General features: G+C 45.0%; 1 protein-coding gene across 2 annotated transcripts; it reads right to left on the bottom strand.

The window, feature by feature from the left end:
- Positions 1-26,252: 26,252 nt before the first annotated feature.
- Positions 26,253-141,931, bottom strand: SFMBT2 (Scm like with four mbt domains 2). Of its 2 annotated transcripts, XM_075081661.1 has the most exons (21): positions 141,754-141,931; positions 127,990-128,158; positions 121,283-121,377; positions 117,624-117,864; positions 90,202-90,290; positions 86,832-87,078; positions 80,396-80,493; positions 68,851-68,952; positions 68,055-68,202; positions 63,388-63,470; positions 59,724-59,850; positions 52,884-52,997; positions 51,526-51,568; positions 50,883-50,953; positions 49,198-49,337; positions 41,735-41,844; positions 32,648-32,823; positions 30,937-31,109; positions 28,902-29,150; positions 28,585-28,713; positions 26,253-26,536 (listed from the first exon to the last, which is right to left on the bottom strand). In XM_075081661.1, the coding sequence occupies exons 2-21, from the start codon at positions 128,093-128,095 to the stop codon at positions 26,396-26,398; spliced, it is 2,682 nt and encodes an 893-aa protein (XP_074937762.1). In that variant the 5' UTR covers positions 128,096-128,158; positions 141,754-141,931; the 3' UTR covers positions 26,253-26,395. The 2 variants fall into 2 exon arrangements, with proteins under 2 accessions (XP_074937762.1, XP_074937763.1); XM_075081662.1 differs by lacking the exons at positions 121,283-121,377; positions 127,990-128,158; positions 141,754-141,931 and having other exon boundaries at positions 86,832-86,887.
- Between the last annotated feature and the right edge of the window lie 2,248 nt (positions 141,932-144,179).

Here is a 144,179-nt window from a genome sequence, read left to right as displayed (position 1 = left end):
CTGTAACATTTAGACAGGCAAATCCCATCCTTGATTCCACAAGCGTTCAGAATCAGTGAAAAAAAAAAAAATCATCTATTGGCAAAACTGCAAGCTGTGTGTCCATAAAGTCAAGGTGGGAACATTTAGCCCATCTTCAGACACCTACAAGTGTGAACACTTCTGTCTGACCTAGCAGCTCGAGGCTTTCTTTGCAAGCTAGAGGAGAGAAATAGGGAACTGGAAATAGAATATTATTCATCTCACTGATTCTAAACATCTGAACTAGAGCAGTATAAATCATTCTATTGGAAAGGTTGCATCTCTTCAGTGATGATAAAGGAGTCCGAATATCGCTGTCTAGAAAGAAATGCCCTGCGCACTCCCAACTTCTTGAAGGCTAAGAGGTAATGCATGTGTCCTGGTTTTGGCTGGGATAGAGTTAATTTTCTTCATAGTAGCTAGTATGGGGCTGTGTTTTGGATTTGTGCTAAAAAGAGTGTTGATAACACAGGGGTGTCTTTGTTGTTGCTAAGCAGCACTTCCACTGGTCAAGGACTTTTCCGGCTTCCCATGCTCTGCCAGGTGCACAAGGAGCTGCGAGGGGACGTGGCCAGGACAGCTGACCCCAACTGACCCAAGGGATGTCCCACACCATACGGCGTCAGGCTCAGCATATAAAAGTGGGGGAAGAAGCAGGAATGGGGGACGTTCGGAGTGATGGCGTTTGTCTTCCCAAGTCACCATTACTTGTGATGGAGCCCTGCTGTCCTGGGGATGGCTGAGCACCCGCCTGCCCGTGGGAAGGAGTGAATGAATTCCTTGTTTTGCTTTGCTTCATGTGTGGCTTTTGCTTTACCTATTAAACTGTCTTTATTTCAGCTCACGAGTTTTCTCACTTTTACCCTTCTGATTCTCCCCCCCATCCCACTGAGGGGGGGGGAGGGAGTGGCTGTGTGGGGCTTGGTTACTGGCTGGGGCTAAACCACAACAGCATGGCAAAAACAGTTCTCACCACCCTCGCCTACACCCAGAGCATAGGATTTCTTCATCTTACTTTCATCTTCCTCTAGCATCTCATCAGTATCTCATCTTACAGGTCCCCAGGATAAGGTAACTTCTCTTCCTGCTCTACCTGCAAAGCATCATGTAATTTTACATGACTGATGCATTAAAATAAATAACTGTATGTTACTGTGTCTAGGGTCTCAGGCCCAGAAAATAAATTGCCCATCTCACTTTACAGCTTTACCATTGGCACCTTGAAGAAGTAGCTCATTAACGAGTGAAGGAGGAGGCAGGAGGGGGGGGAATCCAATTTCTAGCTTGCAGTATTTTGCAAAAAAACATTGATAACAATTTCTGCTGTTAGTTTCTGTCAGAAATGCCAGAGTCATTACTGAAATGGTGTGGCCAGAGGGCACCCTGCATCACAGCTCTGCGGAGTCTGAAACCTTTGAATAAACATTATAAAGCACAGCAAAACTGTTTGTATTTGAAAGTTTTCAAGTAATTAAAGCAGTACACATCTCTGTTAGTAGGTATCTCCTAGCTAAATCAGTGTGGTGTGGTTGTTGTCCCAGGCTGCATCTACACAGGCTTTGGTAGGGTTGGCTGAGCATGCATTTGAGTAGCCAACCCAAGCATCAAACTGCATCCACACGGGGCCCCTTGGAGCACACGGCTAGGATCCACACTTTGCACTGGGGTGGGAATTCACAAGTATTTACCTCCTTCCCACAATGACTTTCCTTATGCCAGCTGCACGTCATGGAGGAGAGCTGACCTCATCTTTACACCACCCTGTCCATCAACAGCAGGTCAGGACTCAGATGTGAAGACACAAGAGTGCTTGGATGGTGAGAAGAGAGGCATCCACAGAGCTGTCGATCAAGATTAAAAAAATCACATTGCCCCAAAGCATAGTAATTGTAAATTGTCGTTGGCTGCCTGTTTGCCTCCATCAGGACCATGTTCCTGAGAAGAAAAAGCTCATAATATCTTTGAATGTGTTCCCACTATTTACAAGCCAATGGTGATTTATGTTTTTTGTGTGGTGTAAAATCCTAGAGCTCACATTCCCCAGGGTTTTCCATAGGAGTTGGGTGCTGAAGGGTCATTGTGAATCTGGGTTCACCACTGGCCTTCCTAGGCACAAAGGTACCCATCAGCTGCAACATCCAAGGAGCTTAGGATCTGTTGTCTTTATTACTGACTCTCTTCTGTATAAGTGAAGCAATGATTCACCTTTTGGGCGTAGTGCAAAAATTAGTTAATGTTTGGGGAGAATTTTAATGATATAAATAGTGGTAAAAATGCTAAGTATTATTATTGTTCCACTTTGTCTTCCACTTAAATATAAAGGGGGAGTATACGGCTTCTTCCCAAGTGTCTCCCAAGAGTGTTTCAAAAGCAATTATGTTGGCTGACACTGTTGAGCTTCAGAAAATGGAAACGATTCAGAGGCTGACCAATCAGCCCCTTTACCAGCAGATGAATCTAACGACTTCAAAGCTATTCATTAAGCAGTACTATGAATTGATTACATAAATTAGCATGCCGCTGACAAGGCAGGGAAGGGAGGAGAAGAGTCGACATAACACATCCCTCATTTGGCAAAGACAGTGGTTATTAGGAGCCCAGAGCTAATGAAAGAGACGGATCCATTAGGCACGTGCCGCTGTAAGGGATTGATTGCTTCCTCACCCTCACCCCCCAAAAAAGGACCGCTTTCTTGTTACTGGGGGATTACATTTGTTCTAGCTTCTTGATCCGGGGATAACTCTGTCACATTTAACAGGGAAGTATAGCTCATAGAGAGCGGGAAGGAAGACAATAAACTTGTTTCAAAGCCATTATTGAAATCTTCTAAGCCCAAGAAATGCGAGGCAGGTTGGTTTTGCTGCTAGACGGAAAACGTGAGGAGGATTTTCTGTCTGAAGCACCTGTATTTGGGAGATTTACAGCCAGAACTATTGGGAACAGGAAGTTTTCCAATGGAAACTTTGAATGACAAAATCAGACAGGCGTGCTTGAACCCTGCCTCTGATGAAAACTGCCTGTCCAGGACTAGCATGATGCCAAGTCTCATTGCAGGCTCCCTTGAGCTTAGCAAACCTGGATCAGAGCTAAAAGGATCAGATTCTCTCATGGAAAACCTCATTGGAGCTCAGCTAGCTGCAGTCAGACCCCATCTGTCCATGCTGTTGTTTGGAGCTTGCTTTCCCCTCTGCAATAATTGATATGTTGTGCCTGCCTCTAGTCCCAGTACAGTATAAAATCCGTCACTCATGTTTGGAGCCACTTTAATTTCAGGTGGGTCAGCCTTGAGCTGTCAACATCGTCTCTCTGGGCAACATAAGCATCGTTTCACAGTGCAACTTCTTTCCATGCTAACTGCAGAGGGATTGAATAAAATAGTGTGATATCAACGTTGTCTGTACGCAGCATTACTCTTCATTGAGGACTCTCTGGACAGTCCTGCCAGTGCCTCCCTGTCTAGTTTAGCCCAGAATATGCCTGTGTAACTCTAAGGGTAGACAAATCCCTTGTCTTCTTGTTAGCAGTAGGTTTTCCACCCATTGGAGTTGCTTCTGGCCCTGCATCAAGGGTTGAGTCATTTTCCGTTGCTGGTCTGTACTGCAGCATGATTTGAGTAATCTCTAATTAGAGGGGCACAAGTGTGTCGTTCAGCCCTTTAGACCCTTAAGTATATGCTTAAATTAAGCACATGCTGAAGTACTGTTCTGAATCGGGAGCCTGAGGAAGCTCTGCCTGAGTTTGCTGCCGTATTTTTGAACCGCTGCAATCCATTATTCAAAGTGCAGCTCGGGCACTGAAACTAAACAAAACCTCTTGGAAAAAGAAGCTTTTTAAGCAACAGGCACATTCAGTCATGTTTTACAGACAGCTACCTGCTCGGTGAGTTTGATGCTGCTGTTTATCTAGCAAAGGTTTGCACGCTGCAGGAACATACCGGCGGCGTCATTTCGTGACTGACCTTAGTTAACAAAATATTTTGCGCTGTTTAAAGAGGGAATTTATCTTTTACTCTGCAGTTCTAGTACCAAAGGGGAGGAATCCTGAATCTGATATCCATGAAGATTTCTTCCAAATTTGCAAGAAAAATGTTTTGATTTGAAAAGGAAACCAGTCACAAGCTGGTAGCACGGGTCAGGGAATAGACTTCCCCACTGTTTCAGATGGCTTGCTGGTTTCTGCTGGAGAAAAAAAGCTGGGTTTGATGAATCACCAAGAAAATCCATTATGGCAAATGAATGCTGATGGCAGCTGCACAAATTTAGGCCAACTGACTTTCCATGTTGCAGTAAGAATTCAGCAAGATCAGAAACTACCAGAGCATCATTAAATGTGGATAGTTGATAGAGCAGCTTTGTGCAACAATTGAACTTAAGAGGGCATGTTGTTATCCTTCACCGTTGAAGTAATTTGGTGCATTTGTTATTAACTAAGAGAAAAATTAACCGGGGTAGAGTATCTTGCTAACTCTAGCTACCTAGGGATTAAACAGCGCTTGCTGTATTATGCAGTTGTTCCTTTGCATATTTCATTGACTCAGGGAAATATTAAAATTTGTAATTTCCATATTGCTGGATTATTGTACACTCTCCGATGATTGTTCTCTATATTTTTTATGATCTGTCAATTTCGGTGCTATTTAAAAGGACAATTTGACTGCCTTAATGCCAGAAAAATCTCAGAGGGTATTTTCTTTTTTTTCTTTCCTCAGCATAGGAAAGGCTATTTTTATGACTAGAAACCTATCATTACCATTCATTGAGAACCTTCCCTTGCCATTGCAGATAAACACTGAGCTTAACAGTTTTTAGCCTTGAAAAAAAAAATAAAATTTCAAATCTGCTCCCAGGAAGTCTTTGGTAAATATCATGTCACCATGGAGTGCCACATTAATAGAGAGTGTGAAATACAAGTGTGAAGTCTATGATATATCTATACCCTGTGCTTTTATATGTCATAATATTTAGTTATCCACAACGAAGGAACTCACAAGATTTCTGAAGCGTAGTAAGCAGTACTTTGCACATTTTACAGACAGGGAGATGGAAAGATACATGAAATAGATGCAGTGGCTGGCAGGAGGTAAGGCAGCTCCTGAATTGCAGCTCTTGATACTGATCTGCCGTCTTCCTATCCCACATACAGCCCAGTATCTCCAGATTTGATTAAAACAAGGATGAGTTAATAAGGCTGGTTGAGCTAAAAGGCTTGATAAGAGGAGATGCAAAGCTTGTCAACAGAGAGACACATGTGAACATTTTGCCACAATAATTAATGGTGGGAATTAAAAGTGTATTTGTCGGTTCCTTTTTTAAGCTTCTCTGTTAATACTTGCTTCAAATGAAGTGACCTTAGATTTATTTATGCAAGGACCTGCTATCGTGCGGACAGAACAACAGCAATGGGTGTCCTGAAGCACCTGTTATGGTGGCTTCTGCCCATTGGCCATCACCCTCTGGTTCTCTGCAAACCTGAGATTCATCTGAGCAACCATCCTCGGTGCGGGATGACAAAAGCAACCGCTTTCATTATCTACTGTGCAAGGCACAGAGGCTTTCTGCAGCTCAGATGGTCACCAGGTAACCTGACAAAGCCACTCTCCAGGGAACAGGGGCTTTCTAGGACAGCTGTGGCAGAGAGGGATCTTGAGACACATTTCTTGAGTCATTCTCTAGGGCTGCTGCCAAAAGACTTTTCATCAAAGAAAACCATGCAGTATGCACTCCAAGAGGACAACTGACCCTCTCACGAGATAAGCAGTGCAGATAAAAGACAAAATAATAGCAAAATACTCCTCATGTTTTAGGAGCCATTAAACTCTTCACAGCAATGTGTTCCTCTGGCATGGTTGAAACCATGCAGCAGGGCTAGATGCTCTGAGCATCCTTCTAAACAAATATTAATGGGAAACTTACATCTTTTCTGCTATAGAGGAAAAAGGTTGTAGAGCCAGAGAGCAATATACCCATTCAAGCTCTTCTAAGTTTTCATTAGTTCCTATTGAGAGATTTGCAGATGGGGGAGGTAGCAATTAACAATTAACAGCAATTAACAATTATTCATTCTGCTTGCTTCCTGCTGGAAAGGGATCCAATTAAAGTCTCTTATCCTGTCCCTGCTCTCCTCCCTCTCTACTTTGGGAATTATGTTGTCAGGGAATCATTTTATTTAGCAAAGTACCTGCCTTTCCTTTCAGTAGTTACTGCCTTAGGGCCAGTTTTTAGAGAGGCCTGAAGATACAGCTGAGTACTTCCTTCTGAAAACTCACAAGGTGCTTCTCTGTGTATATAAATGCTCTTAATTTATAAGGTAAGAAAGAACAGGGAAATCAGGGCACAATAATCGATTAAGGCATGCCATAGGGAAAAGAAGATGGTGAGTGTCAAAGAGTATTGATGGTAGGGGAAGGAGTGGGTGAAATATAATAACAATTTCTTTTGCGAAGTAGCAATTTAATTTGTAAATTATACCCACAAGAAACAGGTTTTACTGTCAAGCCTAAGTCCACCCAGTCTTTTACAGGTGGAGCTCCCGGGTATGTGTCTGGGATGTGGCTCTGTTCTTCAAGCTGTTTATCAGTGTTAGGGCAATGTGCTACTCTGGGAGATGAACACCCACCTTCCCGCAAGGCTTCTGGGGCTGGCTGAAACAGCTGGCTGGCTGTTTCCCCTGAAACAGCACTTCTCTGCGCAGGTCCTGCTGGAGATTTAGGACACACATGCCTATGAGGCTTGATCATATAGATATGAACTAAGGAAACAAATTGTTGTGCTTAAAATAAGATTTCTAAGGAACCAAATACATAAAAAAGTGCAACAGACCCCTGACAAGAGAATAAAGGAAATCTGTTTCTGCTAGGTAGGCATAAATCTGTGATGCAGACAGAGAAGTTAACAGCTGTCCAAGAATGAATTGAATGGAGAAGGTGTGTAGGATATAAGGAGAAAAATTAAGATAATGTAACATGACTAGCAGAGAACCTACATGAAGTCCTTTTGGAGTGGACAGTAGGACAAACTCTCTGGAGATGGTGCTGAGACTGTGATGAATTGCTATGTCTGGGCTTGCATGTGGCCAGTTCTTGTTAAAGGGAAAAAAATATCCCTGAGGGTGACTCTAACATAGGAGACTTCAACACCCTAGGTGCAGACTGGGAGACAAAATGCCACATGTAAGAATAGGTCCCAAGTACCTTTGATGTCACGGTCACTTGGGCAGAAAGTTGTGAGGATGTCTATGAAGGAAGAGCAAATTTTAGAAGAGCTTGCAGGAAAAAACAAATTGCATTAAGTTGATTCAGTTCCAGTTAAGCAGAAAGGTACATCAGAACTGGTCTGCAGTGAAGATTCTTGATTTCAAAGGGCCTGGGGTTTCTTTATGTTGGTTATGTAAAAATTACTTGGAATGGAAGTGGGGAAAAAATATTAGGACTCTAAAGTCAACTAAATCGATTTTTATCCCCAGAACAACTTTGTGGTGAGATTTCTCTGGCTTCAGATTTCCAAAATTTAGATACACTGACTAAGCTAGTTGTCCTCTGGAGACATCTGTCTCCCTTTGCTACAAAAGACAATTCATCCTGTCCTAGGTAATGGTTTTAAATAGATGAGATAAACTGCCCTCTGGAGGTGCTTGTCTCCTTCCTGGGCTACAGAAGGAATTTAGACATGGTGCATATGCCTGAAAAGCTAAAATTAAGTGATGTTGATATACCATGGTGGGAGAAAATGAGAAACCTGTGGGGTGGGTGGGGGGGATGGTGTGTGAGGAAGTAAAGCATTAATTAGCAAAGAAAACAAAACCTCAAGGTCTTGAAAATTTAGAACAGTGTAAGAATGGATATATATTGCAGCTGGTAATGTTTTGAAACTTTTGTAAAATACATGTATCACCAGAAACAGCAGCCACTAATAAAACAGCCTTTTAACACAACTAGTAATATCAGATACATCTGAAGGCTTTTCCTACCACCCTGCAGAAAACACCTCAAAACTCCTTCCAGTAATCAGAGTTCAGAACTATTTGGGTGCTCAGATTTAACTATGTGTTTGTGTGACTGGATGGTTACAGTGCCTTGCTGAGGAACCTCCTCAGGTTTTTTGGGAGGGAGGGGAGAGGGAAATGGCATTTAAAAATCATAAAGGAATGTTGTAATGGAGCAAAAATATGATATGTTAAGCTTTCATCCAACTTAAAAGTGTGGTGACTAAACTAAAGTGAGGTCAGTAGAGAAAGGCTGGTTAGCTTTTATGGAGGAAATACGGGCCTGTCAGCAGCATGCCTCAGATTAGAGAGATCTAAAACAACCTGATCAACCATAGAGTTACTTGTTTAGGTGTGAGGAACATCTTTGCACGGCTCTGCACGTGAATTCATTAGCTCAGCTTTTCAGTTCATTGCCTCCGTGTGGTTTCTTTGCATTGCTTCTGTATGTCTTTGAGGTGTGGCTTTCAAATATGCAATGAAATTGTATATCAGGGATGGAGATCTACTGGATTTCTTCTTGTGGTGCTTAGCTTGCCTTATGGACACTTGAAGAAAGGTGAGCTGTGCAAGAGACGATTCTCCTGCTCCGTGTGTGGTATGAAGAAGTGTCTGCCCTTCTCCCTAGGACTACGGCAACTCTCATACCTGAATTCAGTGTAAATTCATGTGCAACAAAAAGATGATCCTTTTCTCCCTTCCATTCTGGGTTCTTGTTCCTACCTATCCCAAAATGCTGATGGAAGAGCTCATGCATCCAAGCAGATAGACAGACTGGAAAAATAAGCCAGCTGAGTGATAAGATGGTTTTTTTAATGGGGGTTAGTCTTTAGCCAGACAAATTTCCCAACTGCCAAAATACTTGATTCCAGCACAAGTGAGAAAGCAGAAGTGACACGGGGAGGGGATGGGACCACTCACTGAAGCAGAAGGAGCACGAACGCTAAGGTGACAGTGTGACCTTGGCTTGTCCGTTAAGTGTGTTAAATTGCTCCATGTTTACTATGGACCATGAGCCTATACATAGGGAGTTATGACAAGTAGATAAAGTACAAAAGTTCATACTAACTCTCTCCTGTAACTTCCTCACACCTCTAAGCTCAGAAACTACCACCCTGTTTACACCCAGACCAGATGGGATGACTCAGGAAGAGATATTGTCGAATAATACTGGTGGCTCACTAATACTGATCTGTGAATGTAAGAGATATTCTGTAATTAATCTTTTAGAAACAGGCAATTAATACTCCAAAGACTATAATTTATATAGCTTCTGTCAACTTCATCATCCAGATCAGAGGATAAAAGATAGGGATTGCAAGGATCTGGGACGGAAACAGCCCACAAATCTTCCCTGCAAGCTCAGCAGTGAGAAAGCTAGCATTAAACTGCTCATCAATCTTAGGGGAGCTGCCTGGACCAGTGTGGTTATCACCCCATGCATTCCTCCAGAGACACAAACAACAAAAGAGGTGTGGAGTTTGGTTGTCTCACTAAGGTGAATGGAAGCATACAGGTGGGTGTCTGCAAGCGTGTCGGTGTCTATGATTGCATCTGGTAGTTAGTGGAGCTGTACAAGCAGATATCCAGGTGGGACTTGAACAGGCTGGCTCAACATAGGTGTCTAGTGCTATCTGAAAGACCCTAAAATGCCACTTACGGCTGCTTTTCCAAGAGGGTGTGACTTTTCCTTGCATTTGCCATCCCATTCATGTCTTGGATGCCCTGGGATGATCACTAGCTCCAGCCTTGGCTGGAGTCAGGTGAGATGCCCTCTGCCCAGGCACCTGAAAATTAGGTAACACTGTTCCTAGTGCTGCCCTGCTCTGTCCTTAGTGGGTGCAAGCCTCAGCCCACAGGTTGCATGATTGGTCCAGACTTGCCTGTTCTCAGCTCATATAAGACAAGCCTGATCTCACTCTTCTCTGGAGTCAGAAGGAATGAGATTTCTCAAGAAAATGCATTATGATGGATTCCTAAGCCTTTTTTTCTGCAGTCCCATCAGCCAGATTTCCCTTTGCCTGCTCTTTTCTGCTTCTAGTCACATTTTAAAATGAGGGTGGTCACCTCCTGGTAACTAAGGGAGGCACTACCAAACTTTCCATCGATATCGAGTCTGCGGTGTAAGACAGTGTCTAGGAAATGCTTTATGACCTTTTTTCAGCTTTGTATTCTCTGAATGTCACCAAATTTCATCATGATTTCAAACTTTAAAATCCCTTTCTCTTGACTTCTAAGAATTCAGCAAAGTACCCACTGGATTATCTGAACCAAACCTGTCTTCATGTGCCTGTCAATAATGCTAATACATTAAAAGATGCAGCAAACATTTCTTTGTCTCACATCTCTAATGCTCTATTGGTAAAAATTAAAGATAGATTTGTCTGAAATAAGTTAGAGTTTAGAATGTCTTTTCCTATTCTACATTAAGGGACTCATCTTCAAAGAAATCTGCACAAATCCCATTAACAGCAATAACAGAATTTGTGTGAGTAACTCCCCAAACACCACTTTGAACATTAAGCCCTTTACTTAATTCAATATCAGATAAAAAATGATCTAAGGAAATGCAAAGGCTTGATATTCTGGTTTGTGTTTCACAACGGACTGGAGACTCTCACACACGGAGATGCATGCACGCACATAGACGCTGCAGCTTAACGTTTGTAAATGGAAACAGAAAGCTGCTTCTTATTAAAGGAATTAAAAGAAATAAAAGGAAAGAAAAAGCCCCCCAAAAGCAACTTCAATGCTTGTACAATAGGAGCTCCATTCCCAGAAGAGAAATAAAACTTTGAAACACGCTTCTGAATATGTTGTGTTGGGTTTTGGAGGAATTATGGCAGAAAACAATAGCCCCTAATGCTGGGTGCCTCATTCAGCGGTCTGCAGTTACATTTCCAGGCTCTTCTCCACTTTCCATCTCTTCCCCTTCCTGTCCTGTTGCCCATCCCATCAGGCACTGGACATTCTCACAAGGTCCTTGAGAAGGCCCTGGGGGTGCTGGGGGGCAGCGAGGTGACCCTGAGCCAGCACCGGGCCCTTGTGGCCAAGAAGGCCAGCCCAGGTGCCCTGGGGTGCATGAAAAGGAGTGTGGCCAGCAGGGCGAGGGAGGTTCTCCTCCCCCTCTGCTCTGCCCCAGTGAGGCCACACCTGCAGGGCTGCGGCCAGTTCTGGGCCCCCCAGGTCAAGAAGGGCAGGGAACTGCTGGAGCAAGGCCAGCGCAGAGCTGCCAAGGGGATCAGGGGCTGGAGCATCTCCTTGTGAGGAAAGGCTGAGAGACCTGGGCTTGTTCAGCCTGGAGAAGAGAAGGCTGAGGTGGGATCTCATCAGTGCTTATAAATACCTGAAGGGTGGGTGTCAGGGGGATGGGGCCGGGCTCTTTTCAGTGGTGCCCAACGCCAGGCCAAGGGGCAACGGGCACAAGCTGGAACACGGGAAGTTCCACCTGAACATGAGGCCAAACCCCTTTGCTGTGCGGGTGCCAGAGCAGGGGCACAGGCTGCCCAGGGAGGCTGTGGGGTCCCTTCCCTGGAGACATTCACCCCCCGCCTGGACGCGGCCCTGTGCCCCTGCTCTGGGGGTGCCTGCTCCAGCAGGGGGTTGGATGGGATGATCTCCAGAGGTCCCTTCTAACCCCCACCATTCTGTGATTCTGTAATTCTGGCTGGCTCCAGCTCTTTTTAAAGTCAAAGGAAAGACTGTCTTCACTAGATATGGACCAGACCCCTCCATCACATGCATCCCAAGCTTTGGTCATTGCTGCATCTGTACCTCTTGGTGAGGACCTTCTCTGAGATCTGTGGTCACAATCTTTTCCTTCATCCACCTCTTTGTTAACAAGTATTTGGGTCTGGACCGGTTCCTTTCTTCACTGCCCTCCCACAGTTGCAGTGTCTCTTACAGAAATTCAGATTTCACCCAGAAATACCATGACCAAGGTACCATCACAGCTGCTCTCTTCAGGACATACTGTTCCAAGCCACTTCATGGAGAGGGAGGGTTTTAGGTTCGGTTTTGAGGTGCATTGGAGACCCTTAAGCAGGGGAAATGGGGAAAATGATTCCCAATTTTTCACTGGCATGCTGTGTGAAGGGCAAGGACATCCTGGTCTGTCTCAAGGGTTAACGTGCTGAGAGAAGACAACAGGAATTTCCCACTGGAAAGAGGTTTATGAATTTGTTCCAAGTTCTCGGTGGAAGACATTCTCTTTATTTATTATTTGTAATATCATGGGCTAAAAATGAAGTCAAGCTCCAAGGCTCCAGCACTTTTAGATACCGGACAAGCACAGAACAAAATGAGGGATTTTTCCCCCAATGACATGATACTTTAGGGCTTTAATTCAGCCTAGCTTAGGTCCTTTGAGGTAGAAACAGTCCTCAGATGATGTCCAGTTTCCCAGCTCTTCTCTCCTTTTGTGCTTGTCTCCATTATCTTCATGACAGAGCATGAAAATGAGGTGCCAAAGGCCTGGCACTCAGAAGCAGGGCATTGACCGATTGTAGTTGGGGACCTGCTGTGCTCAAGCCATTCTTGGCTAGGTAAATTCCTGCTGGGGAGGTTGTAAAGTGGAAAGCTGTATTGGTTAAAATGCAATTAACGTCAACCATACAACCAGGAGCTCAGCAGAGCTTGCAGGTTTCCTGTGCAAACTCAAGCTTAAAGATTTACAGTCTGGATGTTTGAGGGTTCCTCCAGCTATGAACAAAAGTGAACTTCACAGTAATGATTACATTTTGATATGGTGATCTCCCCCAGCACACTCGTCCCTAGAGACACGTGAGATCTCACCTTAAACCAGTGGGAACAAGGTTTCTGGCTGCTGCAAGGTCTCCAGGTCTCAGTGACAAGTACATGAAAGTGATAACACTTTCCTCCTCTGAAAAGGTCCTCACCTTTTGCTAGGTTTCACCATGAAAGACTGCAAATTGCCTTGGCAGGGAGTATCTCCTGAATGCTCTGCATGCGTGTGCGTGTGTGGGAGGGAGGTTTACAGAGACAGGCTGTTTCTTCTGTATGTCCAGCTGATACACATGGAAAGACAGAGTGGGCTTTCCACCACGTGGGCATATTTCACATCTGAAATAGCGCAGCAGCAAATCCCAGACTAAGCATGCACCAACAGTAGTTGCTCCACTTTTGCCTTAGTTACATCAATCAGCTAGAAAATGTCACAGAAATAGGTGGCTGCTGTGTGGGTAATGTCAGCAAGAGGACCCGAGTGACGTCCTCACTCTGAGGGGAAGGAGAAGTCTATGTAATGGAGCAATCCACACCTAAAACAACAGGGCTTTAACCTGTTATCTACAATAGCCCCAATATGATAGATCTGTTAGGTATGGAGCTTTTGCATGTGACTAAAAGCCATAGGCACACTCAGAAAGACTGCGGAAAAGAAGCTGATTTGGGGAAATTAGTTCAAATTGTGCGTACACATTCAAATATGAGAAAACTTTCTCATATAAGTAAAATCAGGAGAATTATATTTGTTCTTAATTTTTGTGGTGAGTGGAGTCAAGGTCCCTTGTGTTGGGTTGTGCTTGTTTTCCTTCCCTCTTTTCTTCTACTACTCTCCCTTTTGCTATGTGCAGACTCCACATTTCCATGAAAAACTTATGTTGATTCTTATATGGAGATTTCTTTTTTTAGGTTTATATATGTTAACACAAAAGGGATCTTAAAAGCTCTGTTTGGGTCAGAGAATAAAAGATTTCTGTTAATCCTGGGTGTTGTGGTTTATCCCCAGTCAGCGGCTAAGCACCACACACCCCTGTGGGATGGGGGAGAGGATTAGAAAGGCCAAAGTAAGAAAACTTGTGGGTTGAGATAGGAACAATTTAATAATTAAAATAAAACAGTAATATAATAATAATAACAATAATAATATAATGGAAATGAAAATAACAAGAGAGGGAGGGAGAGAGAGGTGAAACCTCGGGAGGGGGGAAAAAAAACAAACAAGTGATGCAACCACTCACCACCCACTGACCGATGCTGCTGGTCCCCAAGCCATGATCACTGCCCCAAGCCATGATCACTGCCCCCGCCCCGGCCAGCTCCCCCCAGTTAACACACCGGGCATGATGTCATGTGATATGGAATATCCCTTTGGCCAGTTTGGATCAGGCCTCTTAGCTGTGCCGCCTCCCCTCCCGGCCTCTTGTGCACCCGGCAGAGCAGGGGAAGCTGGAAAAGTCCTTGGCTAGTACAATAGTACAAGCACTGCCCAGCAACAGCCAAACGTCGGTGTGTTATCAATGTTATTCTCATACTAAGTCCAAAAGGCAGCACTGTGCCAGCTACAGTGAAGAAAATTAACTCTATCCCAGTCAAAACCATGACGCTGGGCTGAGTCAGGGAAGAAGTCAATGTCTTCTCCTGGGAGAAAAAGGCAGGTCCCAGAGAGCCATCAGCTTGGAAAACCCACCTGGAGCAGGATTATCAAGAGCTAGCAGATCTTTCAGGAGCTAAGAGCTCTTCCCAGCTCTCTCTAGCTAGTGGGAGTTGTCCACTAAAGGACGCCATATTATCATGCCTGTAAGGAATCCATCATAGGTATTGCGTTCCCTAAAATGTCATGGGAGAGTGTCCAATTGATGCAGAAGCAGCTGAGACTGACTGCCGATCAAGCCCGTCTACTCCTTTTGATGGCTAACAGCTCTTCCCTGACTCACCAACTCACCGTTAAGAATGGCTGGGCAAACCCTACTGTCTAGCCCTTGCAGCTTTGGATCTGACCTTCTTCAGCCAGCGCGGATGTGCGTCAGTGGGCTGCTGAGTTGCCTGGGCACAAGCGGGGAACTCTGTGTTACGAAGCTTTATTTCCAGACATGGCTTATCCAGAGACACAAGAACAATGCTGACAGCACTAGGTACGGCAGGGGAGTTGACTGTAGTGCCACCGTCTGCTGTAACCTCCAGATCATACGCTCTACCTCCCCAGCTAAGGACTCATGATGGAAATTATTATCACAGTTACTTACTTGAAATCTAATCCATCTTAACTGTGATTTTTCTGCTTTTACTTTTATTAATTGCTCCATTGATCACTAGTCATATCGAGCTTTTCAAAACGAAATGGCCATTCAATGGCAACATCAGCTGAGTGGTTTTGCCTGGGAATATTACGCTTCATCATCCAAATGCCATCACTTTTTTTTTTATATGCTGTAGAAGTGCTGGGGAATCGCTTGCTGCTGGAGGTCTTATTTTGACACCCATCCGAGGGTCAGGTTAAACAAATGCCAAATAGGAATAAGATTTGTCTAATTGGTTCTGCCTCACAGAGGGGAAACAGCCAAGCTGACACATCAAGGTGTCCTGCAGCACTGTTTTTCTCTGGTTTTACGATTTTATGACTTATTAGAGAAGACAGTGTAATTACAACTTCAGTTGACATTCAGTTATAAAATCAACTTATGGTAATTGAGTAGAGACACTATAGCAAAAGGTGTATCATTCTTAAGTAAATATTGTAGCAATAGAGGGACTTTGGGAATCATCAAATTTCACTGAAAGCCACAAATGTTGATATTAAAAAAGCAGTAACAATGCTAACAAAAGTAGCAGTAACAGCAACAACATGGTTATTAAAAGCAATATTTTTTTGTCTTGAAAGTCAGTCTAAAAACCCTAGGAATGAAATACAACTGCCTACTGTTTTTGTTCATTCTGTATGCAGAAAAGAAAGATGGTGTTTCCTCAGAGACCTGAAAATCCAACTTTATTTTTGTAGGTGTTTTTTTATAGGGTAGTTGGTGCTCATACTGCTGCTTACATGAGTGCTCGATTGTGTCCACAAATCAGATGATGTATCTAGAAATCTTTCCCAAATTAATTGTGCATGAAAAACTGCAACCCTAAAAATGGAGGTGTCTTCAAAATCTTGGCCTGTGATGTCAGAAGCAAGGCTGGTAGATCATTTTTCCCTGACAAAATTATATATGGCACTATATTTCATGCATTGGTCATTAATTTCAAGGAGCTCAGCTGGAATATCTTGCCAGTTTTACTAAAATCACTTTGCATTACATCCTTCAAAAATGCAGAGCTCTTTGCAGAGCTCTGAGCATGTCTTCCCTGAGCTGGGGCAGAAATTTAAAAACCAGGGTCTGACCTTTGCATTACATTTAAATGACTATGTAATAAGCTTCAGGGAGATACATGGATTTATTTTCACCTCTGTATTCTGAAGAATATCATAAAACATTCAAGCTTTTGCTCTTTTCGTTTTATGTAGCCATCAGACTTAGCTCAGAATTATTTCCTTGTATAAATCCTTCCCATTCTCTACCTCATCTTTCAGTGAGGACTTCTGTGGTCTAGTAAGCCATATGTCAACACACATCACTATCATTGGTCTGGTGCTTTATTTTTAAGGCTGTTTGGACAGGTCACTTCTCTGACTATCTGCACTTTTGTCCTTCCCAAAGCATGGGCTGCAGTTAGAGTGTCATAATGACTAACACAGAAGGATTTCCATCCCAAGACTGTTGACACTGTAAAAAAAAAAATCTTTCCAGTGATTTGATCTTATTGTAAATCACCCTAAACCCACTTGCTTGCCTATGGTTGTATTTTTGCCTGCTAAAGAATAGCCAGTCTTGATAGAATCATAGAATCATAGAATGGTTTGGATTGGAAGGGACCTTTAGAGGCCATCTAGTCCAACCCCCCTGCAATGCACAGGGACATCTTCAACCAGATCAGGTTGCTCAGAGTCCCATCCAACCTGACCTTGAATGCTTCCAGGGATGGGGCATCGACCACCTCTCTGGGCAACCTGGGCCAGGGTTTCACCACCCTCAGAGTAAAAAATTGTTCCTTATAGCCAGTCTAAATCTACCTTCCTTTAGTTTAAAATCATCAACCCCTTGTCCTGTCACAGCAGGCTTAGCTAAAGAGGTTGCCCCATCTTTCCTATAGCCCCCTTTAAGTAGTGGAAGGCTGCTATAAGGGCTTCCCGCAGCCTTCTCTTCTCCAGGCTGAAGAACAACTCTCTCAGCCCTTCTTCACAGGAGAGGTGCTCCAGCCCTCGGATCATTTTTGTGGCCCTGATGAACTGATTGAAACGGTGGAACGTGAAAGGAGCAATTTTGTTACTCCCTTTTTGCTTTATCCACAAGAGACATCTAAATGTGCTTGATGGAGCAAAATCAAAACAATGGTCATCTGACTTCTTGTTAGCTAATTCTGTAGACTCTGTGCTCACTTTCTTCCATGCACATGTCAATGGATGCAATACTGCTGTTTCAAGGTGTGCACTACCCCACTTTCACTGGGACAGAGGGGATGGGTGATGAACGCAACAGCAAATGCCCAGTAGCCAAGAGAGCCCAACAAATATAGCCATTCTGGGCAGGGCTGAGGATGCCATTGAGAGGTCTGATAGGCAAAATGACTCACTTGATAAAGCTGGAACTAATGCTTCTCAACACAGCCTCTAACGGCAGAGAAAATGTTATATGAAACTTAAGAAATACAAGGTTTTCTTTTGCAAAGCATGTCACTATCTCTGCAGCCCACCTTCTGGACTCCACAAAGAGCTTTTTTCCACCAATGCAGGATGGCTTCTCTCATGTTCAATGGCTGACATTCAACTTGGGAAGTGTTTTTTTCCTGTGTGTCTACTCCATGTTCTGTGGCCCTGCTGTCATTCTTGTCCTACCATCAGCTCCTCTCTCACTACATCCTTCTTTTCCTGTTGTTCATTGTATTACCTTCATTCCTGTCTTTCACCCTGCTCCCTGTCACTCTCCTAAAAGGTCCTCAGATGCTCTTGTGTCTCCTCACCCACCCACCATCTCCTTGTTTCATGTTCTGCCATACTGCTTCTGGGAAGAATTTGCAGGCATGAAAACCCAAACCCTGCAGCTTGGCATTTATGGAGGGTTGAGCCAGGGAGGCTGCGTTGCACAGAATCCCAGACTGGTGGGGGCTGGCAGGGACCTCTGGAGCTCACCCTGTCCCACCCCCTGCTGGAGCAGGCACCCCCAGAGCAGGGGCACAGGGCCGCGTCCAGGCGGGGGGTGAATGTCTCCAGGGAAGGGACCCCACAGCCTCTCTGGGCAGCCTGTGCCCCTGCTCTGGCACCCGCACAGCAAAGGGGTTTGGCCTCATGTTCAGGTGGAACTTCCCGTGTTCCAGCTTGTGCCCGTTGCCCCTTGGCCTGGCGTTGGGCACCGCTGAAAAGAGCCCGGCCCCATCCTCCTGACACCCACCATTCAGGTATTTATAGGCATTGATGAGATCCCCCCTCAGCCTTCTCTTCTCCAGGCTGAACAAGCCCAGGTCTCTCAGCCTTTCCTCCCAAGGGAGATGCTCCAGCCCCTGATCACCTTGGCAGCTCTGCGCTGGCCTTGCTCCAGCAGCTCCCTGCCCTTCTTGAACTGGGGGGCCCAGAACTGGACGCAGCCCTGCAGGTGTGGCCTCACTGGGGCAGAGCAGAGGGGGAGGAGGACCTCCCTCGCCCTGCTGGCCACACTCCTTTTCATGCAGCACCTCCCTGGAGGTTTGGGGGCACACTGAAGGCAAGACTGTGGTCCAGGCAGCTTGGGCACATTCATCAGGGCTGGGGTGTGGAGCAGGCAGAGCACACAGATGTGGAGACACATCTATGCTTGGACAGGAACCCACACTGTCTGGAAGTCATACCGTTGCATGTCCATTATGCTCTGAGGGATGCAACCACCAGCTAACATCTATCGATACCCATCCATATAGACTGCCTACTGGCTTAGGTTCATCCTCTCCTATTATAGAGTTCACCTGTTCTAGATGTCCTCCAAAGGCACTGAAGAAAGGCACTTCGCTAGGGCAATTTGATTTGGCCATCATAAAGCTTACTGCAGGCTTCCCTCTGGGACAAAGCAGGAGCCTCCAGTGATGCCTCAGTGTCTAACACTGCAAGGGACAAATTCAGAGTGGCCTGTCCTAGAAGATGCATGAGGTCACTCAAGACGGAGATAAGTAGGTTTTAGCAGTGAAGCCAAGCAGATGGCTTTCTCACCTCACCTCCCCAGGGGTGAACCAAATACATCAAAACACAACCCCCACTCCGCAGCCAAACAAAAAACCACCCTCGATAGAGATGTGATTTATTGTTACTTTATTAACAATGTGGCTTACAATTGTTTCAAGTAAAAAGGGGATTTATTTAATTTTGAATAAAAATTAAAATATAACTCTGAATATAGATTTTCACTTATTTACATGAAAACATATATACAGAATAGAATCTTACAGCAAACTAACAACATGCCCTTTGCCCTGTGAACTTTAAAAAGTAAAAACACCAGCATTGATTGATTTATATGTATATATATACACATATATATACACACACACATATATATACATATATGTATATACATACATATATATTTGTAACACACCAAAGGTATTATATACACAAAGTTTGAATCAAATCTTCAATACAAACTGGAATGCAAAACAATTCAAAAGTTCCAACGTGCGTCACCACGAATGGACCGTACTGCTGGCTGTGGAGCTAATTTCCGATGTTCCAGAAGAGACGGGAGGGTGTAAGTGCTTGCCTTGTCCTACCAAGGTACACAAGGAGACTCAACTCCCTTCAAAGCCTGCACTCGAGACGTTCACCTCTGTGGGGCCCTACTGCAGCAAATGCTTGGCTGTACCTGACACCCCTGCCTGTGTACATGAAACTGTTACGATACTGTTCCCCAGGTGAGCGTTTTCTAGCAAGCAGGTCCCTGAAGGTGAAGGCTGCTGGAATAACCACATGTGTTGGCACATCCTGACCAGGTTTGGCAGAACAGGGATTGGGAAATTTAATGCATACATTTATAAGCAGATAAAATGTCCATAATCTCTGGTGAGACTGGAGCAGCAGCAAGCAGGTGGGGTGACTTGGGGATGATCATTTTTGTTCTGTCATATCAAACACAGAGTGTTTTGTAGACCCACACCCTGAATTTAGGGAAATATCACCTTTTTCTATGGGAGAGAGCTCAAGTTTAAGCCCCTGACATTTCCTATGGAGGTCTGAAAGGTGCAAGAGGAGGTTCTCCAGCCCCCAAACCCAGAAGACGCATAGGAATTGGGTACAAGGAAGAAAGACTGATTCCCTCCTACCCAGCCAAGGAGCCTGGAGCCACCTGAGCCACATCTCTGTATCTCACCAGAAAAACAAAAATATGAACCTTTCAGCATTGTAACTCTGAGTATATTGCCAGCTTCTTTCCCTCCTCTCACCTGGCCTCTGTTGGGGCTCAAAGTATCTTTGCTGTGAAAAAGACTCAGAGAAGCCTTCAGGAATGATGCTCATGGCCATAGCTTTTCTCCCCTGTTGTGCAAGGTCCCTCTCCACAAAGATATCTCAAGCCCAGAACTCCAACCTCTCTCCTTCCCTGAAACCCTCCCTCCCCTCTCCCACATCCTTGGCAGTCACCGAGACCATGAATATCTGTGGGTGGTTAGTCACATGGCAATCAAGTGGCTGCTTTGAGCTCCTTGGGCTATGTGACCTACCCAGCAACAGCATCACTGGAAACATCTGTCCCTCCTCAGTGAGCTGCGGGGAGCATCTGCTCTCCAGGCTGCACAGACGAGTCCTCCAACAAGGTGTTGAAGTGGCGCTTGACCTAACTGCTTGTCAACAAAACGCTCCTGTGCTCATCTACAGTTTGATGATGGATAAAAATGTATTTTGCTGGTATGCTGCGCCATGGGCCACTACAGAGGCTGGACTTTTAAATCATGAGAAAAGGAGTCCTTTTTCAAGGTAAGAACTCACATGAAAGACCAAAATAAGAGAAAGGCCATGAGTATTTAGAGCTATGAGCCATGTTGGGTTTGTACAGTTCATGTGGCTTCTGGAAGAGAATTCCAGTGCATGGCACCAAACCATTGCAAAAACACTCTTCTTCTGCAGGACAGCTGACATTTGAAGGACTACCGGGCTGTAAAACTCCCATCTTTGATGACTGGCTCATATTCTAAATGCAGTCATTAAGATAATTCTCATTTTTTGCTGGAATATTGTATCAAAGAATAAATGAGAATATTAAATGCTTCTGCTCCTTTTTTTTGGAGTTCATGAGCACCTAAGGACACAAGCCCTCTCTTTTTAAGTCTGGCAGATTTCAGCTGGATTTCTGCCTGCTAGGAGAAGGAGGGATTTAAATTTTTATGTTAATTAACTGCACACTTTTTGACTTCTAAGTGAACAGATTTGGTGAAGACCTGGTCTCCCTACCCACACATCTATGAGGGCCCTTCCACTAACTCAGTTACTTCTGGACCAAATCCTGAGCAACAGATTCCCTTAGTTCTGGGTCAGCTGATGTGATGAAGAGTATTATTGAGGGGAAAATATACATGCACCCACATTTTGAAAGAGTTTTTACATAAATATACTGTATAAAACTTCTCCAAATCTCACGATTGGGGTGGGGGTATTGGTTGAGCGTATCTGAGTTAAAAAAATCTACAGCCACAAGAAAAAAAAATCCTAATGCTTAAGACATTGCTGATCACAGAAAATATTTCCTGGAGCAGGGAATCAGCTTTGTAATCCCAAGCAATGGAAAATGCAGCGTGACATATCTTAGCACCAAAATGGAGCCCTTGAGACTATATTTATCAACATGTAATAAAGCTGGTTTTAATGGTGTTCAGTTGCAGCATGTTCTTCTCTTTTGGCACTTGAATTTGGAAATGAGAGGAACAGCCTGAGTTCATAATTTCTCACACTGCACCAGAAAAGCAAGAAGTATTTGAAATGCCCTGATGGTACGGAGCTTCTAAAACATTGAGATGGCACTACAGCTCTGCCAAATTCAATTTTGTGCCCTTAAAAGACCGAGGCAGGTGACTAACAGTTGGTTATGGCAGCTCAACAGTGTCTGGTTTGCCTTCAAAGAGCTGAGATGGTGTTTCCTCCAACCACATGACTGGGCACTGCAAAAGATTGAAGGTTAAAGCCAAGGAATGGTGACTTTCCAGTTTAAGGCAAACTAGCTGTTTACCCAGAGTGGAATATTAATGGGGTTTAGGCATCTAACTTAGTAAGAAACTTTGTAAATCCTAGCAGACATTCAAATACCTCTGACAGTGTGAGCTAGATGCCTCACTAAGGACAGGGCATGTAACCATTTGCCCTGATTTCAGTGGTTACTGAGGGCACACAGCATTTTTAGGAGGTCTTCTGCACCCTGCAGGACCAATCTATCAAGGGCTATAACATATGGTTAAGCTGGAGACCCTGAAATCCTTCTCAGAGCTGAGAGACCATCACACCTCTGAGAGGTAGAAAAAGCCAGGGTTTGGTCATCCTGGCACTGAGAAAAAAATGAGATTGTGGAGCTGTTTTTTCAAGCTGGAAAGGGAAGAAGAGCTCTGAAACCAAAGACAGTGTTTTTCTTCAAGGTGGGAGAGGAGCGTCCCTGATAGCAGGAGGAAGGCATGACAACCAGCCAGGGAATCATGGACACTCCCCTAAGTTAATGTTTAACCCAATTTCAGAGACTGATGCTTTGGTCCTGCAGACTGGGAATTGGCTGATTCAGTCAAGATAAGTGCTGAGGGTGTTGGGAAGGGAGCAGGGACCTGTCCATGGATCTGCTCAACTGAGTGCAAGCTCAAAAGAAGCCAGTGCAGATGAAGATGGACAGGTACCACACACCCTTCAGCTCCCTACTTTTGCTCCAGAAATGCCCATCCTTGGTCTTACGGCTGCAGAGGCCAATAACAGGTGCCTGCACAACCTTCTTGTGGGATCAAAGTGGTCTGTGTGAATGTGCTTAAGTTCAGCATCCAACAGCCCAAAAGCAACAGCAGGGTTGCTCCTCTGCCCTTGGTAACCATCTTGGATAATCATGAGCTCAGCACTTCACAGTGGTGGCCTTTTGTAGCTGATAACACAATAAACTTCAGGCCTGGATGCCAAATTCAGAACAGGGCGGGGAGAAGATGCGGCTTCACCAATGTCATAGGTGTAACCGTGAAGTTGTGCCAGCTCTGAATTTAACTCAGAACCAGGGCTGGACCAAACAAACAAACAAAAAACTTCCAGTGGCTTATACTTTTACACTGTAAAGTAAAGTGATATTTTACCCAAGCAAGATCGGGTTTCCAACATCTCCTTTGAAGTACATTACTCCCAAGCCTTGCTAATGTTCCAGAATTGAAATGAAGTCCAGGCAAGAGTAAGTAGTTCCTTCTGATCTCTGCTTAAGCTGTAAGTGACAATCCAAGCACACTGTCCAGTTAAACTACACACAGTCCATTTTCCACTTGCTTAGGACATTGTCTAAGAAGTCCCGCTCCAGCTTTTCTGGAAGGCAATCAGTGCAACAGACAACAGTAGCCCAATCCCCTACTTCTTCCCAACCTGTAGACTAAAAGAAATAATACAGAATTTACCACTCAAGGTAATTTTAGGATAAAGATTTCAGGTTATTGTCTTCCCCACAAGGACAGAGAATGATAAATGAGACAACACTGAAGAACAATAAATTGAAAGACAAATGGTGAGGAGAGAGAAACCTGAGGAAATAAAAGAGCCGGCGCAAGCTAAAATTAAAACTCTTTTTTTGTTTGTTTTGTTTAATAGGTTAGTTTTAAATACGATTTAACTTCCCTGAACAATCAGTAAAGACTCCTATGTGCTGGGTTCAATGTTTCACCCATCCTCTGCCTGGCCAACAACAGAGCTGGCTGCTCTCAGGGTCTGCAGCTGGCTGCTCCCCGACTGTGCCTCCGTGAGTAGTTAGCTGCCATAGGAATATCTACAGTTACAAGGTTGATGGAGAAAACAATGACATTTTTGCAATGTGTCCCAGAAGCGTTAAATGTCTCTGACAAATCCCAGTGGCCAGAAACTCCAAGAACAGCAAAGGATGCTGAGAAGAAGGTGGATGTGGTAAGTACAGAATCAGTGCTGGGATGCTCTTTAGCAAACAGCCATTCTGCTTCCCTTCCTTGAAATGTCCTCATATGCCAGTTCTCCCGACAGCAGTCTTTTAGGAGCTCTCTCCTGCTGACAGATGTCATACCAGCCATTGGAAGGACCGGGCTGAAGCAAGGAGGAGCTGGGAGAAGCACCCTCTCTGTTTTTCTCACCTGTGCTCTCATTTTGTGGGACACAATCCTTTTGTCTTCAGAGATGAAACATTTGTAGGGGACCTTAAGAGGGATCCAAAGCAGTTATCAAACCAGCTGCATGGACACAGTCCACTGGTACTATCAGTAGGAAATCCAGTCTAAAACCTAGTTTCTGAATGTCAGCACCACTACGGAACTCTATTCCTGGATTTCTGAGAAACAAAAGAAAACCATTTGATGCAGCGGTGACTACTTTTCCCTTCAGTTGATTAAAACTCAGACAAGATCCTCAGTACAAGACAACAGCTGAGAACGGATCCAATCCTGCTGATCTCCCATGTAAGGAAATTTTTTTATGAAGTCTCAGGAGTTGGCAGGATCTGGCCCAGCCTGCAGCAGCTGCACCCATCACATTCCTCAGTGGCAAATCAGGAAACTCACTGAAAGAGAGACTAGAAAGTCCCCAGTGATGCATGGCAAACAGAGTCAATACTTCTCGCCTACCACATGCCCTAGGGCAGATACAGATGCAGTCCAGAGTATTTATTTCTGAGTCTTTCCTTCCTTAACGCAGAGAACTTAACAAGGAAATTGATGAAGGAGAAAGCAGCAGCTGTAGCCTGGTGTTGGTCAGTAGGTTTTTCTGAGCACACGGTGGTCAGCAGGATGATCTGATCCAAGTTTGCTGTCACCATATGGCAAGTGCTTGAGGCGGGGGCTAGCTGGCCGTAAGCGCTGCCTTCAGATTTAGGGCTAGAAATGGCATTTCTCTTTGAAGAGGTCTCCACGGAGTGGGCTTTGGCATCACAGCATTGTAACAGAGCTGTGCACAATTTCCAAGGCGGGTTCCCTGAGGCCAGGGAACAGGACTCTATGGTTGGAGGACAAAAGCCTGCTGAAGTCAGTGGTTTCCTATGAAATCAGGCTAAATTTCAGCATGAACCATTCAATTCACTTTTTTTAGGAGAGATTCACTTGCACCTTAAAGTCAGAGCAAAATTTAGACAGTCCCAGTTCAGTTCTTTGTTTTGGGAGAATTTTACACCAATGTGATGCTGCCAACCTCTGCTGAGTTACAGCAAATTCAGGCTCAGCATGTGGGACTAATGGGGTCATATAACCCAGCAAAGTAAATGAGAAATCCTTCTGCTATAAATACAGCCGAGGCAAACCTAAGGTTTCCAACCCACCTCTTCACCCTCCCTGGTGCTCACCCTGCTTGGCATGAAGCAAGCCCCTAGTTTCACTGGCCAGGGTGGTACTGGGACAATCTGGAGGCTTTATATAGACTGCATTGGGCTGGATCCTCAGCTGGTCTAAAGCACTGTGGCATGCGCACGCCTGAAAATATTCATTCTTTTTATTCCCACCTAGCAACTAGATTCATGAAGGTGCAAATGAAACCAGCATCCACTCAACAGTCTCATCATTAAATCCAAATAGCGCTTTTTTTTTCACCCCATGGGGCTCAAAGTCAGGCCTTTAAAGTGACTTGGATTTAAGAGGGTGGGCTTGACTATGAAAGCTTTCATGCAGGTTCCTGTACAAGAATCAGTACTGTACAGGTCCAATCAGAGAGACATTCAGCTTACTGTGCACAACCAGCGCAGCTCAGGATGCATTGCTGCGCAATAGTTCTTGTTGCACCCCTGTCAGTTTGCTGCAGCTTTGTCCGATACCGTGCAGAGACCATGGGTTGAGTCCTCTTTTATAAAACACTCAGGAATAACAAACAGCGTATGATTGGTGCAACGCTTTTTCCTTTTGTAAGACTGGAGAGGTGGGAGAAAAAAAAGCCCATTGATCACCAAGATCAAATCTGCAGTAAACCCCAGGTGATGCTACAAATGATCGCTTACATTTCAATATGAAAGAAGTGTGTCAGGGTTGGCTAGAAGAAATGTTCATGTCCAGAAATTGGCCTAGACAAACCATCATCACCCAGAAATGTCCGATCCTTCTCCTTGGGAATGCATCTGCCAACGGTACCTTTGTTTTAACAAACAACAAAGCATCTGATCCGTACTGGCCTTGCACCACAGAGTAGCAGGTTGGCGAGGCTCAACAGGAGAGATGCCACCAGTCTTTCGGTGTGCTTTACAAGTACAGAAAAATTAGTTCAATTTGTTACTAGTTTTTTGTTGTGTTTTTTTTTTTTTCTTCCCTACAGATTAATTCCCAGTGCTTCCAACCCCATGTGTTCTTGGAAAAGAAAACGGATAGGGGAAAAATCCCCTTGAACAAGTTGAAATGTTAAAAAAGAGAGGGAAGAAGAAGGAGAACAGAAAGAAATGGAGAAGTGCAGTCAGTTGGCGTATTGTGCATAGAAAGCAACTTTTACTCGCTCGATCTGGTGACACAGTTTGATGGCTGGACCAAGCTTCAGCTCCATGCATTCTTGCACCGTGGGCAGTGTCAGCAACAGAAGGGCTTGGCCGTCGATGTCCTGGGGAAGAAAAAGACAGGGAATATGGTTGTCTTTGTGGGCTCTGGAGGGCAGAAAGCATAACCAGATCTGGAGAAGCCCCCAAAATTAAAGACGGTTTTGTCCTCTGCCCTTTTCTCCCACTTTGATGCTGCCCATCTCCTTTCTCTGGGGCACCTCATGGTTTTTAGAATTCGTCCAGTGTGGCCTCATAGGCTCTCACCTTGCCCCAATTTGGGAAAAGCTTTCCAGCTGCTGAAATGCTGGATCATCGTCTACAGAAACTCTGCAGCATCCACGGAGATCTGATTAGTCCCATTTTATGACTGAGGGACTGAGGCAAGGGGAAGGCTGCAGGGAGCACACCAGGAGACACAGGAGGGAGCTGAATGGAGAAGCTGAAGCCAGGCCCACTGCCAAGTCAGACCCCCCGCCTCTTCTGGCCCATGATTTGCTCAGCAAAGGTTTATGTCTGCCTTCCTCCATGCTGTGTCCCCTGGTCCACACAGGACCTGCCTTGTTCCACTTCAGCTGCTGAACAACCAAGACAGAGGGGTCTGGACCACATGGAGCCCTTGCAGCCTCTAATGTCCCGGAGTCACAGAATGGTGTAGGATGGAAAGGACCTCTGGAGGTCACATCCTTCCTTCAGGCATATTTATGCACCAAACTCCATGAGGTAGCACCCCAGACAAAAGCTATTTTATTAGGCATTTCTGTTGGCTTTATGATCCTCTTCTTAATTAAGAGCTCAAGTCCTCTTTATTCTTTAATGGACTAGAAGCAGACGAGCAGGCTACAAAACTGCTTTTTGCCCCTTAGGGAGGATCAGCGTCTACGTGCAGAAAAAGCACTGTAACTCACAGGCAACATAAACTCCCCATGACAGCCCTGATTAGGTAAAATTAAACACAAGGAGGATTTGGACACCTTAAGCACTGCTTTGATCAGGACTGTCCATGGCTCAGGTTCTTCTTCCGCTGAAGCTTGATGTCATGGCCCATTGCACCAGAGCTTCCTTGCAAATTACAAGGAAAAGCTCCAGTCATCTGTGTTTGATTAAAGTCCCCATAAAACCCTTTGGCAAAAGAGAGACGGGGTTGGCTTTCAAGCCCTGGCGTTATTCCAGGCTGATTAACAAATGGTTGGAGCACGCTGCGACTAAGGCATCTTGCTGTGGAGTATTTCTGCCTTGCTCTAGACTTGCACTTCAACGGTACCCAGCTGTAGCTGGGTACAGAGTTATTCAGGGTGAAGAATCAGAGATAGTTCAATGTGCATTTGGCCATACCACTGACTGCCATCAGCTATGACCTAATTAACCACATTTGCTTCTTTCTAACTTTGATTTCTTAGCGCTACCCTTTACTTTCAGCTGTGGCTGTTACTCATTAGCCAAGGAATGGCTATTTCTATATAAATTTTACACGTTAACACTGACTTGAGATGAAGAGCATTGGCTTCTGCTCCTGCAAACCTATGTGCTTAATGGGGAGATGCTTGGCATCGCCTAAAATTATATCATCCAAGGGCCTGATCGCCAGATCTTCACAGGGATGAAGATGGGAAGTAGATGTCTACATACTTGGAGCATCTAGGTGTTGGTGCCAAAATTCAGGCAGCCAGTTTTGGATTTAAGCAGCAGTTTTCTGCTTCCCAGGCTGATATTTTAGAACAGGATGGAACCCACGCGGCCAGGACAGACAGCTTGCTAGGTACCAAATAACCACTATCTGTTGGTACACCAAGGCGCCCGTGTGACACCAGGATGGTGCTGTGGATCTTGCCATGAACAAGAACGGTCTAAACCTCCTGCTTTTCAGAAGCACTCTGGCTGGGGTGTTTCTGGTCTCTCTGAGGATCCAGCAAGGCTCTGACTCAGGTTTCCAAGGGCTTCCATGCCTTGCCAAAGCTTGTGCTATAGCTTGGTCTGTCAGTGTCGAGACTCTGATCATAATCTCTTTGCCAAAGCTCAGCACCCAACCAACAAGGTGCTCTTTTTTTTTTTTTTTCTTTTTTTTTGTGATGTGAATAGGCACCAAGGAGAAGAGTTACACGAAGACCTCTACCTGCTCCTGAAATATTTTCGCAAGGGGTGCGCAGTCAGTCAGTTTAATAAACCTCACGACATCAGTCACAGTCCACTCCAATGGATTGCTGTCCAGGATGAGCTTCTCCTCCTCTTCTTGCTTAATCTCCTACAAAAACCCAAAAGCTCTCATAAAGAAAACTCCCTTAGTGGAGAACCAGGGCAGGGATGCCCTGCTCAGATGAGGAAAGCTTGGCACTTCCTCAGGTTAGGTTAAATTAGATCAGGTTAAGTCAAAGGTTAATTTAGGAAGAATATTGCTATTAATTGGGAGCGAAAGCCTACAGGCATACTCACTTCCTTGACTTGGGTGCACTTCTCCGCCTCGCCGTAGGAGTGGGGCTGTGGTCTCCGGCTCCGTCGGGCTCTCTCCATGGGAGGAGGTCTGTCCGACTCAGTGCTGCTCCGCAAGGTGACGGCTCGCCGGGGCCTGGCAGAGGGGACCTCGGCAGAGGAGGTGTCGGTCTGGTCATCGCGGAGCTCTGAGCTGGTTTCCTCGCTTCCCGTCTCATCCTCCATCACGTCCGGCTCATCATCTTCGCTCTCCTGCACAAGGACCAGCAGAGAAACAGCATCCGGGCTCAGAGATTAATCCAGCAGCAAATCGAAAGGCACTGGGTCAAACAGCATGCCTGTGGTGTGCATGCCGGTCCAGGGTAACATTTATTTTAACCAAATTATCTCATTTCATTCCAGTGCTAAGTAGATTAGTCCTCAACTTAGGTTTGTTACAAAATGTAGAAGAAAAAAAAAAAACATGGTGGACAAATCCTTTTTCTGTGTCTTACAAAACGTCAACAGCAATAACCATTCTGGCATGAAATGCTCCTCTGTTGGGCTTATGTCTCAAACTTTCTGCCACTGCAGATGTGCATGAAAGGGGGAAATGGAAAATACTAAAAGGATAAAGTGAAACTCAGGTTGCTTGAGATGAAATCAAATCAGAAATAGCCTTGAATTTAAACCTTCACCTTGCTTCAAGTTGTCATGGATGTCACTGATATTGAAAGGAAGGAAATTCTGGTGCCTTTTAAAAACAGTTAGATGTACAAGTGCATACTTGCACTTGGTTTCTTAGCTGGCATTTCTGTAAAACCCAGGACAGATGCTTTCACCCAGATTTCCCTGCTTTCAGCTGAACATCTAACTGCTGAAGGTGAAGCACAAATTTCAGTTTGTGCTTCAGGATGTTATACCAGATTCTTCTTATTTCTGTCACACAGTTTGCAAGCACACACCAACTGATGGAAACTGTATTTTGAACATTATATAGACATAAGTGGCCCAAATGGCTTCGACAGCATAGCTCTGATCAAAGGGTGAGCATGCATCCAAGCCATATGCTCAGGTCTTAAGTGAAAGAGCGATTTTAGACAAAGTTAGTTACATTGGCTGAAAGGTCAAAAAACTTGGCTAATGGTTGATTTAGGCTTAACATTAGTTTATTTCATTTAAATTCCTTTGAAGCAGGTATAATCTAAGGAAACGAAGCAGAACTACACCTAAATGAGGACCAAGTCATGAAGATGCAAGCAATCAACTGAAAGCTGCCTAAAATATCCCCCTCCAGCTGAAGTAGAGGGAATTTAAGTAAATCAGTTTTATTTCACATTGCACTAAGCAGCAATCACTGGCACTCAGCTGAGGAAGGGAAACCACACATGAACTTTGTTGTTACTATCATGGGAAAACCACCTCGGAACGGTCCGTACAGTTGTCTCCAGGTTGTACTTGGAGAGAAATCAGTGCAGAAGCTGGGATCCCATCATGTTACACAGCATACTAGAAAGATTGAGGCCTCAAATACCATATACTTGGGGCACACATCATTTGCTTGTTTTCTAAAGCTTCTAGAACTTCTATTGTTTGATGTTGTGAACCAAAAATATTACGAAAGGTTAATGAAAAAATAAAAGCCCTTGAAACCATAATGGCCTGAGAGTTATTATTATTTAATATAGTATTTGAGATCTTAGACATGGATCACAGTCCTCCTTCGCTCTGCTAGATGCTGCAAAAAGCATCTAACAGGCTCATCTGCTTGCCTACAGGCATGTAAGGAAGTACACAAAGATATAATATTAGACAGCACGTTAGCTAGTGTTATGAAGATGAAAGCAAAAACTCTATTTGCTAAACCTAGAATGGAGAAGGGTAAAAGTCCCCAGAGTGTCCCAGTAAAACCACTCTCATCTCAGAAGAACAGAGTAGCAAGGAGGGATTCAAAAATAGAAGTGTTAGGGTTTGCTGAGAAGTCCCTCAAAAGGAAGATGGAGATGGGGTAAAAAAGCACCACAGGGCTTTTGCTGGTTGATCCCAGTGCAACACATACCTCTGCAGAGCCTGCAGCATTCAAATCGACAGCTGACGACCTCCTTTTCTTCTGCACAAAGATGGATTTCCGCCTTTTTCTGCGTCTGGCTGGCTTGACGTGTCCACTTTTCATGTTGTTATTTTCCCCAATTGGTGGCTTTATTATTTTTTTCCTTTTCCCATAATAATAAGCTGGAAGAATGAAGTAAAATACCCATTAAAAACTTCAACCACTAACAGAAGGAAACTTTGGCATGCTTTTTGCTACTGATTCGGTACTGCGCTCTAGGTGCACTTTTACAAGGACCTTTGAAATACCTTGATTTGGAAAAAATGACCAGTGTAAATATGCCATCTTGGACTAGGGCGGAGTGTTACATCTCTTACGTATATGCATCTATTGGTGATGAGTGAGGAGTTCAGAATTTAACCCTACAAATATGTACTTAGGCAAAGCTTCCACTAGGTTGAGCAGTGATTTGGAAGGAGAGAGGCCAGCATGTTTCAGATTTATCTAATGCCTTTCTGCATGGGTCAACAGCCTTAGATACACTTTCAGTTGCTAATGTTTTCAGCAGAGAGCGGAGAGGGACAGCTATCCTGGATTGTGTGTGTTTGTTCAATGCAAGAAGGAATGGGGTTTTATTACCTGGGAATATTTCTAGGCCCAAACTGAAATTAAGGATGTGCGAGTCCTCTGACCTTACATTAGGGGCTTGGGTCAGGTGCCTTTTGACATGCTCTACAGCATCCTCTGGGGCTGACAGATACTCTGCCCTTCACCAGGTAGGGTATCCTGGGACATTTAAAATGGTACTTGGCACCCATGTCGAAGTTTGTTGCTGAATCAAGCTTTTTATCAAATCAATGGAGGTTTGAAGAACAATTCATCCTGCCACATACAACCTTCAACTTTGAGATGAGTACAGCTGGAGCTCCCCTAGCTGTACTCCTCCAGCTCTCCATTTGCTACCAGTGGGAGCTAGGAGCCTAGCTCAGGTGTAGACTTATACAGACACCTATATTCAGTGATCTGAACATCTCCCTGAGCCCTTTTCTCCTACTTTGGCACCAAACAGAAGCTAATTAGTTTAAAACAATCATATTGGTTTCTTGCAACCTTTGTCGAAGGACAGCACTCACTTCCACTCTCCTGATCTGTTTGAGATCCGATAATACCAGTAACATTGACGACAAAAAGTGTTGGACACATGCCTAACTTCAGCCTTCCTGAATAGGTAGGAACATGTTTAAATATTAAACACTCTAAGCAGAGAGTCAATGCTACCGAATTCCTTCCAGCACCTTGGCACTGTGAAACTGGCCTGTGCTGGTGCGTGTGCCAGAAACTCTTCACTGCGTAGGACAGGTTTCATCTCACCTAATGAGGTGTCTCAGTTGTAGCACTTTAAATCTCAGCTGGCCACTGCAGGTTCCTTTTATGTGCTCCTTATATTAACTTTACATATGAAGAAAAGTCAAGACTTCCAACCAAACATATTAGCATGAAGTGAGATGAAGAGTTTTCTCACGGTGCCTATTTCTCTGTACAGAATACTAAGGCAGCCTATGGTGGCCTGGTCAGGATTAAATAAGTGCTCTTAGATGAGATGAATCCCACTCAATATTAATGTACTACACACCTCCTGCTCTTCATCACTAGCTCATGCACTGTCTACCACTGCTCTGATTCCCAGCTGGCAACAAGAAGCATTTTGGCCAATACTCACTGTACTTGGTTTTGGTATGAATGGAGCAGTTTTCCGGGCAGACTTCGGCCACCAGAACAGGACTGAACAAGTTGGGGCAGCACTCCAACTTTGCACAGACTCTTCTGCAGAAATCCGCTACCTGATCTGATGTTCGCACAATCTTAACAGTCGCCCTGTATGTCTTCCCTCTGTATCTAGAAAAGAGTACAAGACCCCATGACACCAATGTCCTTTGATGCTCCAGACCAGACTCTCCTCTGTTGGGGATATATCTTCCCTCATGACTTTTGGAAGAGTCTCTCTCTTGTGAAAGCAGGCAGAATAGTTTTACTTAGTTTAGTGGCTCCATTTCAGGTGGACTTGAGGAAGGAAAAACAGTGAAATGATCCTGGAAGCTGAGATGTGGACGTGATTGGGGAGGAATGCATGTGCAGACTGGTTATACCTGAGGATATGGCAAGAGATGGAAAAAACATCACAGTAGGCTTGGTGAGGCTACTACACAGGACAGCATGCCCGTACTGTGAGCTGATGCAAAGCTTGGGGGAGAGAGACGTAGTCTCTCCTCATATATTGATCTGCAATGAGAAGCTTATATGGCTTGCAGAGCTTTCTGGTCACCACCCTGTATGTGGGCTGCACTGGAGAATGTCTCCATAAGCCCCCAATAAACCTCTGGTCTTCTCCATTGCCATCTTTCTTGAGGCAGCTCTCACATCACATTCCAGCTCACAAGAACCCCAGTTTCACTGCGCCAGCTGTATCTGGGTGAAACTGGATTGTTTGCCATACAGAGACCAGATGACTTCGCTGTTATGAGATGGGGGCAGTACAAGACCTGAGGAACTAATCAGAAGTCTCTTGAGTCATTTAACGGGTCTGAAGGAACAGGCCTTAAAAACTGCGATTCCTACAGGGAATGCTGCAGTGAAAGGTTTGTCTTAAATTCATTACCCATTTGCTACTAAAACATTTATTTCAGTGTTTTATATGAAGTGTTTCTGAGTGATAAATGTCTAAGAAAGATACAGTTACATCCCTGCTGTAATACGTTGTAGATGTGAACTCTGAAAAACCAATTATCCCAATAATTTATTAAGCACCAGCACCAAGCTATTGTAAACAGTGAGATAAGGTTTTTAAAACATCTTTTATGCGTCCTGAGGAATGCAACATAAGAGACAATCATGCGAGCACCTGGTGCTAAGGCATTCTAAATGTGCTTAGAGAAGAGAAAAGTAACGCACACAAAAGAAAAAGAGGGAGGGACAGCCAAAGATTACTGGATGGGAAATAATGAAAGACAAAGATACAGTCATCAGGAAAAATGAGACAAAGCTTTTGCAAGTGCATTAAGATACACAGTGCCCTAGCAGGGAATCAGCTGCTGACAGTCAGATATGGATGAGGAAGAGGAGGAGAAGGTGAAAAAAAGGAGATGTGGCCAGAGAGTTAAAATACCCAGATCCTATTCCCTCTCTGCAGGCTCTACTGGGTCGCGCAAAGCGACTGAGAAACCACCTTTGCTGCTCTCTGTCCCAAAGGCTCTTTCTGGAAAAGCTGTGGTATGGGAAAAGGGTTTGAAACTGTGGTACATTAAGTGTTATAGAGGGGTACCCACATGAAACTTGGGTCTCAGAACAGCCCAGTCCAACCATCCTCATGTTGCAAAAGACTTGATCCAAACTATCACCTCAACATAAAACTCTTCCAGAACCTAAATGTGCATTTCTGAGAGGCACCAGGCTCCGATACCCCATTTGGTGCCTGACCAAGGACCCCAGGTCATAGAGACAATCCTGGATTCATTCTTCCTTATGAATGAATGAATGAATGAATGAATGACTTAATTAGCCAACTCTTCATGCACCCCAACAGACCAGGACGGATGGCGTAAAATGGAAAAGTGTTCCTTCCAGATACAGAGTGCCATTATCCCAGTTTCCCAATGAAATAGCTGCACAGGCAGACTAGCTAAAGGGGATTTGGCTATACTTAATGACAAAAGAAAAAATTCCACAGGCATTTAAATGTACGTACTTATAAACATTTTCTATTTCTTTTCAGTGTGTTTGAAAAGACTCCTGCCCTTATTACTTCTCCAGGAGCCATTAAGTTTAATGACGGCCTAGATCATTAGGCCAGTAAGTCTGACTCCTGTGACGGGCTGCAGAATCTCATTGTGTTACCTACACCTGAACCCCAACAACTTTGGTTGGACTAAAGCATCACTTCCAGAAAAGCACCAGCCTCCTCTCAAGGGGCTCCACATTGGAAGAATACTGGCAGTGGGAGCACCTGTACATATACCTTACGAGCCTATGCCTCATTTTATGTCTGGATGTGTCTGGATTTAACTTACATTTATTTGTCCTTGTTCTGACTTTCACTATGAGGATGAAAAGGCTGCATCTGGTTTTGTTTCCCTGCAAAAGCACTGTAATGAAATTGCCTCTTGATCTTCTTTCTTAAAAGCTAAGAAAGCTGCCTGATGGGTATTATTCAAGGATGGCTGACTTCTTCTAACTATGTGCTTCCTATTGTGTTTGGCTGCCCAGAAAGGACCCATTGTATTAACGTGCCTGGTGAAAGAAAAAGATGAAACCAGGAAAATGAACAACTGACTGATTTCACAGTCTGGTTTGAATGCAATACACACAGTAATTAACAGAATGGATGGTAAAAGGGAGATCAACACGACTGCAGCAATCAGTCTCAATAACCCAAGGTGTTAGCACTGGCCACAGTAATATTTTTTACACTATTTTGGCCTTGGCAGCACCTCTTTCAGCTATAAAACAGATTCGACTAATATTTTCCATATTCCTCACACACTAAAGATTTTTAACACAAATACCACCAAATGTAATCTGAGCTGTTCTGCAACAGCCATGTGGAAAGAGCTCCTTTGGATATAATCAGAAGACTCTTTTCCATTAGCATCACTCAAAAAATTACCAACTACTGATATTCCTATTGATGTTTTCATACTAGGACTCCTATCTTCCCAATCACTTTCAAGCAGTAAGTAACCTGCACGCACAGCATGGCAGCACTGGAGACGTGGAAACAGTCGAGTCAGGCATAACATTTGCAGTTTTCTTAGAAATCACTGTTCTTTTGAAAAATATTTTTCAGCTAAAGCCAAAGAAATCTTCCTTTCCTCTCCCCTCCTTCTCTGCCTCAGATCCCAAAATCTGGAGAAACCCTTATGGCTGAAACTATTTCCACAAAAAATGACAGAATCCCAGACTGGTGGGGGTTGGAAGGGTCCTCTGGAGATCATCCCGTCCCACACCCTGCTGGAGCAGGCACCCCCAGAGCAGGGGCACAGGGCCGCGTCCAGGCGGGGGGTGAATGTCTCCAGGGAAGGGACCCCACAGCCTCTCTGGGCAGCCTGTGCCCCTGCTCTGGCACCCGCACAGCAAAGGGGTTTGGCCTCATGTTCAGGGGGAACTTCCCGTGTTCCAGCTTGTGCCCGTTGCCCCTTGGCCTGGCGTTGGGCACCACTGAAAAGAGCCCGGCCCCATCCTCCTGACACCCACCCTTCAGGTATTTATAGGCATTGATGAGATCCCCCCTCAGCCTTCTCTTCTCCAGGCTGAACAAGCCCAGGTCTCTCAGCCTTTCCTCCCAAGGGAGATGCTCCAGCCCCTGATCCCCTTGGCAGCTCTGCGCTGGCCTTGCTCCAGCAGTTCCCTGCCCTTCTTGAACTGGGGGGCCCAGAACTGGCCGCAGCCCTGCAGGTGTGGCCTCACTGGGGCAGAGCAGAGGGGGAGGAGGACCTCCCTCGCCCTGCTGGCCACACTCCTTTTAATGCACCCCAGGACACCACTGGCCTTCTTGGCCACAAGGTCACGGTGCTGGCGCAGGGTCACCTCGCTGCCCCCCAGCACTCCCAGGTGCTTCTCAACAGCACCCCTTTCCAGCAGGTCAACCCCAACCAGTACCAGTCCATGGGGTTGTTCCTCTCCAGGTACAGGAAAATATACTGAGGATCTTTGCTGATCCATGAGTAACAATAGTAAGCTGATAGCACTTTGCTGGCAATATCATTCTCCTCTTGAAGCTTCATTTGGTGATAAAACAAATCAGTTTCATGAGAACAAGATGTCTTCTAGGAGCTCCAGCTGGGGACCATTGTGTGTCGACATGAAAGGCCTTGTGCTGAAGGCACTTCAAACAGCAAGAACTCTGAGACTACCCTCATTTTCAAAAGTCTCATCATAAGGATACAGCCCACTGCTCTGACAATCCTTGAGACTACTTTGAACAACTCAGTGGCGTAAAGCCTCAATTTAATTTCAGGGGACCAAAAACTCCTTTTGTAAGAAATGTCCAAATTGTCTTGCTAAATTAAAGTCTGCCAAACATGAGAAATCTCCAGGAAACACTAGCTACTCACAGCACAAAACCAAGATCTCTCTGCACTGGATCTACCAGAAGCAACTTACCAGTACAGCAGCAGAAATTGTCTAACGTCCACTTCATCGTGTTTGAATCAGACTCTGCCTGTATGAGCCATTCTGACTGCCAACGACAGAAAACCCTGCCGTTTTAATCAAAACCCTGATACCCTTGAATCTACTCAGTGTATCTTGAATACCAAGGCTTTTTCGAATAATCCTAGTCTAGGTAAAATCAATAAAAATGTAGTAGTTATTTTCCTCCAAAGCTGTTTAATCATCCAGTGACATTTTGTACTCTCAAAGACAGGATTCAGAAAGGGCCCCGGAATTGTCCTGCTTGTAAGGACATGGTTTGTTAATTCTCCACCTGGTTATGGAAAGAGTTTAAGTCATTCCACTAGTGCTAATGACTTCTATCTCCAATATCTGGCACAGAAGGCCACCTGATCACATTAACTCACACTTGCAGGGCCTCCAGAAGTATGTGGCAGAGCTGACCTGCAAGACAAAGCAGATCATACAAGCTGTAGCTTTGTACTGGCCTTTGAAGAGCACCATTAATAACTGGCTGCCACCTGGACTTCACCTCATTGATCCCAACCCTTTGGAGTTTTCTTTCCAGCCAGTTGTCCAGCCAACTTCCCACTCACCACACGTACATCCAAGCCACATCTCGGCTCTAGGGAAGCTATGGGAGACTGTGTTGAGTGCGTTGTTAAAATCAATGTAAAAAACTTCCCTCAACCGTCAAACCAGTTACCATATCAGGTGCAGCTTGCCCTTCCTAAATCCATGCTGGTTCTTACCAGTCACCTATTGGTCCTGCATGTTCTTGGAAATGGCTTCCAGAAGGATTTGCCTAATACCATTCCCAGGAATGTCAGGCTCACAGCCTGTAGTTACTTGGATTCTCCTTCTTGCCCTTCTTGAGGAGGGGTGTGATGTTTGCCTTTCTCCAGACAGCAGGAAACTTCCCTGACCATGAACAGAGAGTGGCCTCACAGTGACACTGGCCAGCTCCCTCAGGCAGAGCTGGCTATATCCCATCTGGTTCCATGCACTTCCACACACCCAGTTTATAGTGTGTCTAGCTTCTTTTCCATCCACTGTGGGTAACACTTCATTCCCTCAAACACTAACAGGGACCTGGGAGGCCCGTGAGCAACGCTTGTTAGCAAAGGCTGAGGCAAAGAGGTCTTCAAACACATCAGCATCGTCTATCACAAGTGAAAGGCAGCCTTCTAAAGCACCCCAGTGAAAAGACTTTCTTTGAAAGGCAGCTTCTTAAATAAGCAATTGTGTCTGTGATGGAGGTTAAAGATTTCTAGAGTTCAGCTACTGGATTTGGGCAGATCTCAAAATTTCGTTTAATGAAGGAGTCCAGGAATACTCATCTTTCTTATTTTGTTTAACTGGGCTTCAAACAAGACCCAGGAAATAACTCACTGCACACACTGGTACTCTTTACATCCAAAGTCCTGCAAAAATGGGTAAGTCCAAACAGCCGCACTTATAGCCCTTAGAAGAATAAAGTCCCTCAAGCATTTTATGTAAAACTGGGAAGCCAAATCTAGATGTAGGCACTGAACTTAAAGCATTGAAACTATAATGGTTGAATGCCCACAGGTTCGGCTGGCCCTCACGGGAATTCAGAGGATTGGGCCTGACACTTCTAACTCATCATCACCAATAAATCACGGTTGACTATTTTCACAGAGAGCCGGCAGTGCTGATGGGAAGCGACTGCCATCACGCACTGCAGCCATATCTCTTCGGACAACCTAAATTATTTACCTTCCTTGCAAGGCTAGTATAATTGATTCTGCCCTGGTCACTCATGACAGCAGAGTAAACTAAATGCAGGTTGCCCTGGGACTGAGATAATGCATTGCTGGCAGCTCATGATTTGGCATTTGGGCCAATGGGAAAGACAGTCTTCTCCTCACCATCCTCCTTCCTCCCCTTTGCTCTACCCTACTGCAGCCGTCGCCGCAAACAAACAGCAACGTTGTCAAGATTCAAGGAGTTGTCAGTTTACATCAGAAGGAAGGCGGTGACACGACATGTCACATTACAGCACAGACGCTCCAGCTGGCTGTAGAGCTGTCATCATTAGCAGCAAGACACCACTGGGAGCCGGTGTAGCTGGAAGTTGGTGTAGACAGGCATTTGCTCGTTACGGGTCTCTGTTTACGATTCTGGAGCACAACTGACTGTCATACCTGATGTAATGTGTCATGCGCCATTTGCACATCCCAGGGTATCTGGTTTCATCAGCATGTTTTCTTTTCTGCTTCTGGACAACCAAATGCAATTAAGAACCTGGTGTGCTTCCTTATGAAGCAGCTCAAGCAAACACAGGAAGGAAAAAAGAAAGAAGTCCTAGAGTATCCAAGCAGTCTTAGGGCACGTCACCCACTCTTAGAAGTACTCAAATTCCCCACAGGAGAGCTGGTATGACCAGCCAGCACCGCTCTGTGCACAGAGGTCTTGCCTCAGAGGCCAGACAGCTACAGCAACAAGGTGCTGTCCAGCCCCATGAGCTCTGTCTCCTCAGGAGCCAGAGGGCAATGCCACACTGAAAGAGAATACATTTCTATGCTTAGAAGTCACTCCAAAACATTCTCTCCCAGCTCTGAGCCTGCAATGACCCATTCTGTGGCTTGATAAAATTGAAAGGTGCTGCTTGACTCACTGAAGAGCTGAGATTGCTGCCTCCTGGAATAACCATCATACAGGAACACGTACACACCCTGTGACTGGCTGACCAACATAAAATACAAAACTTCCTTGTTGGAAAGCATTAGCGTACTTTTATCTGGCAGGCTACGTGGATATATGGTATATCCCAGCAGGGTGGCTGCCCTGCTAAATAGATGGGAGGAGGAAACAGACACAGGAATGAATGGGTAGAAGCATCATGGGGGAAGGTAACGGAGACAGAAGTTCTCATTACAGTATGATTAGCACACCAGGCAACAGTGAGGGACGATAAGTGGTTGATGTGATGACGATGAGTGGATGACGGATGAGTGACAATCTCTAGCGGCCCATGTACTCGTAACTGAGCTGGTGTTCCTTGTGTAAGCACACCTGGAGTCAGCAAGTTGCCTGGGGTCTCAGTGGATTGGGCTGTAGCCATAGCTGACTATCAAGGACAAGACATCCCTGCACCTGACAGTCAGTTAAACGTTTTCTGGGCTGTCCCCCATTAGAAACAAAGATTGCAGCAGCCTTATGAACTTGATACTGCTGCTTTTGCACAAGGCAGATCCCCACATTCAAATGAAAAATCCCCCAAAAGCCCTATTTTGTATTCTGCTAATAGGAAAACTGCCTGTAAGCTCATGTCTTTGCAGGGTAGGACATTAAGATGGGGCATTACAACTTTATTTCATAACTGCTAATTACCTGTAGGGGTGAATTATCTGGTATTTGCTAGTACAAGGTGTGGGAGCCTGGAATCAGTGAAAACCAGGTCATGGACAATTACTTGTTTTTAATGAAAATCTGCACGTGCAAGGATGACTTTTAGATTTCCATCCACAAAATTTCAATTGACAAACACAAAAACATGACTTTCCACATGGATGACAGAAGCTAATTAAAACCAGGATTTTCTAGTAGCTTTCCATTTCTAATTGCAATCCTCCTTTAAAGAAAGCAGTTTCCAAGTATGCAGAATAAAAGCTTTTCAATTCTCTCCCTCAACCAGCGCACACACGAGCCTTCTGCAATATCTGCATGGCCAAAGATCAAATACAATAGCAAACAATAGTGCCATATTTGACAGCCAATCATTTCAAATAACCAAGATAAAATTGCTTTTATTTGAAAAGGAGTAACAGAGTTCAGTACAAAGAGTGAGATTCATTGCATTTAACTTCAGTACTCAAAAAGTCAAGGTGACCAAGTTAGTCAGTGGAGAGAGCTGTATTCAAAGAACTATTTGATGACATCTGTCTTAAAGTGGGAAGAATTGCTGTTTGGAGGGACTCTGGAGAGAGCTTAGGTAAGACTCACCTCTTTCAGAGAGACAATAGTTGTTGAAATACATCCAAAGTGTAGTGCCCATTACATAAAGGAGAAATAAACGGGTAAATTTCAAAGTTGGAAAGGGGAATTGAGTGTTTGCTAGTAACACAGTTTTCTCAAGCATTGATTAGATAAGAATGGAAGTATATATTCCACAGAGGCCTCAAATCTTGATCTTAATCCCAGATCTGTTAGTATTTTGTGCTAATAATTCTCCTGCTTAAAATTGTGTCACTGATATTTTGTTTGCATTTTTTTTGTGCCATTCACCAGGTTTTTCTGCATTAGAGTGACAGGCTCTATATTAAAAGCAGTAATACTCCTACATTTAGAAACCCAGGAATTGAGTTAATTCAATAGTAGCCAAGCTTATAGGAACTGCTTATCATAAAACTCAGGACTTCACTGAATAAACATGGTGGTTTTCATCAAAATCTGAATGGCTGCTTGGAGAAAGACAATAGAAATGAACCGTTGAGGAGAGTATTTAATTTCTTAAGTTGCTATAGAACGAGTCAAATAATTCAACAAAGCAAAATGATAATTAGAAAAGCAAAACTCTCAGAATAGAAAAAATCTTTTGTTCTCTTTCTTCTTTTTTTCCCCAGTCAGTCCCATTTTTGAAGCCCCCCAAACAAAAGGGCACATGCTGAAGACTTACTTTGCTTTAAGTGTTTCCTCTTGGAAATTCCACTGAGGGTCTTCCACTAGCTGCAGTTCTCGTAAAACGCTCCCTGGCTTGTAAGCTGCATTGATCACCATGCTGAGAACCTATCGAGAGACAAAACCGACAACACTGATGGGTTTAACAGTAGTCCTGAATATGATCCCAGGTGCTGCATAGGCAGGAGCGGCTTACAGGTGAGGTTCAAGGCTGTACAGGGCAAATGCTAGATGCAATGAGGTCCCAGATGGGAGCAATGTGCCAGACATATTGTAGATGACCCACCAACCTGGTATGGTGACTGCATTACATACTGCTAGCTAACCCCAAAGATCTCCTGTTAATCACTATTTTTCTCTGAGACAGACCCTCTCACCCAAAGCAGATTCCATTCCCTGCATCCATACTGGCTCAATTTAATAATAAACAAAAATACTTCTGATGGCTCAACCAGGTACAAAGTCATGTGTACCATTACACACTGAACACTAACGGAGAAATTCACATACTCGAGGTCAGCGATATGCTTAAGTGTCTGAGTGCTTCGTGCCTTGACCGTATTAACAGAATATTAATGAAGTCTACACAAAAAGAGTTTGCAGGAGGTGTGCTTGAAACCCAGTATGTGTCCACTCTGTACAACAAAACACATGTGCCAACCCATTTAATCTGAAGTCTCTGAGAATAAAAATGATTCCTACTATTGGCTCAGGGAATCCAAGCTTTAATAGTCTACACTTGGCCTAAGGAGATAAATACAAGAAAAACAAATCTCTTAACAGCACCAGACCATGTGTTTGAACACTCTGCATTGTATGTACATGAATGACCCCATAGTGAGTCTGGATGGGTTTTGATATAATTTAGCTCTTTACCTAACGCCTGTTCTTAATTCTTTGGGGGCCTGCAAATGATTTCAGTACAATGAGCTTTGAGTTTCCCCAGCACCCATGAATGTGGTTCGTCGGAAATGAAAAACTGACTAGGTCATATTGCAAAGAGCAATGTGTTTATGTTTTGGGGTTTTTCCTTTTTTTTTTTTTTTTGTTTTTTTAATCCACCAACCTGAGGATTATCTAGTATTTTGGAAATCTCATAGGATGAATTATTTTCAGGCAAGGGCTTCACTTAATGCTGTATAGCACCATGTAAAACGACAGTGGTTTGAGTTGCCTGGCTAGGTTATTTACTAGAAGCAAAATCTGGTTTATCACTGAGCCCTTGGAAACATTACTCAAGCGAGACATGTAAAGCAATGCCTAGCAACAATGTCTCAGGCAGCTCTGATCACCTGTACATCTCAAGGCACTCTATGAGGAAGGGCAGGAGCAGAGTCCCTATCTCACACAAGGTTTACCCACAGCTCTCCAGCTGGTTCCCATCACACCACACAACCCGTTATACTAGTTACTAAGCCATACTGATTCCCAAGAGGACAAAAGAAAGCTTCTGAGTGAGTCCATCCAGTTGCTCGTCCACATCTTTTCTTGCCTGCTACTCACCATATAAACTGATGGGGCACTGGTCTGTGACACAAAGACACTGGATATGATGCAGGGGAGCTGAAGGTAGGTTTTCAAAAAGCATCAAGTGCCTGGGTAGCTCCCACACTCATTCACAACTCACCAGATGTGTTCCCCTCCTGATCAGCACATCCAGGGAGGTATTTAATGCCTACACAGGAGCTTGTTGGGAAAGCTCTTCTCCAGTACACCTCTGCACCCACCCTGCTTGCTGGTGGGAAAGCCAGGAGCAGAAAGCAAGCACCTCTTGCTGAGCAATTCCCACAAACAGTGCTGCCCTGCTCCTTTATCAGGATGATGGTGTTTGTATGAGTTGTCAGAACAGTTAGAAAATGAGCAAGAAAAGAAAACCCAACCCTGCAAATAACAGTGTGGCCCTGCCTGGGCATTGTCCCAGACACCTAATCAACTCCAGCCCTGCAGAGACACCCACAATACCAGGACTTTTCTCGAAGTTGGCTTGTCATCAGCAGGACTCTGTAAACTTCCAAATTCAGTTTAAAAAAAGAGTGTTTTGTAAGAGCAATCATTTCCCTTTAAGGGAATAAAAAAATGGTTGTTTAAAAAGCTTTGGCTTTTACTCTTCTTGTGTTTCAAATAAGTCACTGAGTTTGACATTATATGCAACAGCCAGGAGTCCACCACCGTGTTAACAGTGTTATCTTCTAACAACATTATTGCTTCATATTACACACTATTAAACACTAGGGAGAAAAAAGAACACACTGTTTCTTGTGGAAAAATTAACTCTCATTAAAGCAAAAAGAGAATAAACCTAGACCAGTTTCCAGCTTCCCAGTTTCCAACTTTCTCTGGAGATAGAAAGCCATTTCACCCAAAACAAACTGGTCAAGTTTTGACCTGATTCACTGAATTCTCTTTGGCTGGAGTGTGACCAGTCTGAGATTTTGGTAGTTTATTTTCATCCCTCTCCCTCAGGAATGGTTTGGGTGCAGCCAGCAGTGCCTTGGAGCAGAGGGGTGGATTAGACAACACCGTATTTTGCTGCTACACATCGATAAGGTTTTATTTTGATACTGCTGAACTTTGCATTTTCAGAGTCAAGTAGGTTGGAGTCACAGCAGTGAGCACGAGCACACAGCACCACCACAATCCCACCACCTACTCAACCTTAGAAGCACCTGACAGCTATAAAGTTTTCCATGTCACAGATTTTCAAGTGTACAAGGGCCCTTTTCTGAGCATGTCTAGAGATTCCTGATGCCACTGGGCAGATCACCATCTTTCTTCCCATCATAGCTTTCACATATTTCCCGTCTCTCCATCCCTCTTCATTAATGGTCCCAACCCTGGATGAAGCTTTCTCAGGAGGTATCAGTGATGAGGTACAGTTCAAAATACCATTACACCTCTTCTGGTGTTCAAAATCAGCATCCTTGTGAGGAAAAACTACATCTTCCACCTCTACCTGAGATGCGAGCCCACATCTCCTGCCTCACAGGAGAGACCCTAACTCCCAGGCTCGCCTCAGGCAGGACCATAAAGAGTTATTTTATTTTCCTTGGAATAATGATGTGTCTGTGGGACAGAGAGAAGTGAGAAAGAGTTCTTTGGGATTCTTTCATCAGATGACTAAGCATCTAGAAGTGCACTTTTGATATAATCAAGGTTGTAGCACTTAAGTGTTGACATGCTTATGACATCCATGACATTTCAAAAATGCAGATGGCCAGATTCTAAGTTGGAGGAACCATTATAGATGAAATGACGTCCTCAGAGCAGTCTTGAAGAGGATGTTAGTGAACTGTCTTGCAGAAATGCAGTACATATCCTTCCAGGCTATAGAAGGTTTCTGCCATTCCAACACCATATCTAATAATAATGCTATCAGCCTGGCTCAATCATACACCTAAGGCACAGTACAAGCTACTTAATTTTCTGAGCACCATGATTTAATTACGCAAATTTCTCTTATGAAGTCATGCTGTGCTTCAAATAATTCAAGTTGCAGAGTACCATAGCCCTCCTTCATAAATGCTGGCTGATTTCTCCTGTTCATATCAGTTAGACAGTCACGTTGCCTTTAAGTCCATTCTCTTTTTACATAGTGAAAGAGCGAAGAGTCTTAAAAACAGTAAAAGCACTAAGCAATGACGCTAATTAATCTTTACAGCATATTTCACTAAGATATGGTGGGTCATAGATCATCTGAAGTCTTACAGACATCTCATTTTGTTTTACAGTGTTGCTGTGGTAAGTTGTTGGCATAGATGGAAGAAGTGTTCAGAAGTATTTTTGAGATATTCTGACCCAAGATCTAAATCTAAAGCTGACAATGTGGTTTATTTTAATTTAACTTAAAGTAAGCATTTATTACATATCTTAGCTACTACACAGTCATATTTTTCAGCCCAGATGCAGTTGGATGGCAATAATGGATGTCTCCACTGAAACTGGCTCCAAGTTTCAACTTCTTTTCCAAACAAGTATCTCAGGAATGAGATAAGCTTTGCAGCTGATGTTAAACAACAGGCATTACCACCTCACTTGCCTCTTAGGGTAAAAGAAACCACAATAAACCACCGGCCTCAGCAGACACTTGTGCTGGCACCAGGAATAATGAACAGCCAGGCTTTAAAAATGAGTTTGGCACTAGATATCACAAGAGTGACTTGTCACTCACCTAAGGCAGGATGCAAGGATACATGCACACAAACACCCACCAAATTAAAATCAGTATTTTTGATCATACTACCAAGTAAGTTGCACTTGCTGTCAAGAGTTTGCTGGGAAACCTTGCTTGAGGGCTGCCATTCTGGAAGACACCTTAGCAGTTTCCTCGCTGCAGAGCTCAGAACCTCTGAATCCAACAGTAGGACAGAGGAACTGGGCAGAAACCAGGGGGATTCAGTAACAATGCAGAACTCCGCAGAAATGCCTGATCTGCTGGAAAAGAGGAGCTGCACAAAAGCCAAGCTACCTGTGCTGCTTCTCTCCCAACACCTCAGGTGAGACCAGCCCAGACTACTCCAATGGAAGGAGGCATTCCTACTCCACACTATAAGGGTATCTCCTGACCTTGTTTAATCCAGAGCCAAGCCCTACTGACCCACAGCTCCCTCACTATTAGCATGCAGGCTGGTAGCATCACGTTGTTTGGAGCTGGATCCCAGATGATGTTTCACTGCTTCTGTGATGGAGGTAAGGAAGGGCAAGACCTTGGGGAGAAGAGGGCTGAGGAGCATCAGGAACTACAGTTGTCCTGCTTTTTTCGTTACATCCCTTGTGACTGAGAGTGGAGGAAGGTAGATGGGGAGCTGCTCCCTCAGCACCCAGCCAGGACCAAGGTCTCCCATCACCTGGTGCTAGCGGGAAGAGGACACCTGCTCTCTTCTTGCTTTAGAGGTAACCCAGGCCAGCAAATGGGGTAGGATTTGGTTGTTCAGCTGTCTTTAGTCTGGGGTTTCCACCAGTGCCAAACACAGCACCATCTCTGTCACAGAGACTGCTGCCCACTGTGAACTGGCTGGCGACTGGAACAGATTTTTAACTAGAGCGTCCCTACAGGCAATGAGTTACGGCTGGAGACCAGAGCGATTTAAAAAGCTCTCACCAGACTGCTACTGACTCCCTTTTTCCTTCATAGCTGTTGTTTTGAGTTGTCTTTCCCACCCTCCCCTGTGTGTTGCCAAAGTAAAGCCCATGTATAATTTATCTATTCCAGACAAGTTATGCTGATGCATAATTTACAATGGCCTGCAATTTTCCTATATAGTGAGAGAGATATAATTATAATTCATTTGTATTCTTGGGGCCACATCATCAGTGGGTGTAAAGTGAGACAAAGGCATCAAGCTCAGCACCGAGACTGGGTTTGGAGGGATGGGGACCCTTCTGAGCACTTCAGCTGTGCAAAGCTTTGTAGCTGTGGTCTTGGGCTGGAGGAGGTATCTCCTGCACTGTTCTCACCACTCAGCTCTGCAGCCCTTTTGGGTGCTCTGGCAGCTGCCACAGATCTTCACCTTGATGCAGGGATGTCTTCTTCACCACTTCTTGCCTCCTCCACATACTGGGCACCCCTATCCTTCCCCCTGCCTATGGTTCTCTTAGCTGCTGACACCTCTCTTATCTTAGCAGCAGCTGATAGGAACCAGGTGTCTCTCCCCTACAGCAACATCCTGAATGTCTTCTCTTCACCCTTTCCAGAATTTGGATCTGGTCCCCATGGCCAGAATGAGCTTGAATTTATCTGCAAAATAACCCTGGTGAGTGCTGGGCAATGGCCGTTTTGTCCTGCTCCTTGGGAAGTCATTCATGTCTCCAAAAGCAAGATGCCTATGTCTCACTGACACTGCTATTTGCTCCTTCAGCAAGCAATTTTGTAAGGAGGCAGAGCAAGAGAAAATAGCCTTTCTGTAGGAAACTCAGGTTGATTTCCACTGTTGATAATTGGTTCCAATCTTGAGGAATTTGGGGAAGTTGGTGTTAGTCTATTCAGCAAAGCCTGAAGATACTATGGGAGGACCTGGCAGAAGCTGTGCACTGCTTATGTGTTCAAAATCCAAACTCCAGGAGGAAAGGAGGAAGAAACATTAGCATAAGTATTGCCCGTGCATGCCTCATATTTCCCCCATGTTGCTTTTTCATTGCCTGTTTTTCAAGTGGCAGCAGATTGCTAATGTTCCCCATCAGTAACCCACTACGGACTTGCTTTCAAATTTGGCAGCTGTCAACTTTTGCTCTGCAACCACTTCATCCTGCTATCTGCCGAGGGCTATTTTTGACTTGCTTCTTTGACACCCAGGTGTCTCACCTGCACAGGCAGCTGGTTTACTGGGCCCTCTTCACAGCCCAGCTTTCAACCATGTAAGATAACCAGCAGTACTGTTGTGTGTAAAGCAGAGCACAGAGGTGATGAGGAAGTGAATGCGGACACAGGAGTCACTCTACAGTACAGTACAGATGTGTCTTCAAAAGTGGTGGGCGATTTGGGAGGAATCTCACCTTTCAGGTGTTTCTGTTAAGGGCTGGGATTCGTCTCATTTCAGACAACTGCAAACTCCCTGAGCTGCACACTGAGGGTCTTCCAAATACATCATATAAATGGAGAACTAGAAGTTCTCATGCTTTTCTGCCAAGGACAGAAGTCAGGTTTGTATAGGTACAGATCAGAAAGCTCTAAGATCTGGATTTCTAGAAGACCTAGAAGACCCAGGTCAAACTGAAATGGTGTCCAAGGCACCCCTGGCACCCTGCTTATCCAACAGCACCAGCTTGCTGTCCTCCTCCACCTGCAGTCATCTTGCTTCTCATCTGTATATGGACTGTAACATGTGGAAAATATTCATGCATTGCTTTCAGACAAGCTAGCTTTTCTCTGAGGACAACAGCAAGAGCTCAACACACTGGATTTGGCCCAAAGCAAGCACTGATTCAGTCAGGACTAAGTGAAGAGATGGTGGGGCTCCGCCATCCCGGCTGCATGGGATTAACCCATCCACATTCAGCAAGAGCTGGGTACAGCACAGCTTCCACTCAGCACATCACACACCCCTGCCTGGCTTTCTGTCCTGTTCACTGTGGATCCTGATGGTTTGGGCCCCATCAGACCATAGTCATACATACAAAGGTGTCACCCTGACCGCCCAACATGGATGCTGAGAAACAGGTTGACGGCAACAACCACAGAGGTCCTCTCTGGGGATGGCTCCAGTCAGAACACAAATTCTCTTGCACACAGTTAGATGAAACTTGCTCCCAAACAACAGAACTACCCACGTTTCAAAAATGTCACCTCTCCCATCAAAACCCGCAATGCATATACCTACCCTCTCTTCCCAGCTTGTGATTTTGACTTATGAAAACCACTACAGAGCTTCAGGACAATTTTAGGTGCCTTCTTTTCAAATTCTGGGCCTGCCAACCCATGACCCATGATTTCCCCTGAAATCCCCCCAAAAGATAGCTGAGCCGTACCTCTTTGAGGACCAGCACACACTTGCCAGGCCCGACAGACTGAGGTAGCTCTGCTATTCTGCCTTTGTTTAAATATGGACCTGAGAAGCAGCGGTGGTTGATGTAGAGCTGGGGGCAGCAGTATCTCCCATTGATGGTGCCTGCAAGGAGAAAGTAGCATTGATGTGCGTGTAGCACTTTTATACAATAAATCAAGGGCCTTTCTTCTTCCTCCTAGATGTGGGAAGGAGGGAAGAAGAGTAAATGAGGCACAAAGAAGTCTTCCCTGGATAGGGGGTAGAGAAACCTCTGCTACTCAAATCCATCCGACACAGAAAAAGAAATTGCTTTTAATAGCAACTGATATGGCTGCACACCCTACCGAAAGGAGAATCGCGAAAGGATTTCATTCATAACGTGACCTGAGGCTCTTTCATAACTCGCACTGCAGGTGGACATCAGTGACTCAGTTGGAATGTGCCAGAAAGGGAACGTATTAGCTGCCTCTCTCAGATATGGAATCAGGTCAGGGAGAAAATTCAGGTGGAGGGCTCCACAAACCCCTGTTCATCTGCTGTCCAACCCAGTAAGCACTGAGGTGCCATTCCCTTGACCCAATGAGGGTCTACAGAGTAGTCTTCTTTATGAGGGCTAATTACTCTGGGCTCCTTTATAGCCCATGGAAAGAAATGGGTATTTCCAGATGAAGTTCATGAGCTGCCCAAGTGGTTATCCACTTCTTGGTTATCATAACCAAAAAGAAGCTATTTCTCCCCATGTGATTGTAACAGGGCCCTGGGATGTTGGCTCAGATGCCAACACGTGCCCTGCAGTCTGCTGAAATAAAACAAGTTAAATTCTGCCCCTCCTGCTGAGTTGATGCAATTAACTGGATGAATATTGCACCCTCAGAACCTCCTGCTACTGCTAAAGGGGGGAAAAGGGGAGACCTTATCACTGTCTACAACTGCCTGAAAGGAGGTTGTAGCGAAGTGAGTGTCGGTCTTTTCTCCCAAGTAACAAGTGACAGGATAAGAGGAAACAGCCTCAAGCTGCGTCAGGGGAGGTTTAGATTGGATACTGGGAAAAATTTCTTCACCAAAAGGGTTGTCAGGGATTGGAACAGGCTGCCCAGGGAAGTGGTTGAGTCACCATCCCTGGAGGTGTTTAGAAGATATGTAAATGTGGCACTTAGGGACATGGTTTAGTGGTGGAGTTGGCAGTGCTAGGTTAACATTTGGACATGATGATCTTAAAGGTCTTTTCCAACCTAAACAACTCTATGATTCTACGAAAATTTGCCTTTAGCAGAAGTAGCAGTCATGCCACACAGGCGTGATGCTAACAGAGGGATGCATTAAGTCCTGATGTAAGCAATTTCATTGATGCCAATTAAAAAGTCACATCCATCTCCACCAGGGCTTCATTAGCATGGCCCTAACATCATTTGCTGAAATGGGCAAGCTGCAGGGGAACTCCAATAACCCCGTCAAGACACCACATTCAAGCATGGAGAACCAGACCCTCACATGCTGTACATCAGAGACTCCTTGCCCTATTTGTGGGTCCACACCACCTCACACCCCAAGGATGTGGTTCTGTCTCCCCACCCGTATGACACACTCACTCCCTTTTTGGGGTCATCCCACCCCATACAGGCAATGGGTCCTTGAAATAAGGATCCTGCTAGTGCCGAGCAGCCTTACCTGCTGTGTCTGGCTGAGAAACTGGGCAGAGGTCATGAGGTATTTTTTCAACAGGCACTGTGGATGGTAACCTGTTAAACAGAAATTCAGTGTTTTTAATAATGTTGGATGGAGCAAAGGGGCAGAACCAGTCTTCAGGCTGGACCGAGAGATGCACCAGGACCTGCCTTGACCGAGGACTAGAGATACCCCAAATGCAAACCCTCTTCTACACAGTTTATGATAGCCCAGGGTCTGCACATTGCAGAAGAAGGAGCCAGATCCACCACTCCTCCAAAAATATACTCTGGTCTGTGACCTTTAGCCCTTCAGGCTGCAAATGTTCACACTTAGGTCCCTTAAATTCTAGTTTCTAGAAACTGCAAGTACTAGATAGGGAGATGCCCTCCTGGTAGATATCCATCTTCCATAAGCATCCCTTCCTGGCCATCAGACACTGGCTACACAGTCCCAGCTAGTAAAATATTTCTATTGCAAAGACTTAGATGTTCACAAACATTTCAGATTTAAAGGAATTCCCTTGCCGACTCTGCTATAGTATCTGGGCAGTAGTTAGCAAAGTCACTCAGCTGCTCTGTATTATCTCCCCTGGAAGACCTGATGCATCCCTGTGAAAATATCACCTTAAATAACAAAAACTTACTGCTTTTCTGGTTGCACAACTGCAATTCTTCTCTTCCTTCGCACTGCAAAAATGAAGCAAGGAAGAAAAAATTAGTTTTCTACCCTTCTGTCCTATAAAGTATACCCATAATGCATAAAAAGCTGTAGGAATGCACTGACTATAAAATGACTTCTAACACAATGAAATGGTACTTAATTACTATCGCCATCTTTTCCTGATATTTTTTAAGTAAGTCACTACATCATTAAAACCTACTTTAAAGATGTAATAACACATTTAATCTCTCCTCTGGAATGCTAATATAATGTTTTATGGGATCAGTATAAAAAAAAATTAAAATAAAAACACAAATATTTTTCCATACAGAAACACATATGGATAAGATTACATTTTACAAGCATGATTACCTCCAGCATAATTTATCCCCAGCTATAAATTGCGATAAGGCTGCATAATGTTGCCATAGCAGTATTCTCCCAAATTAGGCCCCGGCTGCCTGATTTTTAACTTAAGCATATTTAACTCTTCAAAAGGGTTGACACATTCTAAAATTTGCCTTTCAGATGTTAATTAATATAAACAGCAAGGTTAATTTTTCGTCTGGTGGCTTGAGATCAGAGTTGGATAACTTCTGCGAGGAACAGGAGAATAACACCAAGCTACTGAGCACTCATGAACTGCCTTCAAATGCAAATCGAAGGGAAAGAAATTGGTCTTAATACACACTGGAGGCAGGACAAAACACTGTGGGCTTAATTGTGCCAGGAGACATTTAAATTAAACCCTAGGGAAATCTCTGAGCTGGTAAAGGCAGTGAAATAACAGGAATAAATAATGGGGTAAATAAAGGGGTAGAAACTCCATCACCAGTGGGACGCTGGCAAACATGTCTCAATTTAGATGGATCAGATCATGTTTTGGAGATGGAGCACCTGGATGGCCTCTTTATGTCTATTCTACCCTATATTTTATGGTTTTTTCCCCCTGATTTGAGATCCCATGTGCCTAAGTCATTCAGCTGCCCAAGTGAACTTGGCTCAGCACAACAAAACCTGGTTCCTCTCCAAGAACCCCACTGCAAACCCACAGGCCACACTGTGCAATTCCAACCCACATTAACAGCCCTCCCCAGTGCAAACAATCCCTTTTTTTAGAGGGACTGATCACACAGACTACTACAAATTGCAGAATACTAGTGCTGTGGAGTCTGGTCACTAATGAGATTTATTACTACTTATTACAGTACACTTACGGCCTGGTTCCTCGTCTGCTAGTTAGGTTGGTAGTTTCAGGAATTGGATTCTACACATAAGACAAACTTCCTGATAAATCTGTTGATGTAATATCTATGCTGCTTGAGGTTTCCATGTACTTACAAACAGCTTTGTGTGGTGGAGTAAGATTATAAGCATTCGCTTCACACCAGCCAACCGGGAAAATGTCCATAGACTCTACATCAACTATGTACTCTGGAGAGGGCATCTGTAAACCTATAAACACACATTTATAATGTAATTTAGACAAGGGAATACTGAGCTCAGAGGTGTTCAAGCATTCATCATGAACCAAGAGAAGCAAATGATAGAACACGTAAAAATAAATCTGCTTCCCTGCATCAAAATCAGGCATCATTTCATCTTCAATTTTGCACAGACAGCAACGATAAGGCTGTTGCATTTACAGTGCAATGTGATTCCGGAGAAATCCCCCATTAAGAGCACTCTAAGGGTGTGCAGTGAAGCAGCCAAAAGCCAGAAAGGTTAAACATGCGTGATTTTCCCCAACAAGATGGCCCGACTGACCCCTTGGTTCTTCTGTAGAGATGCACAAGCAAGTTAGCAGAAGGGCAGTTGGGTGCTTGCTCTTACAGTCAAGTGATTATATATGGGCTTTAACAGGATGGTAGCTGATGTGATAGGCCTTTATGCCCCATAAAGCTTTCTTATGCAGTTCTGCCCTTGAGTCACTGTTTTTAAGGGTAAGATGGCCACTCTTCCGTCTAGAAGTGCCACAAATTCTCCTAGGCCTCCTCACAGCCCTTGAAACATGAGCTGATCACCCAACAACGGAGAGGCAGTATAAAAATCCCAAGTGGGACAGATGCACTAAGATCTCTGGCATAATAGTGAATCCCAGACCCTGCTGAAAATCTCTGCTTAAAGCAAGTCTCTTCCAGTTTGGTTATTATGTCTCCTTCAGAAGACACTCTCTTCTCAAAGCCCATTGCAGCAGATGAAAATATTCCCACTGGCTTTGAATTCCTTTGAAAACAACTCTGAGTCCTGAGTCAAGACACCATTTAATTACTCCAAATCAAGTCTGTCTGCATGGGCACAGCCTAGCTGGAAACTTCCCCCCCCCTGCCATTTCCACCCTAGGACCTAAAGCTCCAGCACCAGCATGAGATGATCTCCTAATAAAAGAGCCCAAAGGATCAGCAACTTCCCCTGCAGCATCCTTGCTTTTGCGACTGTTACAGCATCTTTGCCTCCTGCTTAATGCAGCAGTGTTTGACTGTGCACAGCTAGATGACTACAGGGAACTTCCCACTAATGAATGTTCATCAAGGGCTTGCCCTGTAATTGAAACAGCAGCTGAAATTTGTGATGGGAATGGCACTGAGGCTGAGACGCAGCATTTGGATCAGCCTTGTCTCTGGTAATGAACTTGCTGCACTTTGAGAGTGTGTGGTTGTAGGAAAACCCAAAGAAAGCAGGAAAAGAGGTGCTGGTGCTCACACTGCTGGAGGAAATAATAAAAAAATTAAATCACGATGGCTGCATAGATTCATGGATGTATTCATGGTATTCCTCTGAGCCCTTCATTGTGCTCACACATTACACATTGAAGATCCAGTCTCTATTTCACTGGGATATGGGGAAGGGAAGAGGATGGGATGAAGGCACATGATACAGGACACAACCTGCTCATATGAGCAGCTGAGCCTCAATGCGAGGTCTCAGCGACTGGCATTCCCTGCAAAACTATTTCCCTCCATGAGAAAATACCAAGAGGTCAGTGCTCAGTTTAAACCTGATGAAAGCTGCACTCTCCTGTGGGCAAAACGTTTCTGCCCAATGCCACCACAAATCCAGCCAAGGAACTGATGTGAGAACTGCTCAAGTCAGTGGCAAGACATGCATGCAGCGGATCAAGCACTGAAGAGCAAGAGATCACAGTCAATATCCACCAGATCCAGGGAAAATCCGTTACTTTCATTACTGTAACTGTTCTATGGTGTTGTTTTGAACCAATAAACAGATCAAATGTACTTTTCTGCTTGCAAACAACAATAGATGTAGCAGGAAACTTTTGGTTTTAAAGTTTACAGCTGCAGCTGCCCTGATGAGCAAGCAAGTGCCGTAATGTCTGTTCTCCTGCAACAGCGCTATTCCTCTTGTAAGACACATTCACAGCTACTCCGTCCTCCTTGGCACTGCCTCTTCCCTCTGGCAAATTATAACCTTGCTTTCCGCGTCCAACGTCTTACTGCTTCGTTTGGCCTCAGTCATAAAGTGGAAAACAGCTTGTCTGAGACTCATTAGTTTCATTTGCTGCATTTTATGCTGCCACCTTCTCAGGCTAAGAAATGTCTATGAGACTTGAGAGGTTAAATGGAAAAGGAGAGAACAGAGAGACTGGAAACGGAGTGAGGAAAACTTCTACCTCCTGCTACAAATCTTGGGCAGAATAGAGCGGCAACTCTCGAAAACTCTCAGAGGGAGAATTACGGAAAAATCTCTCTGGAGAAGAGATTAACAAAAGGGTTTTTCTCAAATTCCTAGGCTGTGCAGAGAGTGTACATTACGACTTGTATAAATTCACACCAGAAAGCTTCAGCTTTAAAATCTAAAATGAACCAGTAAAAATTAACAATGCAGATGATGAGTAATAAAGTAGCAGAAAGTGATGGGATGCGCACAGCCTCGGATCAGCTCTGTGCTGCTTCTCCACCACGGGGGAACTATACTGCTGCTCATTAAATGCTCACCCTGAAGTTTACAGAGTTTTGCTACTGTACAAAGCGTGATTTATTAAGCAATGTTCCCTCATGTCTAACTCGACGCTGCCTAACTACTGCATCCTGTTTTATGGCTGCAGTTTGGGCTGTCAAACAGTGAAACTGGGAGGGCAACAATGAAAGCTTCAGACGTGCCCATGATAAATGGTGGGACCGGAGGTCTTCAGCGATGGGCTCCCATGGTGGCTGGGGAGTCTTGCTGCTACCAGAATATATTCAGTTAGGAACAATGGTGTATTAATGGAGTCAAAAAAACATGCCACAGTTTGAGCCACATTTATTTTACAACTCTGCAAGCAGGGTTTTGGGTTTTATTTTTAATGCCTAGCTTTAGCGTAACACTGTGCATACTGTAGTCATGTATTTCTTTTTATTTTTGCACTCTTTTGCATCTTTTCCTTTTACTGCAGATCATTCTATTCCTGGTATTGAGATATAAAACAAGTCTAAAGCATCTATATATCAGAACTCAAAAGACAAGGAGATGCACACAGGTTTTTTTATGACAAGTTGTAAAAAACATCCTTTACGAAATTAAAAGAGTAAAAGGCATGGAGAAAGAGATGAGGGAGGGGAGCAAGGTAGAAGTGTCTGGCCCTCTCCCTGCCTGAATCCAGGATCTTGGAGGACTAGTTGATTTAAAGACCCAAGAAACAGCACTTCCTATTCACTATAATGGACAAAAGTTTAGGGAACACCACATCCCTTTGAAAGTGTTACAGCTTATGGGAAACAAAAAAGAAAGAAGGATTCCCAAACCTGATAAAATCTGCATATAAAAGTGAAGGCACCTGGCCATTTAAGAAGGGGAGTTGCCAAAAAGAGTCAGATTCCTTGACCAGATGAGTGTAAATTCAACAACAGCCTTAGTGAGAACTGAATTCCAAACAAGTGTTGATTTCAGCTCTTTAACAAAAATATTTGCCCGGCATCCAGACCAGGCTGCAGATGTGCTTTAGCTACCTCGAGTCAGAAGACAACCAGTTGTCTCAGACAAAAAAACCAAAGCACACCATTGCACCCAACTCTACCAAAAGCAAAGATACAAAGTCAGAATCACAGAATCCCAGACTGGTGGGGGCTGGCAGGGACCTCTGGAGCTCACCCCGTCCCACCCCCTGCTGGAGCAGGCACCCCCAGAGCAGGGGCACAGGGCCGCGTCCAGGCGGGGGGTGAATGTCTCCAGGGAAGGGACCCCACAGCCTCTCTGGGCAGCCTGTGCCCCTGCTCTGGCACCCACACAGCAAAGGGGTTTGGCCTCATGTTCAGGTGGAACTTCCCGTGTTCCAGCTTGTGCCCGTTGCCCCTTGGCCTGGCGTTGGGCACCACTGAAAAGAGTCTGGCCCCAGTCGTATCTGTACACTGGAGATAATCACAGAGGAGACAAACTGCCTGGGATGACAGCTCTGTGTCAGGGATGGAGAAGGATGACAACCCAGCTCTCCTACATCTCCCTCATCTGCTGCATTCGGGCACACGCCTGCAGCCCTGCTCTGGCCAGACCTTAGCCAGCCCAAACCACAGGGCTTAGCAGCAAAGACACGAGAAGCACGAATGATTTGGCCTGCCAAGCTTTAGCTCAGGAGAAATCTCTCTGTAAGTAGCAACTGAGTTATAAATCTCTGCGAATGGGATTTATCTCAGAGGCATCGGGAAGCCTTGTCTACCATAAAATGTTACTTTTGTAGAGCTAAACACCACAGAACATCTGCCTTTCTTATATTTCTGAGCAAGGTGGAAGCACAGACGAGGTACTTTGGTTACCTGACAATGTTTTTACTAACTTTAAAGGTTTTGATTAGAGACTTCTCTTGCACAAATCGAACTGCTCATTGTCAGATGCTGAAACACTCTTCGGTTATTAAAATCAGTGCAGCACAATGCTGAAGGTGATGTGCCAGGTGATGATGAGGCAATACAGTTAGTATCAATCTGGCTTCTACTGTCTTCCAGCCCCAAAACACTGAGAGCTGAGCCTCTTGCAGAGGACAGAAGGTGACTTTTTGTGTGGATCAGGCTTGAGACTTTTCTTACATGGGACCTCTGCAAAAACGCCTTGTCACGACCCCTGTTTCTCTGTCCTTTCTGGAAAGCATGTACTTGACTACAGTTTGTTCTACCAGTAAGCCTTTCCTAGCTGTTTCGCCCTGGAAGGGACAAAATAAACTTGCATTAATCTCTGAGAATGCTTTTGCAGAAACAATCTTGACAGCAGCCAAGATTTAATGCACTTCAGGAGGATTACTCGTGAGCCACCATAGTGACCCCGCAGGTGATCAGGGAAGACTTGGGTGACTCCTTTCCTCCCTTCCACCTCCTGCTACAGAGCGCCCACAGAGCAAGCAGATGCCACTGCCTTTAGCAAAGGTAAGACTTGCTCTGTTTCCTTTTGATTCTGATCTCTGCAGGACAACTCTGCAACCTGGAGCCCAGCACAAGCTTTCTTTCTCCCCATCCCTTCTTCCTGTTAGGAGACTGGGATACCAACAACATGCACTACTCCCCGAGCTGCAGAAAATGCACCTTGCTTTCCTCCCAGCTCCTTGACAACATGCCATTGTATTTCCTGGGGCTGTACATAGCAAGAGTTTAAGAGATGCTGCTCTTTCATCAGCCCAGTCCCTCAGGGATGCCTTGAAACATCTAGTGGCATCTATCAGCAATGCATAAGCAGAGCTGCATAGTATCTACCTATCAGCCTGTGATTGCAGGCAAAGGGCTGGAGGTGTTTTAACATCCCATCACCCTGAACCAGGTTGGTAGCTTGACCAAATGCATTTTATTTCATAAATGGGAGGGTTCCAGCAAGGTGTTGATTTTTTTACTGTGTCAGGGCTGGCAGTACAAGGGACAGCATGTCTGCCTTACGCGTTCATCAAGAAGCAGAAACACAGACCTTACAGAGGTTAGCAATGAGCAGGACTACGGGCCACCAGAAGTGCCTTTCATATTTTCATGGTTCTCCAGAAGAAAGCAAAGAAACATATTCCATTACACTGGGTACATTGCTGACCCAATTACTACTGATTTCAGAGGGAAACTGAAGCTCTTATATTCATTATAGATTAAGCCAGTCGCTTCAAACAACAGTGTGTTACCTTGATGGGTAAAAATTAAACTATGTTGTGACAAAGATGCATGCTACAACAACTTCATGGTTTATCAGAGGGCCCATCAAAACACTTAAATGACACATAACACTGTTTTTAAAGCAATTATAATAGTAATCCCTGTGTTGTTCTAAATTACACTTACTTAAGAAGTCCTTGCCCAGATGAATTGAGAAAGAAAGTCCCAAGAGTGAAAACTACATTAAAAATGAGCTCATCTGCACCTCATTTCAAGACAGGTAGAAATGGAAGTTTTGATACAGTATTATGCTCTGCTAGTTTTTCAGCATTCTCCTAATGGTGCTTGTACAGTGGTGGTGTTCTCCGTGGGATGATGGTCTGCTAAAAATCTGGATTATAGAGTTACTGCCTGCAAGAACTCTCTTAGATCAATGAAGGGAATTACAGAGTCACAGAGAGGAGGGATGCCAGCATGCGATGGCCAAAGGGAGGAGCAGCATATATTGCAGAAGTTTTATGGAACTAGGTGAAATAAAAAGGAATGAAAGGAAGAGGGATGGAGGGAGGGATGGAGGGATAGAGGGATGAAGGAAGGAAGGGAGGAAGGGAGGAAGGGAGGAAGGAAGGAAGGAAGGAAGGAAGGAAGGAAGGAAGGAAGGAAGGAAGGAAGGAAGGAAGGAAGGAAGGAAGGAAGGAAGGAAGGAAGGAAGGAAGGAAGGAAGGAAGGAAGGAAGGAAGGAAGGAAGGAAGGAAGGAAGGAAGGAAGGAAAGTTGTAGGGGACAGGAAATCCCATGAGAGACTGTTGGCAATCACTGTGGAAGTCTCAGCCGCACAAGTGAGGCAAACATCCATTCCCAGGATGGAGGTTTATCATGATGGCAGTGAGAAGGTTTCTATTGCCAACAGAGATCATGCTGATAGAGTCCACAGGGATGGGAGGGTGGAACATCTTGTGGGTCCCTCAGGGAGACAGCAGGGGAATATAATTCTTAATAACATATTATTGGCCAATGTGTATAAGAAGGAAAGGCTGGAGGAAGCAGTATTGTGCCAAGGATAAAGAACAAAATTAAGAGAGCATTTTACTGAACACACAAACACAAGAAGCCTTTACAGCACATACCTTCAAGGTGAAGCCACATTAACCGTCCTTTAACCGAGGTGATAGAAGCGACACAGATCTCTGCAGGGTTCCTGGGGTTCACTGCCTCCAGCTTCATGTTCTTAGTAAAGCCACGGCTGAAGGATGTCTGAAAGAGTCAAGGACCAACACTGAAGCACAGCACTGCAGCACTGCATGACTTTAATTAGGCTGTCCACGGGGAAGCATAAATTTAGCATGGTTTACTTTTTGCTGGAAGGACAGGATGCACTGAAGAACACCAAGGCTTCCAGATTGAAAATGGAGCTGCCCGGGGCACCCATATGAAAAAACAACGACAGCAACAAATCAAGAAACAATGTATTTCATGGTTTACTCCAATCCCTAACTCTCAGACTGAGAGAAGGTTACTTTGCACCAGCTCCAAGTATATTTGAATGCTTGCTAGTGATGCACTTGGTGGCCACTCTCGGTAACGACACAAAGGGTTCCCAGATCTGCTGTGCTTGAGCATCTCTCACTTTGCTAGGAGAAACCTTGTAGAGCAAACAACTCATCTCGCCTGAGAACAAAGAAACTTCTTCACGCATTTAGTTGCCCAAGCTGATCAAGGCCAGAGAAATTTGAGCAACCTATTCAAGTATGTTTTTCTTCTTGGAGTATTTTAAGCTCAGTGTACAAGGTCCTTCTCTGTAGTCTTCATGTACTTAAGTTCATTGGTTGCAGGTGGGTGTAGATGGAGCCAGTTGTGTTTACTGTTACAGCAGTACCTCTGTACACTTAAATATAGCTCCAAAGAAACAGGTCTTTCACAGGTTATCTGAGGCCCCCCACTGCCCTCCCACTCTTCTCCAGTGAAGTCAAAGCCAGGCCAGGTATTACAGCAATGATCCCCAAATGAGTGGTCGTCACCCCAAATAAGAAACACAGGACCAAAATGTGGGGTCATGAGCTTGTGAGAATGCAGCACCCCCCATTGTACTAAGAGTCTGGGAGCCTGAGAGAAGCTGCAGTTCAAATCATTCAGGTACCAATGCTGAAGGCTAATGTATGCCCTGGCAAACCGCTTCAGTCTGAGCTTGGCCTGGCTATGGGAGAGCAGCAGGCTGCTGACCAGCCCCTCCGGCTCCTGCCAGAGCCAGGATGGCTCAGCTAACGTAACAAACCACAGCCCCTCTTTGTAGCCACTGAAGGTGATCGCAAGTGCAAAGGGATCCCAAGACCCTACAACCCTCTCCAAAACCTTCCCCAAAAGCCAAACCTCAAGCTACTCTTCACCTACTTTCATCCTTACCCTCTGTCCCTTGCAGTGTCCCCTCTCCCTTCGCTTAAGGTCAGTCCCCTCCCAACATCCCCACCACGACTATCCCTGAAAACACACCAATGCAATATCTGTGGCCATGCCATGCCTTCCTTTCCTTGCATTTTCCTCCCACTTATCCCACCTGTTCTACAACACATCAGCTCTGAGTGCTTTCATCTCTCTGTTTGCACATAGTAGCATGAAAAGGTTCCCCCTCTTGGCTGAGATTTTGGCTAATAATAATTAGGATGGGTAATAATGGTCACTGACTCAAAATTACACCAATCTCTCATCCAGCAGCCCCATGTGAGCAACTGGAAGCCAGACTCAAATTCAACCCTTCTGCTATTTGTACAGCACATAGGACTGTCGGTACTTTACCTTGAACAATCACTGACATATCTTTGTGAGGCTAAAAACTTCTGGGTTTTGGTCTTTTTTTCATCAAGAGACCTTCCAAGAACATGCTGCTAGTCTCAGATGTTGCTTGGACTGTCGCAAGCCTTGCTCAGCACACAGATCAGCTTCACCCTGTAAAAGCTGCCAATGGCCCGGACTGCAGAAAAGCAGGGTGAGTTTGTTTAAGTGCCTTTTATGTTGCCTAACAAGGAAATGTCATTTATCATCACACTGGCTCCTTTCAGTGCAATTCGGTGCTGGAGGCTAATTTATACAGAATCAATGGCAAAACAGTTAGCTGGGAGTTTATTTTACTAAGCATTTGGTCATGTCAATCCATTTCATAACTGCCTCTCCTTGTTAAATATCCCCCCCGGGGAAACAGTTACAACATATCCACTTCCAGCCCCACGTCTGGCTGCACTAGGTGGAAGATGTGCTTGCAATACAGCTGCTATCAAAGAGCCGCTCACAGCCACAAAACAAATGGACCGACCTGCCAGGGAGGTTGTACAAGCAACAACAGCGAGATTATGGCTCTCTGCAGAGACTTGTGTTACTGGGAGTGAAAGAATAACAGACACATGTTCATGTTTCCTTAAAAAAAAAAAAAAAAAAGAAAAAACAAAGTGCTTAGACCTGATTTAATCTTTGGAGGATATTACACAGAGACTATTCTCGAGGCTGCCAGCACTGAGAGCATAGATCCATTACTTGGCAAAACAAAAGAGATATCAAGAAAAGGGAGGGATGCTTGCAGAAAAGAAGAAATGCGACAATTGTCCCACTCTATTGGTGCGACGCAGCGTTATCCAGCTTCCCTCAGCTCTTTCAGAAATCTTCACTTAAAGTCCCTTAAGGCAGAGGGTTTTGCATAGGATGACCAATAAATGGGGCAAAGAAATCCTGACTCTGGTTTGACTCCCAGGCCAAACTCTGTTGATGATACAGATCTTCTGAATTCATCAACAAAAAGTGTTCAAATTCATCAGTTCTCCATCAAAGGTCTGTCCCAAGCCAGGCTGCCCTTGGGCCACCACGGATGAGGAACGCCATGCAAAACCACAGCTGGTGTCTCATGAGACTGTCTGCATTCTGCTTTTCATAAACAACCTGTCCCGCAGCCTTGTGAATTCTGAGTGCAGCAAAAGGCTAAGTAACTCCGAGAGGAACCTGCCTGCCCACCGTTCACAACACTGCTTTATTTTGCAAACCCTTCTACGCTCACTTTAGGTACCACCACATTTTCAGTTATTGATGGGATCTCAACTTCCATCAGTTGATAGAAGCCTGAAGAGCACCAGCTTGTTAGAAAAGGCTACATCTGCCTTTCACCAAGTGGTGAATACCCGTCAGATCAAGCCACGCCGACTGTCATTGCCAGAAAACAGCCTGCAAAAGACTATTTCCAAAGCTCTGAATCTTGATGGCCTCCAGCATAATGGTGTGCTGCTCACTCTCACATCACTGTTGCTGGATCAAGGGAGCATGTGAGCTCTCCCAAAGACCAGAGCATCCATACGGGTTAATCACTCTTCTCACACTCTGAGCTCAACACCTTCAACCTTAGCTTTTAATCGCATTTGGTTTGGTTAAACGTATCCCCCTGGGAACCAGAGAAAGCACCCAAAATATGAAAAGGGCCACATGACATCATGCAATTTTTTTACCTAGTTTATTTTTTTAATAGCACTTGAATTACTTGTAACGGTCAGTTGTGATCCTTCTTGTGCTAGGTGTTGTACAAAATCAGAGAGGAGATGAAGAGCCAGAAATCTAAATGAATCAAATGAAGACAAGAGTCAGACAACATTTTTTATCTTTTAGGGATGGAGACCTGAAACACTTCTCCAGCTTCCTTCCTAAGACAGACTCGTGGTGCCCTGGGGAAGCCTCCCAAAGCCCTGCTGCAGCTTTTCTGTGCAAGCTATTTCGTTTCACGTGGATCAACAGGACCAACGCAAAGGCAAGAAGAGAACTTACGTTTCTAAAGCACAGGTGAGGCGCTGCCTCCGCTCCACACTGCTTCTGGTAGTCTGCCCAGTCAAAGTCCTGGCCAGAGTAACCTGCAGGGTGACAAAACGGAAAGTGCCATCAGCCACCGCTTCACACCAGAGAGCGAGCAGAGGACCATTTGTGTTTCAGCATCCCAACCCGCCTCAGAGAGCTGTGCCGTATCAGCAGGCAAGTTCTCTGGATGCCTGTTTATACACCATGAGAGCCAATGCCAACGCTTCCCCAGCCCCCACTCGCACCCCTTCTGCATTTTGTTTTGAAAACTCTAGGTCTTGGTTACAAAGTAATAAAAAATATTTATTTTCCTTATTTTTTCCCTTTCCTGTGAGCATCTCCCACGCTTTAATACATCCATAACTACCAAGAAGTGCTACTGTCCCCAGTTGCCAGGTGGGGCTAGTCATGGACTTGTTTCTCCTTCCTTTAGCTCTCTAAAAGATGGGGTTATGGAGCTGGGCAACAAGGGTCCCTCGGCAGTGTACAGGGAGAGGACCAGCACAATCAGAAGCTGATCCATCCTCTCTTCTGAAGCGTGAGATAAATTCTCCTCTCTCTTCATTGACAAGGATGTACCCTCCATGACTACTTTCCAGCGGCTCAGCGTTCGTGCGCTGAATCCCATCACAGTAAGCACATTACCCAAGGTTGTATAGAAATCTGGAGCAGCGCAGGAAAATGAACGTAGATTTCCCAGCTCCCAGACTAAACTCTCAGCAACTAGATGATCCCTTCAGCCTCTGCTTCTAGGAAAAAAGGGGAAGCAGCACTGATTTATGCGAGCATCTCTCAGAGACAAAACAGACCTTTGCCCATCCACCCTTCTCACCTGGCTATTTAGGCAATAAATTCTTGGCACAGAGACAAGGGGGTTTATTTGCTTTTTTACAGTGCTTGAAACCAATGAGTGCTAACCCTGTCCAGGGCCCTGTGACGATACTGTCGATACTCGAATAACATCATTGCACAACTACTCTCACTGGAAAGTTTCAGGGGTTCCCTCAATCCCCCTGCTTAGCGTCTCGGCCTGGCCTCATTCCATGGAACATCCCTTAGTGCCTTTTTACTGATAATCAAAAAAGGGACACTCCAGATCAGATGGGAATGAATCATTTATGACAATGAAAATTGTGACATTTTTTGTAGGCAAGAAAGGACAGGAATACTGAGTGGAGTCAGATACCAGTCACCCAGATGAAAAAAAGGAAGTAAAGATTTTAAAAATAAAGTCCCAAGCATCCTGCTAAGATGCAAGTATGTGGGATAAGATGAATTTCTAATCCGAATGACTGCATACATGAAAACAAATTAATGAGATAAAGCCTTGAGCAGAGAGGGTCCTAAAAGATGTCTGTCTCTGTGGGGCATCCAAGTGTATAATAATTGGAAAGGCAGAAATAAACATGCACAAAGAAGTAAAAAAGGGCAACTCCTTACAGAGAATGTTCATTTTCATACAAAAAAAAAAAACCCTGTACTGTTTTTTAACAACCAATTTCTGCAACAGTATTTTCTTCCTGCTTCTTCTCCATCTCCTTTTTGCTCTCCAGTTATTTGTTTGCCAGATACTTTTCAGCTTCATAAAATTAAATGGAAAACAGGCGAAGCGCACATCATGTCAGGAGGGGATTCATCTGATCGCATACAGATTTTTGCAGTGGAAACGCCGATAGCTGTGTCCATCACCCTGAGCTCCCTACAGAGTCAACGGAGAAGCAGGCAGATCCAGGGGTGATCTGTCTGTCCTCCTGCGACGGAGCAGAATCACCCTGTGAAAGTTCTTCTCACTCTCCATTCATGCTCAGCATGGAAGAGCCCAGCAGCTTAATCAGAAGCAAATATAACAATACAAATGTACCGAACGTTTTGGAAGTGGCATTTCCTTAGTAAGCCTTACAACTAGGAGTGCTACTGAAATGTTTTTCCCCCCTCTTAATAGCTCATAAAAAGGAACAATGGTTGTTACTCTGAAGGGAAGTGGTCTATAAATCCAGCTCTAATAAATATAAACAGCGCTTGTTCAGTGTTTATACAGCAGCAGTAAATGGATATTCATTTTTGGCACTGTAAAGGAAAATACTGCTCTCTATTTCTAGCAGCAAATGCTTGCACCTCCTGTTCATGACTTATCTACTGTATGTTTGGCTTCAACAAAGGCCTGAGAGGCAAAAAGGCAAGAGGAAGGATATCAGAGAAATAAAGGCCTCTGAACCCAAACACCCCAACCTGGCACACCGATCTGATGAAATAAAATCAATTAATTTTAAAATCAGAAAACAACAAACTAATAAAAAAAAACACCAAACAAATACAATATAGCAAAGAAACTATTTTCACAAAAAGTAAAAGGGCTTCTTCCACTGTTATCTTTTGCTCCGTGGGAACTTCTTGCCTTTCAACAGCGGGAGCCGTTTGGGCAACACTAAATATTGCCAACAAATTCCCTGTTAAGGGTGATGGTGGACAGGAATGTGTGAGCGCTGGGGAAGCAGGACGCTGGTCAAATCTGCATGTGAGAAGGGGCAATTTGGACACCCCAGGGCAGGTAGAGCTGTCCAGACGTTCGGGTGGAAATGGTGGGATTTCCTCCTCCTCCTGCAGACCTGCTCATTAGCAGCCAGCTCACGCCACAGCCTTCCTCACTTCCACAGCGTTGCAGCCCTCTCAGCTCACTCCCGGTTATTTCTTTATCCAAAGCGGGTATTATTCTGCTCAGAGAAGACTGGCTCCCTCAGTGGGGCTTTGGATGCTTTTCATTTTCCCTCTGCTTTCTTTTTGGTGGCTTCTGGGGTAGTCTGGTTTTTTTTTAAAAAAAATAAATCGTTCCAATGTCTGATTATATTTTAGTGACTCAAAGAGTGTGTCCGCTGACGGAAAAGGTTTTTGACACCAAAGGTGATAAGATGCAGTTTGGGCATGCAGCCCTCATATGCAGCATAAGAAATATGGCAATATATAGCACGCGTCTATCTGCCACTTGTTTTATGACTTATTTTAATAGCTTCCCTCCAGAATTTCTGATCTGACGGCAGAAAGCAAACTTTATTTTCATCAGGGGAATGAGGGGAAACTTTCTACACTTTCTCAAGGGCCCAAGCAAACCCCAGTCACCAGCATCCCACCAGATACCTACCTACCCTTTAGACTTTACTGGCCAAGTTGAGAAATACCCATATAGAGTCGCCATCCCTGGACGTATTTAAAAGACATGTAGACGTAGCACTTCGGGGATGGTTTAGGAGACATGGCAGTGTTGGGTCGATGGTTGGACTTGATCATCCTAGAGGACTTTTCCAACCCTAATGATTCTATGATTCTATATGACAGATGCTACAGCAACTTCTAAAATTTTTGTCATTGAAAAGAGAGTTCGCATGCACTTGACCCATAAAACACCATCTCGGGCAGGCTTTGTACCAGCATGGATTGGAAATTATTTGGCCATAACCCTGTAAAGAGCAATGTCTGGCCTATGGTCTACTTTAGTTAATTAGCGGGCCTGGGGGAAGCTGCATGTGAATTTGGGGTAGCAAAACCAAAACACTTCATTTACTTTCATTTTTAGCAACTTTTCTGGCCAATATCAGTGAGCACAGACACAGGCGTTATCATTACACCTGGATTTACGCAGGAGAGAGCTAAAGCATCCAGACAGCACATTTATTTCAGTAAAAGCAACGGAGTAATCATGGAAACACTGTATGCAGCTGCACGCGCAGGACTGCAGGACTTTGGTGGAAATTTCGAATTACATGTGCTGAAGAGACACTCTGGATAAACACAAGAGGACTCTGAATCTGGAAGGGAATAACCCTTCCCTTCCCTGGGTTTGGCAGCCGCATACTTCTTCCAAAACGAAGACAAATCTGCATGTGCAAAACTTAGTGGTTTTTTTTTTTTTCTGAGGCATTTCTTTTCCTCCCAAGTAACACCAATTTTTGGCAAAGGGTCAACATCCCGGCCAGCTTCAAAAATCTAAAATTCCAGAGAACCAAGACATTTTGCAAATGAAGAGATATTGCTAGGGCACCGCAGGTGGCTGTCTGAAATTGCAAGTAATTAACTGCACTGCTACGAACTTGGGAAATTGCACGGTTGGAGGCTGTTTCTCCTGGCTCTGACCTGAACAGTTTGTCCTCGCCTGGGATTTTTTGAGACTGCTAAGGAAGTGCCTACACACTCCCAGGCAGGCAGCCGTGAGTTTAGCTGGTGGGGCACGAGGCGATTTCAATACAGAAGACATTTAGATTTAGGAGCTTTCCTTGGGCTCAGCCTTGCGGATACTGTAGTGGAACTGCCTGGTTTGTCTCTGGTATGGCATGACTTTCAATGCTCCTTTTGCTCTCCACACACACGAAGCATCGCTAAGATGTATTTTACAGGAATTCACTGGGCTTTGGTGCAGCCTGCTCCAGACTACAAAGCACGCAGACATCAATCTGCCAGTGAGATGCTTTTGCAGAGATGTTCACAGGGTGGTTTGAGCCAGAACAGCCCCAGTGATTCAAGAGAGCTACTCTGGCTCAGGGTGCTTAGGGTGATGCTCTGCAGCGAACAACATCACGGTTTTAAAGGCAATAATAACAAGCGAAGTTCCTTCAGAGGAAACCTGCAAATCACCACGAAGGAATACGAACCCTTGGGAGGTGTGAGATTGACTCCGTTTTTAAGGCACCACTGTATCGGCAAGATCCCTAAGGAATCCGCATGGCAAAGCATTGAGATTTTGCTGGGTTCAGGTCTCAAGTCATCGATGGTCACTTGTAAATAATGATTGTTAAAAACCTAAGGGGTGAAAAAGAAGAAAACAAAATCAGAAGTTAAATTTGCTGTAACATTAGCTAGTGTGGAAAGCTGGAAAAGCCAGGCCTTGGAATGAAAGTACTCCCAAAAATAACTTGCTCTCACCTAACATTTTTCATCAAAATGTTTCTGCCAAAGAGATCAAAGCCTGAGTTTCAGAGATGGGTAAACTGGGGCAAGTGAAAACACTGGGGTTCAGGGTCACTCACTGTCCCCATAGCTGGGCAGGGGCTGGAGGCGATCCTGGAGACCCCACAGCCTTCCTCTCTCCTGCCTTCAAGAGCGTGGATTAAATATCCAGCTACCACCTCCATGCAGCTGTTCTGTTTCAAAAGGTTTCCCAGATGTGCAGGGAAAAGGGGAGAAAGAGATAAAAGAGGGATCCCTTTTTGTTTTGCATGTAAGTGGTAGATGGACATGCTTATCCGCATTAGATCTAAGAGCATATAGTCAGCTAGTGATGCTTGTGGGAAAGAAACAATTCATTAATTGGGAACATCCATGGATTTTAAAAAGATTTCTTAATGTGTTCCCCAGGCAATGAAGTACCACTCCTGAGTTTTCCTAAATGTGGCGGAAATCAGTGAGAGGTAATCAGGCTCTTTTCACCCCTGCTTTCTGGGAGCTCACCTTGGTCACTGATGCAGGACAGATATGAAACGGCTCCCTCACATTCACCGCCTCCAGCTTCATCCCCACAGTGAAGAAGTGGTTTCGCAAATCAGCATGGTCCTGCAGGAAGAGAGAGGGAAGAGGAACACACAGTATGTCAGCGCCATCTACCAAGGAGGGGCTGATACATTTGAAAATCTATTTTAAATGTGTCCACATGGGTTTTGTGACTTAGCTGATTACCAGATTGACTCCCAGCTCCAACGGGGTGCTCCTGGTCCTATGTTTTTTTCATGCCAACCCAATCACAGAAAGAAAGCCTCGCTCCTAGAGGACAGATCTGCAGGACCAAGGCCATCATATCTAAAGCACAATATGCATCCATCCCATCAGCAGCACCTAACCTGAACTTAGTCAACAAGGAGATCATGTTTACCAAAATGAGGGCTTGTCTGAGAAATGGCTACTTGAAAATCTCCCCTGGGCAGAGCCTCTTCACCTCTGACAGCCACTACCACCTGGGAGCAACCAGAGGTCCGGAGGTGCCAAGACTCAACCTGAGGTCCCCCAGGGTAATGCACAGCATGGGTGCAAACACCTCAGGATGGCCCTGATTTACCCTGATGGATGTCTGGCTCCTGCAGGGCACCGAGATAAGAACGTGGGCTGGTTTTCATGTACTGCAAGATGGAAAGGTCTCTTCTCCAGCCAGGAGATTAAAGGTGGACTAAGGTCCAGACAATGAACTTGGACCCAAAATGCAGGCAACAAGAGAACATGTTGGTAGGAAAACAGTCAACTGTGTCAAAGTACATGCCCACTGCAACACTTTTACCTGGGATCAAGCCTGGCTGCATCCAGAGGGTTGCACACGCAGTCCCAACAGTCAGAAGTAACCCAAGTTCGAGTCCCTGATTTCTCACCAGTTTAGTCTTTAACACTATGAAATTCCTCCATCTCTCATGACCCCCGTCTAACAGGTGTACAAGTTGGCATCCTAATTCCAGCCTAACGATCATATTTTGTGTTCCCTTAATAAAAATGTCCTACAGTATTTCTAAACCATATGTGCATCAGCCGATACAAGCATAAAAAAGAGATGATGTTATATTTAACACACGCATACAGACGACTGCAAAATAAATGCAGAAAGCTTGCTATCTAATAAGTGGCTAGCAATGTCATTCCCATCTACATTCATTGCTACATGTTGCATTCTTGTTCTAAAATGATTTTCTATTGATCCGAAGTCATATGTCATTGTGCTTTCTCTTCCCAAGAACTGTCTTCACTTGTAGACTTAACAACTTCTATTTTGGTATCTTACATTACTGCTTCCATTAGAGGTAAGGATTTTTACAAGCTCCAACACAGCTAAATGAATTGTTATTTTCATCTTAATGATCTGCAATGTTACGTGAGACCCAAAAAGCAGTCAGAAAAATAATCATAACGGATTTAGTCTCACAGCAGAAGTATATACTTAGGGGGAAACTGAGGCAGATTTACCAATAATGGCCCAAAGCCCAATGAACTAATGGTTGAAGAAGGAGCAGACATTCAAGCGTTTGGGTGCCCTGCAGGGTAGCAGGACCATCAGACACACTTGCGCTTGCTGGCAGTTGCTTCCGTATCACTAAAGCCCCAGAGAAACAGGAGACCCGTTTTCTAGCAAAGAGAACGTTTCATCAAATAGAAGTCTGAACCAGGGGAGAGAATCTGGCTCCTTGTACACAGAGGTTACATAGTACCAGGGATGCACTGGATCGACAGGTTACCAGAATTGCCATCGTGAATACTGAAAAGGCTACAGCTGCAGAAAGATGATGGCTGCAGAAATCAGACCTCACCAGCACAGAACTTCAAATCTCCAAAAGCCAAAAGCATCTGGACTGGAGGGCTGCCTCCTCCTGCATGAGGATCCACACCCGGCATCTCTTAATCCTCACGGTGAGGTTGTAAAGAAAAGGCAACTTTGCAAAATGTACATCTGGAAGCAAGCTTACACTGCAGCATCTTCCTATCAAAGGTTCCACGATCCAATTCACGCTTGTATCCAGCTTCAACACATACTAAGCCAAGATCCACCAAAGTACTTAATCATATTTCTCTTTAAACATGCTCAACTTTTTAAGTGATTAGTCGATTGAGACCAAAATATATTGAGACCAAACCATATTGCTTCTCATTTTATTTGAATAATTTTCTTTAGTTCTTCTCCTTCTATTTGTTTCGGCCTTTTTCAAAGGGAAAAAATAATCAGGTAGAGAAAAAAAAAAACAACTAATAACATTTAAAGCTATTTTACTTCAAAAGCATATCTCTTTTTCTCCACACATGCTATCTTAGGATCAAATCTCCCTTCTCGTTCAGTGTAGCATGTAAATATCTTCCCCATTAAACTAACAGCAAGAGCGAATTCGCAAGGGGAGTTCGTGGGATCTCGGGTACGTCTCCCTTTTGAGGGTCAAAATCCTCTTTGAAGCAGGAACGTACGTTTGTTTGGAGAAGGGCTGTGGAAGTAAAAAGCTTGTCTGTGTTAAATGTCATTTTTGAGATGGAAAAGCTTTCATGGAGAAAAAAGCCTTTGTATTGTACCTCTCTGGCAAATGGTCAGGGTCTGGATATTTGATCTCTCTCATATATTTGCTGAAGAAAAGCATCAAAATTTACTGAAGCAGCCTTAGATTTTTACAGCCACAAAAGGGAAAAAAAGATCCTGATGCCATTCGCTGGTTCCAGTGCTGGAGTTGCTTCAGCCAGCAGGGAATTACTTAGGATCTGGCATATGCTCCTCTTCAAAACTCCAATTAATTTACATAATTTCTAAGAATAGGTTCCACAGAAGTGAAGGCAAAGCTTTTAATTAGTATTAGACTCAAAGTGATACACTGGATAATGAACAGCTCTCTCCTCCCTTTATTCACGTTGACAGGAAAGACGTCTGTTTCATAAAAGCAGCTACAAGAGGAGGACTGGAGGGGCGAGACTTCCCCCTGGTCCCCGCCAGGCTCTGCAGCCAAGCAAAAGAAACGCCTGATTTGATTAGGGGTGGCAGAATCCGACCCTTTACTGCTATTTCACGGCGTTCAAAGCCACCTACAAGGACGTCAGCAGCCATTATTTTCTAGCAACTTCTCCAAGTGAGTTTCAATTTTCTTTGGAATGGAGATGAATAAGCAGAATATTTTTGACCAGTTGGAGCATTTCATAGCCTCGTGCATGGTGAACCTTTACTCCTACTGGCAGGCAATGCTTCCCAGGAGCAGTCCCACTGACCACACGGACTTACACCCACAGATTGCCTGTCCCGGAGTTCACAAGCCCTGAGCGGGCAACGGAAAAACCCTCTGACTGCTGGAGAGGAGCCAAGTGAGCTGGATCAACAATCCACAAGGATGCAGACAAATCCCTTAGAGCAAAGTGAAAAAAAAAATCATACCACGGGAAGTACAATGAGTTAACGTGGTACGAGCACCACAGTCGCTCATTCAAAGGGTCACAATCTCTGACATGGTGGACTACAGCCTGCGGCAGCGCTCACAGGTAATGAACAGAAAACCGCGTAACCCTCTGCTGAATCTAAGTCTGTAAGTCTGTCACAGCCCAAACCCACCGGCAAAAGCCAGGGCTGCCACAGGTCTCACTACGAGCCCCAAGAAGCAATTAAACCCAGCCCCACACTCATAGTTTTAGAGCTGTATGCATTTGAAAATTTGCCAGCATGCACAGGCTGCGACCCTCCGGCCCACCCGAAAGACAGTCCCGCTTCGATACGCATCTGCATCGTTATCTCCATCTTCGTACAGCACGTGTTTGTGCAACCCTTGTGCAAAAATACCGATGGGCTTTGCAACGGCTCACTGCAACCAGCATCACCTGCAGGGCTGAAAGCTGGAACATCTGAAGGTCAAATATCAAGTCAGCAGTGGTGCTGGGAGGAGAACCAGGCTCCGAATTCCCAACCCTCTTCTTCAGGTACCGAGATAGTTGCATAATTTTCTCCTGCATAGGTAACTAGTCACTAGCAGTGCAGGTTTCAAAAATGCCAGGTGACTTGGGAGCCTGAAAGTCATTCCGAAAGAGATCCTCAGACAGATTTACAAAAGTATTCAGACTCTTAAGGATGCAGACAGGCTTTAGGGAAGTACCTGTGTGAGTGACATGCTTAAGTCCTAATAATAGTCACTAAGCATCGGCTTTAGGTCTTGAACTCAAGTAGATATACTTCAAAATCATCATTGTCATTTGCCCTTTCTGCTACCTAAATACCTCGCTGAACCTGATTTCTGAGGATTTCTACTCAACAAATGTCTTCTAACTGTAAATAAACTTAAATTTGCCCGTATCGCAGCAGCATTCTGGCCACTGAAGGGTGGAGCTCAGGTAATTTTACAGTGCATTGGGTAACGCACATAGAGCAGGGGGACTTGGCTAAGATGTGTCTGCAAACCCAGGGAAGGGCACCACCTTCAGACTGTGAAATGCTCGGTTTTAGCCCATTCTGCTCAAGATACAATACTGGAGTCATCTCATTTTAAACCTAGCAGCTTAACCAGTGTATAAATAAAAGGAAAAGGCTCTAATTTGAACCCTAATTTTCAAATACACTAAAAGTCAGGCCTCTTTTGGTCCAGGATAGTCAGATTCGCACCAATTATAAGCCTGTAACTTTGCACAAAACTCAGCAATAAGTCTGCATGCTGTAAAGTTGCAAAACTGAGAGGCTGATTAGAAACACTGAGCACTTAATAAATGACTGACCTGAGCCTCTTTTAATCCTCACCAACTCTAACAGCGTGAAATGCTATTGCCTTCAGCCACATCTCTCCTGGTTTACCCTACTAAAAGGCACAGAAGTGGGCCCCATCTGGTATGATTGGAAACGTTTTATTTGATTCAGTTTTTGTTTTCAAAGAAATTGCTTCCCCCAGTGTTTTCTCTAATTCTCCAAGAAACTGGCTGCTTCTAATAGCCTAATTTTAATCACAAAGCTCATGTGTGGTAACCAGTCACAAACACAGTAATAGCAGTGGTTAAACTGCCTCTACAGGAATCTGGCATTTGTTTTTTAATTGAGCAAAAAAAAATAAATAGAAGAACCCTCCCAAATGCAAGACACTGCATTATTTGTGGATGAATCAGTCTTGTTTGTGATCCATCAACTTCCTTTGCTAAACATGGAGCAATTTTCCCTAAAGACACACTCTCTGCAGGGAGACAAAAATCCCCCAGTAAGACACAACACGAGCAAATTGTCCCTCAGTTTGACAAGTGCAGTCACGGGAAGACCAAAATATAGAGATGTGGGGTGGGATGAGGAGGAAAGGGTGCTGGGAAGGAGGCTTTAGAGATACTGTGACCCTGAAGTAATGAGCACGAGAGCCAGCTATAAACTGCACCTACTGAAGAAGCCCTTAAAAACTGCAGATGCTTCTGCCTAGGATCGAATTTAGCCCTACAGATTTTAAGCTCCTCTTGTTGAATAAAAAATAGTTACCATAGAAACAGCAACATTGCAGAGTAGCCGGTCTAAATCCAAATACACCTTCTCCGTATGGCTCGGCCCGCCGCAGATGGCATTAGGGCAAAGATCCCCTCCTACGCAGCACCTGCTTTGATTTGCCTGGGCGGTGCAAGCACGGGCAGCAGAGGTAGAGGAGACAGATATGCATCCACTTGGGGATTTTTTTGCATTTGTTTGTTGGGGTTTTTTTAACATCTTACGGCATTCAGGACTGCCACACCACTCCATAAGTGTCTGCTAACAAATCCTTGTTGCATGGGTGACGTGCATGGGTCCCGTTTCACAGGTGGGTAAGTCAAGTGGAAAGGAAAACACAGGTGGGAACACCAACTTGAGCGCTCAGAATGAAACCATCAGTGTCTCTTTTCACACCCCTATATAAGTATCTCAGCTGTGAAGAGGGACTGGGTCCTCACAGGCACTTGTTTGGACCTAGTCTGCCCTCATTAACGTCATGGCAGTAATAGCTATTGAGAAATCAATGGGAATTCATTAGAGGATCAGAATAAATTCAGTGTACGCTGTGGGCTGCAACCACCCTGCAAAACAGCTATGGACCAGAGCTGGCTTTTGCTTTCTTTGAGGAAAATCACCTATCTTTAAATAGATGACTTTTAGGTACCACACACCCCCTACACGGGAGCAGACTCTGGCTGTAGGTGCCAGATCCTCCAACAGCCCCTCTCAGTGGAAAACACTGCCATGTCCAGGGATGCGGGAGGCAAGACCTCAGGTCGTCACGCACAAACTCCCCCACACCAAGCCTGGACGCAGTAAGCAAAGTGGATCAGGCCTTTTTGCTAACCTCTCACCACGCCGAGAGACCCCTGACATGTAACGGAGAAAGAAAACCACACATGCTAAATGTACAGCCAAAGGGACAAGGAAGGCTGAGGGACCCAGCTCCCACTCCACCCATCTGTTTTGCTTGAACTGTCTCCAGCATTTCTCTTCCATCCCTGACTTTCATACGGTGCTGCCATCAGACCCTTGGGGCACCTCAGATAGGGCATGGCTACATTCACCTCCTTGGACTGCTCTCCCCACCCACTTCCTTGCAAAGCCCATGGTCAGAAGGGAGCTGAGAGAGGTTAAAACTTTCCCCTGGTCCACAGAGGGACCACCAGACTCCATCTCATCTGAGTGGCACCTTTGGTATCGGAGACATCCTTGCTCCCAAGAGCCACAAAGGCAGCTACACTTGTGAGGACCTTAGCAGTATACTCCTAATGATGGTTGTTAGGTCTTGCAAGATAAATGGCTTTAACAAGTTGAGACAGGAGTGGATCAAAAGGCAACCAAACAACAGAGGGATCAGGATTCTGTGGACATCTCCCAGCCAGGCAAATAGCAATCAGGGAGAAGGGCTGGTGAGTGCTACGGACAGGGAAGAACAGATGCGTTATAAATAACCTGGCAGCCTGCAAACAACATGGCGACTCGCGGGTTATTAAAGCACAGCATGTGCAACAAGGGCCAGCCAAGCCATCGGTGCACGAAGGGGCTGGGGCTTGCTAATGTTGGGAGTTGACTTCCAAGTGAAACCAAAAGCACATCCGTTTTAAGCTACTGCATCAGCACGAGCTCATCTATTAGTGGGGCTGAAGACAGAAGAGCCCTGCTGGACTTCAACTTTATTCATCCACTCAGGTCAGGATTGCCTCTGAGCAGAAAGTAACCCTTGAGTTTCTCTATCTTACACTTAAACTCCTCCAGAATACCAAATAATGGAAGAAAACACCCTAAAACACCCAAAGGGTTTATTAACTTTTGAGAGATGTTGTTCTGTTTGGAAAAAAAAAAAAAAAAAGTGTCTTGGAGAAATAGTCCCTCTTACTCTTATATTTAAAATGCACAATTCATCTGATGGAAAAAATGTATTTTGGGGGGGGGAGTCGTCCTGTCTAATATTTGTCGTCATACTTTTGAGTGTAAAACTAGAACAACCACTCCGTCCTGAATTTCAGAGGGCAACTCTTGCCTGGCTGATGGGTGGTCCCCCCATCACTCTCCGTAGGAGAGATTTGTCGCGACTGATTCCTTCCATGGCATTAGCCTTACCATTAATTAATACTATTAGTGATTACACAGAACAGCCAAAACCTCCAGTTAGAAATAGGGGCACACTAGGGTGGACATAGTGTAGAGATTTTTTTTTTGCCACAGAGAGAAAAATTTTGAACTGGAAAAAAAACCAAGAACAACTTTAGGACAGGAGGACCAGAGGCTGGAGACAAGAGGAGTGGGTTCAAAGGCTATAAATCAGGAATTGACACCTGTCTTAGATAACACCTCTTCCTCCTAAGTGTCTGTTCTCTTCAAGCAGTTCAACAGAGTTTGGGTTAGGGATGTGGCTGGTGATACCTCTACCCAAGCCAGTCATCAGGACTCACTTTATAGCAGTCAGAGGGCATTGGGAATAGGATGCCCATACGCAGTATCTATGGAAAGATGATGAGCGCCCCAAATCCTGGGTAGGATTTAGTTGCCCAACCAGAGCTGTCTGGGGTGAGCTGAAAGACACCCAGGGATCCACAAACATCTGCATGGGACCCACAGATATAGCACAGGAGACCAGGGGGAGCATAGTGGGATGTCAGAGAAGAACCCCAGCATCCCCTTCTTTCTAAGACATTAAATCCCATGATCTGTGTCCAGCATTCATCTTACCCAAGCTGCAGGGCTTTAACTCCAAAAAATGCATTGATTCATAAACATTAGGGCTAGAAGGTGCTGTGTTTGGCGTCTGGCTTCCTGATGCAAGGCTCTCTCTTACAGAGCACCAGCAATGCCATCACTGAAGCAAACTACTGAAATTGTCACACTTAACTTGAGATCAGGCCCCAGTAACAGTTTGACCACCCTTATTCATACCCAAAGCCCTGGTTATTTTCTCAGGTGCCCTCTGAAGCCTGAGCCATCATTTATGATCGGTACCTAGCCAAGCATGGGGGATCCCTACAGCACCCTGAAATCAGAGCAGAAACAGCAAAGGATTGTGGCCTCCTTGGGCTGTGGCCTTTCGGAAGCATTTGTGCCCCTTAGCCCTTTGAATACCCTTGAAAATCCTGTCTGTATTTAGTTTTCTTTAAGGAACAACATGTTTTCTGAAAAGAACAGAACGACAAAATAGCGGGTGTGTTGCAAAAAGCTTTGTGAAGAAAAATCTTATTCCAGGATGTGCAGTTTGCAAAACACTATGTTTAGTAGCTATATAATAGCAGCATTTTCTGGCAGTTGAACATCACGTTCCTTCTCAAAGGATCCTAAAGCATTTTTACAAACACTTTCAACATATGCCCAAGTGTAAAATAGCACCAGAAAAAAAGAAGATCCTGTTTGCAGCCTTCCCCCAAATTTTGCAACCAGCTCGTGTGGTCTGGTGGCTAGTGTCCCCTCCCTGCATGCCAAGAGGGGATCAGGGCTATGCTTTTGCAAAGGATTTTTGATCTGCTGCCGAAGACCACCACATACATGTTGAGCTCTGCCACACTTCTGAGAGTTGATAATTCTGACTCAAATCCATGGCTTATGAAGTCGCAGGCAGAACCCAACCATGTCACACCAAAACCAAAGAGCATCACCACCGACAGCAACGATGGGCTGACAGACCCATAAGAGGAGCCTCTTCTCCCACTACAATGCAGGTCTGCTCTCCCAGCACCACCGCCCAGGACCAATTTGATGGCGCGTTAGTGACACTGCCCACGGTTGTGCACAGCTCAAAGGACAACAGTGATTTAAGTCATAATCCAGCCAAATATGCACATGTTCACCCCAGGGACCGCTCATGTCTGCAGAGCAAGCACACACTTACGCTCTCCTCAGTGATGGATTTCTGTAGGGAAATGTGGAAAATGCGGAATATAATTGCTCGGTGTGCAGTTTACCATGTCCGCCAAAGTAAACATTTCCAGCTTTAGAAGATCTTTAACAGTTGCCAGCTGTCAAACCCTGTGTTTTATATCTCATCTAACACATGACAGTTACAGTAGCACGGAGCCCCAGGCACTGTGTAGAGACAATACTTCTGTGCTGGGTTTGCAAAAAAATTAAAAAAAAAAAAAAATTTAAAAAATTTTAAAATACACCTTTGGATTCGAATCTTTTTGCTGGGATCTGGGATTCTCCTTGAAGGTCCTGCACATAAATATTGGCTTATCTCATAAGGTCAGACAAGGGTTCTCTAATATAGCCTCCTAAAGCCTTTCCTTAACTCATGTTTAAGTCATTACTAGAAGAAGACATGCTTACAAGCACAGAAAAGGTCTCATATTTTTCTCCTCAATTAAGAGGCACAAGATGGGGTTTATTCACCCTAAATGGGCAGAATAAAATGATGCCTACACACAAATAAACAACTCAGCCTCCTGCCTTCCCAGCACCAGAACCAGGGGCTTAGATAACACCAGACACTGAATTCAGCTCACCTTGTACTCAGCTTTCACATTGCAAATAAAGAATCCTGCCTTTTTGTCACATTTGGCCCCAAAGTAACTCTCCTCTTGGGCCATTCAAGTGTTCCAATGTTTTGCATTGTCTTCTAAGAGGAACATCTTTGCAAGCTCCAACCGCATGGCATGGCAACTGGGATTTGCTGAATTTGAATTTATGACCCTCATGCAATAATTAAAATAAGCGGGTATAAGTCTGGCATGCTGAGAAGAGGCAGCAAAACAGCTGTTAGTTATAAACTTTTTAAAAAAAAAAAAAGATGTTTTATGAGTCTCCCCAGAAACATTCTTCGCTCTTTCATATGGACAGGAATAAAATTTACACATTAGGCATTCCCTATTGTGATTTAATCCCTGCCCCACACAATGCACTTTTGATCTTTAAACTGCAAATGCAAACTTTTAATAGAGTCGGCAGATTGAAACATTGTATGAAATAAATGGCAGAGAATGAAAACCCTCCGCACGCCACTCCCGTAACAACACGGGGCCTCCCAAACCCACATTCGTGCCGAAGGCCAACGCACAAATCTTCCCGCTTCTCCCAGCCCAGCACAGCTTTCACATTGCAAGCAAATGAGCCGCTGCCTGGGCCATTAGCAAAGCGCTCCCAAATTAATGTTGCTAATTCGAGCGCATCTCGGCTGGGCGAGGAGCCTGGATTCCTCATGGGAAGCTGCCGCCATATCCCTGAAGAAAGGGTGAAGGTGGCACTGGGGTTTCCCAGCACGTCAGCCAGGGTGGGGTATGGTGGGTGCCTTCTTCCAGTTGCATGGGTGCTTTGGGGTGTCCCATTGCAATGTGGCTTATGGGCAGGGAAGGAACCCAGAGGGTCCCCAGGATGAGCCAGGATGGTGGTGAGGAGGGCACCATGGTCCACGAGCTCCCCAAGCAGCAGGTGACACCGGAGACAGGGCACACACCTCCCTGAGCATCCTCTCGCACCCACGGCCACGCTGCCCATCGCTCCGCAGCAAGGATGTAACTGTTAGACACCAGACGGGCACGGCTAGAAATCAAGATTATCTGGAGCCGTCATGATTAATAGTAGTGCAGATTTGGATGGGAAATTAAAGCTGGTGCCTCAGGGCTGAAGCACATCTCTAACTATTAAAAAACCAGAGGGGGGGGAAATATGTGGGAGTAAAATTATCTCCCACTTCCACTACAGGTCCCTGGAGGAGGTTTCTCTGCCTTGTGGCTTGTGATGAGATGAAAATTTCTGTGCAAGGCTCACGGAAATCTGTCCAGCTTATGTCAACTTTCGTATTCGTAGCCTTACATTTTCACGGTTGCATACAATGCCTTTGCGCGGGTCTAACGTTAAAAATAACATCGGAGACATCAGCGCTGATCACCCCCAGTCCCTATAAAACACTGACTGCAAGAAATTGGTTCTCAGAATGGAAAGCCTGCACAAGAGCAAAACCGCATTTTATACAAACATCTCACTTGTGACCTTTCGTGGTGATGTATTAGAGCAACGGCCTTTCCTGCAGAAGTTTAACATAAGCTGCTAAACACCGCATGATATTTATCCATCGCGGGTTCTGTGAGTGAAGGAAAAATGTGCATCTTTTACCTTGAACACTTCCATTGGAAGAGGAAAATTTGCTGCATCATTAAGGGATTTTTCCAGAGAGCATTTCCATTCAGATACAGTCTTCAGAGAATAGATATCTAAAGTGATGACAACAGAAAAAAAACCAACAAAACCAAGAGGTTACTGTTTGGAGAGCAAACATTTGTGAAAGACTTAAGTTCCTATGTCATAAAAATGACTAGTACAAGTGAATCGAACAGTGTGTAGATTCCAAGCTGCACAGCGTGGATAAATTCAACACAAAAGCAACTAGCAGGGACACATTTGAGGAAGATTGTGTTTCATATCCTGGAGTAAAACCCAGAAAAGTACACATCCTTCATTTTCTGCTGAAGAAACAAGAACTGTACTGCCTCATTACTTGAAGATAACAAAAACTATCCTTTGATTTTCAATTCTCAAAATACCTGATGTTTTTCAGTCTGAGGAGCCTCAGGCCTTCAGCCAATATTAGTTACATCTGAACAAAAGCAGAAATATCTTTACCAAGGCTTCTGTTCGTTGGAAAGTCTTTTTTTTTTAATTATATTTTATTGCAGCGTTGGGGTTTTTTGCCGTGGGTGGAGGTGGGGCGGGAAGGAACATTTCAGCTAGGTCTCTTCCCAGACTCATTTGTTGGTATCACACTCGAACCAGACAATCACACCAATTCAAAGACTTACACTTAGGAATTTTCGTCATTATACTTCTAGGCAACATCTTTGTGCAGATTCACATTGCTTTCATAGAGTTTCTTTAAATAGGTTTAATATTATTAAATCATTATATTAACAAGCCCTTTATGATTCAGTGCAGTGAAACGCCTATGAATCATCAAAGGAAACAATGTAAGAAACAATACTAGGATGAAGAACATTATATTAGATTTACTTCTGCCCTAGAAAACATATTGTTATCCTGCACACAATAAGTTATTGCAGAACATTCATATCAAGGTCTTAAAGAGACAAGATAGGTAGATAGATTGCAACAATTATTAAAATGGAAATGAACATTTACTCAATAATAAACTTGAACCTTGATACAGAGTGAATAGTGTGAAGCCTTTCTTTTGTCAGTTTGGCTTCACACACATCACAGTTCAGTTTGGCCCAATTTGCATTTAAATTCTGTACATCTAATAACCATACATATTTGCTAGCTAGCAATGATTTACTGCTGTATCTTTCAATTCTGAAGGAGGAAATAAAAATATGTATAAAGAAAGGAATTGGCAAGCACTGTTTTCACCTAGCACTGATGGTACAGGAGAATTTTATGCTCTGATCTGAATGGATTTAAGACCTTATCAAACTAGGATTTGCAGAATCACTCATTGGAAGTGGATGTATTTATACTTCCACTATATCGAACCTTGCTACTTCAGAACAGACCTCAAGGATCTGCATATGAATTTAAACACATTTAAAGGGAATATTTAACCTTTCAGGGCTGTATTTTTAATTCCTCAACTGCCTGGTTATTAATGGGAACATACGTTTCAAGTCTTTGTTTACAGCATGTGCCGTGGTCACAAGTGTTAAGGGCACTCTTTACCTAATTGTTCATTATTTTATAGCCTTGTTGCTCCAGTTCTCCCTTATTTGCAGGTCAGATCAGCCTGAAGTGCAGGAGGGAAACAACTCACCTGGTTTCTTCCTTTTTGGCTTAAATGATGCCAAATAGGGAAATACTCAATGCAACATGATTTTGTCCCAAGCTGCTGCTAGCCTGTTGTTTCAACTAACAAGAAGTCTGAGTTTTGGAGAACCCTGCTGGATGCTCCCCTGCTCCCCGGACAGAGCAAGCTGAAAACAGACCCTCGTTTTCTACAGTTATAGCAATGAAGTGTAGGAAAGAAGAAAGCGGCATTTTGGGTGACTTTGCCCAAATCAGTGAAAACAAGCAGCAGCTTATTTGGGCAGTGTCAGCAAACTTTGAGAGATAAAGACAACTCCAACGGTTTCAGTAACAAGCAAGCAATATCATATGCGCATTTAATTAGTGGCAGCTAGCTTATGCTGGCAAGTATATGGACACTAAATCGCACGGTTAAAAGAGCATAAAACATTTTGTTTAAGTGATAGGGTTGCAGGTAATTGGACAAAGTGTACTGTGTCAATTTGTATTTAGGTTAACAAGGAGTGAGCAATTAAAATGACTGCCAATTTGTCTTTAAATAGAAAGTAACATAAAATGAGATGATCTTTTCCTGCATAAGCAGTTGAGGCAAGACCATCAGTGGCTCTGTGTCAAGACGCCTGTGCCAATTTGCGCTAGCAAGGAGGCTTACACTGGATTCAGATATACATCTGAGGGGAAAACACACTACCAGCCCTTCGCCTCAGTTAAAAGAGCTCACCAGACATACAAAGCCCCTGAAAGTTGCCATTTGGAGAAGACAGACAGAATGCTATTTCCTAAGGACCCTCTTGCACATGTTCGTACATTGAGTGGGTGCTAGGACGTGGATGGCTTGAGAAAATAGACCCAAAATACTGTAGACGTTTGGATCCCTGAGATCTCCTTTATATGAGATGCTCTGCATCTTGAACAACTGATCTCAGACTGCTCTGCAAGGTGAAACCCAACTTGGCAGGTCGCAGAGGTGAATCAACACAGAAAAATCACAGCCCAGACACAAGGGGAAGTAAAGCTGAAGGTGCGTACGCAGCATCCAGGTCAAGGGTAAGCAAAGCACTGTCACAACCTGCAGAACTGATGTATAACTGAACTTCCCCATTTGATAGCAGCTGAACGCACAGACTGATTTGGGAGGAGCCGCATGTCCTCAGCACCTCTTTGGAGGAGAGTCATAACAGCTTTCATATACAGTCCAAGGCTGTTCCTGTTATCAATCAAGGAGTCACCTCAACTGGCTTCAGATGCTCAAGTTAGACAACCAGGTCTGTGTTCATTGCTTTCAACCACCCTAAGTGGAAAAAATAGGCTTATGAAGATGTCATTTCATCTGATCCCTGTTAGACGTGTCTTAGGCATCCCCTTCTCTCCACCGATCATAAAAAGAAAGGAACACCTCATGCTGAACTGTCTTTTTGATGCCTACACTACATCAGGTGAATTTAATCCCTGATGTGTAAAAAGCCAACATACTGCCCACAGACTGTCTCTCTTTCCAAAGAAGGTCCATACCAGGTCTTTCACACAACCAAAGGTCTTTCTAGTCCAAATCCTATTTACTGTAGAAGACACTAGGAAGGCCGTAAGCAGGCAGGGACGTGTCCCTGGCACACTCTCCTGGTCTGGCATCCTTAGGAAATTGCATCCTTTGACAGTTTGTGGTTTAGTAGCTTCATCCCTGAGTTTCTTTAGAGCTCTCTGCTGCCAGCGCCTTATCCTGACAACTCACTACTGCTTGCCTGCCTGCTTGCTCCCAGATTGCTTTTGCAGACTCTTTAGTTTCAAACAGATCCCCTAAGACCTGCCACTTGGCTGTTCCCCCTCTTCTTCCTCCAGGTTAATATGACACTACAGCTGTCTCATACACTTTATTCATCCATTGTGTTTTATGAACATGTTCATTTTAGGTGGACATTAAACGGCCAGTGTAGTCCAGCATGTTACAAGTGGAACAACGAGCATTCCCACCTCCAGAATCCCATTTCTGACTGGCAACTCCCTGCAGTGCAGAGCCAGACAGCTGGGTAGACCAGAAGGGGGGGATCAAAGAAAGATCCTCAGGGGCAGTGTTCAGGCGAGGTCTTGTGAGAAAATGGAATGGTTCAGACCCAAAGGGTCTTTTCTCAGCTAAATCCTGTGAGAAACAACTTTAGGAGGAGAAGTAAAGTAATGACCACCTATTTAAGCCAAAGGAAGTCAGGAAGAAAATCTAGGGCATTGAACTAATTAGTTCAATAATTTCATTAACAACAATGTTCACTAAAAAGTGAATGACCAAAGAAATGCCAAGGACACTAAACGGATATCAGATGAAGACAGATGAGAAAAACAGAATGAAATTTTAAAAGCAGTTTAATCCAGGAGAGGGGAGAAGAAACATAAACAACATCAGCAAATAAAGAGTCCAATAACAAGTTCAGACCCAAGACAACTGAAAAAATGAAAACGAAAAGAAAAGTGGGGGGGGGGATCCATAGAGAAGGAAGCATAACTGGGTAAGAAGATGAAAAAATAGAGAGAGAATGGAATAACAAAGAGGAAGCATAAATCTTATTTGGGCCTTTTCAGTATTGATTCACCAAACCTGTATAGGCCAAGTAGGTTCAAAGACAGTCAATGAAAAAGGGTTTCTCTGTAACACAAATACCCTGTAAAATAATGGAGTGAGTGATATTCATGCTCTCCAGCATTCACATCTAATTTAGAAGTGATGAGGAACATTGATTCCTACCTATCAGTGAAGAAAAAAACACGCTTCCAAAAAGCATTTGAGACCCTAAGTTAGACCCAAGACTCAGACAGACTTGTGAACATGACAATTGCATGTATCGGGGTAACTTCTCTGCATCGTGTGTGATGGACAGAAGCCACATCAGAAATACCTTCCCAAAGGAGGGCTACCCTTCTGTTACCATTTGACACTCATGGGAAAACTTCACCCACAGCACAAAGAAAATGAGGCACAGACCTGGACAAGTCATCCACCTACACAGGAAAAGGTGGAATAGGTCTCCTGGGCCAAAATCTATGCATTAACTAAGAAAGCACCTCATCTCCCAAAGGAAACAGTGGTCCTCAGGCACCCATCTTGGAGGTGTAAACAGGTAGCAAATATGGGCCGTTATCCACAGGACTTGGCAAACAGCTTTGTGGCCCCAAGTATTTACGAAAAATACACATGCTGCATGCTTTCTGCTCCAAAGCAGACCATGCATGCCATAGTTTGTACTGACATGTTTAACCAGATCCCTAACTCCAAGACAAGTCAAGTCAACCAACTTGACTCAACCAACTCAGCCAACTCAAATCAGACCAATGCAGAGCCAAACATCTTGAGTAGAGAGAAACCCAATTTCCCAGAAATTTTCACAAAGTTCTGATCAGTATTATTGGTGTGGTAGAGAAAATTCACCCTCCCAGTCATCCCTCACTGTAATGGACTATAGCCAGGATGCAAGCACATCTCCAAAGCCAGGCCCAGGACCTGCAAGTCAATGCCTCTGCAAGCATTTCTCCAGGAAGCTTCAAGTAGCCCTGAGCCTCTGTTGTGTGCTGTGGTCCGTAGCCCATATCCTGCTTGCTAAACCTTAGTAATCATTAGTTTTCCCCTATACTCAGCCTTGTACTCCTTCTCGCCCTGCTGATTTGATCCTGCTCCTTTTGCCAAACCCAGTCCTGCTGTTTGGAGTCTGATTCTAGCTGAACCCGAAACTCTACTCTTGCCTAGCCGCCTGGCCCAGCCTGCTTGTGCCTGACTCTTCTGCCTGACTCCTGTCCCTTGAATTTCTCCTGCCCCTGGATTTGTGACTTCTAGTTTCTGACTTCAGCTTAACTGCAGTCCCTACCTCCCTCCTCCCAAGCTGCTTTGAACACTAAACTCAACTCTACTGAGCTGCTTCTCCAAGTCGCAATCTCCTGAGGTTGAATCTGGTCTGACATACTTGCAAAGACTTCACTCCCTTGAAGAAAATGCAGGACAAAATTTATGGTCTTTTAAATCCAAAAGATCCATCTGCCCTTACTCAAAGGGGTGTTGTTCTAGCTTCTAGCAACAGACACCACGTAATCCCTTGACAGGCAGGCTGCCACGGACAGGCAGACAAACCCAGCACCCCCAATGTACCTTTTGACTGGTTACACCCAAGGCAGGTCTCACCTGGCAGATGTACAGCAACGTTACAGCAGAATATGAAAGGCCTGTGTTAGAGGGACCACGAGGGTTCCAAAACACATTCTTCAGCCGCGGGAAATTTCATGGAGGTCTACTGCTACCCAACAGAAATGTGTGTTGCCATGGAAAGACAAACGGGCAAGAGGTGTTTGGTTGAGGGGAAAGCAAATGGAACCTAGTAAATGCTGTGAGGTGTCACCTAGGACTTGATTTGGATGCTGATGACTGGCTGCCAGCGAGGCCTCCACCAGGATGCTTACAATATGGCCAGGAAGACCTGGCCACTAAAACATCACTGAAAAGGGCTGGGCAAACAGGTACATCGTTGGACCGTCCCCATCAGCTCTGCCTTTTGGTGCATCAATGCACGAAGCTGCTCTTATTGGACACTGCTTCCTTCCAGGAGTGAGCTAAGATAAACTGAATTTATTAAATAAATTTAATACAGTTTACCTGACCCACTCTGAACCCAACTTAGACGGCTTTCACATGCCATCTGTGTTACAGCTAGAAACTACTGTAAAAGCAATGTGAATGCTGGGTAAGAAGAAATGGGTTGCATGAGTATCTCAAAACATCAGTAAATGCCACAAAGGGAGATAGTATTTTTAGGCGGCTTTTTACCTGCAGGTGGGTCCATTCTGTATTTATTCTCTTGACACCAACCGACTGGTCGAAGTCTGCAATCCAAGTAAAACAACCACTGGTCATAGGATTCAGTCTCCTCCAATCCCACATAGCGAAGGCGTAATCTTCCTCCAACATTTTCAACCACACTAACTATCCAGTACTGAAAGGGATTCTGGGAATCCTGCAGCTCTATTAAGGAATCAACTGTAATGAGGTCTACAGGGTTTTTTCCTCGCAGAGGCTGTTTGAATAGAAGCAAAACTCCTTATTTTAAACTTTATTTGAAGACTTCTCAAGGAAACAGATGACAGCAGAAGATTATTTTTGTTTTTCACACCATCATCCAAGCGATCAGCAAACAGTCTGTTCTTCTTCTATTTTACCCAATGTCTTCCAAGTGCAAATTCAGAAGTAAAACAGAAAACAACAGTTGTGCTAATTTCTCAACCGACATCATCAACAACAACAAAAAAAAGTATAATAGAAGGTGGAACGGCTCACAGGGCACATCCACGTAGGATGCTCCTGAGAACTCAAAGCCCAGTTATGTTGGAGGATTTCAAACCAAATTCTCATTGAGTGCAGCCAATAAGAACCAGTCCTAGGACTGGACAATGGCATTTACCTAAAAGGCAACTGCTTTGGGCATGACCCTAAAATTGCCCTCTGTGCATGGATCATTCCCACCAAAAGCTTTATCTCACTCCTACTGGCATGTAGAGCATATTATTCCCCACTGCCATGGATGCAAGAGTCTATGGTGGTTACCTCAAAGCCCAAAGCCCACGGCAGGTTCCCATCAGCTCAAGTGGCCTTGGGATCATAGCTCAGGGCACACAGGATTTGCTGGATCAAGCCACCATGCCTAAGAAACCCCAGTAAATGAGGTTATTTGCTTACATGCAGTATTTTCTGTGATCCCAGTTTTGCAACCGTTTACACATGTGCTTAACTTTACACCTGCAAAGCTGCCAACCACAGGCATTAAAAAACCATGAGATGCTTTGCAGAACGATACTTTAGGGGCTCAGTGTTTTTGCTTCGTGATTGTGAGCACCTCTGTGTTGTCAAGCTTTTCTCCACTAATATAATGGTTAGATTTCTTCTTTTTTTTAAAATCCAAGTTCCAATTCTTATGCAATTTCTCAATTCCAGGGCTTTAAGAGCAGCAGTAAAAAACACCCCAAGAGTTGGGAGCACTGGTCCCCAAAGGAGATGCTAAGCACAAGCAAAATATATTAAAAACAAGGACCTTTTTTTTCCTGTGTGTTTGTACCACTTCTACTTAATTAAACAGTATAAACCTTTCACAGTATTTTTTAAAATATTAATTCTGTAAATCGGACTGAGTCCAGGATGGTTCTTTCTAGGGGTGGCTAGAAAAAAAAAGTGAGGAAAAAGCCTTATTTTTCAAAAAAGTTCTCTTTCATATTGAATTTTGAAAATATTCAAAATTTTGAAATGCAACTGATTTTGACTATGTCTCTCTTAAGCCAAAAATGCAGGCAACAGAATGAGAATTTGGTAAAAAATGTAATTAAAATTAACTATAACTATCACATGTACAGTTTTAACCAGCTCTATGAGTAACAGATAGTTCCCAGAACAATATATTTGCCATGATAAGCCACTCCTCTGTTGTATAAGACACAAGCACCTGTACAATGTCTTCAAATATTATTTCATGGCAAAACGCAGTGTCGGAATTTAATGATATAATAGAAAACTACGTTAACAGTTTTTTTCCTCTCATACAACTGCTTCATCACAACAAAACATTCTTTAATATGAAACGATGGTGTAATGATTTAACTTATTATAATAAATCCCTGGCTGCATAAAAGCGAATATTGCTTTTCTGATTTGTGTGCTAAATTTTAAGCCAAGGGGTTGTCACTTACCCCTGAGAACTGAATGGCTAAGATTAATAATTGGCTTGCATGAAATATTAACATTTGCCATAACGCAAGAACTCTTTATATGCATAGCTAACATGTTGAAAAAAAAAAAGAAGTATCACCACATAATGATTTAGCAGTATAACAACAATCCGCAGCACTCACGAACAGCAAATCTGTCAACAGGGGCTTACATACATCGCACGACACAGACAGCACTAAGCACGTGTATTGTATAAAACACCAGAAAAGGGTCAGAAACTGTTTCAAGCCAAGGCACTGTTTCCTCTCTCTGCATTTCTGCCTCTTTTCTCTGCCTGTGGAAATGGGAACGGAGAGGTTTGTGATGGCACTGGCATACACCAGAGATGGGCGCTGGACACCACTGGCTTTCTGCATATACCACCCGGGAGCGGTGCAGGAACAGGGACGCAGCAGACCTGAGGATGTGCATTATTTCAGGCATGCAGGGGCTGTTCGGCTAAGAGATCAGGGGGATAAAAAATTCCCTGACGGTATGCTATTAATTCTCCTTGCCAGGCAGCTCGTACTGCACAAGCACGTGGAAAAAGGATGCGGCTGTGGGAGGTGGCAGTGACCAGGGACAAAATGATCAAAAATGGTGCCTGGATGCACAATTCCTTCCAAAAAGCCAATGTGGGTGCTTACACAAAGATAAGCCACCTCTGTGCCTTTACTCCCAGCCTAAATTGAGAGGGGCAGAGAGAATTACCTCCTGCAGGACAGGCCGTCTCCTCTCCAAATGCCCACAGAGCATCCACAGGAGAGGAGGGCAGGTCCCGACGGAGAAGGCACCCTGCTCCCACAGTTTCAACGTGAATCTGTGGGATTTTTGTTCAAGACCCCAAGGCAAGCTGAGGCTGCCCCAGGTGCAAGTCACCCTGTGAATACGCTGCACAGACTGGGCTCTACGGGTGCACCTAAAAAAAACAGCCCCTTCTTCTCTCCTGACTAACGAGGTCTGAGGGCACCAACTTCCCTGCTAAACCTGACTTCTGTGTGTATGTGGAAGGAACATCCTTGGAGGAGCTATTTCCATGTGTGCATAAACCTGAACCTGCTAAACACCCTCTCCAACCTGTGCCCTGACCTGAAAGTTCAGGTTATGAGTCTGGAGGATCTAACGAGGCGCTGAAGGGCTGCGTCCTCCTTCCTACTGACCCCCTCCGTGCTCTCCTTCTCCACCCAGCCTTTCCTAAGTACCCAACTTTCTAAGTACCACCCTCCAGCCTAAAGGCAAACCAAACTTCCCATCACTGAGCCAGAAGCAGAACCAGCAGAGTCAAGGCAACATTGCCACCGACTTTTGGCCAGCACTGGGCGAGACCCCGCTGCCAGGACACAGACGCTGCAAGCACTCAGCCCTGCACGTCGGGAGCGCAAACACTGCTGCAGCATGCACACCGCGACACCGTATCGGAGAGAAACTGCAATCTAATACATACGCCTTCCAGTAAATTTGCAGGTGCTGTCCGGGCGCCGGTCAAATCGTGTATGAGAAACTCCGTCCAGTCCACGTATTTCTCTTTGATTGCTTGGGAAGGGGAGGAAAGATAAGAAATGCTTAGCATAGCAGACTGCAACGGACTTGCCACATGTATTTTAGACACATCTCGGGGTTTACCAGCTCTAAAGTTTGGATGCAACTGCAACCCAGACCAGGGGAAAACCTGGTTTCTTGTCCAGTTCCTTGGGCAACCCGCACACATGGCTATATCCCAAAATAAGGGAAGGTGTTGCTCCACTGCAGCCATTGACAGCCATTTACAACAATGTGGCTTATCATCTCCATCTCTCCCATTCAAAACTGGCCACCACTTGCATAACCAGTCGTTTCCTGCTTACAACATAGGCTCAGATATGATTTATAAAGCTTCTTTGTATGTTCACTAATGACCTCAGAGAAAAAAAAGCTGTGCAAACTCCCAGTTCCTCAACAGGACGACAAAAACTCCAGGTGCTTTCCCCCACAAAGCAGAAAATTAACACTGAGAGCATTGTATGTCAGCTGCCAAGTTATTACACTTGCAAGAAGAAAGACTTAACAAATTTATCAGGAACGCCTATTTAAATTCAAAAAAAAGTTTGAATAATTTCTGAGCTAAACACTATAAGCCTGGGTTACTTTAGGGATCCATATCCACACAGTTTTACAAGATGTGAACTGAAATGTATAAATGTTGCCTCTGGGATTCAAATTCTGGTTCAATTCTTTCTGAAATCAGTAAAGGTTGGGCACCAAAATGCAATTCAGCAAATCTCAGCTTCAGAGATTCAGATGCCTCTTCAGGCGCATTGTGCATTTGCAGTCAGCAACCAAGAAACCACTTCAATTCCACCTGCCTCTAAGCCGGAATTCAATTGCATCAGAAATATTTTTCTCTCCCCAAAAATCTTACTTATATGTTAGACAACCAACGGTAATATAGTTATGTTGCTAGCACAGCAACTCCTATAGAAGGGAAAAATCACGTGCATTTGAAAATTAAAACATTTTCTCTGAACAAACAACTGAAAACATGGTTTAAAGACCATTACCCCACAGGGGAGGCCAGGAAGGGCTGTAATTAAACGGCGTAGGTCCGAAATAATTAAATGATAGCAGCCCTCATGTTTTGCTCAAAGGAAACAGAGCCCTTTGCTCCACGCTTTAGGAAAATATCATGTTAGTCAACCAAGAGCAATCCAGAGTGAAGCTCTTTGTGCTTTCACACAAGTCAGGATGGGATTGCTAATTGATTGAAAAGCTCGGTGATTGAGACTCCTCAGCCCTTCCCAGAGATGGGTGTCAGCTACCGCAATGCCTTGACAATGCGAGACCTGAGCTGTGGGACCTCTGAGAAGGTGCAATCTCAGTGGTTAGAGCAGGAGGACTCACGCTGCAAACGCAAACGGCAATATGAGCACAAGTATTGCCACCGCTACCTCCAGACAAGGAAACCAAACCTGAGCCTTCTCAGAATGCATCCTCAAGCCATCTGCTGCCGAACGTTGAATTAAGGGAATGGCGAGAGGGAGCACTGGGTTTGCCCAAGGACAGTTGTACGCCATTGCCACAAAACATGCTCATGGTTGGGCTTCCTTCCCGCATGGGTGCTTGGCAGACTTGGACTCCAGCCATGCTCAGATTACACCCTAAACACCTTATGCAATCCACACAGGTATGGCCACGGACAAAGAAAGAAGCCATGCCCGGCAGACCGTACATCAGACCTCATTTCTGAGTCGTGCTCCTTCCCTAAAAGCCCGTTCTCCCAATGCCACTTGAACTATACAGTCAGTTTATAGATCTAAGCTACGTTGAAAGTGCATTTAAATGTATTTAAAATTAGTGAACTTTAAAGTGCTCAACTTGAGTCTCTATAAAATAAAACCTAAGCTAGCCTGGAACTGTTCTAAGTCTTTTGCAGCACGGATTTTACATGATTTACAGGAGATTTATGACCTTTACATTATTTAAGATGAAGGAATATCATGAGAAGAAATGGTTTATACATGGCACTTTTCCTCTCAACGTTCCCGTTGCGTACAACTCATCAGTTTCTGTCCACCTACATTAGGATAAAGAAAACAACCTTAATTTTGGCATCAGCGAGAAGGTAGTAATTGTCGTAATGAATGAGACTGGAGTCCCTCTAGTTCAGGCTCCTGCCTCTCGCTGCGAACAGCACCGGGTGCATCAGAGAAAGGTGCAAGCTGAACTTCGTTTTGGCTCATACCCACAAAGTTGTCAGCCAAATTTTGGATGCCAGAGCTTCATTACTAACGGAATGACAAATGTGATAAAAAGAACACGGTTTGAACTTTCAAAGCTGGCAGGAGGGGGTGGGGGGGGGGGCAGAAACAGGATTTTCAAAGTTGACAACAGATTTCAGGGGCCTCCATTTCCAGATGCCCCATTGGAGATGTCTTAACGGTGCCCGATTCACAGATCTTGCTGTCTGTCAGTCTGTCCCCCTTCTAATGTCTCTCAAAAAAAAAAATCTCATCCTTTTTAGAAGGTTTGCACCTCACAACTTTCTGACACCTAAATAAGACGGGGCCCCTCTCCGCCTTCAAATCTGGATTATGGGCTTCCAGAGTCCAAAAGGGCCAAGGTGACCTTTGTTTTCAGACTAAACAGACTCAGCTGAAAGACACAAACTACTCCCAGTTTCTGTGTGGTTTCAGAGCCATCCGCACCAAACAAATCTAATATCTGGTGTTTTGCTTTATTTTATTCTTTTTTTGTGGTGTAGGTAAGGGGACTCTGAAAAACTTTGAGAGAGCACAGATTGCACTGGAAGTTTTAGGAACAGGGATTTGCACTCTCTTCTGGGCCTACAGAGCTCAATCAGCCTTCTCAGTACTACAGTTCAAGTCATTACAATGCAAATATTAATTTTTAGTAGTAATGAAGTGAATCTGAGTCATCATGATATCTGCAAAAGCCTTTGAGGACCAAGCAAAATGTTAAACAAGAATATTCAAACAAAGGAAAATCCGCTGGGTAAATGCGAATGGCTGGCAGTGTAACGCATGGGTGCCCAACCTGAGCATCCATCTCAAGAAATGCTGGTGCTTCTCTGGTGTATCAGGCTCAGCACCTGTGAATCGAAGCACTGATTTGCAATCACTAGTTCACATTTTTGCTTGTTAGCTACCAGGAAAGACACAACTGAACCTCTCGTACTGCAGGCAGGCTGGAAGAACTCTGCTTTTAGAGCCCATCTGCAGCAGGCTGGCCAACCGGCGGGATGGGGAGGTGGGCAGGACAACAGATCCTGTTCCACAGGGACCTAAACTCCACTAGTAGCGCTACTTCCGAAAAAATTTTTCCTTTCTTAAATAAGTTGAGAGACTCAGGAGTGGTCCATGAGGCTCAGATATCCATGTTTTCTCTGCCTTTCAATGGATTCATCTTCCCAGAAGACCTCTGTGAACCTCCCCCACCCAGAACCTGTCAAGCGGAATGCACCTCCAGGATCTCAGCTAACATCTGTGGTGCTGTGGGAGGCAGGGGAAACACAGAAGAAATTAAGCAAAATAAACCTCCCCATCAAATCCTTTCAAAGAGAACCATTTCATGCAGGGAGGTAGGTCTTCTTACAAAAGCCAAAAGCCACAAAGGACAAAGCGTGTCCTTCAAATGGAAATACTCTGACGAGCCCCCTCCAACCACAAAGTGTGACAGGCACAAGCAGTGATTTACAAGCATGTGCTTAATGTCACCCTAGCTCTTACTGAGCTACTTTTACTCAAAAGGTCATAAGAAATCTTCACGGTAAGAAAGTCCCTGGTATTTCTTCCTGGATGGCATAGGAGGAAACAGTTCTCGTTCTTCACAATCCAGGGAGCTCATGAAACTGGGAGGAAGACTCTTACCAATGCATAAAATCCTCTCCAAGCAGGGGTAAGTACTGAAAGCTGCCCGTGCCTTTGCACACCCACCCTTCCCTCACCACGCACAGCTCATCTGCGAAGGTGGCACCTTGGAAAGGGACTGTCACCCACACCCAATGGGGCTCCAAACAGGCCCAATGACAAGAAAGCATTTGAGATACTCTAGTTACATTGAGCCTATCTTGGAAATTATATCCTAAGCAGCGATGGTTTGCTTGACCAAGACAACAGTAACATCATCACACTGACTGATCCTCTAGAGCATGAGGCTTTGATACTCTATGAGGCCACAGCTTGGCCAAGCATCCTACTATCACTATGATTAACAGACCCATCTTAGTGCCAGTCCCGTGGTCCTGCGCAGGGTTGCTGTGCAAAGAAGTGACCGACGTGAGATTGTGCAATGGTTTGAGACCGTGGGGGCCAACCAACATCAAATTTATCACAGTGAGAGGAAATGATTTAAGAGAAGCAGAGACACAGCAGCAGGAAAAAAGATTCAGTTTAGTGATCCCACTTGATGCAAAGGCTGCAGTGTGAGCTGAACTGAATGATTAAACACTAGATAATCCAGAGAGGAGACAGGTATTAGCAATACTCTCACTACAGAAAAAGCATCGGTCAAAGCTTGCACCATATTAGACACAGTACAGCCCAAACACAAGGCACGCATCGCATAAAGAGATGCTCCCCTGAAATGCCAGTGCTCTTGTAACTACTTTTCTTTCCAGGTTTAGCAGGCAACACCACAGCCCCATTTGGAGCCGCAGCTTGTATACGCAGATGTGCCTGTTTCCTTTGGACTGGGTTCAGTTCATCTTGGAGCCGGCGTGGGTGGTTGTTTTCACACCTCTGCAGGTCCAAGGCCAAAGGCTTTAAAGCATTTTTGTGCCATAAAAATGCCATAGAACCACCTGCCTTAGAGCAAAGCAGCGCAAAACATAGGCCAGATCTGCATGTTGCTGGGCCAAGCTGTATCCACAGCAGAGCAAATAGCTCTGCTCCAGATCACATTCATGCAGGACTAAATGTGCAGAGAGGAAAAATCCATCTAGATGTAGATTACCACAAAAAGACCAGAAAAGGAGACCACATTTCTCTCCCCAGTTCCTGAGGAGTAGTTGTTGTGGTGCGCCAACTCCCAGACTCCGTGCTGGGATGGGCTGGTTGAGGCTGAGCCAAGGCTTGGCCTCCTCCTAATAGACCTTGGTGAAATTATCCACACCTGCAAAAGTAAAAACCAAGTACCTCTGCTCCAATGCAGTCTTTGCAGCACACCGCTTTTGTGTCTCCCAGAGGAAAACACAAAGCCCTCCTGCCTCCTTCAATTAAAAATATTCATTTCAGAGGGCAGCTTCTAGTTTGGCAGATATTACAGCAGATCCTTAAATTAGAAAGAAAAAGGACCCTTCCACATTAAGGCTCTATTTATTTCCACAGAAGTGACGGTGCAGGTTATAAAACTGAGCTTCCCTTCCACAGGGCTGAACTCCCATCAAAAAACAGATCACACCCAATATCCCTCAAACAATAATAATTCTTCCCACTTCTTTCTCTGCTCGATTGACCCTGCCCCCAACCTCCCTGACTCCCATTCCTCTCTCCCCTTTCGACTCCCTGCCATTTTCTCTCTTTTGCTGATTCATCTCATTTTCCCAAGCAAACGACTCCAGGTTGCGGCTGGACCTGACGGCTCCAAACCTGGGCACCGCGGCAGGAGCTGAGGACCAGGTGCTGCTGCAACCCCTGGCTGATGTGCAAAGTACCATTAGCACCTCCTACCGTGCACCGGGTTTTCACCATCAGCTGCCCAAAACCCGCCCTTTCCCCTTGCACTGGGCGTGCTGTCCACAAAAGCCACGCAAACAGCGGTCGGAAAAGGCCAGAGCGCCGCAACCCCGGCATCGCCGCATCCCCTGTCATCCTGCTAACCGCGTGCCTCAGAGCCAGGACAGCGGCTTCATTCCCGGTGCACAACCGGCTGCCCCTGCGATCCTGTACGTCTCTGTGCCCTACCTCAGCCACAGCATATAACGGGTTCAGATTTATCTGCCTCTCTAGAGAAATAAGAGATTAAAAGAACATTTACAGTCCCATGAAAGCACTGAGTCGCAGGCGCTCCGTTCAATGAATATGAGATACTACTATCACATTGCCAACTCTTGGGATTTTATCTAGCCTCCTAGTAGTTGCTGTTTTTCTTAAAGGCACTTCTCCCACGGACATGGGTTTATATGAAAATCCTCATTTTCTTTTATTTTTCGGGGTATTTTTTTGCGGGAACAGTACACCACAACACACAGGAAATATGAAACGACTTGAAATCTAAAAGACTGAGAAGATAATGAAGAGGACATGTGATTATTTTTTTTTACCTTTTTATGATTTTTTTCCCCCCAAACCACTCCCTCGACTAACAAGAGAAAAACTCAAGAATTTGAACTGCCACTTTCAGTAAGAGAAACCAACAGAAGCACAAATACCTTACGGGGTTACAGCACCTTTACAGAGCCCGTGGATACCCTCGCCATTCCCAGCCGCAAGAGAAGGGGTAAGAAGCGCAAACAGAGGTTGAGTGGGCCAAGGCCGTGCTTCCAGCCACCAGGGACCATCAAACAAGTAGCGTGCCATTACTTCAAAATAATACATAAAGCATGATAATACAAAATAACGCATAATGCATGACTGGATACCTATGCCCGTCTATCCTCCTAGCAGTAGAGCACATCGAGTACCAGCTCGCAGGCAGCAGGACAATCTAACACCAGTCCATCTGAGAGGACCTGAGCTGTTGCCACCAGTAACAGGGCCCAAGGCAAGTAATAATATCAAATTATGTTCATTTTTATCCTTACTTTAAAAAAAATCATTAGAAAAATGTTTATCATGTTGGTTTTTTTTTAATTACCCAGGATCACCAGCAACCTGTCGACGCCTCTACTGTAGAATCCCCACTGGACCCCAACAACCTCTAAGAGTTTCAATTTTCTCATATGTGAAGTGAAGAACAGCATCTTAAACAGCTTTATAAAATGGTTTACAATCTTTGGGATAAATCTGCTAAGTGACAACACTCTCACTGTGGCAACTATTCTTATTAAAAATTTAACTCCTTCCTAGGATCGGAATGAACAAAAACAGTTAACAAAGGGGAATTATAGCTGGCAGTTCTTGTCACTCCATTATGAAATTAACTAAAATATCAGGATCTCATAAAAAATAAAATTTCTAAACAAATAATTCAGGATATCTAAAAGTTTATATACAGATAATATATATATATTGAAGATTTGCCGGTTTTGAAAAGGTAAATAGCATATTGCAAAAATATAGAAACCTTGTAATATTGATATTTTAAAGTTGTCATACATTTGATGCAATATTTATGTTACGAAAATCTTAATATACAAATGTTATAACTACGTTATAAAGGTCTAAACGATAGAGTCAAAATGAGATGTCTTTATATCAAAATAGCATAGAACGTTAAAACAATTTGTTTAGACTTCACCCATCAAAACAATTTGTCAAAACTGACATGTTCTCACAAAATATTTCCATTTTGATAAAACAGCATTTTGACAGAAAATGGTTGAATCCAAACATTTTCATTCGGCTTGCTGAACTATATATGTCCTTGTGAACCAGACTGGATGTGAAAACGGGATGGGGGTGTGAGTGCTGTCCCTGCTCCGTGCCCCTAAGCAATGGGCTCAGGCTGTGCCTGCGCTGCTTTTGAACCTTCCCCAAGTCCCTCAGGGCAGGGAACAGCCTCTGCTGCACACCCTACAGAGCCAGATCCCCCATTAGGCATTTCCAAAATCAAATAAATTTTAAAAAAAATATTTTTTTAAAAAAAAAGCTATTTAGTGATTTAATGGCATTTTCTATGAAGATGACTGTTTGTTTTGGATTCTTTTGTGGGCTCCCTAGAAAAAGCCAAATGGGGCTGGAGACATCTTCAAAGAACTTTCTTACTTAAGACTTCAAACAATCTTGTGTTCTCACACCAGCAGAGTTCTGCGGTTTGAATTGGATCACAAAATAATGAAAATGCAGTCCAAAAAAGAAAAAAAATGTACATCAAAAACTGTTGATCTGATTTTCTAATGACGCAGCCATAAATATCAACTTCAGAGCTCAGGCATCACCTTCTATATACCTGTCTTAAATACGGAATGCCTTCAAAGAAAATATAATATTTTCAAGGATAATAAATTATGAGAACAATTGTCAAATAAGGGGATTTTCATGGAAACCGGAAGTTATAAGCAACTGTCCATTATAGAATACATGTGCTCAAAATACATTCCTGGTATCAGCAGTACATTGTGGTCCCATTCCTATGAATTTATAACAGGCTAATAAACAGATGTTAGAAGTGAGTGTGATACCTGTAGGAGAATGAGTGGCTCTTGTACACTGTTAGAGCATGTTCCTTTAAGCTACCAGTTTATCTGCTGGCTCTCATAACTGTTAATTATCTAATATTTTTTATAAATAAAGCTGAAAATGTGTAAACTTCAAATCAATGTTAGTTGTTTAACCCTACTTCGTATAATAAAAATATTATGCGTCATTTTTTAATTGTCTTCAAAATACTTGATGCGTTCTAATTTTTCAGACTACCTAAAACACCCTGATCCATTCCTAAGAGAAGACCACCCTTGCTGCACTTTTTATGGTCATGACCCAACAGAGGGCCAATGCACAGACTTTAATCCTTGCATACCCAATTCTGCATGCAAGAGCACTCCTTGATGAGTAAAAGCAGAGAGATGTAAAAATTAGGAAAGGCATGAAGGATTACCTTATAGTTTTTTTCTAAGCAATTACACTGAATTTCAGTAAAATGCGACTGTTATCCTTGCTGCTGCCATTCAAGGTGTCCAGAAATGATTCACTTACATTCTCTCGGTCAAAACAATCAAGTTCACATGCAAAAAGCTGTCTCGCTGTCCACAGGAGCCTTTACTTCCTAACATCTTCTCAGTCCTTCACAGACAGGCATACTATTCCCCTTGGGTTTCTCTAGTCCTTAATTAACTGTTATCTTTTTAACAATAAAAAAGCAGCAGGTGGTTTGGGAGTTGCTTTTCGTTTCTTGAAGCTTGCTCTGGCCTGTGCTACGTCTCCAACCCAGCTGCGGGAACTGGGGTGGAAGAAGGAAAGGACATGGATGTGGGATGCTGTGGGAGAAAAGTGTGTGTGTATGTGTGTGTGTGCGCGCGCACGCAGCCAGGTTGAGTGAATGCTATTTACAATGAAGTTATTTTTCGAATGATGCAAGATCCTGCAGCAATCCTCTCCTTTAACTCACTGCATCTCAGCAAGACACTTTGCCAAGCAAGACCATAACTGGCAGGAGATCCACCACCAGCAACTGCTGAGGCTCTTCCACGCGGTAGGTTCAGCTGTCTTCACCCTAACGTGATGGAAACACACTCCTCTTGAGATCCTGCTGCTGCGGCTTTCTGCTTACAATGTAAACTGCCCAAGATGAGAAATTTGCCTAATAAATCCCAACAGCATGGTGACCCATGTGCCATTAACCCATTACCAGCCTGCCTTGATTGGCTGACTACAATGGCCTCAGGTGCCCATCCTGCATGCAAGCTGCAGTACATGATCTACTCATAAGTACTGTGATTAATTACTTCCCTTCAGTTAAAGTCAATACCCTACTTGCACTGGATTATTTAAATTTTTTTAAAAAGGGATAAAAAGGAGAGGTGTGTTGGTAATGGGAAGTGGGTCTGCTCTGCCCTGGTGGCATTATCTATCAACTTCAATCAGATTATGTAGATAAAGAAGAGCAGCAAATTTATCAGCTCTATTTGGTCTTGTCACACCCTTCGCTGTACGACTTCATGCACGTGCAAGCAGCACCAGAGAGCCAGGGACCACTGAGATGCAGCATTGCTCTCGCTTGGGAGAGCAGGAACTGGGGAGGAAGAAGAGCAAGACGCAGGTGGGAAATGGCAAGAGGCGAGGAAAACTCATCTTTTCCCACCCTCAGCCTTGCAGGGATGCAACCAATTTATTCATCTAGTCCTCAACACAACTACAAGTCACCCACATCCATCCAGCCTCAGTAGGGTGGTATTCAAGGATGAAGCATTCAACTTTTCAGAGCATTTACCATGTGTAACCCTATTTATTTATTTTTTAAAAAGTTTTTCTACATTAATTTCACCTGGAACACAATTCTGAAACCTTGCCATCCAGACTAGGTACCAAACAACAGAAACATCCCTGTTACACCGCCGTGAACTGGGAAGAGCAGCCACCTGGCAACTTCCTCGGGAATGCAAAAGATCCTCCAGACACAAACATTTTTACTTGGGTCAGTTATCTGTTCTCTTGTATCTGCAGGCACGAATGCAGGCTGATTATTCTGATTCTGCTACAGCATCCAACATAATAAAAAAGGGCTGATTTTATTCTCAGTTCGCTTTGCAAAAAATTAGGAGGAAACATGATGCATAACTACGAAGGTCACGGTGTTTCACTCTGAGCAAGCAGTTTCTACTTCTCCAAAATTTTCACGTTCACTTTTATCTAAACAGATACTGTACGCTCTTTACGTGTAGCAATAACATTGCTCCCTGCCCAATTCAATTCTAGGTACAAGGTAGCTAAATTTCATCGTTATCAACAGTACTGGAAATTAAGCAGGAATGGCTGACTTAAATGGTCTCAGACGTGTAGACACACAGACAGAGCTCCTGAAAGGTACTTCTGAAAGCCAGGCACTGCCCAGCATCTGAAAGCTCTGAACAAACCATATAACCATAGGGGTTCCTCCATCATTAGTATCAATGTCCATTAGGGTGACAGCTTACTGTGAAAATGAGCATCCAAACTCCACGGCTCTTGCCACTTAACCCCAAGCCTCCACATACATTCCCTGATTATTTTTTCTTCCGCTTGCATTAAGCGCCATGCTCAATGCGCACAAGAGATGTACCATGTGCAATGAGAGCTCAAACTCCCAATCTTCAGACCCAGGAGTCTTAATGAACACCTTGTCAAATCAGCAGTTCGGGAGCATTCAGGGAGGGGGAGAACATAGTATTTTGATTGTAATTTCTAAATCCATTTTTATCCCATAGAGAATAATAATAATAATAATAACAAAATTGTAAGGACTCTGTTTTCCAGGCAAAATCAGCACCTTAACCAAAGTGCTCAGAAGCAGCCCAGGTCACAGACCTCAGCGTGGGACTGCAGGAGATGGGTCATGCGTGCACCTATATGAGATACAGGCACATACACCAGATGCCCTGCAGAAAACTGCACTTAGCAGGCAGCTGCACAGCTATTTGCTTCCAGGCTGTATCCCCTCCGGGTGACAAACCAAGAAAGCATTTAGTCATCGTTCCAGGCACAGAGATTTGCTGTTGCAGGCAGACAGGGATGCACAGACAATTTGTACAATCCTGATTTAAAAGTTTCAAAAGCCATTGGGGAGGATGCATGCAATGCTGCTTGCCCATCATCACCCTGGTAAGCCTACATATAGCACTTCGTATACTCCCTGTGCACTAGCTCCATAAGAGAGATGTAGAAAGAGAGAAAAGGTATGTCTACAAAGCAAAATACAGTAATTCCTGGATAAAACCCCACCCAAGTTAGCATTCATAACCATAGCCAGAACTATTGCAATATAGCCAACAGCTTGGTTCATACCCTGAATTAGTATCTCCGACCACCATTGGGCACACACTGGACCATGCCAACAGTTGTTATGAATTAGCATGGGGGTCTTTCACATAATACTGTATTGCACCAGATCTCTCTGATGCTGGAAAGTGGAGCTAGTGGAGGAAAGGAGGTCTGGAGGTTACCTGATCCTGATCTAAATGCCAAACGCTCTCCCCTTGGCTTGCCTTTGCCAATGGACATGAGAAGCACTTCCATACGCCATCTCTCTGGGATCTCACAGGCCAGCCCCAAATGGATTCAGTGGTCTAACAACATCTAAAAGTTATGGCCCGTTCTGTAAGGGGATGTCATTGCGGTATAAATATTGTGCCCACGGCTCTGACCTTACGCCTCCAAACTCTATCCAATTATCTCACATACTAAGTGCCTTTTCTCACTTCCAAATCCCGTGGTCGCTTTCTGAAGGCTATTCTTTGGAGACAGCTCTGTAAAATACAACAAATTTACAGCAGCACAATGTTATTACATAAAGCATAAACCAGTTCACTGCACAGTTACCTTTTTTCCCCTGGCAATGCCAACAGCCTACAGCAAATACCTGCTATGAACAAAAGCACCAAAACATAGAAGGCATATAGAAGAACCTGATGTCCAAGGAATCCATTCCAAGTTGCTGGATTGAGAACTGGCTCAACAACAGAGCTCAGAGGTTTGTGATCGATGGGGCAGAACCTCATTGGAGGCCTGTAACTAGCGGTGTTCCCCAGGGGTCTGTGCTGGGCCCAGTCCTGGTCAACATATTCATCAATGACCTGGACAAAGGGACAGAGCATGCCCTCAGCAAGTGCTGATGATACCAAGCTGGGAGGAGTAGCTGATACACCAGAAGGCTGTGCTGCCATCCAGCGAGCCCTGGACAGGCTGGAGAGCTGGGCCCAGGGGAACCTCATGGGATTCAACAAGAGCAAGTGCAAGGTCCTGCACCTGGCGGGGAACAACCCCCCGCACCAGCACAGGCTGGGGGTGACCTGCTGGAGAGCGGCTCTGTTGAGAAGGCCCTGGCGGTGCTGGGGGGCAGCGAGGTGACCCTGAGCCAGCAACGTGCCCTTGGGGCCAAGAAGGCCAGCGGTGCCCTGGGGTGCATGAAAAGGAGTGTGGCCAGCAGGGCGAGGGAGGTTCTCCTCCCCCTCTGCTCTGCCCCAGTGAGGCCACTCCTGCAGGGCTGCGGCCAGTTCTGGGCCTCCCAGTTCAAGAAGGGCAGGGAACTGCTGGAGCAAGGCCAGCGCAGAGCTGCCAAGGTGATCAGGGGACTGGAGCATCTCCCTTGGGAGGAAAGGCTGAGAGACCTGGGCTTGTTCAGCCTGGAGAAGAGAAGGCTGAGCGGGGATCTCATCAACGCTTATAAATATCGGAAGGGCAGGTGTCAAGAGGATGGTGGTGTACCCTCTTCACTGGTGCCCAACGCCAGGCCAAGGGGCAATGGGCACAAGCTGGAACACGGGAAGCTCCACCTGAACAGGAGGCCAAACCCCTTTGCTGTGCGGGTGCCAGAGCAGGGGCACGGGCTGCCCAGAGAGGCTGTGGGGTCCCTTCCCTGGAGACATTCACCCCCCGCCTGGACGCGGCCCTGTGCCCCTGCTCTGGGGGTGCCTGCTCCAGCAGGGGGTGGGACGGGGTGAGCTCCAGAGATGCCTTCCAACACCTACCATTCCATGATTCTGTGAGTTTCGTTTTTTTTTTTCATTTTCTATCTTCTGTAGAAAGGTGAGGATTAGTGGGGGTGTTGCTCGCAGTTTATTATATGCAGTTTATTGTTTAATAAACTACAGAAGAATAATTAAGACAACTCTTTCTTAGCTCTGGTGGGAAGCATCAATTGAAAATACAAAAAAGTATGCAAATTCTGGTTAATGGTTAAAGGTTTTTTTCCTAATACCAAATTCACCAGATATGCATGAGACCCAGCAAGCAGCCGAAAACACTTTTTTTACTTTTTCTGCCTTTAGACAGACACTACAAGTCTAGATTCACCTCATCCTACAAAACATATCTAAAATTTAACCGTCTAGTCTCACGTTATCTGAGATCGTCAGGTGTTACAGCTACAGACAGGTGACACACATGTCCCTGGCTGGATGGCTACACACTGGGCAGTCTCAGACCATGTCTTCTTTTGAAGACTTAAGCAGTGATTTGAAAGAAAAAACAAGGCCATTGCTAGTTTCAGCCTGGACCCCCAACCCAAGGGCAAAGATGCAACTCAGAGACAAAAGGCAGAGGGATGCCTTGTGGGAAAACCCTGGCAAGACTCAGGAGGGAGGCTGGTGAGGAACAGTGCTGCAAGGTAAAAGCAGCAAAGCAGGATGCACTAGGTCTAAGTTAAGGATTTGCCCATGGTTCTCCCCAAATCTCACTGCTCATACCCAGAGCATGGGACAATACTGGAAATCTAACCATCCCCATGCCCCAAGCGTGAGCCATCACACTCCTAAATTATGATGGAAATAGCCAACAAGCCCCATTCACCATGACTTCACCTTCTGACACCCCACCAAGCAGAAACATACATTTAAAAAAAAAAAAAAAACAACCCTAATTTCATACTTTGCACCATGTTCTATAATTAGTCAGAATTGTATTGCCAACTTCTAATGATCAAATCCCATTTCATCATTTTGGAGCCTCTGCACTGACATAAGCGGTACAAATCAAAACCTGGGGGGGCCTTATGAGCATTCATCATGCATCCTTCACCAAATCAATGGTACAATCTAAGCACAGCCAGGCCCCATGAGGTGCTTAACATCCTATGCACAAGATGTACATTCATAATCATCATTGCAACACCAAAGAAATACTCCATCAAGGCTCATTTTGTGGTTGCTAAACATGTGTTTTCCTCACTTGAAACTAGAAAAGGGCTTGAGCTATAAATCCCAGGATCAAAAACATCCCCAAACTTTGAAGAGTTTAGATCTGAATCAGAGATCAACGTGCAACATTATGCAAGGCATCATCTGAAACGAGATTAACAACATGTTGCAGGATCTAAAATGCCAGCAGCCTTTCCACAGTGCTCCAAACCTCCTTTGAATTCTAAAACTATCTTCTCCATCACTCTGGGGCACATTGACTGGAGATGAAGATGCTGTGATGAACCCAAATGCCTTCCCAGCTAAATTAAAGGCTCCAAAATCTTAGTGCAGAGCCATGGTTCATTCAGCTGGTTTGTGAGCTCTTAATCTCATCTTCAGCACAAAATGTTTCCTCCAAGTTTTTTTGGCTTCTTTGTTTTCGAACAAATTTTGTAGATGTTCTACAGGAAAGAGGGCTTCCAAATAGAGCCACCTCCTGACGTCCACGCTGACAAGCTCACGGACAACAGCAGAATGGCTCAAAGCAAAGCAAGACCCCATGGAAGAGGTAGCTTCTGTAGTCAAATGCCCAGGGTGTAGATGCCTCACATGGCCAGGGACTCCTCAGTGACCTTCTCATGGTTGCTTAGCATGGGAGAATTACCAGATTTCCTTCTTGCTGCTTCAGGCTCTACACTCATCATGGCACAGCCTCTTAAATAAAGCTTGCACAATACTTAGCAGGATGTTTTCCTGGGTTTGGCAAAGTTTTCCCTGGATTCATCTTCTAGATCAACTCCATTACTTTAGCAAGTAGCTGCATTTTTACACCACAACACAAAAATGCTGACTTGCTGTTGCTTCTTCATCCATTCCCAACAGCGACAGTGTGGGAAAAAGCTTTTTTGCTACAAACACAGGAGGCAGATGCACAGATCACAACAAAAAATAAACCATCAGTCAGGAAGGGTTTCAGCACATCCTTAAGCTTATTTGCTTGTTTGGTTTCTTTTTTTTTCTTTTGTGACCAAAATCAAATAGGAATGAGAGCGCACACACACACACACACAGAAACACACCATTTGGGGATTCAGAGCAAAAGCTTTCCAATGTCATGCAAATGGGCCAGAATTGACCCAGAATTTGGAATCTGGGTTAGCAGAATTGATTTTTAATTGTCAGCAGGAAAATGCTTTATAGGAGCATCACTTAAATCTCTGCACTGCGTAACAGCTACCTCTACGTGCTTCAGGAGCATATGGTCTGCTTCAGGAAGCAAGCCCCTTCCATGGTGACTGGGAGCCCACATTATCATGTGTAATGAGGGAAAAATCAAGTGCAAGTCACAGCTGGCTCGGGATCATGCTGGTGCTTGCATCTGTCACTAGCAGCTTCCTGAGCTCACTATCTGCATGCTCCTCATGAGCACACTCTGAGGTGCCCCTAGGTGCGTGTGAAGGAACGCTCTGCTGAAGACATGACACTAGACACATTGGCTTGTCCTTGGCCTGAAAGAGCACATAAGATCCTCTCATATCTGCTCATCTCTAACAGACATAATTTAATCTTCAACCTGATCAAAAAAGGTCCACTGAAGAAATGTGTACATCAACTTTGCCATGCTCTGGATCAAGCCCCTTGTGCTATTTACCATTCCCAGCTCCTACATCAATGCAGAGCAGGTCACTCCCTTCTCTGATATAGACACCCAAAACTCTACCTAAGTCAGAACATGAATGGTAGGGTTTTTAAGCCTCCACAGATGTCTCCAATGGCAATTATTTAAGTCTGTCAATGTTTTAATTATTATATGACCACAATAAGTACCTAGGCCTAGTCTTAACAGTTGAGATGCCATTTTCACTCCAAAACTCCTCTGGGGGAAATTACACGAGACTGAGGAAGGGAAATTATATGCAGTTACTAAGAACGGCTACTTATAATCTCTCATTTATTATTTTTAAAGAACATTTTATTAAAAAACTCACTCAGCTGGACATCAGTTAAGTAAGTTGACCATGCCAAAAAATGAGTGATTTGCATCCAGTGTTATGTTTTCAGGGTCAATCTTCCCATTTTCCTATCGTTTCTGGACTTTCTACCTCCACAGCTTCAAGGCACATGCCCCAGGAAGTGTGTGAGTGTGGAAGAGCAACTCAAAAGAGGCACTGTTGGATATTCAAGGCGTGGAGATCTCCTCAGTTATGACTGAGGCACACAGCTCATGGGTCTTTGCTTGAATATGGACATTGCTCCTCGGTGAAAACTCCCCCAAGTCACAGATGTCAACTGTTACACACTTTGTTCTGTATTCACACAGTTTACACCAAGCAGTTGGATGATGTCAAATGGTGGCTCAACATAGAGCCCCAGAGCCAGTACTTCTAAAACTTACTGTCTTCTCAACCAAATTTTTATTAGGAGCCTCACTGTATCTTTACCTGTAAAATAATTTACATTCTTCCATCCCTTGGCACTTAAATGCCTTGAAAGAAGGATTTTGCTCATTTGTGCAATGGATGGAAAGGGGTTTTTGCAATAGTCATTAAAAGGAGGTTTTCCCTCAAATGGTCTCAAAGGCACCTTCCAAAAATGCACCTCATTTCACCTGCTGCTAAAGAAAAAGTAAATATCAGGAAATCACTACTCACAGAAAATTCTGATGTCTGCTCACAGCCTTTTGCTGCAATATTTCCTTGGAAATACAGCTTCTCATTCACAGCCTCTGCCTTGTGCTGCGATTACTCCTTTCCTCCCATATCTTTGTTCCTCCAGCACAACTCGTACTAAACGTCAGCTCCACAACCAATGGTTTAGTCACAGCAGCGGCTGCAGTGTTATCCTGCGGACTGTGACCAGAATTGCGAGCAGCAGAAGGTGAAGCCATGGGGTCTCAAATGCCCGTCTTAAGCCCTTCGAGAGGAGGCTCTGAGCGTAAACTCTGAACAGAGCCTGAGTCCCACTGAAACGTGCTTTCCTTGCAGGGGGTTGGGAGCTGCAGCAGATGTCGATTCTGCCAACAATTTGGGCTGGATCAGTCAACTATTGCAGCCCAGCACTACTGCAAGGTGTGTTGTTCCATCAATCTTTGCCGAAGTTGAATGCTTTTGCTGTGCAATGGGCTTGGGCTTTGATCTATACAGACACAATCTCACACATTGCCTAACAACACTAAAAAAAAAATAAAATATAGCTCCATGTGGATTTGGACAAGCAAAACTTCCTCAGTTTCTAATACAACCCCTCTTTTTTGTCACTGCCCATAGTGTGGCACAAACCTCACCATGCACCTATGCCCAGCGCCACCACCCCACGCAAAGGTGCATCAGTATCCAAGTCTGAGCAGATCCTCAGCTCCCTGAGTGGCCCTGCCCACGGATGCCTTCCCAAACTTAGCTCTGCCCCTCCGATCACCCTTGCTTTCACCTCCCTACTGTGTCTTATTTGCTCTTCACTTGTGTGGTCCAGCTGTGAAAGAATCAATTGGCTACAGTCCTGCTGTTACCAGGGGAAAATGAGGTCTTTGAGGATTTTTTTTAAAGTATTGCACAGAGCTAATGTATATCCTGATCTCCTCCTGGCCATTTGTTGCAACAGTCAACCATAAAGCAATGGCACGAGCGCACCCAAGCCCCAGCTTTGCCAATAGCCTGAGCTGGAGGAGCATTTCAATCTCCCCGCGTAAATCTGTGCAGCAATCCATTGCAGAAGTGTGCAAGCTTCGCTGCCCACGTGAGGCCAGATTCCAGAGCACTTTTGGCTAGTTCTGGTCCTTCAAGCAGCCACAATCTGGGTGCCAAAGGCTTCCAGAACTCAAAAGGTACCTGCTTAATTCAGAGATGACCAACACACTCAAGTGAGTTCCCTGATGGACGATGAAAACCTCAGCTGAGGCCCGGTAACACCTACAGCTGTGATGGTAGAGGATGGCTGGCTCCTCAAGCTGTATGATAAAGTTAGATTGTGCTCTCTGCCTGGAAAACCCAGATGTACACCATAGGGGCAGGATGAAACAAATCATTCTTTGATATTCGAGCATCTTCCAAACAGGAGAACAGGTATCAGGAGAAAACAAACAGATCCGAGTACAGTGCTGTGTACAGAAATGAACTAATATCAAGCTTGACTGAAAAAGTTGATTAAATTAGTTTAATTTAAAAGCCCAAACAAACCCTGAAGGAGGTTCTTTGTTTATTGCTTTTTACCAACAGCACACATTACTGAAGAAGCACCATGTGGGCATGAAATATTTATTCATTAAATCTTTCATAAAGCTCCACACTATTGGTTTCACTCAGGATATATTTATAACTTGTCAAAGTCCGCAAAAATCACTGCTTTTTTTCCCCCACATCCATCCCCCCCCCATACTGTTTATGAAAGGATTAGGTTTTCAGTTTTCATTGCAATAAGCCTGATCCTCAGCTCCACTCTTGCTTGTCCACAAGGTGCTGCTTCTTTAATCACAACAGGATAGTTGTAGTTAAAATAGTTCAGCCTTCCCTGTACCACCCAAAAGAGACCATTACCGTGCTGCAAACCACACTGCTGCTTCACCGTGTTCCTGCCGTGGGAATGGCACCATCGTTCACTTATGGAGGAAGGCACCATGCACCAGCAGCAATACATGGGGAAATAAAAGTCAGGACAGGCAGGGAAAAGCAGTCAGAAAGTGCATTCATTTCAGCATCAGCATGTCTGAGTCATCTGTTACCAAACATCACTCCTTCGGTGAAACCCCTTCTTGAACCCTTCCTTGGCTGTTGGCCAAGCTACAGATTTCCCCCATGCTCCAAGTTGGGTTAATAACACGCTAGCGTAAACAGTGCTACATTATCCTCAGTGTTAGCTGTAAAACTATATAGTATTGTTTTACTACAGTTTTACTGACTATATAGCTCAGTCCAGTACAGGAATGAGGCTAGGTTATAATTATAAAGTACTTTCCACCCTTAAGCGTGCAAAAATCCAGGATTTGAGTTGGACTGTGTGGGGCCAGTTGCACCAGTGAAACTGTCACCTCTCTAAGAAGGTGCACTGATACCTAATCTGGGTGCAGGCCAAGTCTAACTTCCCCAAATAATACTGAGCAATAAAAAAAGCGTCCCATAACGGACCCTGAGCAGGCACTTTAGAGGTGCACTGCAGGGTCCCACGCAGTTTTGGTGGCTGCAGTCACTGCGTGCATCCCTGCCTCATTCGACCATGGGCTGTTCGGTCAGGCCTGCTCCTGCTTCCCTTACTCCATTTGTTTGTGAGAATAAATAAATACAAATACAGCATAAGCAGATGTCGTTGTCCCTGGAAACTAGGCTTGCTGGGTATGTTTCTGCTGAAACGGCTTCTTACTGGAAAATTAAGTTTTGATTAAAGTGTATTCTTTCCTGGCCCTTAATAAACAGAGCCTTCGTATGCAAGCTTTGGGCTTTTTTTTACTGGAAACCTGAACCATCTTGCATGGCTTCGGTTTTTCAAATGCCTGATCCTCAGCAAGCGCTGGGTTCCCCAGGCACAAGAGCACCTTGTGAGGCATCGAGGAGAAGACATCTCAAGATAACTCCACAAGGAGAGACCAGACCCTCATGAGAGATAGTCTAACCCGGGCAAAAGGGCAAGGAGGGACAAGCACGCACGTACGAATCCCATAGGCACTGCTGCAACTCAATACAATGTTTTGGGTATTTAAATCCAGAAACAGTTTTTCCCCCAAAAAATGTCAGGACAGTTAACAACTTTTTTTCCAGAGGAAAATATTGATGAGAACAAAGCAGAGGCTTCACATTTATGGTTTTCGTGAAGGGGAAAAACACCTTTTCTAAGTCAGTTCCACCAAAAACTCAATAGAGAAGCACAAAGAGTGACCCCAGCTGATGAGGCTTAAGCCCAGGGGAAACCTTCCCCTTAGCAGAGAGCCTGACAGTACCCCATGGCCATGTACCTAAATCACAGGGTCACTCAAGAGCCAAGGCTGGGACCCTCGTGGTCAGCATGTTCTCTAAGGACCACCTCCACCACACTCCCAAAACACTTGAAGCAAAAGGACCTATGTTTAACCAAACGTTGATTTTTTCCCCCTCAATAGCCTCCATTGCTCACAGCAGTCCCAGCTAAACCCAGAGCAGCGCACACGTAGCATTTCCCACTCACACAGTGTTTCTTTGTCTGAGTTTCACAACAGAAACACCAGGATAAATCATTTACTCCCGAGTCCACCTTGCAAACCTTCCAGCGCCTCCTCCCTGTAAGATTCCCTGCAACTATGTCTGTAGACCTGAAAAATGATATTCAAAGGAAAACCACAACAGAAGAGGTTGACCTCAAGCCCAGCAGACCTGGAGATGCTCAAAAACTCTACATTTGATAAAGTCTGCAACTCAAACTTTTTGCAAAGCCCGTCCCACTGGCCAGGCCGTGCCACATTTGCACAGTAGCTCAACAATTACTTATATTCCCAAAAGACGCGTAAGGGCCTGTTACGCTCGGTTTACCCCAAAAGGGCCTCATTTGGCAATATTAAGTCTTTTGAAAGTAACTAAAGCCAGCAGCACATGCAAAACTATCACGGCAACTTTGTCCTGATGCTGCACGAGCAATGGGCTATCTCTTTAATTTTCACATCCCAGACTGAGCGACCTGAGTCACATCAAGGAAGGGAAGGAACAACCACTGTGGGTGCTGTAATGAAAATATGTTCTTCTCAGGAGCGAGTCTGCAAGAGGCTACATGGGGCTGGCGGGGAGATGCCGAGCCACAGTATGCTCCAGCGATTTCCAGCCGCTGCAAGCTCTCAAGAGACATCAGAGCCAACTGACATGGCTCCTACTAGGGCAAATTTCAGCCCAAACACTCCGGGCTCTTCAGCCAAAGCTGGCATTACTTTTACCTCCCCTCCTCTCCTTCCCTCTACCATCATTACAAGAGGAAAGAAAAAAAAAAAGCTATTTTTTTATATGCTCATTAAGTATAATCTGCGAAATGTTCTGTGCCAATGCATAAAGCTGCCTACTATGCTAATAGAATATTTAATTGACATTTATTTGCTGACTAGTTATTTATGCTAACGTCACCCCTGCATAATTAATAGTCTGCTAAAGTCGACTTGAAAAGCACACATAAAACACTGTACTAGGAGTCATTTGCAGTATTTAAAATAAAGAAATCCTGCAATCTATTTACATTAGGTTAGTCTAAACTTGGTTTTGATGGAATAAGAGGATAAGGATTGGGCAAGGAAGATATAAAATTAAAAAAAAAATCTATATACTGCTTCAGAAATATCCAGAGTCTTTGACAGTACAACCTGCCAAAGAAGATTTCCGAGTTTCATTTTACTTGGCTTGAGGGCCCAGTTCTTACCTGATGTAAAACAGCATAAGCTCAGTGAATGCCTACTCATTTTCTCCAGCCTCAAGCTCATAGGAAGTAATATTTCAGGTGAGCCTTCAGTGAAAGAGCTAAACTGGGGCCAGATCTGCTCTCAATTATACTAGTAGAAAAGAAAACACATCTCAGGTAAGTCAGCAGATGCGAGCCAACTCCTCGCAAAGATAAAAGGAGAAGTCCACCTTGCCCATCTGATCCCTCTACCTACACTATTACCATCGACCTGCAGGCATAGTTTAAGTTTTATTTCCTCTGGGATGAGATTACTGGGGAAAAGTTGGCTTCCATTTAAAAAAAAAAAAAAAAAAAAACAGACAAAAAAATACAAAAAAAACCACCACCAAAAAACCAACAACCAAACCATCTGTGAATCCATGATCACATTTTCTGAGAAAGAAGCTCTGGAGGCCTTCATCTATTTTCAGAAACATTATCTCTGTGTCACCCTCTGAAGAACCTCTAGACAAGCTTTGTGGACACAAGCGACCTCCAGGAATGATGCTGAAAGACAAGTGTATGGGCCACATCTCCACCACCGCTCCCAGTTGTGTCCCTCCAAAAAGCCTCCTGTGGACGTACGGAGTCTCTAATGATACCAAATCCACACCCCGAGCAGAAAGTGACTGCTCAACCCTTGCTCTTCTCTTTGCTCCTGTCTCACCATCTCCCCTTACTGCTCCTGTTCCCTGAGCCCCATTTTCTCTCTATCCCACTACCTTCTGCTGTAGTCCAACCCCAGCTTCTGTTCCAAACCCTACAGCCACTGATGATTTCACCTGAGCGCTAACAAAATGGATAAACTGGCTCAAAGTTAACTTTTTTTTTCATCTGTTTTTCTGACATCTTGCACACAGATCAGCTGCGCAACACAGCCAACCACCTTTTGACTGTGCAGAATCCGAGGAGTCCTCGTGCCAGAACTTTTGACACAGCCAAACAGACCCACTTCTCCCCTCCCTTACAGCAGTGACCTCAAATGGCAGGATTTGGCTCTGTGACACAGTCAGATAATGGTTTAAAAAAAAAAAAAAAGTTGTCATTTGAAGGCAACCCAGCTTGCTGTGGCACAAGTTTTATCTCCTTTTTCATCCACACCTTGCCCAGAATCAGATCCAACACTTTGAGCGAAATTCACCTCCTTTGGCCTGGACCTAGGCTAGAAGTTAACTTGACCTGAGCGAAACACAAAAACCTAGTTCAAATAGTAACCAAATGATGATGCTCACCTTCACAGAAAGTCTGGACAGGCAGAATGCTTTATGACCACCACTCTTAATGGCATATTTCACTTGATGAAGCCCAGCACCATTCACGAAGGACTCCCTTCACCCCAGGATCAGGCTTTTCAGCTTTAACCCTCCTTATACTGGTGTAACAGAGAAGTAAAGGCTGCTTTCCTACACATAATCGTAGTACGACTGATCACCTTGATCACCAAATCCAGGTACAGATGGTGTTCAGAGGTTTTCCCATCTGTACCAGTTCACTGTAAAACCAAAATATAGACCTGGTTCTCTCCCCGCTGTATTTCTTTGTATCTCCAGTCTCGTCCATCTTCTGGTTTACACGGCAAGCAGACTGAAGCTCACTGCGCAGATCTGCACACAGAAATGCCCTATTTGAATTTCCATCTGTCAATAACATTAAAGCAGAACCACCATGGCAATTACAAGTGTACACAATAATCTTGTCGTCCAGTGTCTTTAGCGCATCCCAGAATGCATTAAAATAGTGCCAGGAGAGATTCGGCTCTGTTGGCTCAGCTGTAAATCTGCAATCTGTACAAAAACACCCAAGTGTCAATCAAGAGACGTTCCTGCTCTCTGCGTGGTTCACAATGCATAATTTAGCTACTACGCTTGTCAGGTTCTCCACGCTGCTCTTCTACCCGATGGTAAATGTGTTCATGAACCCAACTGTCATCAACAAAGGAAAACAGCACATGGAAATAACAGGCTAAAGGAGGCAAGAGACCTCTTTTCCTTTCACATTTAAGGGATTTGCTAGTAAGAGTTTAGCTAGACTTTAATTTTTAATGCTCAATGGGTAAAACATCCCAAGGGATGGAGGATGTTGAAAAACAACCACGTTGGCTCTGTGCTGAGGAGGACAGTGCTTTGGTAAGACACAGGAGGCGATAAAGGCTGACCCTGCTTCCTCACAGTCTAACATAAAGGGGAAATCTTAACTAACTGATGGAAAGTCTACGTCACATCCCACCCCTATAGTGCAGAAAACAAATCCTACCGCACCACCACAGCCCTGCCACTGCCAATGAACTTTGAAGCAGGTTGTCCTTCCTCGTCTGAATTACAATTGCTGAGGGGCCTTGTCAGAAAGGATGAAGATTTCATACTCAGCTACATCAGGCAGTAGCTACCCACTGCTCTACACCACAGTTAATATGCAGTAAAAAAAGAAATCTCTGTCCCAGGACGTGACTTTAGAGCTGATCAGTGCCAAAGCTACAGACCATAAGGACAGCTTCACACTTGCCTCAGCTAGTTCATGAATAAACATCCAATTCATTCAAATGAGTTCTATATTAACTAATTTAAATAATTTTCATTTTGCTTTGAATGGTAAACAGATCTATTCTGCCAGGATAGTTGAGTTTGCAATTCAAATTACACACCGATTTGTAATGAGAAAAATATAATTAATGGCAAAGCTTGAAGTAACTACAGTTTTAGTCCTTTGATTTCCTGCAGGGAAGGAGGGGGTGGAGGGTGAAGCTCGCAGGCAGACACGCACTTACACCGTCTTCTCATAAGCCAATACATTTTACTGCAAACTCAAGTATTTGGCCCTCAGTCCTATTCTAGTGCACTGCACCACAATGTCACGGGAGGACATAACATGACTTGACATTATACTTGCAGGCCCCATGATGCAATACTAACGTCACCCAATAAATAATCACGTAACAATCTGTAAATTAGATGACTTCCATTAGGATCATAAACAATAATTATTTGGCATCTGCCCCTTAAAAGCTCTGTGTGCGCCGAACATTAAATCAAGCTCTATTGATTTGCTCAACTGAACCGGCCTGTTTTTTTCGCATTTCTCTCCCATCTAATGAAATTCTTCATCCTATCACTCTCTACCATTCTTGCTGGCATCACATTTGTAAGACGAGTTCCAATCAGTCCGATCTGATTTGTAAGCAGAAACAGAGCATTGTCCCAGTGCTGGTATTTTGCCCGTTAAACAACTCCTTGGCAGATGTACTTTTTAACCAAAGCCTTCAGCTCCTGATTAACATCAAACCCTACTGACAGATAACTGGCCCTGGCCATGCTGTTTGTATGGTCTTGCCAGCAGATATCCTCACTGCAATCAAGATGTGCAGAATCAGGCCCTCAGAAAATGGATCCATGCAATTTGAAGCTGGCTTTCGTTTCTTCCAAAGTTTTGACAACAAAATAGTGTGCAATGCTCAAAAAGGTAAAAACCCACCACTTTCTCTATGCAAAGTCTGATCCTGCAGGCCTCACCAGATAGAACTCTAAGCTCTCTAATGAAGTTTGGCTCGTTAAGATACATTCACTGATCAGCCAAGCAATTAAGCACAGGACAAACTCCAGACATCCGCGTCCAGTAAGCCTAGTACTCACAAGCTACCTTTAAAAGCTGCTCAGAGCTCAGTTCTCCCTACAGCAGAAGAAGGGCACTCTTGAAAATCAAGTCTCTTCCTTGTGGTGCCCCAATGGGGACTACGATCTTTGAAAGCCACCTTTGACTGCAGGCTGAACCCTGTGGGCAAACACCCAGAGGAGCTGTGCAATTTATGAGCACATTTAGGACCTCTCTCTTTTCCAAGTGAGAGAAGTCCTGAAGGCTCAAATCCTCCTGGGCATTTTAGATGCTCCATTCCAAAATACAACTCAAGCTCTTAAACGCTTACATCTCTTGAAATAACAACCTACACATTTAATTTATTCTTTCTGAAAACTTCACTAAGACATATTCAGTAAGAGTTCATTCACGAAGAATGGGAGTGGAAAAAAAACAAACCAAAACAGGGCAGTTGCTCAAATTTAAGACCCTGGCATACAGTTCATCACCCAGCCAGAGGAGAAAGGAGGTATGACGCACTGCACATCTGCAGTCATTCAACCAAGACAATTCACATGAAGTAGCCACAACCCAAAGAGCAGATTCCAACATTTCCATGAAAAGCAGTTGCCTCAAGTTATAAAACAATCATTATTTTCTATTAAGACAGTCGATAAGATCTCTTACCCCTTGACCCTGGCATTTTGAGATTTAGTTTACGGCTGTGTACACCTTTCTGGTAACATTGATTACAGTCCATGTAAGAAAAGGTAGTTTAAGAGACCAATAAAATAAAATACCTAACCCCTCTCACATCAGCTTGATTTACTAGTGCTAAGCCAACAGATTTCTCAACCACATTTGTCTTCAAGAATTCTTTTTTTTTTTTTAAGGCAGTCAATCCTCTGTTTATTCAAAAGAGACAGACCAGAACAAAAAGATAAGTTTAGCTCAGAGTTTGGCATACACAAAGCAAGAATGTCAGCTCTGACTCGAAGACCTTGTCTACAGCTCACTTCAGTGGGAGGTCAGGCAACACCTACACCAGGAAAATCATACGTGGCACACAAAAGGTACATGTACTTTTCTTGATGGTCACATGCAACAGAAAGTAAAAGAATAACTTCAGTAGTAGAATCCTTAAATGAGACTTTGCTTAAACACATGCACAAGCTGGAGGCTAAATAAGAATCTCCTCTTCTCTTCATCCAGAATAAATGAGATATATGTCAGCAATATGTATGAGTAACAGCAGCAACTATGGCTCTGCTTGGAGCTACATAGTGGTAAGGATACACAGCGTTCCACCGCTGTACGCGGCCAAAAAAACACCAAGTTTTCTTATGCACTGGGGATCAAATTGTATCATTAGCAAACTGTTCCACACAGGCCCTTCATTAATCTAGAGCTCTTGCATTCAGCTTTTGTGCACCTCAGAGCTGACAATCAGGACGTGTCCTAACCTATGATGACCAAATTTTGCTACCTTTAATTGTGTGTATCTACATTGTGTCACAATTTAGCCCCAGCCAGCAATTAAGCGCCACACATTAAAAGCGCATTAAAAGCTGCAAGAATCTGGCAATGGAAGTTTTTAAACTTTCAGGGTAAAACGCTTGAGTGCATAGCCAACTTCTCGTTTTGGTTACACCCAAACTGATCTTGCATATTTTAGTTTATTCTCACTCTGAATTTTATCCTTCCTTCCTTCCTACAAGAACAGGACAATTTTCTCCCCTAACTGAAAATCACAGCTTTACAATTTAGCCGTAAGTTTCCTTTTTAAAACAGTTTCCTATAGAAGCGCCTTCTGTTGTTACCAACCAGGGCAAAAACGCCCTTGCTAGGGGCCGACTGGCAAACTAAATCACGCCTTGACCTGTGGGGACCTGACCCTGACTGCATCATCCAACACCAGTTGAGGATCTGGATTACCCATTGCAGATCGACTGGAAGTCTGGAGATTAACCACCAGCCCAATACTAGAGCATGACCCTAAGAAAACATACAGTACTCACCATCTGGAGGCATCAGGACCTTGTTATTCTGTGTACACCAGCCAACGGGGTGAAGATCTGCTGTCATCACATCGCACCAGAAATCTGCCCTTCGGTCGTCTCCATAACCGCAGTAACGAAGCAGTAAGAGCTGTCCACATGTTGTAATGATCGTAGCCACCCAATAGGTGTCTGGATTGCTCTTGTTGGCCACTTCTAATTTCATTCCTGGTTGAAAACTGCTTTGAAGGCTGATTTCAACCTTACAAAATGAGAAAGGCATGGTGTCACCTTTTCTTCTTTGCAGGAAGACCCCCTCCCCAGCTAAGCAAGATAATGCTGCCCTTAAAGAGCTGCTCTGGGATAGGCCATGAGTTGATTGTGCTCCTTAATCCAACCACCTCCTTCACAACTAGTCTGGGCAGGACCATTCCTACTTCCCTGGCACATACCCCATCATGCAAGGTCCCGTATGCTCCAAAGAGGCCCTCCAGCAGTGGTAACCTCAGGTGTGCTACATCTAAGAGAGGACTAGTACCCATCTTTGCATCATAAACCTCGCTAATGCCTGGGAGAAAGGCGATACAACTCAAATGAGGTTGCATTTCCCACTCCACAGCTCCATCCGGCAAATCACAGGACACATGCAAGATAGAAAGGCAGGTGCTAAACACTTCTAGGAGTTAAGCACAACCACAATAATTAGTTATATAACAACACTGAAGCACCTCTTGAGGCTTGACAAGCATCAAGGGCTGAATGCTGTACCAGGCAGAACAAGGAAAGTGTTTCCACTAAATCCATCCCCAGCAGTTCAAGCCTCAACTGATTCGCTCTCCCAGGACCTTAGCAAATAAGGTCTGACCCACTGCTGAGAGAAGCAAATAGTTTGGGTCACTGTCCTGCCACCTGATGGAGATGTCGCTTCCATTTATCTCACCAGTGACAGGTCATGTGTAACTTGCCTTAGGCATTGGAGACGCCAGTGCATCTCTTCTAGGTCACTGCAGAGACTGCCGTTAAACACTAGGGCCTGCTGTGGGCACATCGTAACATATCTTCCAAGGGCCAGTGGGATGTCTCTAGGTGCTCTTGATAAAAAACAGGTGAAAGCTGGTTCACTGGTTCAAGTGCCAGCTTTGTCTTCAGAAAACGATCCAAAACGTAGCCTGTTACTCCCTATGAGATGCTTAAGGACAGGTTCTTACAGGTTTCGTAGTACCTTATCTCCTACTTAAACCAGAGAGATCACAAAGTATGGTTTAAGCCTGCCTCTAACTTCTCATTTAAATGACAGGTTAAAATGCCTCTTTTACTCACAAAGATAAACAGAATATGGTCTGCTTGGCCACCTGAGGACTTCTCAGACTCAGGGATGCCAAACTGCACAAAAAACACTGAGCTCCTCTGGGATGACAGTACTCTCTCACTCATCCCACTCCAGTTTATGACACAAGTGTTGCCCAGCCAAAGCCATTTATTATTTGCAGGTTACAACACACCACGTGCCTTTACTCATGCGGGCACTTCCATCAGCATCAATGCCTGGAGTGAAAGAACAGCTGAGGATGGAAGGAACCTCTGGAGATCATCTAAGATTGAAGGTGGTCTGTGATATTTACCACTTTATAGTTGTAAGATAGGATCTTAGCTCTTCTGATGCTAAGGTTCCTCATTAATAATGCAGGATATACATTCATTTGTATTTTTTCTTCTTGTCCTCACCATAAGTAAAGACCAAACTGGTATTCTAGAGGCAAAGGACATGGGACTGGAAATCACAAAAAGAGGTGAATCAAACCAAAAGATAGTATGATCTTCTCTGACAGCTTTCAGGTTCCTAGCCAACCTAATTTTTTTGAAGGATCAAGTTCCAGATTGTGAAGCAGAGATGCTAAGGCCTGTTCCCCAAACTAATTTGCCTCACAACAACAGTACCAGGACTAAGGTACTGTGAGATACCACAGTCAGCAGGATGAGGTGGGCATCTCCACACACCTAAAGACATCCTTAACGGCTTCAAGAAGCACAAATACCATCTGGATGTGGTATTTGGGTCAGGGCCCAGAGCAGAACCCTGGAACAAAATGCTCTCTCCAGAAAGCTGCTAGACCAAGGATAAACTCTACAGCAAAGCTTTGGCATTGCCCTGTAATTCTCCAGTATAGAGAATTACAGTCCTTCATCCTGCAACTCCACTGTTGTTAAAGCAGAAACAAAATAGCGGGTGGAGGATTGTATTATTTTTTTCAGATGTAGATGGAAAAGAGGCTTTTCATCACTGCATCTCCTTACCCCTTCAAAACAAGCCAAGAAACCAATGGGAGACAGAGGTGATTTAATGGCATGAATGCAGCCATCCAAAAAGAGGCTTCTCTTAAAGTAGCAACAGGTTCTTCAGGAAGCTTTCCCACTGCAGTACAGCTACACTGTTCCCAAAGGACATCTCTGCCACCAAACAGGCTCAGGTTAAAGCAGCCCAGAGCTTCACAACTAAAACCCCTCTCCTCATGCTGAAGATACCCACATCCTCCAGAGCATGAGGACCAGCCAGGTGAAGCTGGGAGAAGAGGAGCTGACCAACAAGTAGCAGAACAGGCTACAGTCCTGATGGGTCAGGTAGGAGCATGAGCAGCACGACCCTCAGGGGACTTGCAGCTGAGGACAGAGAACCACCGTGATTTGTCATGGCTTGACTCAGATGAAGGCATCACAACACCTTCCCACTAGGCCCCAACATCTCTCACAGCAGTGTCTTGTGGTTGAATGACAACGATGTCCCGTAAAAATCTACCAATGTGGCCACACGTGCATGCCCTTGACTGCAATGAAGAACTTGTACATCAGCTTAATTTCTGTCCCATGTCCTCACGTGACATCACACATGCGGAGCTGAACAGAAGAGGTTAAACAGCTAGTGGTGGATGGAGAAGCTGGTCCCAGACAGCAATATCCTTGACTGTGATGGGCTCTGCTTGGAGACAGTCCTTTTTTCAAAGCATGCTCTGATCTTCTTCATCAGTCAAGATATCAGAGACTTCAAACACTGCTTACACTAAGATGGACCAGAGCCACAGACCATGCTGTAACACCATGGCTGTATGAGCTACATTCACCTACTCAAGTACTTGGGGAAAGCATCGCCTATCCAAGTACGTGGTTCTCATGCTCCTGAAATGGCATCTCCAGGCAGGCAGCTGAGAGACGGTTTCCTATGGGCCATGCTGGGCTCTAGCACTGACTGGTCCTGCTAGTCGGTAGACCATGCATTAAGAGGACAGCTTTGGAGAAATAAGGCACTCCTGTGAGATGAATCTCAATGGGTTGGGATAGACAGCAATTAATAAGTAAGGAAAAGTTAAAATATATGAAGTGAAGAGAAAAAAATGAGTGCATTATAAGCAAAGTAAAGCACTATCAGCCTTCAAAAATGGAAAATTTGAACCTAAGGCAGAGGCACAGACACAGCGCTTCAAGTTGTGATCTGTGATTGCAGATGATGCAACCACACCAAGTCCACCTAATACCAGCTGGGGGGCCATTCCTACGCATTTTGCCACATGCACAGGGGGAGGATTTCTCCCCAAAATAGTCAGACCCCACTTCAGTTCTCCAGGGACCCCTGAAAACCAGAAGCAGGAGCGCACGCATCACCAGCAAAGCTCAGACGAAGCACGTACGTGTTTGAAGGAGGTGTGGGGAGCAGCGCTGGCTCCTGTTTCCTCCAGGAACTCATCCCAGTTGAAGTCTGCGTCCTCAATGCTGGAACCCTCATCTGTTCAAAAACAAAACAAAACAAAAAATACACAGAAAGAAAAGCAGCCTAAAACACAGCCAAAGAAGGCAAAAACTGTGTCAAACAGTTCAGGGTGAGAATAGCAACCAGTATAAACATCAACACAGGGGAAAACAGAAAGCTTATTTCAAAGATCTGTGCTTATCTAGCTTGACCGACTCTTACTACGCTTTCAACAGACTTTGGGACTTTAGCAGCCAACACTTTGAAACCAGAAACAACTCTGCTTTCATGGCAGAGGGGGAACAAACCCCTCATACCCTGCACTTAGTTACAGCAAAGCCCTGGTGATAATACTAGAAGTTGCTTCTGCTGGCTGAGCAGTGTGCAGAGCAAACACCCCAACCCATGGGGCTGAGGAACCCCAGGTTCAGTCCCGCCACCCTTCCTTTCCTTCCTCAGCATCCCTCCACCCAGAAGTTATCAGCCGAGGTCCCCATGTGTCCCTGTTCCCCCAAGACTACAGCTGCTTTCCCCCAAACCCACCAGCACCCTTCACCAGACCACTATTGCCTTCTTGTTCCCTGCACTTGCCCTTGCCCCACTGCAGACTTAGGGCTCTGCATCATGCCTCCCCCATCCGCACCACTGCCCCACACAATCCTTCCCCACAGCGAAGGACTTGACATTACTTCTCTTTCTTTATTTTGTTTTCATAACCGCTCTGAGAAGAGCAGAGCTGTGGCCTCAAACCATTGCTGAAACACACACAGCAATAATTAAAAATAAATCTTCTTTCACTTACAGAAAATCAGCCAAATCTGATTGTTTTCATTTTGTTCCCAAGCAGTCTCGCAAACCCAGTTTCATCCCCAGAGCAAAAATATTTACAGTCTAGCAATGAGCTCTTTGCAATAAGCATTTATCAGGCAAACTCTGCGAGACCCTTACCTGCCCAAACATTAATCAGCGCCGTCATGATGTAATTAAAGTGACTCATGACAAACTGAATTAAGAAACCTACCCAGACAGTTTTATGAAGAAAACAGTAGGGTTAATTTATTGCAATTAGTGCTACAGGTCTCCAGTTTTCAGGACCAGAAAATTATGTTGTGCAATGGGAATCTCTCATTATTAAAAGGCGAAGACATAGGCTGTATTTGCTGCCTATGGGGCCAGACATACATAGGTGAGGGGAGAAAAAAGGTGGATCAGAGGAGTAGTTTTGAGACAGACCTGGTGGAGGGTAAAGCTCTGTCTGGGAGTTCAAAGAGGAGTGCTGAGCTGTCATTGCTCTTAAACACTTTGCACACTGCTGCATCAAGTCTAAGGTCAGACTCCTTGCCTTAAACTCAATTAACCTGTTTAAATATGAAGATGTAAATCAACATTTACTCCCGTGATAAAGTGGCTACCAGATGACTTTTCAACTCAGCAAGACAAGAAATAACCCAACTCCATGATTACAACCTGAAAATAGACAAATTCAATGTAGAATAAGGGATGGACCTTGTTTTGTTTCTTGCAATCACTGCAAAAACCTCCAGACATAGAAGCTGACTCTGAGATATTTGACCGAAAATGAGGGGTTTATTCATTCTTGACTAAAAGTTAAGCCACAGCTAACCACAAGGTAGGAGCTTGGTGCAAAAACTGTTAAGTTTCCTTCATCTGTATGACGCAGGCAGGCAGCTTAGATGATCAGGGCCATTTTTCAGCCTTAATGTCTGTAACCCTGTGGAGTTAATGGTTTAGAGAAGAGCCATATCCAGAGATTTCAAAGGCTGAGCCTCCAAAACAAGGTACGTTAGCCCATGCGTAGATGGGCTGATATGGTTATCCACCCCAGGCTTAAAATTACTCTGATGCTCAAGCAACTTTCTACCCTGAGCACAACCAATCCCTGTCTCACTAAAAGTCAGCAACATCTGACATGAAAAGCAAAAGGCGAAAAGCTAAAAGCGCATCCCCTCTGCTTCAGTGCTCCCCCCTTCTGCATCCAACTGTGCTTGTGGTGTTGGGATGGGCTACTCAACAACCCCAAGGACATCTTCACCTCAGGACACCTGACATAGACAGGACATTTCCAGGTCATCCCTGGGCTCAGATACTTCTATATCAGAGCATGAGGCATTTCCCTCAGCTCACAATGCTCTATATATTCTCAGTTTTTATTATTGCTTTTTGCTCTATCCTGCTGGATACAGACAAGTATCTCCTTTCCTCCAGCCTTCCTCAGTAGTCTTTTGGGAAGGAATCGTTCCATAGAACAGTGGAAGCAGGGGTTTTAGGCAGTTCAGTATACAACCTCTAGCGCTCTTCTCCAGAATTTGCCAACCGCACGTTAATCATGTTAGCATCACAGATGCTAGTTATAGATGCAACAAGTCCTCCTGTACTTCATAATCTTATTACCCATGACCTACTCTGCCACGTGCTAACACAGAGAGACTCACTGGCCCCACTGCTCCCACAGCCCCACTGGCAGGTTCATTCACATGCAGTCCAGCAAAACTCACAACAGCACCTGTTTAATAAAAAAATCACCCAGATCTTTCCTTTCTAAACCCAAATAGAGAGGCTTTAAGACCCGGGGGGGGCAGCGTGAGAGCTGCAGCGTTCCCTCCCTGTCAGTTCATTTCTCTCTGACACGTCACAAGTCTCACTCCTCTATCGTGTTTTATCTGCAGACTTTATCAGGAAATTACTTTTACAAGGTCTGTAAAAATAATGTCAGAGTACTCATTTATCACAACATCAGTGCTTTCTTTTGCTTAGTTTTATCAGAAAAGATTTTAAAGGGACTGTAAGTTTCCAAACTTTCTTTTTTTTTAATGGATTGTGTTCCCTTCCAGAAATCTGTCAGGGGGACATCCAGAGCAGGGATGGCATGGCCCGGCGATGTGACCAACCGAAGGGACCCAACCCTATCCATGCACCCTAACAGGGCTGTACACAAGTCTCCTCATCCATCAGAAAAGCCCTACTGCTGAGGAGCAGAGGACATCTCTTTCCAACCTCTCTTGATTGCCTGGAGATCCCCTGATTAAAAGGCAGATAGAGAAATGCGAAGTGTCTCTTAATATACAACAACGAAGATTGTGCCCACTTGAGAAAGAGGTTATCACAAAGCTGATCTCTCTGTCGCTGCTCAAGTCACGCTTTCCAAGAACAAAGTCCTGGCTCTGCTGGAGAGCTGCAAAACCCCAGGTGCCAGCATTTCACAGAGCACCCTAGGAGATGACAAAATTTGGCGTTAGGCCCATTTTACATATCAGCTCCCTTTCCAATTATTGGTACTTAGGCCCAGTACTCTTTCTTAATGAAAGAGTCAGGGCTGGCTAGCCTACAATGCGGTGATGTATAAACAAGCCCAGGATGGCAAATAAAATCATCAAGTCATTATCTGTGAGCCCCTCAATGGCTTTAAAGTGGTTATGCATTGACACTATAAAATGCAACTGTTCCAGCTGTTAACAGCCTCCCGGGATGTTTGGCTGTGGGAAATAAAGGGAATAAAAGACCCCAAACCTGTGGCTCCAGAAACACAGATTTTTCCCAGCCTTCACTGAAGGAGAATGTATTTGTGGCAAATTGCTTAGCCATCTTATTTATAGCACATAGATACATTCATGACTTTGGTGAACAGAGAACGAAAATGCTTTAGCACTTAACACACCAAGGGAGGATTGGGGGAGAACATGATCAATCACAGACCTCCTCCTGGGAGAGTCACCAAGATCCATACCCTCAAAGAAATTTAGGCACCACAGGCCAGTTCTTCTCATTCCAAAAGCAATGTTCATGGTTGGCCAACTGAATCTCATCCTATAGGCACCCACTTCTCTCCCATGCATATAAATGGATACAGTGGTGACTAGATCCAGCTGCAGGTGTCCACTCCGGAAATGCCTGAATTAGAGGACACGAATCCCACCTCGAGAGAGGGGCCTGCATCACGTGCACAACAAGGATTGAGATGTTCCCCTCTGCTCCAGCCAGGGTTAGCTTTCTTCATCCTCAGTGGGGAGAAACAGACCGCTCCAGATGGCAACTCAACCCGAAGGGAACCTGGCACCTGTGTCAAAATGGAATGACTTGCCTTCTGGAGCTTGCTTTCTAGGTTTCATAAGGTGTTTAAAACACCCCAGTTCCAGAATCAGATGTTTAACTGTAGAGGACCCTCAGTAGTCATGAGTCACATTATAGAAGGGCGGCTCTTTCTCTTTCATGCCTATGGGAGAACCCAGGGCAGTATTTATGTTCTTACCTAAGGTAACATAAGAGTGCCCTGCTTCCTTTAGTTGGGATCAACCCACGTTTCTCATCACAACCTCTCCATACCTACACATCCTCCCCTTCACAGAGACAGTGCACTTTTCCTGTACTCTTTGCCTCCTTCTGGATGCCTGGAGACATCCATTAGATGAGGGCAACCACGTGTGACACTTCCACCCAGGTTAAGTTCCTATCATGAGCTATTTGTAGTTCAGGGGTTTACTTGAGACAAACATGGTTTCTAAGCAGTTAATAAGCTGCACCTTTCTTCCATATGCATGTCCAATTTCCCTTTAAAACCATCTGAAACAACTAGAACCACTGCATATACCATGGGAAAAAAACCAAAACTTTGGCTGGGCTAACAACCCCACAGCACAGGAAAGTTTCCACCTCTCTGCATCCCACCTAACAGGCAGAGCTTAAGAGTCCAGTTGAACCTATAAGCATCATGGCAAGACCAATTGGACTCCCCCACATCTCTAACACACTGTCAGTACAACTCAGCCAGTTTGCATTTTCTATAGAACATCCGTCTCATTTTTCCCTACCCTTCCTGGCCTCTTGAAAGCTCACCTGCATTTCCATCTCAACTGCACAAGCATAACGCAGTTGCTTGCTAAGAGCTGCCCAGGTGGGCACCGGTAACTTACAGGCCAAACGTGCCACCCTTGTTTTTTATTTTCATGGTAGAAGTTGTAGAAGGTGGCTGCATTGCACAAGGGGCTGTGCAAACAGCCCGTCCTCACCCTAAAAAGCTTACTAAGTCACCTTAAGGACCACAGCTCACAGTTTAACTGGCATGTTCTTACATTGCCATGAGTCTTCCCACCCCAACTCACTAGTGAACATGGCAAAGATTCGAAGGCCTGTCACAGCTTTCCGATGGGTGGTGTCCAGGAAAACAGAAAAATCACTGAGTCACTACAAGAAGTGAGGAAACTAAAGGCTGGGTGGCCAAATTTCTGAGGTGCTGAGAGAGAAACCGTGAAAAGTGGACCAAAGAGACAGCTTTGCAAAGCTGTGACCACAGCACTGACCAGTAAAGCACAAACAGCACCACCGGAGAGAAAAGATGCAAAAGACACTGAAGGCAAAGCATGCAGAGCTTTTAAGCAGTCACCCCAACACTGCTACTGTTGCATTTGAGTAGTGTTGAATCAGTGATTCACCCCTGGAGAGGGCACCCTTTAGGAGGCCCACCTGCAAGCACAGAATTTCATCTGCCATTTACATCTCAGGATCCTTTTGTCAAGAACAGCTCTTACAGAAATGCAAGCGAGTTCTGGAAAAGCATTCAGGCATATGAGCACCAACACAAGTGCCACAATGCAAAAATGAACCCTTTCGTACCGATTAACTGACTGATAAGTCAGCGTTGTTCTCCACGAGTTCATCAGTTGAGCTCTCCCATGCAAACACAGAGCAAGGATGAGCAAAATTAACAATTCAGTGCCACTGGGAGAGGTCCCATTCCCACCAGTCATGTGCTCTGGCCCTCCCTCTTCCTCCAGCCAGTTCATCTCACAAAGCTGGCAGAAAATTAATCACCCTTTTTTGGGTTTTTTTCTGGATTACCTTTCTGCTGCGTTAGCGAGTTGATTGACTCAGCCCAGGGTGTGACGGGGAGCAAAGAAGGTGCAAGAGAAGAGATGTATAGAGGGGACTCCAATTTTGGCATCAGAAAGAAAGTAGATTGGGTCTAGCCACAATGTGAAATTTCACCATAAGATACAGTCTCCTCCTGTTAAAGCTAAATATGGAAGTTAAAGCACCTAATCCCAGCAGAAATCGCCAGAAATTATCACTTATTTTTTTATATCTACCATGAATATGCCCAAATTTAGTGCAATGCCCATCCCAGAGCATTACAGAGCATCCAGTCGTACCCATGAGCATAACAACAAATGCAACCAGCTCTCCGCTGGCTGGCCTAATGTTTGTGAAGGCCTCTCACCTGAAACGCTCAAAAAAATTGTGAAGGAAATGAGGGTGAAGGCTGAAACAATGCAGAAATGCTGTAATTTCTGAATGTTCATTTCATCTCTAACCACAAAACTTGAACAAAATAAAAAAAGGGAGGGGAAACTGGAAGAGCACAAGATGATGTCCTGGGAAAGGTTTTCCACTGTCTTTTTTTGTTTACGTTTTGAATGGTTGCTAAGTACTGTAGAGTAGATCCAGAAGAAAAGCTCAAATTTCCCAACCCATCACCATGGGACACAGTCCAATCCATAAGACTCAAAAAAGGCCCTCAAGCTGTATAAGTGTTCCCAGTTCTCCCCTGGCAACACGGCTGTCCCTCCCTCTACCTGTGATCAGCTGGAGGGCTGTAACAGTGAAGACAACCCATGGGGGTGAAGGAGAGCTCACCTGAATCAAACTGCTCCCTGTTGCCGTTGGCCGGGCTCTGACCCTTCTCTGGAGAGAGATGCTGGGTCTCCTGCATGGTGGCGATGAAAGACGCCCTTGTCTCCATGGTTCAGAGGAAGCGGCCTGCCTTCCTAATTCATCCTGCGGCAGGGAGCGCCTAGAGGACAAGCTAAAAGAAAAAACGATGAGTGATGTGTTCCACCCACACCAACACATTCCCTCAGCTTTTCCTAATGGTTCTCAAGTTATTCCATGTTGATTGCCACCCTTTGATCCTGCTCTCTCCTCCGAGGTGAAACTACAGTTGGGTGAGGAACCACAATGAAGGACCTTAGCAGCAATAATATCAGAACAGGAATAACAACAATAATAACAACTGAGAAAACAATGAGGTAATAAACAGCATCTCAGCGTTCAGTCCAGCCCCCTGTACCACCAACAGAGAGGGAAGGACCAGCCCATAAGGTGGCACAACCCATGCCAAAAAAGTAAAAAGGCAGGAAAAGCCAACTCAACCACCCTCCAGCAAGTCCAGCCCTTGCCTTCCAACTTTTTGATGGTTAGCACTGCGTGAGATGTGTCTCACTCCATAAATATTCAAATTTCTGAAGGGGGAGGTTTGTGATAATGGAACAGAGGAAACACTGAAGGGAGAATACTTGGGAGACACTGGAATAACTCTAGAAAAGGAAGTTCAGCACACAAAACGCAGATACCCTAATGAAATAGTGCTGGCTGCAATTGTTTTTTTGAATGAAGACTGACCTAAGGTGACTGCACCAGTTAGTACCATGCAGGGTAGGAAATATTAACTCAGATGTAGATTAGGTTATGTTGGCAGAGGAGATTTTTCTAGAAGAAATGACCGTAGTAAATACAAAGTGGAATGAAAACACACAGAGATGAAAAATGGTAAAAGAAAATTGTACGAGACACCAGACTAAATGAGAACTATATTTCTAGCTACAGTAGGCCACCAGACAAGCAATACCCAGAGATACACCTTAAGGAGTAGATTAAAAAGAACTCCAGAGTGAGACTTTCAGTAAAACTCTCTGAGATGATGATGAATTACGAGCAGTCAAAGGAGGACTGAAAAAGAGAAACCAAGAGCTCAGGTTATGGGCACAGAGGGAACCAGCTATTCACACAAGAGATGCTAAAGCAAAGACAGATAGCAGGGAATAGTGTGTCCAGAATATACAATGCAGAGGTCTGGTCCTGCTTATTAGTGGGTGCCTCCAACACCTGCATGACAGAGACGACTATGCTGCCAGCACCAACTGCAAATGCTCTGCAAGAAGCATGACTAAAAGTAGGAAAAAAGTTTACTGCCAGAGGCCAGGCAAAGCAGGAGGTAATAAGATCGTAAAAATATTATGGGAATTTTTTCAACTTCTACTACTCAGGAGGCATATTCAGGAAGACCAGATATGGAGGTTATAAAACAGAAAGAGGGAGAGTGTTCTGTCATAGATTTTTTATTCCCAGTTTTTAAGGCTGTTCCAACAAAAATTGAGAGGAAAAAATGGACATGTGTGAGCAGTTATAGGAGGAACTGAGAAAGATGAGGAGTATGTCAAGTGTAATTATGACAGCCATTAACTGAACCAGGGTGGGGCAAAGCTAGACCCCCATCAGCAATTTATGTTCCCCACCCCAAAGAAACGTGCTAATGAAAGGGAAAAAAAATATTCTTAAAAAAGGAGACTAAACCAATGCAGAGCAATATGCTTGTTGGTCTCCTTGGAAAGTGCTTAGTATACTTTGAGCACTCCATAAATAATAATGATCACTTCCCCACTGTGATGGCCACTATAGCACTTCATCTTTATTCGTCCTGGACACGAGACTTGCTAATGAATTAAGTCCATTATATACTATGAGTATTCTGAGTGCAGCTTACCTCAGAACATATATATCACTCATCCCCAGTGTATATTAAGTTTCAATTAACTATGAAACTAGAAGCAATCAGTCTACTTAAAGGCAAAAAACACTTCTCCTTTGGTAGACAATATTTCCATAAATATCATTAATAATAAATTGGTTAAGTATCAGGATTTTACATCACGCTCGTTAAATGTGAGATGAGGGGAGGTGTCAGCAGAAGCTAAACCTTGGGTGGGTTCAGCTGCTTTCATTTTTGCCTAGGACCAGAAAATGATGGAAGGTAATCTTGGTCTAATAAAAACAAAATTCAAAGAACAGAGAGATCAATTTAAACACAACAAAATAATCTTAAACAGAACTCAGGAGTAACAATACAAATACCAGGAAGAAGGAATAGCTACTTGGTAGTGTAGTTAAATCTTGAGACGCTCCTATGGTGCTGATAAGACAAAGTTATGAGCTGATAAAAAGCTGAAGGTGTCCAATCAGACGATGACAGTATTTGCTGTTCCTTATGCAGTCAAGCCCCAAATTGCCACAAGACCCGTGAGAAAGGCCCGTTCCCCTGTGTCAGGGAATTTCCCATGAGAAACAGAAAATGGATGGGAAAACCAGCAGGAACCTACCCGAGGTGTCTGCAACACGGCTGGGACCCATCCTCAGTGGCCACATCTGGGGCTGGGCTTGAGCCCACTTCAGATAAAAGGGGGCAATACAGAATCTCTTAGCCAGATTACCAATGCCATCAACATTTTTGTTTGTTTAACTCTATTTTAACGTAGTTTTTGCTTAAGCTATGGACAATTTATTGTTTTTGAAATGTCATGTCGAGAGCATCCACATCCCAAGAAAAATGCATTTGTCAGAGGCCATAGCTTATCATAGAATCATTAAGGTTGGAAAAGTCCTCTAGGATCATCAAGTCCAACCATCAACCCAACACTACCACGCCTCCTAAACCATGCCCTGAAGAGCCACGTCTACGTGTCTTTTAAATACCTCCAGGGATGGTGACTCCACCACCTCCCTGGGCAGCCTGACCAATGCCTGACCTTCTTATTTTGGGAATAGCTAATTTACCATTTATGGTAGGGGACCATTTAAGTATTTTCCCAATACCATGTGACAACAAGACCAAACTATACAAACATAAGCTTCAAGATAGCTCTGAGCCTTGGTGTTGATATAACTAACTAGCAAAGAAAGCTGACATAGGGTATTAATTTTTCACTTCTTATTAATTGCTGCTAATTAACACTTCAATCAGAGTCCCCAGCCATACTGTTAACAGCTGCATGCTGACTGGCCTGCAATCATCAACATTAAACAAGCAGCACACACCGCTGTACTCCGATTTCTCTGTCAGTCTGAAGAAACCTGTGTCCACTGGAAACCAAATTAAGGACCGCATCGCCAGCCTGTAAACCAGGGGATGGGAAACAACAGCAGAAGGGGCTCAAGGTGACACTACACTAGGCAGGAACACAAAGGAAAATATTATGAAATGCATTTGAAAGAGCGGGGGTGGGGGGAAATTCCCTGGTTTCAGAACCCTTGTTCATTGTTTCTGCACAGTGGTGGTTCAAACCGAACCGATTCTTCCCCCGCACGGCTCCCATTCCTCTAGTGTTTAATTCATATCCAGACTCTCGGTTCACAGGCAGAAAAAGCCAGCCAATATTAAATTAAAAAAACCAACTCTTTTATTTCCTTCTTCCCACAGCTGTCAGTCTCAGCCACACCATTATCTCAAACACCCTGCCTTGTCATCTCTATCAATATTGACTCTTTGTATAAGTGGTGGCGTTGGCTTCCTCACACCATTTCACATTTCTCATCTCCTGACGACTCCACCCTGTTTCTTCTTCCTTTGGAGTAAGCCCTGTAGGGAAAGGTCTCCTACCCACACACACAAATCCAGCATCCTACGGCTCTCCCTTACAGTGAGTTGTGAAAAACTTACATTCTCCCTCCAATACATGCTTCGTTCATTGGGATTGACATAACAAAGGCAGGCTACTGGAACAGGGGATGTAAAAAAGATCTTACAACCTTGAAACCTCCTGCCTGGATAGTGGGATATAAGGAATCCACATTTCCTTTTCCAGCCAAGTTGGAGGGAAGCTGAACTCGGGGCGGCCCCAGCAGACTTTCCTGGTGAATGCATCTCCTGATTTCACACAGCCCCCACAAAGCCAGGCACTCTCTTTTCTATAATAGCTATCTGTGGCTATCATGTGCAATTGCACATGGCCTTTACCATCTTCAAGCCTTTTGCATGAGTGAAAAAGCCACTGCAACGCAATCAAGGAAACCGTTTTGAAAAAATGAGACCACATCCACCTGCCTGCACAATGAGAAAACTGCAGCAATTCGTGCTGAAACGCTCAGGAATCAGGACTGCGCTGAGACCCACCCTGCCTCCACCTGGTCCCAGAGCTGAAACAGTCACTCCAGTTGTTTCCTCTTCCATCCCACTCCCAGAACACATGATTATTTTATGCCTCCACTAATGTCTCCCACCTGGCCAAAAGGCTTTACATCAGGAAAAACGGGGGCACCTAGGCCCGAGCAGATGGAGCAAAAGCCTAGGTAGGACACAGCTGATACCAGACCAGGTTCTGACTCCATTGTTGACTTCACCTTGTTTTCCAGCGCAGCAAATCGCCATGAAACAGCACTACAAGAAACAATGCCCAACGATCCTACCCACCTCAGGTGGGATTTGCCTCACCTGGTCAATCATTTGCAGCTAACCAAGAGAAAGCATCTCCAAAGGACAGTTTCTGTGGTCTGAGTCGGACACTCAAAATTCAGATGAGGTGAACAACCCTCAGGGGGTGCCTGTGCTTGCACAGCACCCTGTAAGACTTCAGGCATCCAGATTTGCCAGCAAACAAACTGAAGAAGTGAGATGCTCAGATGCCACATGACACTGACCCTATATGAGGAGCAGGGTGAAGGGGGACTCTGCCCTGTGGGGCTACATCTAGGATGCATGTGAGTTGGCTGCCACAAGAATCATGGTGTCCCTCCTCAGGTGACCCACCAAGGCACCTTCTCACCCAACGGACACAATATGAGACTAGGCATCACCTAAGAGTCAGGGCAAAAAATACCACGCTGATATCCTGCCCACCCTCAAGGCCTCTTCTCCACGGCATCTCCCTTCCCCTTTGGCACTCTGACCCAACACTGCGGTCCTGCAGCCCTTCTGGTTGCCTCTATCGCCTGCTAGCCCGGAGACACCCGTATCCCAGTGGATCCCAGCCCCAGTAAACACTAAGATCAGTCTTCCCAGTAGCCACACTGCAAATCACAACACACTCAACCTCTGATTTTTACAGCTTAAATCAAGTCAACAGTGTTCCTTTCCGGGTCTGAAAGTCTGGATCTCCGTTCCTTGCTTTAAGCAATGCAGGTGACCTTTTGCAGTGCTCAGAGACCACCTCCAAGAGCATGCAGGCAACGTAAGGCAACAAATGCAGCCTCCAGCTCCCCAAAAACCTAGTTCATGGGCAATGCTGCAAATCATCCCACTGCAGTTAACACGAGGATGCACAGGACTAACACTGCGACTGAGAAGGAAGTCTGCTCCTCTAGGCAGAGGTCCCTAAATAAAAACATACTTCAGGCAGGATTGCTAATGGCAGCCTGCCACAATATTTACACCCCCTGAGCATCTGCACAATGCAAATGGGGGCTCATTTGGAAGGGCTATTGAACGCATCAAGGAACAGCTTTCACCTCCTAGAGAACGAGCCTGTCTCTCTTCTCAGACAAAGTACCAGTTGGAAACCTTTTAAGGATCACTTCTTCCAAATTCCTGTCCTTTTTATTTATTTATTTATTTATTTGAGAGCTTCTCTCACCAAATGTTTTCACTTACATCAAGTGACAATTTCTCTTTCATATTGAACACCCCACAGGATTTTATTAAGGGCAAATTACTGCTTTGAATAGCTCTGTGTTGGTTCAGATGTACTCTGGGGTGGAAGAAAAAATCCCATCTAATCTGGAGAACTAAAAATGTTCACAATGTTCAAATATACAAAAAACAGCTGAATGGGGAAAGAGTGTAATATGTTTTCCATGTTCTTGGTGGATCAAAGAGGAAGGCTTGTGTTTAAACTGCAGGAGGGGACGTTTGATTGGGCATGAGAAGAAATCGCTAATAATGAATCTGGCGAAGAAGCAGGATAAATTGTGGGAAGGGCGCAGAGCCTTGCTTTTTGGAGGGGTTAGGACGCTGATCTGTCGGGAAACAGATCTTGGTACAGTTAATCCTGCCCTGGGATAAGAGATGGTCTGTACGAGCCATGGAGGTCCCTTCCAGCCCTCCTGCTCCAACCACTCAATAGGGCTGATCTTTCTGCTCTTGAAGTCAAGCATCGGTATCATTTTTGCAGCAGCGGAGAAAATAAATGACTACACCTGGAAGGAAAAAATGCAAAAATGGTAAACTAGAGGAACCATCAGAGCAGGGGTGGTCTGGATTGTCCATCCTGAAGGGGAAGAAGGACGGGAACCAAACGTCTTTGAAGACACATGGTGGAAAGGGGATCAGGCGAGGCGGTGACAGCCCACCGTAACTCAGCAGGTCCTTGCTCTCCTCTCTTCTTGCACTGGGGCCGAGTGCCCCATACTTTTTATGCCAACAGAGACAAACCTGTTTCACAAAGCAATTTTCCCATCCTCCCTACCCAGCACACCCTGGAGTCCAGGATACACGAAGAGATAAATAGCAGAAAGATAAGATAACAGAAAGTAAAATAAACCCCATTAGAAAAACTAACGTGATTACAGTAAAAAGCTCTGCAGTATTAGGCAAAAAAAAAAAGAGACAGATGACAGGCAGGCACACAGGCTCAGGTACACATCCCACTTCTAGCTGCCCTACGTGTAAATATCATCTAAGAACCTAGAGCTGGACTTAAAGAAAAACCTGCCACAAACTTCACTGAGGACTGGGTCAAACCTCTAAAATCAAAAGCACCTTTTCATTACATTTCCCTTCTCCCGAGCTGGATGTTTTATAACCAAGGGTTATAAGGCATTGCTGCCACACCTGCACCCCTGCCATCGCCCCTGCTAACCCTGGACCTCAGGGAGGCTGTGGGGTCCCTTCCCTGGAGACATTCACCCCCCGCCTGGACGCGGCCCTGTGCCCCCTGCTCTGGGGGTGCCTGCTCCAGCAGGGGGTGGGACGGGGTGAGCTCCAGAGGTCCCTTCCAGCCCCCACCAGTCTGGGATTCTGTGATTCAGTGACGTCCCCACCCTGAGCATCCCACGCAGCACAGTGCATGGCACGATACTGCCCTCAGTGCCCGCCTCAGCTGCCTGGGGGAGCCTCCCACCCCAGATTCGGATGCCAGCAGCAGGATCCGGCCCCAGACCACCCTGCAGTGCTGCCATGAACAGCCAGGCAAGGCGAGCAGGTGCCTCTCCCCTGCCCTGCGCTTGTCTTACTGATGCTCATTCTAAGCAGCTGTAAAATCCCCTCCTGTCACAGCGCTGATATTTTACATCCTCTTTGCATAGATATAAATGTCAACCTAAGATGCCAGGCCAGGGAGAAGGAGGTCGCCGTGTACTAACCTGTCTTGTTTCCAGCTGTTCTGTCACCTACTAGGTGGCTGTCACCTTCTCCATGATTCAACAGGCAATTTCCATGACGTAGCCCCACTTCGGTAAAGCACTTGTACCCCTGCTAAGGACCCAACATACACTACTTATTTTGGGAATATTTAGGATTAGGCATTTTCCAAAGCGCTCTGCTGAATCAGGGCCATGCAGAAGACTGAATCAATATCCCCAATGCCCTTTACAAGAAGGAAAAGAACTGCAGGGAAGAAGCAGAGCGGCAGCATCAACGTGTCTGCAACACCCTGTCTTCTCCCGCTTGTGTTTGAAACAGAGCTGAAACAAGGAAGCCTTTTAGATGGGTAACTGGAATGCACACAGCTGCCTATCATCCTGAAATATCTCATCTGATGCTTATCATCTCGAAACACCAGCCATGTGGATCAAAAAAAAAAAAAATCGGTCAGACCCCCTGCATGGGACCGATCAGCCAAGCGATAGAAGTCACACAGCAGGAAACACAAAACACTGTTTACATGGACTTAATTTAGGGCCCAGTTCTGAAGACCCTCACCAGCCAAAACTCCCATCGCCCGGGGCAATCAGTTCTGCCTTCTATGCTGCGGTGCTTTGCAGCAGACAGAGCCGTTTTCCAAAAAAACATACGAGATGCAAACCAGAGTCCAGGAAACATCTGCCATCTGATTCCAAGGCTTTTTAGGAAAAATGACATTTTAGGTCTTGGCACTGTTTGGTTCATTTAAACAGCACAGCTGATCAGCATTTGGGCTTAGTCCTACACACTCTTACATCCCTGTCAGCGCTTTACATCCCTTGCAGCCGTCTTCTGCCACTCCTCGGTACAACAGCAGGAAGAGGAGGACCCTTCCCTTTGCCAGGGGAGTGTGAGGGCAGCCAGCAGACCCCTGCCAAGGTCTACCCAGAACTAAATTCTGAAAGACATTTTAGCTCAGAGTCCTGCAAGTCACTTTTACGGTGCTAATTCCACCCCGTTCCTCCAAGGAAAAACAAATTGGATTCTCTTTCAATCCACGAGTGGCCTCTAAAAGACGCCATGGTGAACGTGTGAGCTGCTCCAGGACATCCAGGTTTAATGCCCCACCACCATCCACGCAATGGTGCATCGTGGAGTCTGGTCTTACACCCGCGCCTTGCTCAAAACACCTTCCAAGAAACAGTTAAATACTATATTTTCTTGTTCTTTCTTTAATGAGTTATTTTTAATGCTTCCAGGAAAGCCACTGCTTTCCACCCAAACGTCCCAGCAAAGAACTTACGGCTTCTTAGACTTTACAGATCCTCAGCCCACGGTTGCCTTGTCTGATCTCCTACCCTGCAGGAGCAAGGATAATGTCACCTCCTGGATTTTAGTGGAGGGAATTAATCTTCCTTGACAAGCAAGTAAACACAAAACTTTCCAATAACTTATATTCAAACTGGGTCTCAGGACTTCACCCAAGAAAACAGGACCCAGTGATGTTAAGAGTATTAATCACGAAAGCAAGAATCATGAGTGAGAGTAAAAATAGCAAGGATTCTGCACATACCTTTTTTTAAGCCTCACACCTACTCAGAAATGATCTCTCGGTCAGCTGTCAAGAACTGCTTGGGTTGGTTTTTTTCTTTCTTTCTTTTTATTACTATTTAATTTTAGAGCAAATGCTTCTGCTTCATAAAAACGGAGTAACTGTGAACACATTTTCCAAACCAGCCCTCTCAAGAATGCTTCGTTTAGGTCTTGCAAAAGGCCAATCTGAAAATAAACTTTTTCAGGAGTTTTTTAAATGTCAGTGACAGAGTCTTTGCTCATATTTCTGCATTCCCCTGTTTTGCAACCCCAGCATTTTTAATCACCGTCGGAGTCATACCTGAGACACAGAAAAGGAGGTAAAGAGAAACCTTCTGCCAGAAAACCCACAGGATGAATTCGACTGGTTTCATCAGAGATGGCTGTCGTGCAAAGATCAACAGTTTCGAATGATGAGACTTAAATATTGACAAGGTACCATTGGCTACCCTAACCCTAAAAAAAACTGCTCCTGGGAAACAGCACTTTAGAAAGATAGAACAAACTCAGTATTTGCAAATAGCATCGTTATTAAAAACAGCGATGGCATTTCATTTTCAGCACTGAGGACCCTGTCGCACCAGCCGATACACCCTGCATGTGTCAGTATTCACAGTAATAAAATACTTCTGACATCTCCTTCGCCTTCAGGTCATCTACACCACGGGCTCTGTGGTCACCACATTAGTTTTCTCTGTGCGCCTTCAGAAACACGCCTCTGGCTCCTCTGCTTCAGGTTTTGGCTACTTGTCCCAGATTTTGGAGTTTCCCACAACTCCTTCCCTTTGTCACTTAGACACAGTCAGGGACCAGCCACCTCCTTCAACAACCACCACCCTTGAAAACCCCTTCGGCCACTCTCCATACCTCCCCTTACCCCACACCAACGTGAGTTTAGCCTGCAAAAAGTCCTTGGAGAAAGAAGACGGCACCTTCTCTACCATGTCCTGTCCTTCAGCAAGGTAACATCACATCCCCTCACTGATGCTCTTGTACCAGCCCAGCATCCCCACAGCTGTGAAAGGCCAGAAGCAGTGACTCAAAATACATATACGTATTTCATGGGCCAGCAGCACACTCGGCACAGCACAAGCCAAGGGTGGGGGAAAAAGCATCCCCAGTCTAAAGAGTTGACAGTTGTGGTCTTTGTTCTATTTCTAGTAACACTACCATAAAGTTTTTAAAAATGCTTCATTAAAACATCAACTGTCTGTCCAGCCAGTCAATTATCACTCATAATCACAGCTGTTAAAGTGCATACTGTCTTCTACAGATGTTCTTACATCTGTGCAAAACACTCTCCACCTCTGCAACGTCCTTGTAACATCTGTTGAATATTTGTAAATGTTTTTCAACATATAAATGAAATTATACTGCCTTGCTTATAATGCATCCGCTGTCCCAATACCCCGTGCGCCCCCTTAAATCATTAAAAAGGTATTTCCTTGTTGTTTACAATGTACTAGTCTCTTGATAGCGCTTTGCCATATCTATTCAAATGGCCTTTAGAGTTTCACTTAGTAACAGATTACACCGAGCCTCCATCTTATCACAGGAGTTATTAGGACTAATCCTTTATAAGCACTAAAGTTATTAGACTTGTGAGAATATTTTCTTCCCTGCTATAAATAATCTGTTGGAGAGAAAAAAAAAAAAGGAGGAGAAAAAAAAAAAGCCACTTGCATCCCTGCTCGCCCAGGCAACAGACCCAACCCCAGAGAGAAAACCTGCCTCTCCTGCCCCTCTTTTGCCCCCCGGCAAAGGAAACCAAATTTGTTTGTATCTAAAGGCTTCTTAGGAGGAAAAGCAAACCGCACTAAGTTCTGGCCAGCACCTTACTGCAGGAAAGAAGTCCTCGAAGGAGGTTTGCCACGTGCAACCAGAGCTAACACCAATGCAGCCTTGCTGGTGCTGCAGGAGGGGATGCGTGAGGCGGCTGCAGGAGCTTCGAGCAGCAACAGGACCACCACCCCCACCCCCCTCCTTTGAGGGGAATAGGAGCAAAGATGTGGGGAGCAAAGAGGTCCCATACATACAGCCCCTTTGGCCGATGGGGGTGTCCCCTAGCTGGCAAAAAGCCAAGTGAGGGGTGTCACACCATCTTGGGTGGGGTGTCAGTTGCCGAGCCTGAAACAGGCTTCCCATCAGAAAGCACAGTTTGCAAGGAAAGAGCCATTTTAGGCTGCTTTCCCCATTTTTAAACAGATCCCTCCAAGGCAAAGAAAAAAAAAAGAGAAGTGAGGGAAGAGGGGCAAGACCCCAGGTACAGAGGGAGCCGCAGAGACCTCTGCACCCCCTCTCCGTCCCCACACACCCCCCGCACACCCACACCGTCCACAGCACGCAACCGTGTGAAACTGCTTCTCTGCTCTGACACCAGGTCTCTCTGCTACCACATTTTCTTCCCCAAGAACACCAGGGGCGCAATCTGATTTTAAAGGCTGTCCTGTCCAAGGGGCTGCGAACTCGGGGAGAGGGAGATGCACAGGGGGGGTTGCTTCCATTTTGCAAAGGCTCCATCCTCCATCCCTCCCCACCCCGCAGAAAACCCCACGGGCTGACACTCCTCCACTGCAGCTCTTCGATTTTGCCACCCAACTCCACCACTGTTTGCCAGCTGCCTTCCAAGCCTCCTTGCCTACCACTAGTGCTGTTTTTCTGCTATTTTATTATGAAAACCCAATCCCCTCCCCCTCGGTCTCCTCCTCTGACCCCCTCCCCACCCTGCGGTGCGAGTTTGCTGGCTCCCTGAGCAGCAGAACTTGGTCCTGGCAGGGGCTGGAGGTGGAGGGGGAAGATGGGGGGGGGGAGGGGGGGAAGATGGAGCAGAGCCCTTTTGGAAGGGGAAACCTCAACCTGCGCGACAAGATGTGCGCACAGCATCCTCAACCGCTCCTGCTAAATAAAAACACGGTGGGTTTCTGGAGACCATCTCCAAGAGGTGCAGGGAAATGGGCAGGCAGACCAGCTCTTCCCCCCCACAGGACCCTCCCTGGCTCCTCCATCCCCACCCGGCAACTGAGAGCCCGCGATGCTGGAGTTTCCCATCACCTCCTACGGCTACAAAACAGAGATGCTCCGAAGTTTTAACATCTTGCAAACACGGTGAAACAATCCCAGAACAGCAGCAACGAAGTGCTCTCTGCACGGGAACAAGGAAGTTTCTCCTGCCTCTGAGGCAGCCTTCCTCCTTCGCTCCACTGGAAAATACATTTGCAAAAGGCAGCTGGGAAGGGCACAAACAACTCCCTGCAAACTCCTCACGAACTCTCGATTGCTCGCTTTGCAAAAGCTGCGATTCGCCTCCGTTGTCGTGGGCTTTTTAGGATCTCTTTGCGAAAAGAGACGCTCCTTGCGGCACGCGCTGGTAAAGTCACTTGTTTGGCAGCCCAAATCTCCGTGCGTAGCAATTTCAGAGCATTTTTGCTAAACAACAGACAAAAAAAAAAAAAAAAACCAACCCCACATCCCCAGTTGACTGCGTCGAGGCGAGCAGGGAAGGCTTGACAGCTCCAACAGGACAGCTCATCCCACGACATGTCTACTGTTAATGCAAAATAAATCATCGCTGTGTCTCTTGGCATTTTATTTTTTTTTTTTTTTTTCTTCTCATGGCATGTCTGCAATTTCGGCATTCAAAGGCAAATCGGGCGGGCTCCGAAGTCCCTTCTCATGGTTTCTCCCCAGCACACACAAATGCCCTACGCTTTTCCCACCAGTGAGTCCTGCGGGGAGGGGTGGGGTGGACGGGACCCCGAGGACGGATCCCATCCCCTTCCCTCCGCATTTAATTCACCAGCGCACCGCTCCGAGCAACAAAAGAGAGTTGAACCAAACGTGCGGCACCTCGGTTTTCCTCTTTTTCTCCTCTCAAAATGTTTATTTTCAGTTTTTAAAGACACCTTAACCCGCCATGTTGAACTGACAAGCTTTATAAATATTCATTTACCGCAGTTCGGGAGCGCTACGGGAAAATATGTATAGATTAGGGCTGCACGTTTTGGCACAGCTGATTGCTTTCTTTTTTCTTTTCTTTTCTTTCCCCCAGCCTTTTGCGGCAGCTTCCCCCCCCCCCCCCGCCCCCCCACCCCGGCAGATTCAGAAGAAACCCACCCGCACGCCCAAAATAACTCTTTCCGAGACGTGCATCAGCCTAGTAAATTTGAAAGGAGGTCGCACAAGCATGTAGCAGGAAAGCACCAAAACGACAGGTATTACTAAAAAAAAAAATAAATAAATAATGAAAAAAGAGGGGGAAAAAAAGGTAGAGAAATGAGAGCATCTAAACCGCGATGCGCTGAGGCAAAAAGAAGCCCCCTGCACGCTTGCGATTAATTGCACGGGCACCGCAAACCCTGCCCGTGACAAGTCCGGGGTGCCCTGCCCGGGGAGGGGAGCGGCACCCACGGACCCGAGAGGGACCCGCCGGGGACACCCCCGCACCGCCCCGCCGCCCGCCCGCAAACACTTCGCAACTCCACCGCGCTTCGCCCCTTTGGGAAAGGGGGGGAGAAAAAACATCCACACCCAGCTTCCCCCGCTTAAAAAAATAAAAGGAAAAAATTAAAAATATTTTTAATATATATTGGAAGGGGAAAAGCGACTCTCCCCACGCAAGCGCTGCAAAACCCAAGAAATAAAATAAAGGGGAACAAACCAGCCGGGAGGGGCTGGGGGGGCTGCCGGGCGCGGTACCTTACCTGGGGAAGTTTGGCTTTTTTTTGGGGGGGGGGTATTTTTCTCTTTTTTTTCCCCCCCCGCCCGCCCCTCAGCGGCGAGACCCCCTGGCTGCGCGGGGCTGCGCGGGGCTGCGCGGCGCGGAGCCCACCCGTGCCTCCGCCCGCACCCGCGGCAGACTCATTCCAATATGGCATCCGCGCAGTGCGCATGCCTGCCGCTCTTTTTAGGGCTTTTTTTTTTTTTTTTTATTTAGCAGCCAACTCCTCCGGTGACCTTTTTCAGCAGTTTCAGGAGGAAAAAAAAAAAAAATCACTTATGCATCCCGACCACGATCGCTCCCGCGGTGCCTCCGCGCCCGCGGTGCCTCCGCGCCCCGAGCTCTGCCTCCGCCGGGGAAATGCATTAAATAACCGAGGGGAGGACTGAAATTTCACGGCCGCGCGTTAAATGCGATAAAATCCCAGAAAGCGTTTTCTCCCGCCTGCAAAGCGGGAGCTCTGCCTCCGACCTTCCTCTCCCCGCCGCTCTCCGCAACCCTTTATTTCGGTTTTTTCCCCCTTATTTCGTGTCGCCAAGAAAACTTCCAGGGAGGGAGATGCGGAAAGAACGGAAAGCAAAAAACCGCACCGCGTTCCCTCCGCTTCCCCAGGCTCCAGCATTACCTGCTTATATCCCCCGCTGCAGAAAATAAATTAGAAAAGAAAGAAAGCAGACGAAGGCACCCGGCGAGATGCGAACCCAAGCGGCGGGCATCCCTCCGCTCCTACCGCACAACTTTCCGCCGTTTGCTCGTTAGGTTATTTGTTGGTTAGTTAGTTATTCAGCGCTTGCAGGGGATTCACGGCAGAACTGCGCTGAACGCCGGCGCGGGGGTGTTCGCACGTACAGCCACGCCGAGGGATTTTTCTGGTTTTTTTTCTTTTTTTTTTCCCTTTCGAGAAAATCAGCCCCGATGCAAGACTGGAAAGTCTGGGCAGACACCATCGCCCATGCCACCTCCACCACCACCCCGCCCCCAGTGGTCCTGCTCCCGGGGGTGCCAGAGGGATCCCTAGGGGCGGGATAGGGGTAGAAGTCCCCTCTGCAGCCGGGATTATTTGGGATGCTCCCACCGGTGGTGCCCGGCCGACTCCGGAGCTTTCCCGACCGGGGTTTGCTCAGCAGCGGGGCTGTGGGAGTGTTTTGCAGGGATTTCGCTCCCTCTCTTGCAGCCCTGCCAGGGAACCACGTAGCGCTTCTTGCTGGGGATTTTTTGGAGCCCCAACTCCCTTCCCCTCGCAGGCAGGCAGGGGCCGCATCCCCGACAGGGCTGAGGATGCAGGCAGGTGCATTTAGAGCATCCTCCGGGATGGGGGCTGACACAGCGCTCACGCATTCAACAGGTCTGGAGGAGAGCAGAGGGAAGGGGCGTCCTTGCTACGGGGCAGCAAGTCCTGGGCTTTGTCCTTCCCACCGTAAAATTCACCCCAGACGCTGCTCTGTCTGTCCCCGCACCTGGGCTGTCAAACTGGCATCTCAACCCCCGAGGCTCAGACACAGTCGCTGTCACCACTTGCTTTTCTCGGGTCATTTCTGAGCCGAGGTTTGAAGTTTCGGGGTGATCTGGTGAGCACCCCTTCTTGCAGGAGCAGGGGAGTGCTGCAGGGAGGGGTGGCCTCACACCTCGGGATGCAGCAGTGAGGTGGCACTGATTTCCCGCGTGTGACCCCAGCTTTCCTCTCTCCCATTGCCATCACCAGCCCCCTTTGCACTCGTTCTTGCTGGGGATTCCCCGCCGAACCTCCCCATCCCCTTTCTCTTCCACTTTCCTCAAACCCTTTCTTTTCCACCAGCCTCCCATGGACACATTAGCACACCACAGGATTTATGTGCAAGAAGGCAAGTGAGGAGTGCAATAGAGATGAAGAAAGGCATGACTTTTTTGCTGGGTTATATTTGTGAGGAAGATACTGAAGACTGGAGAAAAGAGGAAATATTGCAGACAGAGCATTTCTTCACCACAACCCACCTTCTCGCCATACGCGATCTATCTCTGAAAGGTCATGGAGATGCTCGCAGCCCCTCCTGTTCCAGGAGAGCTCCTGTAAAACATAGAAATGAAGCGGTTCCTATTTTTCAGGCTTTGGGTTGGACAGGATTTCAAGACAGCAAGGGAACACTGTCAGAACTTCAAAATAAGACCAAAACCCCGACAGATGCCGGGGAAGTGTTGAAGTCCTGTTTCTCCAGACGATCGTGGAAGTGGTTGACATTTTCAGCATGGTGACATTTCAGTTTTTCAACATACTTTTGAAAGGAAGATGCTCTGCAAACACAATGCCTGTGTTCTCACTCCTTTTAACCTGTTCTAAATAAGGTTACACTGAGATTCCTCTCGCTGCAGCATTTTTCCATTTAAAGCTGGTGGCTGGTGACACCGCCACAGCAGCTCTCACAGCGTTTCAGA

The sequence above is a fragment of the Phalacrocorax aristotelis genome, chromosome 1 (assembly GCF_949628215.1).
Source record: "Phalacrocorax aristotelis chromosome 1, bGulAri2.1, whole genome shotgun sequence".
Taxonomy (NCBI): Eukaryota; Metazoa; Chordata; class Aves; order Suliformes; family Phalacrocoracidae; genus Phalacrocorax; species Phalacrocorax aristotelis.
Note: the sequence above shows the minus strand (reverse complement) of the source record. Positions and strands in the feature narration are given on the sequence as shown.

Coding starts and splice junctions, on each gene's coding strand:
- SFMBT2 (XM_075081661.1), bottom strand. CDS start 128,095: ATGGAGACAAGGGCGTCTTTCATCGCCACCATGCAGGAGACCCAGCAT. Junction 117,865..121,282: donor CCCACACCTCCTTCAAACAC/GTACGTGCTTCG, acceptor TCATTTTGTAAG/GTTGAAATCAGCCTTCAAAG. Junction 59,851..63,387: donor CTCACCTGTGCTTTAGAAAC/GTAAGTTCTCTT, acceptor TGACTCTTTCAG/ACATCCTTCAGCCGTGGCTT.